Below are 144,179 nucleotides of genomic sequence, written 5' to 3' on the forward strand. Positions count from 1 at the left end.
AATAATAATAATAAATCATATATATGTTGTATTACACATAACAGTACTACAATGTTGCAGTAAAGTCTGGTTATTTTGCTACAGTAGACCAATGATGGTGCAACTGATAATGTTTCTAACATTTCAACATCTCCTTTATTTTCATGGTCTGGGATTCTTTCGGCTCATCTCAAGTTTTCCGTTTATTTTTGAGTTTTTAAGTCTGGTTTTCTTTGTTAACTCTTCAAGTTTGGATTATTATTGTAGGTTGAGTTTTTGTTGACTTGTTTCTGGAATCATTTTTGTTTTGTTAGAATTGTTTTTGTGTCAAGTCCCTGTGTTTGTATTAGACGTTTGTTTCCCTGTTTGAATCCTTTCTGTTCTGTTTCATTTTGTCAGTCATGTGTCTCATGTTCTCCAGCTTCTTGTCTTCTTACCTTGATTAAGTTCAGGTGTGTTTTGCTCCCCATGCGTTTCCACTGCCCCTGATTAGTCTATTTGTGTGTATATGTATACATGGTCTCAATTTCCTTTTATCCTTCGTCTAAGCATTTATTTATCTTGCCTGTGTTTGTTCCTTTGTATGCTTCATGCTCCAGTTTCCAAGTTTGGATTTTGTTTCTTTTTGACTTCTTACAAACTTTAGACTCCTAACAAAGAGCTCAGATTTTTATTTACCTGTCTGTCTGCAAGTCCTGCATCGTTTTATGCATTTGGAATAATGTCCTTCAACATAAAATTGTGAAGAATATGTCATCATATAGAATACATAATATAACCAAAAGAAGACTCTATGCACAAGAAACAAGGCCAAAAGTTAGTATTGGATGCCTGTTATTTAAAATGGTCATGATTCGGTTTTTACCAGCTGGAAGGGAAGCAAGGACGGAGCACTCAAGGTGGATTCAAGCTGCTCTGCCAAGGTGTAGACCAGGGCTGTATCCCAATTCAGGGTCTGCAGCCTTAAAGGCCGCATTTTAAGGCCGATTACGTCACTGCGACGCGACGAAGGCTGTCCCAATTCGAAGGCTGCTCGAAATGCGGCCCTCAAATGCGTCCTTAATTTCCCTGAATTTTAAGGACGTGGCGGTGCAGACTTCGTGGCCCAACATATCCCAGAATGCATAGCGCGGTGGTGGGTGTGGATAATTTTGCCGAAAAAAACAGCGGATGAGGGGTGCCCGAAGAGTAAACTGAATATTATGTCACTTATTTATGTACAAATGTTTAATAATGAAGAACATTAAAACATTCCTGTTGGCCACATGTCGGCAAAGTTATGTGACAGTAGTGACGTTTGTACTAACTTGGTTTTAAAGCCTTTACTTTAAAATATACGCCGTTCAATAGCTGACCTTAATCTTACAGAGAATGATCAAAGCTCATGTAGAAACAAACAAACAAATGAACAAATGATTTTCTCCTTCATTTCTGTCAAACAAAGCTGTATGAAACGTTTCCAGCTGTTAGTTTCATGGTTGCTAGGCAACCTGGGCAGCACAACGGAGGCTAGACCGTCCCATTTCACAAGCCTCGCACTTCCGGTCTTTGAGTACGCGGCCCTTGAGGCTGCATACTTTAAGGCTGCAGACCCTGAATTGGGATACAGCCCCTGACTGTATGCTTAGATGGGAACCCCTAACCCTACTGAGGTAAATGTAAGGATTTAGAAAACCCTTCTAAAAGTAGTTTTATTGACATGAATCAAATGGGCAAAATGCCACCTCGGCATTCAGTCAAATTTTAGAGTTTTGCTAATGACCTGCTAATTTTATTCATGTGTGTTGCAGCAGGGACACATGGAAAAGTTTCAGGACACCGGCCCTTGAGGACTGGAGTTTAACACCAGTGGTGTAGACAGAGAAATGGAATAACCCTAACCTTGAAGGAATGGCATGAGAATAGTGTTGTGGAGATGAAGAGGGTGTCAGACAAAAATGAGTTTAAAGCTAGAAACTGAAGGGTTACGTTAAATGCTGTCAGTCCCTATGCCCCACAGGTTGGATGTCAGAAGTGAAAGAGAAATTCTCGAGGAAGTTGGATGAAGTGAGTGTCCAGATGTAAGAGAGCACACTTCAATGTACATGTACATGAAGGGAACGGCGGTGGTGTTGGTTAGGTCTGATGTTAAGGAGAGAAATGGTTTCGTGAAAACCATGGAAATGGCTGTGGTGAAGACAGAGTGGAGGCAGGGACACACAGATTGACTGAAGGCCTTGTGTATTTCAGCAAGACAATGCTAGACTAGATGTAGAGCATACGTTTGTAGTAGAAGACTGCTGAACTGGCCTTCCAGCGATAAACAAAAAATACAACAAAGTCGAGGCAAAATCCTGTTCAACAGCCTTGGCTTAAGCGGTTAAAAGGTTTGCACTGACTGAGTGATGGAGGGGGAGGATGCATTTGTTAGTTATCTCACATGATCCTGTAAGTACGATGCCAGTAAGAAGAATGCAGAAATAGTATAAAGAGGCCCCACATAGCAGAGAACAATGCCAGGAAGCCGTACTCTGTGCTGCGATTTGCCGAGTGTAGTGCGAGGTGGGAGCCCTGGGCCGCCCCAGCCTCACTGAGGAAGGAGGCTCTTTAATCTAGAGAAGCACACATCCTCATCATCACAACATTTTAACACTCTTAAAAGCGAGCTTGGCTTCATCTCTGCGGTTATGCATCAGGTGATTTAATGACTCAAGTACTGGGACAAAAGAAAGTTAAGATTGGTCTTGAGGGATGGTGGAGGACAGTGCACGGCTCCTGATGAGTGAGCCCGGATAAGCCTTGGCCTCACAGTTGGGGCTAAACCAAGATCAGCAATATACGGAGAGAATGCAGGAACGTTTGTGTTGGCCACGACTCACACTGATTAATGGGATCTGTTCTCTGGACTCAACGTTCCTACTGTCTCTGGGGGTGGTCAGCACTTTGTTGCTTACTGACCCTTCAACTGCTCCCTCTTTCTGTCTTTCTGTGCCCATCCTGTTGACTGGGCCCCCCTTCGGTTTTCTGGTGAAACAAGGAGGAACCAGTCAGCAGATTTGATCTCTGCTGATGAAACAGGAAGGAACCAGTCAGCAGAAACACATCTTTTGGAAACAGTGAGACAAAAAGCAGCCCCTGACCTTCATCACATTATCTAAGAACAGCTCTAATGTCAACACCTATGCTTTATCTGATTATTCTGACCTGCAAAATACTACTTACCCACTAACAAACTACCTCCAGGGTAACCATTTACTCGCACTGCTTGCAACTCTAATCCAAGACATTTTCACTTGCAGATTTAATCACTTTATGTCTGCAAACGTTTGACTGTAAAGCCCATATGCAACCTCATTTTTCTTAGGATGGTTACTGACTGAGTATTGTAAGATTAACAGGTGTCCAAACACAGACGATCACTTCAGCTGATGGGGCTTTTTCAGTGTTTTTCCCCATTATTTTGCTTTAGTGAGCGAAATACTAGAATTTTATACACTTCTGGTTTCAGCTGCCTACATGGTAGTTACCAAAACACCAACAATGAGCCTGAAAAATGGGCTTTATGTATATCTATATCTATCTCCCTCTATCGTTCTGGATAACATCGTGGTAACATTATACACCTTTGGAACATCTTGAAGAGGATGTGGGACCTATGGAATCTTCAATATCCAACATCCAAACAATTAGTGGCCCAGCGTTCCAACATTCTGGAAAAAAAGAACTGCTACCACAACTGAAGATTGATGATATATACAACACACATGCTACAGCAAAAGTGAGCCATGACGTCAAAGTTTGACAGAAGGAGCGTCGAGTGTGACCTGAAAGATGGGATCATTGAGAAGCTGGAAACCTGGACCCTCCGTCGCCAGGTACCAAGACTACCCTCTGAAGGTCTACTAGATGATGTGAATGCAGCGTTACGGACAATCCCTACAGAGACCATCATGGGAACTAACTAGCTGATCTACACCATGGTAGCAGTGGTCACAGAGATGCTTGGCTACAAGATGAACAGCCAGCAGTTCCCTCCATGGAGAAGGAGCCAGGATCACGGTAGCACGGAGGGAAGTCAGCCAATTATCAGAGCTGCAGAAAGGTGCAATGAAGAAAGGGGTGCCTAAAAAGTACAGCAAGCTGCCCATACCTAAGGCCTTGGAAACAGCCAAGCAAGGTATCACAGCTCATCTTGTACCCGGAAGGTTGCAGGTTCGATCCCCAGCTCTGTCTGTCTTGGTCATTGTGTCCTTCACCTACCGCCTACTGGTGATGGCCAGAGGGGCCGACGGTGCGATATAGCAGCCCCACCTCTGTCAGTCTGCCCCAAGGCAGCTGTGGCTACAACTGTAGCTTGACTCCAGTAGTGTGTGAATGTGAGAGCGAATGAATAGTGGAATTAAAGGTCTCGAAAAGCGCTATATAGCAATCCATTACTACAGTGGGGCAAAAAAGTATTTAGTCAGCCACCGATTGTGCAAGTTCCCCCACTTAAAATGATGACAGAGGTCAGTAATTTGCACCAGAGGTACACTTCAACTGTGAGAGACAGAATGTGAAAAAAAAATCCATGAATTCACATGGTAGGATTTGTAAAGAATTTATTCGTAAATCAGGGTGGAAAATAAGTATTTGGTCACCTCAAACAAGGAAAATCCCTGGCTCTCACAGACCTGTAACGTCTTCTGTAAGAAGCTTTTCTGTCTCCCACTCGTTACCTGTATGAATGGCACCTGTTTGACCTCATCATCTGTATAAAAGACACCTGTCCACAGCATCAACCAGTCAGACTCCAAACTCCGCCATGGCCAAGACCAAAGAGCTTTCGAAGGACACCAGGAAAAGAATTGTAGACCTGCACCAGACTGGGAAGAGTGAATCTACAATAGGCAAGCAGCTTGGTGTGAAAAAATCAACTGTGGGAGCAATCATCAGAAAATGGAAGACATACAAGACCACTGATAATCTCCCTCGATCTGGGGCTCCACGCAAGATCTCATCCCGTGGGGTCAAAATGATCATGAGAACGGTGTGCAAAGATCCCAGAACCACACGGGGGGACCTGGTGAATGACCTGCAGAGAGCTGGGACCAAAGTAACAAAGGTCACCATCAGTAACACACTACAACGGCAGGGAATCAAATCCCGCAGTGCCAGACGTGTTCCGCTGCTGAAGCCAGTGCATGTCCAGGCCCGTCTGAAGTTTGCCAGAGAGCACATGGATGATACAGCAGAGGATTGGGAGAATGTCATGTGGTCAGATGAAACCAAAGTAGAACTTTTTGGTATAAACTCAACTCGTCGTGTTTGGAGGAAGAAGAATACTGAGTTGCATCCCAAGAACACCATACCTACTGTGAAGCATGGGGGTGGAAACATCATGCTATGGGGCTGTTTTTCTGCCAAGGGGACAGGACGACTGATCCGTGTTAAGGACAGAATGAATGGGGCCAAGTATCGTGAGATTTTGAGCCAAAACCTCCTTCCATCAGTGAGAACTTTGAAGATGAAACGAGGCTGGGTCTTCCAACATGACAATGATCCAAAACACACCGCCCGGGCAACAAAGGAGTGGCTCCGTAAGAAGCATTTGAAAGTCCTGGAGTGGCCTAGCCAGTCTCCAGACCTCAACCCCATAGAAAATCTGTGGCGGGAGTTGAAAGTCCGTGTTGCTCGGCGACAGCCCCAAAACATCACTGCTCTTGAGAAGATCTGCATGGAGGAATGGGCCAAAATACCAGCTACTGGTATCTGGTACCTGGTAAAGACCTATAGTAAACGTTTGACCTCTGTTATTGCCAACAAAGGTTATGTTACAAAGTATTGAGTTGTATTTTTGTTATTGACCAAATACTTATTTTCCACCCTGATTTACGAATAAATTCTTTACAAATCCTACCATGTGAATTCATGGATTTTTTTTTCACATTCTGTCTCTCACAGTTGAAGTGTACCTCTGGTGCAAATTACTGATCTCTGTCATCATTTTAAGTGGGGGAACTTGCACAATCGGTGGCTGACTAAATACTTTTTTGCCCCACTGTATATTGGCTAGCCACTTAAAGAATTAGAGATAGAAGGCAGGAGAATAAAACCAGCTGTACTCACTCCATCTCAAGTGTTAAGATCTTTACTGGGAGTAAAGAGGGCGGGCAAGATTAGAAGGCCAGCTCAGGTTGAGCAGCTTGGAGACGAAGTTAGGAGCCAAGCTGAAGATAATTTGGACATATGTAGGAGAGATAGTGGATACACTGGTCCAAGGATGTTGACGATGGAGCTGCCAGGCAGGAGGAAAATAGGAAGCTCACAGAGAAGATTCATGGATGTAGTGAAGGATGGTATGCAGAGTGTTGGTGTGACTGAAGAGGATGCTAGAGATGGGGTGACATGGGGGCAGATGATCTGCTGTGGCAACCTCAAATCTTTTTTCCCCTCATTTTATCACATTTTTATACATTTAGAAGTTGAGATAGTGAGCATACAGCTCTCCCCTCACCCACCAACACCCCCTCCCCCCACCCACACCCACACACCAACACGCACGCACACAGAGTTACACAAGAATGATGAGTCGAACACTTTCCAGAAATTCTTGGTAAAATATATTTTGGTCCAAAAGCTGATTTGTAAAAATACATGTGCAATCATGGAGTAGATGAGGCATCATACAGAGAGTATCACTGCCCTGTCACTGTTCAGGAATGCTGTTTAATATCCCACTGCTGTAAGGCTGAGCGACTGAAATGTAGTGTTTCTATCCAGAATGTTTCACACGGTACTCTGGTCACCACTAAATCTCAAATACCGTTACATTACACACATGATACTTCATAATCCTAATGCTACTGTGACTCATATCGGTCATTTTAACACACAAAATACTACACAAGGAGTCAGAATCATGACGGATGGGCTCATTCTCAGAAGCTGTTTTCATATTTATTTTACAACAACAACAAGAACAACATCAAAAACACATGATTTTTTTTTTTAAAGGCAGAAATGATCCTTAAATATTTGCACCTTCATAAATCACCTTCAAACTACCCAATATGCTAACAGGCTAAGAGATGTGTGCAGGCCAAATCGTCCCATATGCGTTCTATTTTCTTCTTTCTGGTCGTTTCACTGTGACAACGTTGCTCTACACATGTTAATGATAAGAATAATGGAGGCTTTGGTGGAAATCAGCATTTGATCTGCTCAAACTGCATTTCATTTACCTGCTCAGCAGCAAAACACTAATTCAAAGTGCAAATCCTGCTTTAATAAAGCTTTGATCCCACACATTTGGCACTGGAAATCAAATGGCGTCCATATATACATAAATAATAATATTCTTCAAGTGCAGAACCTCGTGTACTACTGCCTTTAATACCAATCTTCATTAAGATCACAGGGTGTAGGGAATATGTTTTGTTGCTGAGAGAACATCTGCCGACTGGCACCTCTAAACCTCATCGATGACAAAAACTGTCTAAGAAGATGAAGTTGTGGTTTTATCATTTATTTGAAAATCTATTTAAAAAAGAGATATACATCTTTTGTAGATTTTTTTTAAACTAGGTTATTATTTTACTGAACCATTTAAGATCAGATGGGGTGTATGCAGTCTGTGAGTTGACACTGACATGAAAGCATCACTGCAACTCAAAACTAAACTCTTCTGACTGATTTCTGTCTTTTCATGTGATGAAGTATTTCTCCTGATAGCAGCGCCTCCTTCCACAGAGCACAAGGGTTCGCTGAGTTCTCTCATAAGAATGATGCAAATCTTATGCTACGGCCTTCACAGTCACCAGATTTGAGCCCAGTTCAATAAACCGAGATTTGGGACAATTTTGAATAGCATTTTTGCTTGAAATAAACCTCATTGACATTTTTTGGGGGGTATCTGTAAAGCAGACTTGATGCGGTGCCTCAAGTCTGCCTCAATCTGAGTCATTACACTCAGATACTGATGGATTGTTCACACAGAAACCTCTCATCTGCAAATGTAACCACAAGGTTACCTCTGTGGTGCTTTAGAGGTGCATATAAGCAGATTTTTGTTACTTTTGGAAAGAGCTATGAAACCCATTCCCCTCTACTTCCTGCCTTTATTCTATTTAAGCCAACATCTCATATTTATTTCACACATGAAATTAGTGTTCTCATCTAATCCTCTGCAAAAGCAAAAGTTGAATCAATCTAAGTTAAGTTCACAGCTGGAAAACCAAAGTAAAGCAGAGGAAAGAGACATAATATCTGAACTTACACAGATGCAGTTTAACACTTTCAACACTGATCAACAGCAGGTACCCTATTGCTCCAGAGTTAATTCATTAAGTGTTAACATCTACAGAAATACATCTTAAAAATAAATATATGCATCAGAAGTAGTATATTATATTGCTACAACTTAAGTCTTGCCTCAGATCATCAACTCTAAAGAATGACCTGTGTGTGTGCATACTACTTTTAGTCTATAGTAGAAGACTTTTAGCTCTCAATTGGATCGACCTGTGGCAGTGTTACGCAAATATGTTTGAGATGAAATCACGAAACCTTTTGGCGTATTGCTCGGGGTGGACTGTGGAGATTTCAGCACCAGCCTGGAACACAGAGAGAGAAGGGGGGAACAAATAAATAGATAACGTTGTCAGTAAGTAAGTAAAGTAACATTTTATTTATTTAGCACCTTTCAAGATAAAAATCACAAAGTGCTTCACCGAAGCAGAAACGGACATACAACCTCCAACAAACAAAATCAACCAAAAGCAAGTTTAAACAAATACGTTTTTAACTGCTTTTTAAAAGAAATGACTGAGTCCACAGATCTCAAACTCAAAGGGAGCGAGTTCCAGAGTCTGGGAGCCACTGATACAAACGCTCTGTCACCTTTAGTTTTTAACCTTGTATGCTGGACAACCAGCAAGCCCTGGTCACAAGACCTCAGGGACCTGGTGGGGCGATAAGGAAGAAGAAGATCACTGATGTAAGCTACACTGTGCAGGGCCCTATAGGTCATCATTATAATCTTAAAATGGACCCTGAACTTAACAGGGAGACAATGCAGTTGGATCAGCAGGGGAGCGTCGTGGGAGTATTTGGGATACTTTGTCAACAGCCTAGCAGCAGCATTCTGAACACCCTGCAGTCATTTCAGGCAAGTAAACAAGGAATTACAATAATCTAAGCGACCAGCTTCATCTGTAAATTTCTCGACCTCCGTACGGGTACAGCAGAGTGTTTCGAGCGGCTGACAGCAGCCCTCCGCCTCTCTTGTGCTACTCACCCCGTGTTTGACAGTTTTTGCTGCATGAGCGGCTTTCTTCTTGGTGTCGTACTGCGTGAGCACGTCAATCAGGCCCATGAAGTAGACCTCCCTCTGAGGGGCTCCTGAGATTAAAAGGCAGAGAACAATCTGGGTTATTTTACCAGGCTTGTGGTGACAGCGGCAGTCACAGGTCTCATTTAAAAAGCATCAAACCAAAAGCTCCCCATTCAGATATTAAAATTAGAACCACTACAGCTATATTATTACTTTACAGTCATGTGTAAAAGGCTTATTCAGTGTAAAAAAGAAAAAAGAAAATCAACCAAATCTGAAACACCAGGCTCAACTTCCAAAAAAATGTCTTCAGGATCTAAAGTTGTCAGGGTGATACAGGACATACAGTAGAGGTGGGAATCACCATACATCCCACGATACGATATTATTGCAATTTTTTAAAATATTTTGCAATATTCAGATTCTGTACATAAAGGTAAACTTTATCAATATTCATTTTATCTAATATCAAAGTCTCACACTCAGTCTTTCTCTCATTTCAGTTTTATTGTTGACAAACTGAAAGGTTTGTATTACAGTCTAGTCCAACTTAACTGAACGCAACCATCTGGTACAATTATAGCTATTCTGAACTATGCAATTTATGAAAACTATGCAGCCCCTTCAGCAACTGAAGAATTTGAAAGTAAATTAAAACAAAATATAATTTTACATTAAAACTTTTTTATTTAAACTTAATTAAAATAAAACATGTCTTAAATTAAAATAAGTAAACTGTCATGTTTATTGCTGCCATAAAAAAAGTTAAACACATTTGGACAGTGAAGGAATGTCAGGATTCTTGCTCAGAAAAAGGATCAACATGCTCTGAAGTCAGAGCACAAAAACCTTTTTTTGTAACAAAATATCGATTTCTGCTGTCCCTGTATCGATACATTATTAGCAAACAAAATATCACGATACTACACAGTATCGATTTTTTTCCCCCAACCCTAACATACAGGCTGTTACACAGAACATGTTTCTCCTTTTCACAGCAATAAATAACAATTACAAGGATTAGAATATGACTTTATCCAAAAATTATTCTCAAACCACAGACAACCTGCCTGGTTGGAGAAAACGGGTAAAAAGGAGACGTTTCATATGCCACCTTCTGACACCTTTGGTAGTTTTCTCCAGACAAGGAATAAGACAGGTAAAAAAAAATCACCGTCCTCTGTGTCATAGCCTTTAAACTGGTGCAGTACTATTTGAACCATGACACATCCCATAATACTCGCGCTCAAAGTTCGCCACACAACAAATCGCAGAATACAAAAACAAGTTAAGGTGCAAGTTTTAAACAGATGTTTATTTTAATCCCTAAATATTACAAGACCGTCTCCTGCTCTGGCTCAAAAATGCTGGGAGAAATAAACCAGCTTGTGCTAAACCCACCCCCATGTACTTTGGAGCCTGGAGCTCATAAACTATTTATAGCACGAAAGCATGGCAATTTTGCATGGCAGAGACAATCGGCTGATTGTGAGGCACTGATTCATTCATCACATTAGGACTCAAAACATGTAGAAACAAACGGTTGGTGTTGGTTTAAAAAATAAAATGAAAACAGTCACTGGTACTGGTTTGATCAATGCAGTCAGCTAACTTTCAGGTTTAAGCACCAGTATTCACCTGGGCAGCTCCTGACTGCATACACGTCCACGTAGGGGTCGAACTCCCCGGGCCCCAGAGGCTTGACGGAGGACATGTAACCAGCGATTCCCTCCGGAGAGTTGCCATAAGAGCCCACCGTAGGACCCGGTACGAGGCCGTTTTCTGCCTCCGGATCTTCCTCTTTGACCTCTTCCTCACACTCCTCCTCCTCCCGTTCAGCTCGGCCGATGTCGTGGATGCCGAGCAGCAGGCTGTAGTCCATGATCTTCAGCCTCACTAGAAACTGAGCGAGGAGAGGACAGCGTTTTCTAAAAGGCTTTTATAACCAAGCTTAAAAAGAATACCAACTTCGATTTTCAAACTCTTAAATCATGATAGATCTGCAATTTCCTCATAAAACTGAAACTTCTCCTCCTTCACTAGTAATTTAAGTAAATACATTTAATATTTCCTAAACAGCATCAGAGGAGCAACCTCAGCGGGCTGATACTGCCACTGTGTGGCAGAGGAGAGAAACAACAACAACAAGACCGCTCACCCACCTCGACATCTCTGTTTAGCTTCTCCATGAACTTTTCCTTCTCCTCCTCAGTCACATAAACCTTCTGCATGTTGTTCCTGAAGTCCATGTCTTTGAAGGTAGGGAGCTCTTTGACCTTCGGGGTAAATAAATAAATTATACATCTCAGGAGGACTCTTGGCTTTGAGATAAGACAGAAAACAACATAATGATATGAAAAGAGGACAAAGGAAGAAGTTTCTTTTACCCTTTCTTTGTCGCTTGCTTCCCGATCCACCAGAGAGCCCTACAAAGAGAAACTGCTTTTAATATTACCACTGATACATCAAACAGAAAGAGTGAGAGACCATCTTAAAGAGCAAAACACTAAATTAAATGGATAATCATTTTGTTTTTCTAATAAAATCATGAATAAATAAAGCCCAAATAACGAAAACATGCTGGGTTTTTTTTTTATCTGAATGCTCAAAGCATCTCTATACATTTGAGGAACAAACATACGGTAAAATTTGGACCATTTCCAAAACCTCAACTTGTGGAAACCAGCACGACTTCCTCATTAATTTGTGAATCACTGATGAGAAGTAGTGATTAAAAAAAAAGGTTCCTCTTCACCTTGAGGTCGTACTTCCTGTGTACCACCAGTCTGTGGCTGAACATGTTCCTCATGACCATCAGGTAGGTCTCCTCGCTGTCCACGGTGACGCGGTACATACCCAGGAACTGTGGCAGCAGTGTGTTCCCGTGACACTTCACTATGTGCTGCAAAGAGGAAATGACTGTGAATTTGCATGACAGGTGGAAAAGGTGGATTAATGTCAACGGCAGGAACAACTTCACAAACACAACGAACAAAAACTGAAGTTAAAGCTTCAAACATTCAAACTCTCTTTTGAAGCGAGAGCGATTAATAACTCTAGTTTCACGTCTGTGCTGGAGAAATTGAAAGCAACGCTCAATTTCAATTCAACTGAAAATTTAAATTGAGTACGGCGATGTTTCTTATTCTCCTGGGTCTTTGCAATGCTTCATATCGTCTCTCGTGGAGAAATGAGATTCATCATAAACCTTAAAGCCCTGACACATCATTATGTGTTGTACACTTGGGTCATGCTTGGTCTGCTCCTGTTTCTTACTGATCCATCCTTTGTTGTACCTACGCTGATTTGCATGCAAACATATTATTTGCTTCTCTAGTAAACTTCCAACTACTTTCCTGAATATCGTCTTGGTTTGGCTGCCAAAATGTCTCAGGATAAAGTAAACCTACTCTCTGACCCCCCCAGCTGCAATGCAAGCACAACGTGTTTGCAGACTGCCACTGAAGAACAAACCTGGAAGACTACACCAGGCGTGAGACTGATAAGAAACAGCCTCCTAGTAGTATCAATCTAAAACTCCTATGTTGCTTTGTTCTAGAATTATTTCATTTACAAACTTGGGTGTCCATGTTGCTGAAAGCACACACAAAAAACTGATGAAGTCTAAACTCTGGACTGCAGCTGCATAGCAGCCGTGCAGTGATTGGAGAAGGTGTTCATCCAACAGCTGGACAAAATCCTGATTCAGCCGAAGAAGCAGCTGAACGATAAAGGACTGCCACAGCAGCGGCAGGGCTAGGGACCCAGTCGCTAAGGAAACACAAAAGGTGAAGTGATTGCGCTGGTAAGTAGCAACTGAACTTTTAAAACATGAGATGGAAACACATAAAAAACAAGCAAAAATATACTTGGGCAGTCATTAATAAGCCTGGCCGGCTCGCAAGCATGCATGGGAAACGCTGAAACTCAAAGTACTTCTTGTTTTCATCTGGTACTCCATAGGGCTGGGCCATACCGTTCACGGTAATACCGGTGTAATTCTGGGCAACGATAGGAAAGTGAAATATCGCGATAGAATATGGGTGAAACGCGCATGCGCAGTGCCTTTGTTTACATACGCACTGCCTATGTTTACATACGCACATGGCGGCGACGCAGAATGAGAAGAACGAAAGCGGATCGTTAAATCAAACGGATGAACCAGAATTGGTTTGTAAAAATGCAACTTCAGTGGTGTGGAACTGGTTTGGCTTTTGTCCGTCAGATACACAACAAAGCACTATTTTTGGTAGAGCATGCTAGCGGGCCGTCGTTATTACCGTGTTGTTTGGAAAATACGGCACACTTAAAATCAATCCTTTGATTTTTTCTGAAAATCGACAGTGCCCCTTATAATCCCGTGCGCCTTATGTATGAATTCTGGTTGTGTTTACTGACCTCGAAACGATTTTATGTACACGGCGCTCGACAATCTGTCAAATGTTTTAGTGCGACTTTGCTAAGCTACGAAGCCGCACTGCTTGATGGATTGTCGGAGCATTACGGCATCGTAGGCAGGAGCCTCGCGGAGTGGTACTACTGTGCTTCAACATAATATTACCGCATTGCGTGTGTTTAACCTCTTTTTAAGTTTTGTGGATATTATACATGGTTATGCTGAGGATATGTCGGCCAATTTCCACTGGAAATGCCTTTTGGTTAAACTGTCAGCAAGGAATTTACATTTGCACTGTTACATTTTTATATAACTTTAATCCACTTAAAAAACAGCTGCTTGTTTAAGTGACAATACATTGACGGGGTTTTTTGCACTAATAAAGTTGTGGAGTTGTAAAGTATTTTGTCTAGTGTCGATTATATCGTCAGTTATATCGTTATCGCAAATTTTCAAATGTATATCGTGATAAATATTTTTGGTCATATCGCCCTGCTCTAGTACTCCATCACCAACAAACTAAAGTTAGACAGACCTTTGCACTAAGACCGGTTGAACAACTTATTTCAGCAGCTGTGCATAACGGCAGCTTTCCTAAGAAAAATATACCGAATGTGGTTTGCAAAGTGTTTACTGAGGCATCGAGTTTCGTTCGCACATCAGTAGGTAGAGGACACGCCCACTGTAGTAAGATGACAGTGCCCATCTTTTTTACTGAATTAACAATTGCTTTGACTTGAGAATGGGCCAAAAATCTAGGATCGATAACTCAAAAGATTATCAACAAACCCAAATGTTAACTTCACAAGTTAAAGGTCGCTTTTGATGGAGGCCAATTACTGAGTGTATCAGGGTCAGACTTTTAGCTGTGCTCAGCACTCGCTATAGCAGTCAGTTAAAATAGATGCTTCCCTCAGACTGGCCTCATTCAGTGTCCCATCAGACCAATAGATGCTCACGGTGTTAAAAAGACATCTCTCTTCGTGTCCTAACACCATTTTCTGACCGCGAGGCTGTCAGAGGATCTGCAGCTTGCATACATGTGGATGCTTTTCTGTTCAGCTCAGCTATCTGCGTGACTTTTACACATAACTCGATAAATGTGTCAAATTCAAGTTCAAATTGAAGCCTTGACTACATGTCGCCTTCATATTTTACACTCACTTGATTCACTGTGGCACGCAAGCATTTCAAAATTATGGCCAAGTCAGTTAACAGCTCCAGTCTGTGTTAAGAAAAACTTGTAATGTGTACATATGAAAACAGTTTGGAGACACACCAAGAAAACATGCACCATAAGCAGTGGGATCTAAAACATCTCAATGTGGTGGTGCCTCACCCAACCAGCCCCACCCTGGAGTGTCTCTAGAGAACATTCTTAGGTATCTGCATGAACATTCGGGTGTACATGCGTTCCTAATAAAGTGCTCATTGAGTCTACAGTGTGGGAGGTTAAAGTTTTGAAGGTGTTGTTAAAATTACTACACACACAGAAGCTGTGCTGTTAAGATTTACATGCAAAGTGATCACAGGCATCACCTTTGCTTTCTCTATCACCAACCGAAGCCAGTGACACACGTTCAGCCAACTGTTCATTATCACAACATTATCTAGCAACAAAGCTGGTGAAATGACGTGATGATCATTGGTGTGAGTGGCAGATGCGCACGCTTAAACTTTTTCCCACGCTGTAAATAAACCAATACATGAATCCCCAAACCAAAATGCAAATACCTACTCAAACAAATATCATGAGTTTCCAGATTACTTCAAATAAAATGTTAATCTGCATTTCCAAGACTATCTGGTCAACAGATTGACTATAAACAGGCGCCAGGAAACATTTGGAAACAAGAAAGTTCTCTGGATGCACATCACTGTTGTGCTGACGCTCTTTTTGACAGTTTGTTTTGCACTCTTGCTTTTGTTACTACTGGCTGACAAAGACACAGGACTACACAACTATGTGTGCGAGCAAATATAATGTAATTTTATTGTAATGCATTTAAAAATGTTGCTATGAAAATCCTTCTATTTTGAAACGTTTAGCCAATGATCGCATTTGTCGTAGAGCGAGAGGCGAGGTACACTCTAGACCAGCGGTCCCCAACCCCCGGGCCTCGGACCGGTACCGGTCCGTGAGTCGTTTGGTACCGGGCCGCGAGAGTTGAGGCTCAGGTGTGAAATGTATAGTTTTCAGGGTTTTTATAGGTTTTCAGCGTTATTTTGTTATCGTTTACTCGGTTTTCCTGGGTCTTTTCACGTGTGTTATGAATAAATTTTCTTTTTTTCGGTACCGGTACTAGTTTTATTTTGTTGTATTTATCTGCGACACCTTAAAGGCCGGTCCATGAAAATATTGTCAGGCATAAACCGGTCCGTGGCGCAAAAAAGGTTGGAGACCGCTGTTGTAGACAGTTCACCAGTCCATCACAGCATCAACAGACCAGAGCCTCAAGACAAAATCCCTACACCTGCCAAAAAACCTCACCCAAAATATTGTCAAAATTCATTTGAGTAATGCTAAAGTCAAGTCAAAGCTCTCATGCCCGGTCCAAGCGAACAAATGTTCTGCAGGCTGAAAATGTAGCACAGAAGTTAAATATCCTCCAGAAAACTCACAATAAACAAACTGATCTACAAAACAAACTAAAATGCAGAACACACAAACAATGAGTTCATTCAGTGCTGAATGAAGTAAACGTCCAGAAACAGAGCTGCCATTTTCCTCATCTCCCTCGCACTTTTATGTAGGCTGCACAACCACAGGCTACACATTCCACCGAGAGCCCAAAGCAGCCAAAAGTTTGCTCAGTGGACTGTTTAGCCTGAAGTGAGATCTAGTTTTGAATCATCTACGTGACTCAGCTGCACCAGGCCGAACGGCAAATGGTAAATAAAACCTGACGGAAAGAAAGCATGTCGCCGCTCTAATCTCCCCTTCAAATGTACTCTGATATTTACATGAACACAGATGTGGCGATATGAACATTTGAATATCTTTAATAAACCAACAATATAGCGTGTTTGTTCAGCCCTGTGCGCAAAGGTGTCCTGTGACTGTAACAGAAAAAAAAACCAAAACCAAACAAAAAACACAACCTTGGCTAACCTTGATGGTGAGAAATGCTTTGATCTGCAGAAGGATATCGTCTTCCAGTTGGGCTTTCCGCCCACAGGAAGGTTAACGGCCTGGCTGAGTGTCTGAGAAACACCTTAAACCAAATCCAGGATGATTCAAGACAATAAGAAATTATTTTCTTACTCACAGCACCAGCCTGCTGCCAAATCTATAAAAAGTTGTTTTCATAATCTGCACGAAATGCTTACTTTCAGACCTCCAGGACAAATGCTTTTGTTTTTTTCAGCTGCAAAGGTCCAAATGAAGGAGACAGAGAAAATAAGTGAAGTAGGACACGCGCAGCAGCAGACACACAGCTCAGGAAAGCAGACAGGAGGTGAGATGGACGGACAGACTCAGGGCTGACTGAATGAGCAGCAGGCAGAAAGGACTCAAGATGCTCATGGGGAGGTTTATTTATAGTCGCACTGCAGGATGAAAAAGAAACAACTGGGACAGTCTCCAACTTGCATGTCACCCTTTTATTAATGTCACTCTTCCTGCAGCTTCTCAGCAGATTACTGTTGAAGGAAACGTGACCTTTCAGTAAAGATGTGAGGTTAAAAGTGTCTTGACGTGCCCCTCACCCTATGACACTAGAAAAAGGTTGAAGCCCGACCCTAAACTGGATAATTGAAAGAAAATGGATGGATGGGAAAAAAGACAATATGAAACAAGTCAGCCTTCTAATCAGTCTAACTTTGTATTGACATGAATTTGCATAAACTTAACTAAAATTTGTGTTCGCTCAGCTGTCTTCTTATTATTAAAATCCAATACCTGTTCTATCAACGTCCAAAAAGGGCTTCTTCCTGTTTCTTCCTTTCACAATAAAAGGCCCTGACATCTACACCGTCTGTTTGACTCACAAACTAAGTGCTCAGCCAGACTGAAAAACAGGAAGTTAGTGTAGAGCTATACAAGCATATTAATAAATACGGGAAGCCAGACAGAAAAGAGGAACTTGTACCATATAAGGAGTTGTTGAAACTGTGACGTGTAAAGTACCAAAATAACACCTATATGAGACACATTTTATGATTCTAATGTTAGAGATCCTGCAGCTGGCGTTGGGCTGTGCAGGGCTCTCTCTTCCGGAAGATGATTGAATAAAGAATTATAAATGTTTTGACCACTATGAGTCGGGTTTTCTCTGTTCTATCATGGGGATCAAAGAATTGGGTTTTAATAATATATATATATATAATTTTTTGTTTGTTTGTTTTTGTTAAGAATATGAGTCACCAGTTAAATATTAACTGACATTTACAATATCAAATAAACTCTGTTCCTCGGAAAAGAATGTTTATGAATAAAATTTTGTGATCCACAAACAGGATGGGTTTGAAAAAGATTAAAAAAACAAAAAAACAAACGAGTCTTAAGCATTAGTTGCATAAAATAACTATATTCTCCACAGCCTGAATGAAAAAAAGCACAAACACTGTCAGCTTTCACACAGAGATATCATTCGGCTCTCTCACCATCATGTCATAATCTTGTTTAACTCACCATTTTAATGTTCTTATTTTTTAATGAGAACGAGGCTTATTTAACAGCGCTGTGTTTTCAAAACTAGCTTGATCACAAAAACCAGCCCTCATAGGTGAGTCTGGACTTCTCTGAAGTAAAGGAGATGCAAAATTAACAGGCAAATGGCTGCGTGGGGATAGTACTGGCTGCTGCATTAGCACGATGAGGAAGACGCATACAAGAACAACTGAATTCATATCATATCCATATGGATCAGGTGACCCTGAATCCTCCCTTAGTTATGCTGCAAAAGACGTAGGCTGCCGGGGTATTCCCATGATGCATTGAGTTTTTCCTTTCCAGTCACCTTTCTCGCTCACTATGTATTAATAGACCTCTCTGCATTGAATCATATCTGTTATTAACCTCTGGCTCTCGTCCACAGCATGTCTTTATCCTGTCTTCCTTCTCTCACCCCAACCGGTCGCAGCAGATGGCCCCGCCCCTCCCTGAGCCTGGTTCTGTTGGAGGTTTCTTCCTGTTAAAAGGGAGTTTTTCCTTCCTACTGTCGCCAAAGTGCTCATAGGGGGTCATATGATTGTTGGGTTTTTCTCTGTATCTATTATTGTACAATCTACTGCACAATATTAAGCGCCTTGAGGCGACTGTTGTTGTGATTTGGCGCTTTATAAATAAAATGGAATTGAATTCAGGTATTTACACTTTCTAACAACCACACTTGTTTCTGAGAGGCACATGTCAGCCGTAGCTCAGTCTAATGAGAATCTGATTTAGATGCTAATTGGCCGTCTCAAGTCATGGCAGATCAGCTCAAACCATACAACTAGAGTCACTGATTGATCAGTGACTCTCCCCAGTAACGCTACTTTTCTGCAACAAATTACTCTAACCACACAACATCATATTAGTCACTGACTTGAGTGTGTGGATAGTGTTATCTCTGACAGGTATACATTGGCTAATCTGCTCATCAGCATTTATAGGGCTGTATGTCACTGACCTTCAGAGTGTATTTTTATTGAAACCATTTAACCAAAACCATAAAACTTGCAACAGACATTGCCATTGTTGTTATTAGCTATAGTCAATAGGAATGTAGGACTTCAGGCAAAACCACTTTGATTTCCACTGAACTCTTCACCAACTCTTCAAAGATCGCATCTCATCTCAAATACCTAAAATAGCTGCGCAGAGTTGTCACAGGCCTGTGTTGTGCTAACTTTACCTGGCTGGACCTCATTTTCATTTTTGCCATCTTTGGCTCTGCATGTGTTGGTACAGGAGGATCTAATCTCACAGCACCACACAGGCTTTTGTCTGTTTGTACACGTGTGTGTCTTAAGAAAGACAAAAATAGTCCCATAAACCACTTTGGTTTTGGTTTTTGGGATTTCGTTTATTGTTAAACTAGTAAACCTGCTAGTAAACCTGTTTCTCATTGTTACCTAGATGGTATGTTAACACCTGTAACTAATCACTCGATCGTAGTTGAAGGAATTTACACCCATTTAACTGCCAGTGCAAGTATTTATCTAAATATGATCTGAAGAGGCATTTGGACCGGAAATGGCTAACTGCGTCAGACTTGACTAGAACTCAAACTGGCGCAATGTAACGTGTAGTTACATTTCAGACAGGCTTTAGCTACTTCAGTTAATGACACTGGGGTGATTGTGGCTCAAGAGCTGGGAGTTCGCCTTGTAATCGGAAGGTTGCCGGTTCGAGCACCGGCTTGGACAGTCTCGGTCGTTGTGTCCTTGGGCAAGACACTTCACCTGTTGCCTACTGGTGGTGGTCAGAGGGCCCGGTGGCGCCAGTGTCCGGCAGCCTCACCTCTGTCAGTGCGCCCCAGGGCAGCTGTGGCTACAATGTAGCTGCCATCACCAGTGTGTGGATGACTGAATGTGTAAAGCGCTTTGGGGTCCTTAGGGACTAGTAAAGCGCTATACAAATACAGGCCATTTACTGGTTCCACACAACAAGGCAGAGACCTTTTAAAAGTAACCATCAAACAACAAACAAACAAGCCACAGGCCACAAACAAATGTGCCGTGTAAACTTATTAACAATAAATAAACTTTTTATCCTGCATATACAATTTTTGTCACCCAAAAAAGAGTGTCATCCAAAATCACCAAGACTCAGGTTTACAAATAAAAATATATAGGCTTAGTTTACCAGACATGCCATAAGCCTAGCCCTAGAATAAAAGCAACTGCAATGTTCAAACCTTTCTTTTAGTGTTAGTCTTAGGTTTAATCCAAGTCCGGGAAACTAGCTGTGAGGGTTTAACAGTTTTGTTAATAACAGGAAAAGCCAAAGACTTCTGTACGGTGAGCCAACACAGACTCTTAAGCCTCAACTATATGCAGACCAGTGCTTCCATGAAATTTAATCTCAAACCAAGAAAACAAGGTAAATAATCTTTTAAAAAAAAAGTTTTAATTGTCATAAAATACTATAAATAATTACATTTGGAAGAGAAAGAACTAAGAAAATAAACCCATGGGATTTAAAAATGACATGACATTTTTCATTTTCTCAAACAATTAATTAAATTAATCAATGACTCGTGTGCTGATCAGAGTTGTAATTAAAGGTTTGGGCAGGCCAGAAAAGCTTTCTACACGTCTAAATGGTCTGCAGACATCACTAGTTTGTCTGACCTGACACACACACACACACACACACACACACACACACACACACACACACACACACACACACACACACACACACACACACACACACACACACACACACACACTCTGTCCATGCTATAACCATACCTGGTGATACTCTGACAGGATGTTGTGCATGTCTGCCACATCCTCGCTGGAGATCTGCTTAACCACCAGCGTCCGGTCGTAAGAGTTAAGGAGCAGGCCTTCTCCCTGATCATCAACGCTGAAAGGTGGGCTGCGAGTCAGTGACACCTGGAAACGTCACACAGGTTAGCACAGGCACTCATCTTTAGTAAAGTACTAAAGACAAGAAGTAATTTCAGTCATTTTTTATGAAAACAAGCTACGATCATCCCTTATGGTGCATTCACCCCAAACGTGCAGTACCACCAATGAAAGCTCCGCCTCTCAAATGGCTTCAGTACAGCCTTCCTCCATTCCTGATTGTCGGTGGTGCCAGGAGATTTACAACTAATACTTGCTGTCTTTGTGTAGCCCAAAGCAAATTCAGGTCAATTCTCTTCGCTGCGCAGACTGTTTATGTACTCGAGCCAGGCAAAAACTTCATGTTTGTTTTGAATGCACCATTCAACAGTATCATCAGCCAACGACTCAACTTTACACACCTGATAGTCCAGATCCTCAATACCAAACCGTTCCCTTAGATTTCGAAAGACCTGAGGGCAGTATTCTTTGAACTTGAAATGTCCTGGGAGGTTTTCCCTGTGAGAGGAAGCAGTTAGGAAACTTAACTCATTCCAAGACAAACATGACTTATTTCTCACTAAATTTAAGCTCCAAAACATTTGTCCAGCTCTACAATCCAACACAAACATCCAGTCTTATCACTGATTTATACCCCGATGGGTTTTTTGTAGTTTCTCAAAAGCTTCAAGGGGTCAGCAAGTTACATTTTCACTTGACTAGTTAAATGTGCTCATTTCTGAGTCGTACTTGTTGAAGAGGTGGTTGTTGACTTTGATCTTAGTGTTGGCTTTGAAGTCATCGGGCAGCAGCATGACGGGAACAGGCACCTGGTTGAGATCATTAATCTGCAGAAAAAAAAGGCAATCATTAAACAGAATTCAGTGTCTGAAATAAACCCACAACTGACAAATATCATTTTGTTTTTACAAGCAATGAAAGACAACTGATCTTAATGTTACAATGGGCTTCACAGAAAGATTAAAAATACATTAACCAATCAAAAGAAAATGATTAAAAATACTTGAAAATTACAAGAAACAAGCCAAATGAAGAGAAAACAAGTCAGGCAATAAAAAGATTTTTAGAAGAGATTTAGAAAACAAACATTTGTAACTCTCAAGCTGTACGACAGCACTGTGGGGACTTTTGTCAGTTTTCTGATGTTGCACAACTAAAGCGGCTCATTAATCATTTTAAAAGAATCCAAGATGAGACAAAAAAATGTCTTTCATGTAAGAAGAGAAAAAGCACCAGATTGCTGATATCTTGGATTAAAACAGCATCAAATGTTTAGTTTAAAATTACTTCATTACTTTTCAAACATTTCTGTCAATCTGACACTTTTTAAAAATTATTATTTGTAGTTAAGAATGAGCTGCTTTTATAAATGAAGTATAGAGTGGAGCAATCCTGTTGTTACTCAAAACCACAGGCAAACTCTGGGTTGCAGGGGGGCACAAAGTGTGCATGGATCTCAGCTAATTTGCTCTGTGACCTCAGCAAACACTTTCTTCATGACTTTATGGGCTCATTCACTAGTTTCAGGTCCTACTGAATAAAACATGGAGTGCGGTTTATAAATTAACGCGTCCACCAATAGCTCCAAGAAGAAAATGCTCAGCAGCCCATCACGTTCATTGAACAGTAGGACAAGAATAAAAAGAAGAAGAAGACATTTGAGCTGTAACGTGTTTCCAATGTTTTAGCTGAAATTTAAAGGCTCTTATTGTTAAGATGTGGTCATTATTTGACAGCTGTGTCAGAGTTTCTGCATGATTCAGCAAGTTTAACCTTCAAGTGAAGTTTTTTAGAACGTAAAAATGCTTTCTACCAGGAATCTGTTCATTTACACAGTTCTTTTTTTTTGTTTTTGTTTGTTTGTTTACAGGAACTGACCCATCAGTGTGGCAATACTGAAGGAAACCTGTGAGGTCATGTGCACCCCACCCACAAAGATGCACCTTTTGTATTTTTAGGCATTTTGAGATATGCACAAAAGATTTACAGACTGAGCCACATGCAGACTTTAAGTGAGGATCATCATACAGCGATGTTGGGATAGTGTGGAAAGAGAGACAGTGATCTCAGAGAGAGATTACTTTATTTTAGTAGTCAGCTGCTCAAACTTCCAGTTTTCATCTCATCAGTTCCCTATCCTTTATTTCTAGCGCCCCACCCAAACACAACAGACTAGAACCACCCTGATCTCCCCTGTTTGACACATTTTAAAGGGGGAATTCAAACCGATCTTGAAATATGAACATTTTAATTTTAGGCTGTCAAAACACAGATGGTTTCTGTGGTCTTATAGCCCGTATGTGCCAAGTTTGAATGTTCTTGTATTAATGTATACTTGTCTTTTATGTTTGTTTATGCCATTCATTCATCTGTTATGTAAAAATTGTGACAGGTGTTGTGACCCCCTTCAAGTAATATATACATCTGAAAGTTCATGAATATTAAACTATACCGGGAATTCTTTAGCCAGGATTTTATGTGAATGATTTTCACTCGTGAGAAACTTCAGCAGGACAGAATCATATTTACCTGCTTTGTAAATAAACTGTACGACTATAAAGACCTTTCAGCCCTGTGTGCCGCAAAACAAGTTCCCACCGTTTGTACAGCTCTGTAAACATCCGTGTTTTTCTCCAGGTGAACGTGTACTGTCACTCAACCAGACGGATTTCGATCTAACACCCTCACCTGTCCGGGGATGTTACCTGTACTCTGGCTAGCTTTCATGCTAACACTGAGTTAGCACCAACATTAGCATTTAGTGATACGTTAGCTAACACCGACTCACCGAGTGATTAACGCCCCACATGAAGACGCTCAGCACGGGGTCGCTAGCCCGGAACACCTTCACCTTCTGCTGCACGAAGTGCTTCTTCTTCGTCTTCGTTTTGGGCGCCAGGATCACCATAGGACTGGAGGTAGCCCCCGTGTTACCGAGGGCAGCCATGGCCGCAGACCGTCTCCCCCTCGTGCCCTGCTCCGACTGGCGCTGGTAGGGGCGGTGACGCCTCTTCCTGACGGCTGCCGTCACCCGGAGCTCTCAAGCTAAAGCGGCTAACCTTCCTCGGGCTGTTCTGTCCAGGCTCGCAACAACCAAAGGTCACCAGACCCGCTCAGCTGGTGTCAAACTGACGCTGTTTCCCCAGAGCACCGCTTAACGTTTAAACCGAGGAGATGAATCATTACTAACTTCACCCAAGCGTGACTTCACAGCTCCATGTAATCACTGACAGACAGTCCACCACCGCCCCCTCGAGCCCACCTGTGTTATTATAGACCACGTGGTTAGTGTACGATTAATTTCTCCGTCAGTTGGATACAGTTTCTTAAAAACTGGATCATATCAAATGTTAATTCATCTCTGTCATAGAACTGAAAATGAGAGTAAATATTATCTTTATACTAATATATAGTAATGTGCAAAAGTCTTGAAACAGCCTTCATTTCTTTATATTTTGCTTCTAGACAGCCAAACTTTAGAATAAAGTTTTTTCAAGTGGTTTTGAGCAACAGTTCTCCAGTTTTTCAGTCATTTTCAATCCAGTCAGTATTCCTGAACATTTTGTTTGCAAAAGACCAATGTTTCTTTAGGCTCTTTGTTTCTAGCAGTCTGTCACAATAATACATAATTTACTCCAATTTACTCCAATTCTTTGGTTTAAAAATGCCAAAGATAACACAATTTGACACGTAAAAAATATATTTATATATTTTTTGCATTTTCTGCAATATTTTCTGCATTTCTGCTGATGCAGAAAATATATTTATATATTTTTTTTCACAATGTAATCAAGTAATAGGAAGAGGATTAGGGCTCTTGGAGAAAAAAAAGGTGGGGATGTGTTTTTTGTTTTTTCAGAATATTTTTTCAGAAATCTGAAAAAAATAAGACATCCCCACTTTTCCTCTCTCCTAGTCTTCTGTGCTAAAGAGCAATTATCCAAAAACATGGCATATTTCAGCTAGGTGTGCAGTGTTTCTTTAAAAAAAAAAAAAAAAGGAAAATTGAGAAAAATGTATAGGTGGAGAACAAAATAATAAGTTGAAGACGTAATAATAATTACTATTACAAATAACAGAAAATATTGTGTGTGTGTGTGTGTGTGTGTGTGTGTGTGTGTGTGTGTGTGAATATGAATATGGCACAATAAAGATTAGTATTACAATATAATACAGCCTCCCCAAACTGTTGCTAATGCAATAAAGTAGTGTTGCTATTTTTAATGTCTTTACCTATTTAATAAAAAAATAAATAAATAAATAAAAATGACTTTGTAATTACAGTTAACAGACATAAAAAATAAAACAAGCACAGTAAATATATGATGGCTTTTAATAGGTTGATAAGGGTGTAAATGTGTAAATTGTAGTAGACAGAGTTGTGGGTGATTTCCATAAAAACACACAGAATAACATACAGATTTTTTTCTGTCATGATTTTTCTTCTTCCCCAGGTTCTGCTGCATAAAGCAGATTCCTCAAAACCAGCTGAAATTATATTTATTGCACCATTGTGGTGCCAGTGCTGATGCACAATCAGTTCTTGTGTTGATATCTTCGGTGAACTAGCCCACATTTTGACAGGTTTGAGAACCAATCATTATGTATTGTGGCTAAAAGAAGTTAGTGTAATTTACCACTTGTTTTATAAATGTTGTTTGGACATTTCAAGAGGGGTTATCCAAGCGTAATACAATTTTCAGCTCTTAATTTCTGTGGAAATTTAGAAATGGACAGACTCCATGGATTGTTTCTGATAATCATTAGAGAATTTCTTTCAGTAGCCTGTCCATTTGAACCTACTGATGTCATTGGCTCAACTGGTTGTGATACCTTGCTAACACTGGCATTTTTCAGCATAAATATGTGCTCTTTTCGCCAAACTATGTGGATCCCAATCTGACTGAGCATCTGTAGAATGCTCTGATAAAACAGATCTGATACACTGATTCTCCAGCCGCACAGCCAACAGAACCTAAAGGTTTTACCTCCAGCATCCCATCCTCAGAGGTCCTGTGTCCAAGCCCTGAGGGACTGGAGATGTTTTGAAAGCATAAGATGGAACTAATAAGTATTAGGCAGGCATTTGTTACTGTTGTGACAGATCTGTGTATAATGGGGGCCATAGGGGCCCAACAAGAAATTGTATTTATATCATTTGACTTTGGGACTGCTATGTAAAGATATGTAACCTAAATAAATGCAAAACGTTGCCTTTATACCACTATACAGTAATCTTTATAGTTTCCTTTTTTCATATTTAGATGCGTAACCTCTAGGGGGCAGCAAAACCTCAAAATTCTGTGAGGTTACTTTGTGTGGAGGTCACTAAGAGATCTCACAGAAACAGCTGCCTTGCTTTAGCTTGTCTTTAAAGGGACACTGCAGCCGATTGATATTGTACTTCTACAAAGCCTCTGGACCTGTTGGACCAAATCTGTGCAGAACAGTCTCTTGAAATGTGCTGATGGGATCCCAGACTGCTGGATCCTATTTTGCACTAAACAGCAGAGATGAAAGATTCATGTCTTTCAAACTCTGAGCTAGAATATGCGACACAAATGTGTTTTTAAAAAAAGCTAAAAACCTGACGTAATCCTGTTTGCGTTACTAAAATTCACAAATGAAGTGCTTTGCAAGGTGCTTAAGACCAAGCAAGGTATCTGTTATAAAAACACATGAAAATAATTAACAGTTTCCAACAACTTCAACAAAAATTTATCATTTTATCTCATTTAAAAACAGAGAATTGAGTTGACTTTTGATTCAAATATAGAAATAGGACACACATGTGATTTCTACAAAGCATCATGTTTGCGTCTTCATTTTCTCCAAGACCTTCAATTCATATTATGCATTTATAAAGAGATATGAGATATTCTATGCTGTTACCTTGGAAACAGGCATGTATCTGGTCCCTGAGCGGAGAAGCAGAAGAAAATTATCCTTTATGTGCCTACTAATGACTTAAAGGCAGCATGACTCTAATGTGCTCTAATGTGTAATTTCTGTTTCGCTGCTGGCAGCTGGTTAGTGTGACTGCAGAGGGGATTCTCAGAAAATGGATATAAGCACAAAGCCTTAAATCCAAGAACTACACAGTACCATGCTTGCATGCAGGTAATGATTCAAAGAAGTCTTACTTGTTTATGATTAGAAAAATGCGAAAGTTCATAATGTTTGCGTAGCAGTGCCCAAAAAAAAATGAGACTTTAGTGTTTTTCCCTTTATGAGATCAGATTTGATTTGTCACACTTTATTGTTCCCTTTCAGGCCTAAGTGTTTATAGCCATTAAGCACACACTTGATTTAAGCTTCTCGTGTTTTGTTTTTTTCAGAAAAACCTGTTGTGGAAATTGTGTTTTCATTTTCAAGTGGAGCCTTCATCCCTGAGATCAGGACAGAATATGCAGAAGGTTTAACAACAAATAAGCTGCTGGGGTCCATTCAAGGGCCCTTTCTGCAAAGATTCACTGGGAAGTGTAACTCAACATTATATATGAAAGTATTAATTTTATGCCATTACTGTGTATTCAAATTAAATCGACAGAAGCACATATAGTTTTATACAGCATAGTCTTTAATGCTTTGAAGATTTACTATGTTTTACTCATAGGCTGTATATAAAAGATGGCAGTCATTTCCAGGTCTGACAGTGAAGCCATATGTCAGCTTCGAAAGATACTTTAGGCTGTGTCAGGTGTTAGAGGAGGATGCAGAAATGTGGAGGTAGACTGAGTTCAATTTCAAGCAAGCCATTTATTTACTGTTGCAAATGAGAGACAGCTGAACTAAATCACAGAAGCAAAACAAAATAAAGCAGGAAGTGTGATAATAGGAAAGCAGACACATGAGTGAACTTTATACTTGGCTCGATTCAAGACGATTGACTACTGAAAATTCCAAAATGGACCAAGAACAGGACTAACTACAGTAAGGTGGGCAAATAGATAAACAATATAAACACTGAGAAAACCAAGAATTACATAGAGTACTTAGATAAACAAAACTTGAACGTCTAAAAAACTCAAACAAACACCGGGTAAATTGACTCAGGGTCATGATAAGTGCAATTTAACTGCACTGAAACTGTATTCTTTTCAATATCCATCAGAGGGTGACTCGTGTGGTGGCTAAAAGACTTTAGCTTTAGTCTAATGAGTTTTCAGCTCCTTCATTTGAAGCCTCAGTAAAAACTTTCCTGATGACCTCGTGGGCTCTTTTGCTAGTTTCAGGTCATATTGAATGAAACATGATGTTCTTTTGGTAAATTGTTGTCATTATTAGAGTCACGGAAAGTCTGGGTTTTGGCAATGAGGGTGCACTGTCAGCTCAAGGTTTCACAGCAGGACGTCACTAATGTCATCATCATATCAGCTACGTCCATCGTTTATATACAGTGTGAAACAGGAAGTCGCCAAATGAGCTATTCAACACTGACTGAAGAATTAGAATTTACCCAGTGACTTTTCACAAGCAGTTCAGGACAGTGCAGTTTATTTCATTCCCCACTAAACAACAATGGTGAACTGTTGTTTTGATTCTTACCCTGCACATTAGATGCACACAGTGTTGGGAAGGTTACTTTTAAAATGTATTCCATTACAGAATACATGCCCCAAAATGTATTCTGTAACGTATTCCGTTACGTTACTCAATGAGAGTAACGTATTCTGAATACTTTGGATTACTTAATATATTATCATGCTGTTTACAACTACATGAATGTACTATTGCTGTGATTTATTACTGTTACTGAAGGTCCGCGGCTCCGAACCGTAGTAAAGAGACCTCTGGCTAATACGGTGGGTTCTGTGTCGGCTCGTAGCCGAAAACTAGCTTTAATAGCTTAATAGCTTACTTACAACTGGGCTCGTCAGGCACTCTTCTTGGCTGCAGTGGTTATTAATATATTTACATGCTTCCAGCTCCCGTTTTTGCTCGATGACAGCTCGTACTTTTCCTTTTTCTCCCTCCCTCGCTCACAGACACATAACGTGTATGGCAGTCCATTCTCCCTGCAGCACGGACTACACTGCCTATGATGCTACATTCTTTAGAGCTATACCGGTAGCATTCTGCCTATTAGCTTAGCACAACAACAACAGGCGCTCTCTCACCCAGGAAACACGCAGAGAGAGAGCATCACCCTGTAACCATGGCAACCGTAACGCTGCCGCCTGGAACAACAGAACGTAGCTGTCAAACAAAACCCAAACAGTCCTGACCCGCCACAATATGAAACAGGGAAGTACCACCGTGTAATCCATTTATTTCAACAAAGTAACTGTATTCTAAATACCACCTTTTTAAACTGTAACTGTAACGGAATACAGTTACTCATATTTTGTATTTTAAATACGTAACGGCGGTACATGTATTCCGTTACTCCCCAACACTGGATGCACATCATTTAAACCACACTAACAAGTGACTGTGCGCTTTGTGGTAAGCGCTGCAGTGAAATTTGCAAAGCAGTAAGATCGAAGTTTCAAATACAACTCAGTTCCCTGTGTTCGTACTAAAGAGCTGTTAAAGAGAATCAAATTGTATTTAATATCCACATTTTAAAATCACGTTCATGATTTTAAGTCTCGAGCAGTTATAGGCAATGACAAGATTGAAACACAGGTTTGGTAGATAAGTACTGGCATGCAGTTTTGAGATAAATACATATTATATGGACTGTTTTTTTTTTATAAATTAGTAAATCCAAATACTTTTTGACAGTTTAAGTAGTGACGCTGTGCTCTCTCTCTGTTCAGCCATTCATCTTTTTTTCTTTTTGTTTTACTTCAGAGTGGTATTGAGTACACTCTTTTGAGTCTACAAAGCAGGGTGTCATCTTTTATGCATTCAGTTTTAGATTCAGATTTTCATGCTTCATCATTCTCATAACACTGAGCCTGTTTTCTGATTAGTATTTGTGGATTTTTGGATGCATTTCAGGGTGATTAGCTTTGAACTCCTATTTTTCATTTAAATCTAGTTCCCATTCTGACTTTGTTATTTCTCATATTTACTCCCTTGAGTGTTTTCCTGCCTGTCTTTTTTCCTGTTCGCTTTGTCTTTCTGTGTTTATTCTCTAATCAAAGGAGCTTGCAAAGAAAAGCGTCTGGACTTCTTTAAGTTGCTTGAAGACGTTTCAACTCTCATCCGAGAAGCTTCTTCAGTTCTAAGGTGAAATGGCACTTACAACATTGCAAAACACCTTGCTACCATCCTTGCACCTCTAGTGGGGAACACCCCACACCACATCAAGAGCTACACCGACTTCACCGACAAGGTCCAGAAACTTACCCTGGACCCAGATGAAACCATGGTGTCCTCTCTTCACTTGCATACCCACCACGGAGGCAGTGGAGACTGTCAGGAAACGACTACAAGAAGACAGCTCCTTAGAAGACAGGACCAACTTCACACCCGATCAGATCTGCACACTGTTAGACCACAACATACTTCAAATACAACGAAGGCTTCTACAGACAAAAACATGGCTGTGCCATGGGCTCCCCCGTGTCACCTAATGTAGCCAACCTTTACATGGAGGAAGTGGAAAGAAAGGCTCTTGGCTCTTTCAAAGGGAGAGTACCCAGCCACTGGTACAGATATGTAGACGACTCCTGGGTCAAAATCAAGACACAAGAAGTGGAATCCTTCACTGCGCACATCAACGCTGTGGATAAAAACATCAAGTTCACCAGGGAAGACACAAAGGAGAACTGTTTGCCTTTCCTGGACTGCGCTGTGCACATTGAAGAAAATGGCAACCTCAACATCGAAGTTTACCAAAAGCCAACACACATGGACCAGTACCTCCTCTTTGACTCCCATCACCCTCTGGAACACAAACTTGGAGTAATTAGGACCCTACACCACCGGGCAGAACATGTTCCCTCTAAGCCTGAAGGGAAAAAGAAGGAACACACACATGTAAAGGAAGCACTCAAAACATGCGGCTATTCTAAATGGGCATTCTTAAAGTCAGCAAAGAGGCACAGAAAAGAAGATCAGACACCAGCGAGGGAGGATAAGAAGGACAGACGCAACAACATTGTCATCCCTATGTAGCTGGTGTATCAGAGAAACTCAGGAGAATTTTCTCCAAGCATGACATCCCGGTGTACTTCAGACCCAGCAACACACTCAGACAAAAACTGGTTCACCCGAAAGACAAAACTCCAAAACACAGACTTAACAATGTGGTGTATGCTGTACAGTGCAGCGAGGAATGCCCAGACCTCTACATTGAAAGAGACCAAACAGCCACTTCACAAGCGCATGGCGCAACATAGAAGATCCACCTCCACAGGACAAGACTCAGCTGTCCATCTGCATCTTAAGGACAAAGGTCACTCTTTCGAGGATGCCAATGTTCACATTTTGGACAGAGAGGACAGATGGTTTGAAAGAGGAGTGAAAGAAGCATCTATGTCCACTGTGAGCGACCATCTTTGAACAGAGGCAGTGGTTTACGACACCAACTGTCTGCCATCTATAATCCAGTTTTGAGTTCCCTCCCCAGACGCCTTAACGCCCACTCACATCCTGGGCCATCTGACCTCAGGAAATCGCATGATAAGGTGGGGCCAGGTTTCACAATGAACTCACCCGAAACCCTGGCTGATTGGGACCCACTTATGCCCCCACCTTCTATCAGGACCCTTGGTGTAAATTGTGACTCAGCTCTGACTTTGGACACTCATGCTAATTTACTGGTTCGCTCCTGCTTTTATCATTTAAAAAATATTGCTAGGCTGAGTCCCATTGTATCACGCTCAGAACTAGAAATGGTCATCCATGCATTTGTCTCATCTCGTTTGGATTATTGAAATTCTTTGTTCAAGTGTTTATGTGAAGGCTCTGTGGATCATCCGCAAGTTGTTCAGAATGCTGCCACAAAGCTTATGTTACACCTCTTACTTACTTTATGTTGAAGAAATCATTTTAAGATGATTAGAGTTTTGTGACATGCTGGAAGCATGCGTGTTGTATATGCCAAAGTCTGTTCTTAGCTGACAAGAGTGGGACTCTGCTACTGTAGTCCATCTACATTAAGGTTTGACATTGTACTTTCAGAGATATCCTTCTGCATATCTTGGTTTCAATGAGGGGTTATTTGAATTACTGCAGCCTTCCAACCAACTTGAAGCTGTCTATTTATTCCCTTCTGACTTCAGTCATCAACAACGTATTTTTACCCAGAGATCTGCTGCTCACTAGAGATTTTCTCTTCTTCAGACCACCTCCTGTAAACCCCAGCGATGGCTGTGTGGGAAAATCCCAGTTGGTCAGCAGCTTCTGAAACACTAACGCCAACAACCATCCCATGTTCAAAGACACTTAAATCATCTTTCTGCTCAATTTTGATGTTCAATTTGGATAATAAACTTAAGATGTTTGTGCAATGTGGCTGATTTGATATTTCCATTGATAAGTAGTTGAACAAGTGTACCTAATTAAGTCTTGATATACACAGCACTGGCTCTAGCTATTATCAGTAAACAAATGTTGGTCCAAACACACATTTGGCTTTAGCGCTAATTAGTCTTAGTTTTGCATTTAAATGCTACAAACACTAGCATTATGCGGTCATACATCTATGTATAGTTTATAGTACACATAGTGTATTATTATTTCTTATAGCTTGAGACTTAACCTCAGTCTACTGTACAGTGTTTTAATCAGTGTAGCTACGTCCTTTTTAATTACATAATTGCTTGTTCTTCTTGTGAAAATTTGGGCCTAAAGAAATGATCTACAGCTGTTTTCTTCTCTTGGACACTCCCTGGGTGATTAAAATTGCTCTCAAATGACATATTTCACAAAAGAAACACACACAACACCAGTTGTTATATTAATATATGTTTTATTCTTCTCTATTTTTTATTATCATTATGTTTTATTTTCATATTTGCAAATCTTACAGGTCCTTTGTGCATGGACCTTTCATCACGGCACACACATTGGCACAACAAGATTGGTCAGAAATAGATAAATTCTAATCACACTTTAATAGCACACAATTTCATGACTTTTGCAAGGACTCGGGAAAGACATACTATAACAATAACAAATTTGATCTATTTTTTTTTCTGTACTGAAATCATAATTTTAAAAGTAGGATGTGCCAAAAGAAAACATAATAGTAACATGGACATTCTTAAATTCTCAAATGAACAAAGCATAAATAAACAAAAAGGAAAATTAAAAACATGAGATCTAACCATAAGATGTACAGCAGTTGAATAGAGCTCTGATGAATGTGATGAGTTTTGCCATAAAAGTGCCTCTAAAGCACAACACTTCCCCTAACATGAAATAAAATAATCTCTGTCTTTAAATAAGAAACTGCTGACAATATAAAAATACATGGCATTGTACTGTAGTTCATTAAATAAACCAACAATTCATATATAAAATATTATATTGACGTGTATAAAAATATGCCTTACAACTTTTTGAAAAGGGTAACAGCCGTAAGCTTTTTGTCTGCCACTTCAGAACACACAGTCGACCACAAAAATCCAACATATGTACAAACAATCAACCAATAAGCAGTCAGAACGCTATTTTGACAAAGAAAGTGAACAGAAGCTTCCAGGATCATATTAGTATGACTTTTTTTTTTCTCTCTGACTTGACATATATATATAAGATACTGTGAGATTCAAGCAGTACTTGATGGAAATACTCAAAAACAAAATAAATTAATAGAAAAGAAATATTCTGTCAATTATAAGTATGTTGATATCAGTGTATCTTTGGAGAGAGGGAGAGAGGACGGTGAGGGAGACACGTTTTTTTTTTCTCGAACGTTTGTGTCACATCACCTGCGTAACAGTATTTCAGCCCACTGAGATCAGAACAAACACAGGCAGTGTCAGCTATCCTAAAGTGAAAAGGGAAAATAAAAATCTACCAGAAAGCCGGGACAAGAGCCAGGGAATATAGAGATCATTCGGAGAGATACAGCTTGGATCACTGAGGCAGTTCACGGAGCAATAATGTGAGCATGCAGCGCGCCACCACACGACGCAGAGGACATTGCTGCAACTGTTGAACATTCAGGCAGATGTTACTGTTGCTACTGCTGGACTGTGAGAGTGTGTTTGTCTTGCTTATAGAGAGGACATTAACTGGTGTGTATTTTCCATAGGAAGTGGTTTATCCCTGCTCCCTCCTGTCCAGGCAGTGTCTAGCACAAGCTAAAGCCACCCCCTCTCCCCGTGCTCCTGCTCCTCCACCTCCTCCTCGCCCTCCTCCTTTCTCCACCTCCTCCAGGCTGAGAGCAACCAGGCGGACTTGTCCCTCACTCGCCATCGCATGGTATGGTACCATCTTCGCTGGCACGTGAAGGCACGGGCGTGCCGAGCTCGTCTACGCACCAGCAGTGGCCACGCTGCATGCCCTTGGAGGAGCGGCACTGTGTGAAATTAAAGGAAAGAGAGGGAGATTTTTATAGGGAAAGAGCGCCGAGATAGAGGGTAGGAAAGGTGGTGAGGGAGGCAGAGAGAGAAAATGATATGTCATCATAGCGCAGTAGTGATTCTCTGAGCCCACAGCTGAGAGGCTCAGAGAGAGGTGTCAGTTATTCTCAGCCCCTGTGGTCACACACTAATCTGTGGATTGCACTGAACAGAAAGCTGCAGTGGAGTGCAGCTCTGACACATGTACAGTAACACCAAGTCAGTGCAGCAACGAGACATTTTCCCATCACATAAGCTCAACAAAGTTCCACTGTCATGCCTCACGATAGCTCTGCTGATAATGCTCTACCTGCTTTTTCCTGTAGAAGCCGCGAGTGTCACAGTTGGGTATATAGATGTCGCGGTCAGACTGGAAGATTGTCAGCTCGAGACCCCTCAGGACGCTATTGAGCAGCTTGCGACAGGGTGCCTGAAAACAGCAACGCAGAGTGTGACTTCAAACACCGCCAGAGGCGAACAGAGACAACCTGCCTTAATACGAAGAGTGGCAGTGGCAAGCTGCTATCCCCCCTCAGGTGATTGTGTTGGCAGAAATCCTCTTTGCAGAACACATGTCGATGTGAATCACTAAGGATTAGCTACGGTGATGCAGCATTCCAGCCAGAAGCAGAGAAAATGCACATTTCTATATATATAGATCAGATGTCACATATTGTATATGATTATATAACCATATTGTTATACAATGCTTTTGATTTTCAGGTCACTGAATGGTTTGAAGTGACTCTGCGTTTTTGTGTCACTTTGAGAAATTGAACTGTGCAATAGTCGCCTAAATATGACCATTTAGGTGACTATCGCATTCTACTTATAGCATCCATACTGGCTCAGACACTGCACAGCAAACCAGCTCACTAACTGAGAAATCTGTAGCGGCAGCGGCCGGCTCGAAACTTTCCTGATTCACATCATGCTCAATTAGTTCTGCCGCATAGCAGCACACACATCATGCACCATAATGCATGGCTTCAGAGCAGTGTGTGCGTGTGTGTGTGTGTGTGTACATGCCACTGCAACACCCCAAACGACAGAGGATCTATGGGAAGAACTGTGTAGATGCAGCTCAACATACAGCCGTAACAGGGTTAGAAATGTCAGATTTTTAATGATTTAGGTGAAGATGGAGTAGCTTATCTCACAATAAGAGGATGAACTTACTTTTTCAATGTCACCACTGTGTGAAGGATGTGGACCTGAGAGGAAATGACACGCCGACATGAGAACATTGAAGCATAATACCGGTAAAACAGCACCCATGGTCAGATTATACACTATATACTTAAAATAATACACTCACACTTTGTGATATAGCTTTGCTTCTTTTAGCGTAGTACATTAATGAACCTTCAGTAAGAGGACATGCATGTGTGCTGGCCATTTAACGAGAGACCTAATTTCTGTCAGTACGGCTCCTTTTCAGACAGTTAATCGCAGTATCTCAGTTTGAACAGTAGATGGAGATCACTGCAATAAAAAGCAGCTTGATCAGAATGTAGGTGACACTGTTACAGTTTTCACATTCATTCTAAATTCTCTACAGAGAAGCCGGCTTGTTGGACACATCATTGTCATGCACCCTGTCACTGAAATGGATGGTAACAATAACACTTCACGGGTGCATATCTTCACTTACAGATCCCCCAAAATTGAAGAAAGCTCACTCAAGGTGTAGTTTTCTCTTTGTTAATGTGATTGTGGTGATTTTCCACCATAAAAGGAACTGACATTTTCATCAAGAGTGAAGCCAGAGGTGCTGCGGAACAGATGCCAGAGGTCTGCAAATTCATTAGTGGTGCACAAAATGCAACCAGGCTTAAATGCCACATACTAATTGTCCCTTCTTGTGCTGGTAAGTGACACAGCATCACATGCAATTTATAGCAATACTGGGGGAGGCACACTGTATATACACTAATGTGTGGCTGTCGCCATATATCCCCTTCAAATCAAGCCTATATGCAGTTGCCGTGCAAGCCCCTGTTTGCATCTGTAGGTGCGTGCCTATGTGATTTCATGCACGTGTGTGTGTAAATACAGTATCTTACCTGTGGGGTGGGGCCTCTCGGTGGGACTAGTCTTGCTGTACTTGGCGCAAATGCCCCTTCCCTGCAACAGAGCCTGGAGGGGGCTGTGCTCCCTTGGTGGGGGAACACAACGGAGCCCCTTGGCACAGGTCAGGGTGTACACACCACAGGGCTCTCCTTGGGCCAGCACTGACGTGCTGCCAGCAGCATTATGGTCCCTGGGGGGCCGACCTGCCCCCAGTGGATCCTTGCAGGAAGGACAGACCTTGAAGGGGCCCAAGCGGTTCGCCCCGGTCCATGATCCGCAGTGAGCAATGAGCAACAATACAACGGTTGTTAAGTTAGAAAGGATAGGCATTTTCTGTCCAGGTCTCAGGTTCTCCACACTGTCACTCTCTGTCAGTTAAATGTAGCTGATGCTATTTCTGGATGTATATTTCTCTCTCACTCTTACTCTCTTTCCCTTTCTCTCCTCTTTCCTCAGTCTTCCTCCCGCTTCTATACAGTAGCTCTCCTTGGTGCTTTGCCGGTCGAGAGTCCCCTGCAGTGCCAGATGAGACAAATGGAGATCGTGAGAGACACGGCAAAGCACCAGCTTTTAAAGATCTGAAAGGCGGTGATAGAGAGAGAGAGTGAGAGAGAGAGAGAGCACAGTTATGACACCTTCAGGGGCTGGGACTCAGAGAGAGAGAGAGAGAGAAAGAGAGAGAGAGAGAGGGAGGTGGCAGGGAGGGAGACAGAGCAAGTGGGGGGTGGATTATGTTCCTTTCAGAAATTATCAAAATCTCCCCACCCTTTCCTGGTATATACGAACACATTCATCTAGTCCTTCTTCTTCCACTTATGTTCAACATTGCCCATGCATAAACAGTAGAAGTCACGTTCAGCCATTTGCACTTTTTCCAATGTCAGAGACCTTTCTGGAAGAACATTTGCCATGGTAACAAACACAAATGTATAGTATGAGCTTCCATCGGCGGCGCTGCCACTGCATTGTCATTTGCCACGACAAATGCACAGCTGTGTGTTCGCTCCTGCTCGAGTTCGGTTTGAGGTTATGACAGAACGTTTCCTGAGCAAACATGTAATCCTAAACCTGAGCTACACACCTGTAATACTCTGTCTTTCTGTCACACGTGTCAAAGTTCACAGAACGAGCTGGATTCAGAAGAAATACACCAAGAAATCCAGCGTGCTCATACGCTGATGTAAGTTTACTCCACGCACCAACTGCGTGCATCAGCCTAATCGCTGCCATGTCGGATATTGCATTACATCTAATCCAGTCTTTCATAAGCTGTTAAACCTCTAGATTATATTTCAGTAGCTATCAGATATTAAATGGCAGTTGGAGCTTTTGCTTGCCAGGTGTTTGACTTGGAAGAGTAATCATCTGGATAATTAGAGGGAGGAGGAGAGGGACAAACGCACAAGACCAAACTGAATTATGCTCCACTCAGTAAGGATTTTCTTAAGCTACTGATTCCTCTGCGCTTCTTCTCAATGTACAACACTCGACCCTGGCATAATAAAATGGACACCTCAGCCCAGTTATGTTAAATATTCTCATGTGATTCAGATTATTCAGTGGATCTAATTGATGTTTTTACAACGCACAAAACTGTAAAAGGCACAAGTCTTGTTTTCTTACAGGCATATGCAAAAAGTAACTTTGCAACTACTGCAGTTGAGCGAGTGAAGTGGTTAGATCAGACCTCTCATTCTTAGTCAAAGCTGCACTTTTGTGTATAGTCATTTAGTTAGAAAAAGCATTTATGTTTTGGGAGCAGTTCTTTCTGTTTTGTTTTTGCCACTCTTGTCACTTATGCCCAACTATCCCTGCAACACATCACAGGATTACAACATCACTGGTAGAGGTTGGCCTAATATTGATTGAGTCTGCCAAAACAGCTCTTATCCATCCGGGCATGGACACGGGAACTCTCTGGATGTCCATTCAGCAGATCCTTTGGGTGCTGTGAGTTACAGGGGTGGGACCTCTGTGGTTTTGGCTTGTTCTGGCACATCATTGGGATGTTTGATCAGACTGGGGGAGGCCAAAACGCAACACCTTAGGTGCTTTATTGTGTTCCTTTCAGGTTTTGTAGTCTGGCAGGAGCTTTGTCCTGCTGGGGGAGTCTGCAGCCGTCAGGGAGTGCTGTTTCTCAAACAGTGCTTATGCGTGATAATAATCAAGGTTATAACTTTACCTTGTCTTTCACTGGTCCGCATACAGATGTAAAAGCAAACAAACAGGGCATAAATATTTATATTAAGCCAACAACGCTGAGTGGTAATGACATTTCTCACTAGCTGTTTTTTTTTTTTTTTAATACAGTGCCTGACCTTAAGACATTTCGTTGTTAAAACGTGTGCCTGGCTCCCGCAGTAGCAGCTCAGACTCTGCAGAGCATACCGACAGACATACCCACTGGCCTGTACTGGCTGGAATTCAGGGCTACGTGAGGCCAATTTCGGCCTTGCCATCAGCCGCCTGCTGTTCTGATTAATCTTGGCAAGGAGGGCAGAAATCACCTGCCGTCTTGTGTTCCCATCAGCTTGCAAGCCGCAGCACTTCTAGTCCTTTTCCACATATTAGGAGAATGTTCCAAGACACTTGCCAGACCGACGGGGGCTCTGTTTTCCACAGTGCCCTGGATTATTCATTTTTCCTCCTTCGGGCAGGCTAAACACAATTTCTTCCTTCTCTTGATTCCTCCAAAAAAGTTCAGATCTGTCCCAACTGGCTCAGAGTGTTTCTCTCTCCTGCCACTTCTTCTTCTACACAAACCCTGTGGTGGGGAGTGGGTCATATCCCCTCTGGACCCCTACTGAGGTAGCCAACTGCCTGATTCATATTTATAGTAATGTTTCAGTTTGGGATAATGAAACAGAACCTGTGAACAGAAGGCGAGGTTTACAGAGTGTAAAGTGTGTGGTGAGGGATTCATGAACATAATGAATGGTGCCAAATACATGGCTGATATATACATCGCAGAAGTGGGATTGGCCAAGTGGCTTCTCACCACTTCTCAAACCTCGCTGCAATTGGCCCGTTCAGCGGAATGGAGCGTGACGTCACTGGGAAGCGCCGTTCCCAAAGTTTACACAAGTGTGCCGCTGATGGATGGATAGCTGATGGACGAAAGTGAGTTTCTGCCTCATTTACTGCCTAGATAGCAGGTTAGCGAGTGAGTTATCGGAAATGACGGCTACACTGACGCAAAACTCGGCTCTCCGGCTTTAGGGAACAGTCTCTCGTTGTTCTCTTTGCTTTGCGCTGAAGCGTAAAGAGGCTATCGCATTAGCCGCTAATGACGCTAACCTGCGTTTAGCTTCCTGGCCAAATTCAACCGCTTTCCCCCCCTCTTCGTCTGGTGAGCTGATGTTTGTAATTTTGGAGGCTCGTTTAATCATCCCTTACCTGTAACCTTCAGCTAACAATACACAAGTTACCTGTTTGACCATCACCTGAACTTAAAACTAGCATCTTCGTTAGCACGGCAGCTGGATGACAGATGTAAACATCGGCACGCCCCCTTCTTGCGACCGTGACGGCGAAAGCTTTACGTTTGTATTTCTAGTGTACCGTTTCTATTATGCCTTGGGGTCATTGGAAGCAAGAATTTAATAGAATTTAAAACTGTAATAAATGTCAATAACTATCATAACTATGATTTATTCTGGCTAGCTTCAGTGTGTGTGCCACCTGTTTCTTCGTGCTGATACATGTTTAATAGTTCATAACATGGTTATAGAAAGTAGGTGACGATTAAGACTGAGATTTATTTAGGAACTCATCTATATGATTGACTGGCGGTTTATACATGTTATTAAGTGTACACAGTTCTCTGAAAAAGCAGAAAAGCTATTTAAATCTACCAGGCCCTGTGTGAAAAAGAAATTCCCCCTCGTTAAATCACGAATGAACTGCAATTAATCACATTCATTTTCAACTGAAGTTCACTATATTTGCCATATTACTGATTGCTGCCAGACTTTTTGTCTCAAGAATTCAGTTAAATAGAATCTGTCTGATGAAGTAAAGCAGGATAAAAGCAACACATCATGCCACAATCAAAAGAAAGAACAGATGAGAAACAAAGACATGGAAAGGATTAGAGAGGCATTCTTGAGGGTTTGGGAATCCAGTGAACCACGGTGAGAGCCATTATCCGCAAATAGAGAAAATTTGGAGCAGTAGTGCTCTTTCCCAGGAGTGTCCGGCCTTCCAAAATTACTCCAAGAGCGCATCTACGACTCATGCAGGAGATCACAAAAGAACACAGAACAACATCTACAGAACTGAAGGCCTCAGTTAAGATTCAGTGTTCACGATTCAAAAATAAGAAAGAGACTGAGCAAAAATGTCATCTATGGGAGTGTACCAAGGTGAAAACTACTGTTAACCAAAAAGAACATAAAGGCTTGCCTTACATTTGCCAACAACATCTTGATGATTCCGAAGACTTTGGGGGGGGGAAAAGTCTGGGAACTGATGAAAGAAAAGTTTGCGTCTTGTTACATTTGGCGTAAAACTAACACAGCATTTCATAAGAAGAGCGACAGCTTTTGGTCTGAAGTTGCTTTGTTGCTTCAGCGTGACTTGCTGTAACTGATGGAAACATGAATACGGCTCTCTACCAGAAATTCCTGAAGGTGAATGTCTGGCTGTTAGTTCATACCCCAAAGGTCAAAGTATGTCTTTGTGCCCCCTTTTCCCTGTTAATGCCCTATCGGCCCCCCTGGCTAAACTTTGCTAGATCCGCCCCTGCACAGTTACCAGCTGTCAGCTACGTAGAAAAGGATCCTGGTCTAGAAAGTAATATTAAATAAATTCTAACAAAAGATTATCAAGCTTAAACGTGCTGCTGTTGTTCAGCCGCTGGTTTCCTCTTTCTGGTGCGAAGTGGGCGATAAACAAAGAAGAGAGACGGACTCGCGACAGAAAAGCCGATCAGCTGATCATTGATCAGTTTCACGATTGAAGTAGCAGCAGGAGAGAGAGGGAGAGAGAAGCGGCAGTCGCTCCATATATCGGTTGTTAAGCTTAACGTGGGAATGCTTTACAAACATTCAGAGATGAACTTACACACTTGCTTTACGTCTCTCTGGGATCACTTCCTCGGAGATAAAATGCTGGTTTGGTAGCGAGGCTACAAATACACACAGCCACTCTATCACGTGAGGCACACTGCTCCAATGTGCTACGGTTATGAACCGAGTTACGCCGTGTCGCAAGTTTCGTGAGGTGCTTTTTTGATATTTAATGGATCGGATTACATTTTTTATTTCTCTCAGATATCCGATCCAGTAATTTACGTCAGTATCAGACCGATACCGATACGTAATATCGGATCGGTCCATCTCTATTAACTACTAAATTGTTGGACAGACCCCTCAGAATCCTCTCCCAGAGTTCTGGGAGCCTCTGGAAGAGGATTTATATAATTTGAGAGGTCTGTCTGACTTCCTCGACTTCTCTTAGACTGTTTCTCAGCTATTTTCTTTCCAGTTACTCCAAGGAATAAATAAGATAAACAGTCAAACTGTTGCATTCGTCAATGTGAGAAGGGGCTTAACTGAAAATGGGTTAGGGCTAGAGTTGATCAAATAAGCCTTCAAGCTGATGTTAGCTCTGTAGTGTAGTGGTTTACATATTTGCCTAACCAGCAAAAGATCCCTGGTTCAATCCTGGGAGGAGACACAAATACCTTCCGGGTTGTGTCAGGAGGAGGATGTAGTGTAAAAATCTGCTAAATCAAATATGCAGAGCTACCATCTGTGGAAACCCCTTATGAATAAGGTAGCAACTAAAGCTACGTTCACACTGCAGGCAAAAGCGCATCAAATCCAATTTTTATGACCCTCTGCGACCCATATCCGATCATGGTATGACAGCGTGAACGGCACAAATCCGATATTTTCAAATCCGATCTGGGTCACTTTTGTATGTGCTACTGAATCCGATACATATCCGATGTTTTAGAAAGCGACTGCTGTGTGAACGGTCATGTCGCATTAAATCCGTCTTTTACGTCACTGACACAAGACAGACGCCAATTATCAGCGCCGGAGAAGACATCGTGAACGCTTCCTGGCCATCCAGTGTAGATGTCAGTGAAACTGTTGGGAAGACAACATTGGAGAAACGTGAACATTGTATTTGTACTGCATAATCTGCAGATTCTGACAGAAATCGGCAACTATACTTTGAAGCACCGCTCCTCTAAAACAGCAATCAGGATCATTATTAGGTTATCTACATTATTATGTAAATAACAAAATAACTTAAAGCAAAAATTGGGAAACGTAAAGTCCAAAGTCTTTATATTAAGGGCCATGAGTCAAACAATACTGTTTGCTCTGGGTCTAAACAGAGCGTGTTGTGTGGCATCTTCTTTTGCGCATGCGGGCCGCTTTGAGGGTTCACACTAGAGCGCGTTTGCTGTCGTATTTTATTTGTAGTGTGAACGAGAAGACAAAAAAATCGGATTTGATCAAAAAATTGGAATTGAGCATTAAGACCTGCAGTGTGAACGTAGCCTAAAAGATGCTTTGGATCTTCAACCTTAATGTAATAGATTTATGGACTTGCATTTGTTTCAAGTGAGGTTAAATATATGAACTATATGAGCAGTGCTTAGGTGAGACATAAATTGTCCTCACTCTTAGATTTGTTTGACCAGGCACATGTAAACATCACTCCAGGTTGTGGCTATGAAGAACAAAGAGTTTGGAATAATTTGTGGAGAACATACAGAATTACAGATTACAGCCGGGTATGAAACATGTCTCAGAATGAAGTCAATTCATCATTAACCGGAAACCGGACATGCCCAACATACATGTTTCCGAAGTACATTGTAAAAGAGATTAGACAACAGATTGGCCAGGTGTGATTTGATAGTAAAGATTACAGAGCCTGCTGTACATGATCACAAAGTGCTTATTTTGTTTTAACAGTTTCATTTTCTTTACTCAGATGGATGACATCAACGTACTACACCACAGATGCCTCCTGAATCTGAGGCGTCGTGTCAGAGACATCGGTGATGGTCGACCAGCACAGGAGCGATATATGAGGCTGCAGAAGGATGGAGACACACTCAGGTCAGCCTGTTCTTAAATGCCACTGTTTGGGGATTCACTTGAAGAGATCGTTTGGCTTTGTTGAACAGGGTGAAGAGAGGACTGTTTTGTTTTGTATTGCTTAGACCTTTGGAGCCTCTTGTAATTACTGATGCACATTAGGAACAGTTATCAGTGCCATGATAAATATTTTCATTTCCAGTAACAGTCAGTTTGGCAATTTATTTTTTTGTCAGTTTATTTATGTAGAACATAATCCTGGGAAAGGTTCCATCTCTCCTCTAAGACGGATAAGTAGGGAAGAATATGGGCCAGTACAACCATCATCAAAGCAACACTGGTGATGGTAGAAATTTCCTGACATGAAAGTTTAACAGGCTTGGAAGTTCACACGCTAAAGATGTACAGGAGGTTTTCTGGTTGAAATCTCTAAACACAGGGTTTTTCTATACAAAATAAAGTCACCAGACACTTCAGTAGATACAGAGGCCACTACTGCCGCGAGCTCACCAAAATTGGACAGTAGAAGATTGGAAAAAACGTTGCCTGGTCTGATGAGTCTCCATTTCTGCTGAAGCATTTGGATAGTAGGATCAGAATTTTGGGTAAGCAACAAGGAAAGCATGGATCCATCCTGCCTTGTATCAACAGTTGAGGCTGGTGGTGGTGCTGTAATGGTGTGGAGGATATTTTCCTGGCACACTTTTTTCCCCCTTAGCACTAATTGAGCATAATTTCAAAGTCACAGCCTATCTGAGTATTATTGCTCACCATGTACATCCCTTTCTGACCACAGCGTACCCATCTATCATCTTATGGCGGCTTCCAGCAGGATAATGCACCATGTCTGGAAGCTCACTCCTTGCCTTAACTACTGTATATGTGCTTATGTGTGCTATTTGAGCCAGGAATAGCGACACGTCTAATTTATTTGCATAGCTTAACATTTTTGTTCTCAACAAATTCTTCTTATTTCCAAAGAGAATTGATTTGAGTCTGCACAAATGTATAGCTGTCTGCAGACACATTTCATCATGGGTATATTTATTTATTAATTTTCAAAATTGAATGGCAAAGGAAATAAAGCAGCAGTGATCTGCTCCCCCGATCAAACACGCAGCAGACAACAAAAGAAAGTCCACAAAGGGCAGAAACAATTGCAATCATTACACGTGTGTGGTTCATTTGAATTATATAAATCTGCTTTTGTTATTATTAGCATTTTAATGTCCATCTTATTTCTCACATCTGTTGCATGTGTCGGTGTGTGCCTATTGATCAAAATCAAGAGGACTTTGTGTGAGATGAGATGTATTCTTTCTGACTGTGCATACAGCAATTACTAGAAATCACCCATTGTTAACCTGTAATTTCTCCTCTTTAGTTACCAAGGGAACTCTGAAGAAGTGGGATGCTATGTGGCTGGCCGGCCTTTATCAAAGGGAAATTGCTACTTTGAGGTAAGGCACATCGATAGTGATGCTGCATGTCAGCATTGTTTTATTGTATTCCAAGTACCAGGATTTATTTGTTCTCTTGTTTCCTCTTTGTAATGTTTAAGTCCAGCAGAAGTGGATGAACAATATAAAATCAGTGGATCGTTATTCATTATACGATAGCCCACATACCACCATCCTTGGCTGTGCCCGCGATTGCTTTTCCATCCAGCCATTTTATCCCCTGGAATCCAGTTGCTGACAATTTTCTCAACTTCATATTAAATTCTCGGTGCCCCCCTACAGCTTCAGTTCACCAGTGCAAAACCACTACCTCAAAAATGTCCCAGCGTCTTTGGAATGAGGGATGGGGTGTCGGTTAGGTGGTTATCTGTAAGCGCAGAGATTAGTCTACCACACCAGTGTTTTTCAGCAGACAGGAAGGGATTCAGACTAGCAGCAGGAGAGGTTATTATACATTTATATAGCAAAGCTGATGCGTCAGTCCCTTCTGATAGTTGTTATCCTTACGGACACGGGCGGAGCCAAGGGGTAGCCTGGGGTGGACACAGTCACCACAGATTATAGTCTGAACATCCTTCTCACTACCGCACACAGCACTGTTGAAGCCAGTTAGGCAGTGTCCAATGTTTTCCCCTACAAACCCACAAAAAGCAAATTTTCATCACTACATATATATACTGGGAATCTTAATCTTTAATAATCAAACATATTTTATTAGTAGATTAGATTTAACAATAATACTCACACGTATCTATACTCCTAAATCCAGCATCCACATGGGTAAGTTAGACAAAAAAAATCACCCTTGAGGGACGGTAGTTCTTCAGGGAACTACTGAGCTGGTAGTCACCTTGAGGCCGTTCCAAGAATTTGCTGGTCTGAAGTTGCTGGTCCTGTTTGAATACATGTGGTGACCAGAGACCATGAAATGTCAAAGAATCTCAATGACCTGTAGTGAGGTGAAAAAACTGGATTTACAAGCCCCGAGTGAACCTTAAAATCAGCTTTTAGGTGAGGGATTGATGCAGCGACCGATTCACGAGTAGGATACCGCTGATTGGCATGTGAGGGGGGTGGTACATATGTTCCAGGGTTACTGACGCAATAGGGAGCCTGGACTGTCCACTAGCAACCAAACATCAGCCACATGGCAATGCATTACGAGCAAATCGTTTTGAACAGGGCTTGATATCTACTGAACCAGTCTCTTTCTGCTGGGTTGCAAATATACTAAGACAGGACCCTCCAGCAATACCATACTCTTCTTCAAATGATTCACTTCTTCTAGTTTTCTTTTCACATCTTTTCTTCTTGACATGAGAAGCATCATTTCAGATATATGTTAAAATATTCCTCTACTGAGACTCTATGCAGGCTGGCAGCATGCTTCGACATTATTTCTTATAGCTGTGAGGTGTCCCTGATATGTGCCAGAGTTGACATTTCTCTTAAATGTGATGTCAAACTCACATATGGCCTCTCTCCTCTCCCCTGCAAGGAAAATCTTCACAATAATAATGTTTATACTGAAACAAGAATCACATTTGGAGGATGGATTTCTTTGACATTTAGTGGATTTTACGTTGGTCATTACCCAGAGGTTTGCGCTACATTATTCTCCACTCTGTGACGCACATGCTGTCAGTTCCCAGGATATCTCAAAATTCAGAAGAATTTATTCTGATAAAGGTCGGGGTTCTGTGCGCGTCTGCGTCACCGCTATCCTCGTGTTTCCCCATCTTTCAGCTTTCACAAAGAATCCATTTCAGCTCCGTTGTCAGTACCGCTGCTCGCTCTCCACTCCTCCTCCTCATCGCTTCTTTCAGCCCAGACTGAACATCTGCAACATTCCACTTGTTTTAATAGATTTATTTGAAAAAGTCAAAACTATCATAACTTAACGGAACATCATGCGCGCATTCCTGCTCTTTCCTAATCTTAGTTGTCACACATGTTTTTGTAACTTTTATTTAAATCATACAGACACAAATGATATTTCAACAGCAGAGAAGTGGTATTGTGCCTCGGCCAAGAATGTACTTTTTAACAAACCAGTGATCTACACTATAATCTCTCAAGTGCCAGATTGGAAAGAAATCAGACCAGAAATCTTTGGTAAGGGAAACCCAAGAAGTTTGGTTTCACATGTTGATATACTTAGAGAGACAGGTGGGATGAAGGAAACCTAGCGAGGTGAGAAATAACTTGGAGTGTTCGCCAATAACAGAGCTGATACAGATTTAAACCGGATGGGGCCATTTTCCTGTACAGGATTAGGATTGCATAACGTCTGACTAGTGCTGGGCAATATGAGCAAATCGTTGTAGTCATATGAAAAGAAACTTTTATCAATGATTTTTTTTACAAGACTGCATCGAGTTCTGTGAAAAACTAAGTATACCTTTACTGTTTCAACACCAGTTGGAAAAAAGCAGGTTTTTTTGCACTTTGCAGGTTTGAACATTCAGGTGTGTGTTAAACAAAACCACAGTCTTCCCAGGATTAAAAGTCCCAGCAAATTCTCCCCAACAGCAGACTGTGCAATGCTCAGAGAACGTGCAAAAACCCCAAAAGCTATAGCAGATTCTGCTGACCCCAGTTAGCGTGTTATCCCTTTATACCCAAATACAAATGTATTCTAATGTTCCAGATTCCTGAACAAAACCACAATGTATCAGTTATCAGTTATATCAGTTTTTTAAAAACTATACATAACCATTTAAGATTTGTACATTTATATTTTCATCAGTTTTTCCTCCTCCTGTTAGCTCTTCCCTCATCTTCACCTATCCTCTTCCTCTTTTATCACAAGCCTCATCTTCTGAGCTCAAGGCAGGGATCTAACGTAAAAAACTGCACATAAATATGCTTATGTAATTACTAATACCATCAGCAGAACAGACATGTACAGCAGGGTGATATGACCAAAAATATTTATCACGATATACATTTGAAAATTTGCCATAACAATATAACTGACGATATAATTGACACTAGACAAAATACTTTACAACTCCACAACTTTATTAGTGCAAAAAACCCCGTCAATGTATTTTCACTTAAACAAGCAGCTGTTTTTTAAGTGGATTAAAGTTATATAAAAATGTAACAGTGCAAATGCAAATTCCTTGCTGACAGTTTAACCAAAAGGCATTTCCAGTGGAAATTGGCCGACATATCCTCAGCATAACCATGTATAATATCCACAAAACTTAAAAAGAGGTTATACACACACAATACAGTAATATTATGTTGAAGCACAGTACGTACCACTCCGCGAGGCTCCTGCCTACGATGCCGTAATGCTCCGACAATCCATCAAGCAGTGCGGGTTCGTAGTTTAGCAAAGTCGTACTAAAACATTTGACAGATTTTCGAGCGCCGTGTACATAAAATCGCTTCGAGGTCAGTAAACACAACCAGAATTCATACATAAGGCGCACGGGATTATAAGGGGCACTGTCGATTTTCAGAAAAATCAAAGGATTGATTTTAAGTGTGCCGTATTTTCCAAACAACTCGGTAATAACGACGGCCCGCTAGCATGCTCTACCAAAAATAGTGCTTTGTTGTGCGTCTGACGGACAAAAGCCAAACCAGTTCCACACCACTGAAGTTGCAGCATTTTTACAAACCAATTCTGGTTCATCCGTTTCATTTAACGATCCGCTTTCGCTCTTCTCATTCTGCGTCGCCGCCATGTGCGTATGTAAACAAAGGCACTGCGCATGCGTGTTTTACCCGTATTCTATCGCAGTATTTCATTTTCCTATCGTTGCCCAAAATTACACCGGTATTACCGTGAACGGTATGATATAGCCCAGCCCTACAGACATGCGACTCTCTCGTCTATGGATAGCTGCTACATAGAATATATATAAGCTATATAACAGACATAGCTGTTGTTGTTATAGCTGGCTAACATTATGCTAGCTAATGTTAGGCTCGAGTGTTTAAACATCACACTGTTTTGATAAACAGCTTCATTACATTCTCATTTCGAAATAGAGCTTATTTGCTATGCTTGAGCCTGACAATGTTAGATCGAAAGAATTCAAAGAAAGCTTCAGTAACACCAGTTAACAGTGGCTAACATTGGCAAAAACACAAAAATGTTTACCGAGAGAAAAGTTCAGGTAAACTGCAGACCGGCAGGATGCATTTGCTACTGATGAATGCCAGCCAGAGCATATGAGGTGAATTGGGTGTTAAACCCCCCCCCCCCCCCCCCCCCAAAAAAAAAACAAAAAAATATTGCAATTAACCTGAATTTTTGTGAAGTGTTGATATTCAGAAGTGCTGAGGTATAGTGTGTACAGAAGTGTTTTATACACAAACAGTAACAGTAGAAAATGTCAACGGCCATTGTGGGGGAAACGAAAAGCAGCTGGCTATGGCTGTTATGGTGTAAACAACGTTAAGTGTTGAAGCTTGTGACTGAAAAAGACTGAACAAGTATGGTTTGTTTGGAAGGATTGCAAGGAGAAAGCCTCTTCTATCTAACAAGGTCATGGCAGCATGGTTTACGTTTGCAAAGTTGGGTCATGATTGGGTGATGTGGGGTGAATGTGATAAACTGAAAAATGAAGAGCCAAGCTTTTGCAATGGCTCCAAGTCCAGACCTCAACACGATTGAAATGCTGTGGTGGGACCTTAAGATAGCTCTGCATAAATGGATGCCCACAAACCTCAATGACATTTAAAGGACAAAATTCCTTAACAAAGATGTGAGAGACTGATAAAGTCATACAGGAAACAATTACTTCAAGCTAGTTATTCTTGCTAAATCCCCGGTTCGAGACACAAACGTAGCTGGTCCCTAGTGCCAGTCCCAAGGCTGGCTAAATGGGAGGGTTGCATCAGGAAGGGCATCCGGTGTAAAATCTGTGCCAAATCAAACATGTGGTCCATCCACGGTGCTGATCCCTTGGGAAAATAGGGAGCATATGAAAGTACCTTTGTATTTTTTGAGAGTATATGGAATATAATATCCCAATGCAACACAGCAAGTTACTTGTAGTGTAATCGCTGTCGGTTTATGTGTTTTGTCATTTGGAGGACAGCGTGCAAACACCATCTGCATTGGGTTCGTACTAATAGTTCTTTGCTCTGCATAGCCAAATACCTCTGCCAACAGACACTGCAGACCACCAGGAGACGTGGTGGCACTGAATTAATTTAATGTGATTGTAAATGACCTGGATACACTTAGTTCAGGCTGCGGATTTTATATCTGAATATTATACCCTTACCCTTGCTTCTGGCATTAGACACTGACTTTTATCGATGTTTTAGGCATTATTGGCACTGTGGCTTAAATGAACTGTAACTGATGCCACTGTAGTGTGTTTTCAATATAATGTGTGTGTCTTTGTGTAGGTGACCATAGTGGACACAGGAGTGAGAGGGACCATTGCCGTGGGCCTGGTGCCTAAATTCTACAGGCTGGACCACCAGCCGGGCTGGCTGCCATACTCTGTAGCTTATCACGCTGACAACGGCAAGTAAGTCAAACTGGAGTTGCCTATACGCTACAGGGCAGTGGTGGTTTCTGGCATGGTTTGGCTGCTGCATTTATATATTGGTTCGGTAGTGTTAACTTGCTCATTTCCTCATTTCTTGGTTTGTTGATATTTTGTTTTGTGTGACTATTTTAATAGTAGCAAAAAGGAAATTTAACAGAAGTTTAAGGTTACTTTTTTTCTTTTTGTTTGATGAACAAGTAAATAAGCAGCAGGTTCTTGTGATGAGGGAGCGTGACCAGTTAAATATTTTACCTTCCAGTTTTGCTTGCTTCGTCCTATGAATACTGTGTGTTGGATTTATACACGTGACTTACTTTTCAAAGCAATACATTCTGCCTCAGGAACTGATTCATATGTCAGCATCTAATTTCACTTGATGATACCAAATTTCAGCACCAGACAGATGTGTGGCCAATTATCAAGCCAAAGTGAGCTGTAATTATGCGCTTCAAAGTAATTGTGTTTACATATTTTTAATTTCCTTTCATGTTAAGTGAGATAATGGAACGTTTCGTCTTGTCTGGCTGCGTTTACTGAATATTTGAAATAATTTTTGCATTCTTTTACTTGTTTTGTGGTAGAGCGCGACAGCTGTGGCAACACAAGGTTTGCGTAGTGAAAGCTGTACAAGATTACAAAGTATGCGGTTGTAGTTCAAAGAAGCTTGGACTTTTCTTAAAAGGATTTTTATCTCCTCTTTCCATTTAGGTTGTATAATGGCAACCCGGTAGGGCAGCAGTTTGGCCCGAAATGTGCTCGTGGTGACCGCATTGGCTGTGGAATACACTCAGAAAATATAGAAGCAGGTATCACAACAGTCTTTTTCACCAAAAACGGGAAAGAGGTAGGTATTTTTGTTTTAATAATAACACGCTCATTTCAAATGGGCACGCAGGGTTGTTTATTCAGGATTTTTACACCCGCTTTCTCTCCAGGTGGGTTCAGTAGAGGTTCCCGTGTCGGCAGAGGGACTGTTCCCCGCTGTGGGGATGCACTCTATGGGGGAGGAGGTGAAGGTCGACCTGCAAGCTGAGTGGTTCCTGGAGGAGGATGATAGTATGATGATGGTTGACAGCCACGAGGACGACTGGGGACGACTTTATGACGTCAGGGTGAGCGGCACGGTAAGAGCAGGTTCTTTTGTTCCTTCTTTGTTTGATTAAAAGGGATGTTTGGAAACATTGGAAGTTCAGTGCTTTTGGTTATATATTAGTGGAAAAAGGTTATCGTAGGTGGTAATTAATTTGCTTGGGCTGCCTCCTAAACATTACTGATCAGTCACTCAAGCCACATCGAGAAGGTGAAGGAACTCGTGCTGCTTCTCCGACTCTCTCAGCTCTGATGTTTAATGTTAGTGAAGATTTTGTAAAACCTCTTTTTTGACTTAATTTCTGTGTAATTTTGTTTTTATATCACAGTTGAAGAGCAAAGCCATTAATTATGGGATGAACAGTGTCAGAAGAGTCCATTATGGGATGGCTGCCCTGCATTTTTTTGTGTTTGTGAGACGTAGTGAAGAAGAAATGTTAACCAGCAGACCTAAAATCAATTAGTTGAAAAAATTTAGTAAAATATTTGTTCAGTTCAGTGGTTCTTTAATTTTATAAGGGGTGACGATAATTATGAAATCCCCTTTATAATAATAGGATAGCTTATGTTAAAGCATATGTTAAATGCATTTGTCCTATTACCTCAGAAGACTTCAGTGTGCCTGTGGTGTCACGTTTTTTCGGTTGTGTTTTGACCCTCAAATGACAGGAGAAGTAGAGCATATAGGTCAGCATGTGACTTAAAATCATGAAAATTTACCTGATTCTCTGTGCTGTGGATGTCTGCAATGTGGCTTGATGCAGATTTTATTGACAGAAAATAGACCTGGAACTTTTTATGTTGATACAAAGGGATGTTTCTTTGTATCAACATCTTTCTTGGATGTTTCTTCAAATTAAGAGCAACTTACAACCAAATCACAGAGACACCAAGTTTGTGTTAGTAGTCCCAGGTTTGGTGCCTGTCCAACTCTGGCTATTGTTAGCTTACCTGCTAACATTAGCAAATAGGCAAACATCCAGCAATTAGCATTAAGTTGCTGCTTTTTGAGTCTTTTCACTAGAAAAATGTTATCTGAAGCCACAACACTGTTTGTGTTCTGCTGTCAGTCCTCTGCAAAAAGAAAAATGAATATATTGCTGGTTGGACGCAACTGGGACAACCGAGGAAGCCACATTAGTATTCATTCCAACACTGGGAGTAAACAGTGTCTAATGCATGGAAAAAATTGCATAGCATATTGCACATAAGTGAATTATTGTTGTAGCAGCAGGAAATGAAGCAACAAGGCTACAAAACATTAGATTTTCTTGCATTCTGAAAGTGAATCTCTTCATTTAAACATGTCAGCCTTTTTTCCCCCATGTTATTTAGAAATGTTCTGAGTTCATTAAATGATTTAGGAGATGATGTTTATTTACATATTGGTACTGTTTTCAGAAGTATAATGGTGTGGTGTACTCGTGTATAAGTGGTTGAAGTATTTGCCTGTTGTTTATGTTCCTTCTTTTGGGCCATGTACAGTATGTGAAAACAAACACGTCGCATGTGGTTTTTTGAACACATGTCTTTTGAATGGGACAGATTATAGTGTGGCTTTTCTGCAGCTTGCTCTTCTGTGCAGTTGTTGACATTCCACCATGTTTGTTCTGTACTCTTACAAGATCCTTCAACTGCCTGTTCTTTACCAAATCCCTCTTTGTTGACAGCTGTGCTTAATGCTCTCTAAAGTTCGGGGAAAGCTCCAGACACAACCACTTCAGTTTGAATTATTTTGTCTCAGCCGTTGTATCATCTTGCCGTGACGGGATTTGGGTCACCTTTGGAGGGGTTTTGCAGATTGCTTCATGACATCCGCTCAGGAATTTTCCTTTGAGTCCTGCACACATCACTTTCATTAACAAGATAAACAGCCGACTTACAGTAAAGGAGTCGTGTCTGCTGTGCTTTCTCTGCCTTTCTGCTGCATCAGAGTCTGGGGTGATGCAACAGTTTGCCATTTGTACCCTCAGAGCTTAAGCACGCAAGCAGGGCAGTACACCAACTTTTTATCTGCACATGAATCTGAACAGGATCTACCAAACTTCCATTAGGTTGCTGGATGTGGCAGAACGCTTTCCACATGGTAATCATTTAACTGCCATCATAATAAGCAGACATAATAGTACTGTGTTAGCGGTCTAACAAAATAAAAAAAACAAAACCCACCACTCATACAACACTCACAAAACATTTGGTGTTCACATTTTCACTCAGGTTTACAGTCACAAAAAAAATAAGGCTGCTTAAAGTTCAGACTCCATTCTTTTTAATTCTTGGATTCAACCACCCCAGCTTTGAATGACTTACCGTTTAAAAGTAGCCCTTATTTATCTTACACACGGTTACTCAATTCATCCACTATCTGAAACAAGCCATCTATTGCTGCCTGAAGTTGATCTATTATGCTAATTTTTAGCTCTGTGTTTTTATTCTAGCTTTGCATCATTCATTATTCCAAAGTCCTACTTTATCTTACCCTGGGCCTCGGTGCAGATCGGCCAGTTATTCGCTGTCTGATATAATCAGTTTTAGGTTTTATATCTTTTAGACGTTAAAGCTTAAAAAACAAAAACGCGAGGGTTATTCTAAAACTTTGATGTTTTATGATGGGTTTTTTTTTTATTACTGACATCAGCCTGTTATGGCGTCACACTGTGACATCATAGGGCGAGGTATTGAAAAATTAAAATGTGTTGTACAGCTCTCTCCATGGATTACTCGATATGGTTTCTTTACATTTTTTTCAAGGTCAACTTTGACCTCGGGCGCTAACAGTGAAGGTCAAGGTCAAATGCTTAGCCAACCTACATACTCATGTCCCCCGAGGCCTAGTATATTGTTTTGAAGTTTGAAGGTAATCCATAAAAAATTGCAGGTATTATTATTTGGTTAACAATAATATTTGACATGACTGATTTTCACCAAGATTAAATTATATATATAATGATATATATCGAATGACGATATAAAAACACCTATTGTTTCCTATCATGCTATCGTTTGTTTCGTGGTGTTGCAAAATAAACTGTTTACAGCAATATTTTTTCATAATTTTGATGGTCATTGTAGTGGCTATATTAGTCTCTTAAAGTTCTCTCTTTCTCTTATATTTAATATAACCACACTACGGACGGACAAGCGCCTGTTTTTACGTGTTGTCGTTAGCAAAAATGTGCGCTTGTTTATTTTCCACGTAAACCTTTCACAATAAAGCTCTTATTTTGAAAAGATCATGTTGAGGCTTTTCAAAATAAACTAAAATCATGTGAGTGAGTATGCCGAGTGTTTACGAATGAGAAGCAAAAAAGAGCTGTCAGGTACTAAAAAATAAATAAACAGGCTTTTCCCCACAGCATGCCGTGTAATAAATACAAAGAAAACGGCGCCTGTTACAACTTATGTCTAAAAATGTATAGTTAAACGACGCCCAGCTGGAAACACTAAACTAAAGTCGAGCTGCCCGAGATTCACAGAATTTACAGAAAGATGTTAAACTTTTGTGATTTATATTGTTGTCTTATATCGGGATATGAGATTTTGGTCATATCGCACAGCCCTACCAACCATCATACAGAAGTGATTGAAAATGATATCTTGGCGACTCTGAACGTTAGACTGCTAACAAACAGACAGACAGACAAACAAAACTGAGTGCTACACGATGAAGACTTAATTGTTAAAAAGAATATGTTTAAAGCATTACAAAGCATGTTGACAGTCTGATATATGGCAGCTAACTTATTAGTCTGGATCCTGTTGGGCTTAAATTAGATTCTTGGCTGCTTTAAGATAAGGTGAGGTAGGGTAGTTAGTGCCTCAGATTGGTAAAGTGAAATTGTTTTATTTTCTTAGCCAGTGTATGTCTGTGTTTCAGCCATAAAGTTTGTGATGCATCTTTATAACCAACCGTGCTAATGTTATCTGATAACTTGGTACTCCACACCTTCTCAGATACGGTAACTTCTGGCTGCAAAGAGGGTGACGTGAGTACTACCTCTTATATACAATCTGATTATGATTCAACAGTTCGTGGTGGCGGCTTGAATGGAACTCATTGTTGGCTCAGCTGTGTCATCAGAGGTATCACAGATCTTTATTCCCACCTGTTTACAGTGGAGGTCTATAACACCTTTGTTCTGCTTCAGCAAGTAGCCACAGGGCTACAGGTGGGTCTGTCATTGACACAGGGGAGATGAAGGCCAGTGTGTGGGTGAGGAGGATGATTCAGCCAGCCGTCTTGCTCATTGTCTCTCTTTTCTGTTTTTCTGGACCGCAGAGTGGCAGTGGCACGAAAAGTGTTTTTGGAGCCAAGTGCCTGGAAGCACACCAGGTTGTAAAAATTCAATAAGTGCAGGAATGGGACTCTAAGGAATCTTTTACTTTTTCTCATGTGGTTGGAGGTTTTCACAGCTGGGCTGGCCTGGCAGTGTGGGCTGCCCGGCAATAATTTTTTTCTTTATTCTTCCTCCCTTTCTTAGTCTCTTTCATGAAGAAACAGACACTTAAAGGGACAGTTCACCCAAAAGTCAGATATATGTAGATTCCTGGAGTATGGAGTGCTGTTTTACCCTTTATATTATTTTTGGCGTGTCTTGCCTGGTTTTGGAGATATGAGCTGCATTGATTTCTACCTTTTCTTGATTATACTGCAACTTAATTGCACTTGACTGATGGTGTTCAAAGAGCTCTTTAAATCACGACTGGAGTCATTTTAAGCAGCAGTTATTTTATCTCTACTGAACTGCGTCCACCAACTGTGACACAGTTTTGTGTAATCTATAACGTCAAAGCAAAGAATTGCATGTTTATACATTTTCACAGTCTACTGCCACAAAGGGCAGTGTCACAGTATGTGAAGTAGCTGTCGCTCCATTACCTACAGCTTTCACTAGGCAGCTGACTGTAGCCCTACTCGGTGACAGTAGGCACTTAAAAGTATGACCATGTTTAGGATTTTTTTTCAGGACTATATTTGTGTCCCTGCAGTCTCTTTATCGTTTTTTTGTGGTAAAGAGAAAGCCAAGTGTGAAGGCAAAGGATCACAGATACAAGAAGCAGAAATGCGCTGGTGAGAAGCTCAGAGTTGAGTAGCCACTTCTGTACAGCGAAAGGAGCCAGTTGAGGTTTTTTGGATATATCCTGGGAACAGATTCTTGGAACACCCAAGACATGCTGGGGAGATTATGTCTCTGGTCTGACAGAGCTGCAGGTTGGGCCAGTTAGGTCTGAGTAGACCTGGATAAGTAACTTCTGGTATCCATATTGATGTTGGGTTATTGGTCCTTCAGTTTAGCTTGGGCCAAGGAAAAAAAAAGACTGTCATCGTAATAATAAAAACTTATTTGTAGTAAAGTGGAATGGTAAAACAACTGAAAGTGTCGCCTCCAGCTATTGTTTCCATTGTGTGCTTTTTTCCTTCTTCATCATTGTGGTTTCCTGCCTGCTCAAGATTTAGAATATCCATAATTCTTCTCCTTTCTCTCTCCCTAACACAAGAATTATACAAAGGACACAAACACAGGATCTTAAATATGGCTTCCCGAAAAGAAAGAGCCCTTTCATCCATGAAGACTTGCCTTACTGTGGCAGGTCCCTGTAATATTAGCTAGCTGCATTCTTCTTTTGGTTGTATCTCTCCATCCAGCCAGCCACCTTCTTCTTCTTATCCAATTCAAGGTTGCAGGAGGGTTTTAGCCTATTCCAGCTGCCATGAGTTAGACGTCGGATACACTCTGGTCTGGCCAGTCTGCTGCATGGCTAACATAGAGAGACAGATAACCATTAGAGTCACCAGTAACCCAAATATAAAAGTCTTTGAACTGTGGGAGTAAGCCGGAGGGCCCACAGACGACACATACAGGCACACAAACAATGTGGAAGCTCTACACATAAAGGCCCAGCTGGTGGATTCAAACCCGGGATCTTTTTGCTATGACGCACAGAAAGGAAACTAGCTCCTACGTGAAGGTGGTCACAGCAATTTGTGAATTATTTTTAACTGGAATGGTCTAGTTTTTGGGATGAACTGTACCTTTAAAATCCATTATGTGATCACCGTTGTGAGGGTTTAAGTGAGTGCTAATACTCGGACTGATAACGCTGTCAGGTTCTGGGTTTTGTGTACACAGTGAAGACAGTGAAAATTTTGGTTTAAGGGGGAAGCAAGCAAGAGAGAGAAAGGGAAAGTGTGACAGAGGAAATGAAAAGCTCGTCGGAGAAGTGCAGAGTTTTGTCTTGATCATTGGAACTCTTTGCGTAACAGGATTATGCTTCAACATTATGTCAGCCACAAGGTGGTCTCATTTAATCTCTTTGTTGGTTTTGACTTTTAATTCACTTCATTGTGCGGTTTCAACCAGTCTCAGTGTGCCTCAACTTTTCCAGCTGTCTTTGGACCTGCTTTTCTCTTCTCTACCCTTCTTCTTTATTCTGCTGTAGTCAGTTATTCTGCTTTTACTCTTGTCCATCTCCTCTTTTCATGTTTTTTCCACTTTCCTTTTTATCTCTCCTCCTGTCATCTGCCCTCATTTTTTCTCCTCTACCATCAACTCCTTTCCTGTCTCCTTGTTGTTCCTTCGCTTATCTCCTCCATACATATCTCCTGTCCTCTCCCTATTCACTCATTTTTCATCTACTGTACCACATACCCCCCTCTATCCTTGTCTCCTGTCCTTGCCTTTACTTTTATCTCCTCTTTCCTGCCCTGTTTATCCTCTTTCCTTGTTCCATGTCCTCCTTTCTTCTCGTAGTTTCTCATCCTAGTCTCCTTTACTTCTCCCATCTCTCCTCTACTCTTGCCTGCTTTGTTTCTCCTCTTCCTGTTTATTCCATTTTTATTACAGTCATGTAGATTTTAAGTGCAGCCTAAAGCTGTGAGGTCAATTTTAAAGATCATTTTTCTTTTCTTTTTTGTACATGTGGCTATGCAACAGACATTTCCAGTGTCTGTGGTTTCTGAAGACTTGCGGATCTACCGTTACGTTGCCATAGATGAATTAGGCATCAACACCTCACCAACATTTAGTCAAAACGGTGGAATAGTTTTTACATGTTAACTATTTAGCAAGTATGGATAATCACTGTTCTGGAGGATGGTCATCCTTGGTGGGTGGATGGGTGGTGAGGCAGGATGATGGAAAAGACTGCTGCAAGATAAATGAGTTATCTGGCTGGTATGCTTTTGATGAGAAGAGCAAAGCCGCAGAATGCACAGAACACAATGGCGATGGTAGTGACTTGTCTGCAGCTAAGTCTTTGCCTTTGTGAACTGTTTATTTTACAGTAGGGGGATGGCCACTCCTGTTTAAATAGGTGGGTTTCTCATCCTAGAGCACTCTTCATACCTTCCTTGCCAAATATGTAGACCTCTTGCTCTCTTTGATGCAGTCACGTGTTTCTCGCTGTCTCTCTCTATCTCTCTTTTATAACTCTTTCCATTTTATGTCTTTTCACCAAATATTACACTTGCATAATTCCTCTTGCATGTCCTTGAAATGGCTCTGACGTAGCTGGTATAAAAGAGATTACTGCTTTGGCTCTGGCCTCTTTCTTTCTGTTTTGAATAATCTTTATTTTGATGCAATCTTTGTTCCTTTCAAACTTTTTATCACTCATCTGAAGGCCATTTGTTGAGGGTAATAAATGCTCTCAACTCATGCTTCTCTTTTAATGGAAAAAATGAAGTAAATCAAGTGTCTTATAGTTTAATGGCTGTGTCCTTGTGGGCATGAATTTAGCTTTAAGGAGTTTTAGTGAAAGCTTCATGTTGCGAAAATAGCTTTGTCATTAAGCAAAATGTAAACTTGGAACAGATGCAATTGTTTCAGTTTAGGAAATATAACAAAGACCTCTCTTTGCTACAAGCCTTTTTATGCACAGTGTGATCATAAAATTCTGCTTACCAGAAATGAAAAATGTTTCTTTTTTTAAGCCTTTTAGGATCAAAACCACAGAATTTGTAAAACACAGACAAATCCATTGCGGTATCACAGGAGATCATAGACACTGACATTTTGGATGCTGCCAACTGTTTTTTTTTTTGGTACCTGTAAGAAGAACTGAACTAGAAGGCGTAGTGCTAATTTATTAGCTAACATTTGCTAGCTATGTCTATAAACTAGGGGTGTAGCACTCAAACCTGCGAATAGATGCTAAAGCTTCAGTCACACAGGCCCAGAGACCAGTTGGAAACCCTTTGGGAGCCAGTGGCTGCAAGGGAAAATTGTGGTTAGTTGCTGAAGATCGCTGCCAGTCTCTGTGAAACCCATACTTGGATAACATTCGAGCACCCGCTGGTAACCGCAGAGAGGTATAAAACTTTGCTGTTGATTTGGTTGGTAGCAGGTAGCCAGGTGGTTTGTACCCCACGATAAACCATAATATTAGTCAGATAATGTCATTAAAAATGCTCCAGAAAGCACCAACACCACAAAAATTGTCCAGAAATCCAGTCCAGTGACTCCAGTTAGTGGAAGTGAGGCCTTGCAGACAGTGCCTGTGTTGGGACAGCACTGACTCAACTTGAGCCAGACCTGAAACTTTAGAGTCCAGTGGGTTATTGGTTTTGAGATGTACTGTACATCCTTCAACTTTGGAACTGCAAACCTCTGCTGATTGAAGTTGTAGCCAGGGACCAAGCTCTAATTATCAGTGATGATCCGCAGGCCTAAAACTTTGAAATCAACGGTGATATTGCCAATGAGCACGTGTTTCTGTTAAGAACGGGAAGTTTACAGATTATGGAACTTTCTAAAAATAACAACTTTGGAGGTGGGACAGAGGTGCTTAAGGAGACAGACTTCAGCTTTTTAGTTGGTTACAAAAACATTGATCTCAAAATAGAAAAGATTTCATGCACTTGATTTAGCAACCAGTTTACATCTGTAGACTCTGGAAAGGTATGTGCAAGATTAAATAAGCTATAAAATAGAATTACATGTGCAATACAGAAGGTACAAGTTGAGTAAGTACATAGTAAATATGCTTACAAAGCTTAAAAACCCTCCTGACTCACTCACTCTTACAATTAAAAACAATACAATCATATTCTTCGTATGTGAGCTGTTTAACTATAATATAAATCACGATGCTCAAGGGCAAAAAAAACCACCAGATTTGAAAATGTTGACATGATTGGTTTCTTAGAATCTGTTTTATTTGTACCCTGAGAAAAATTATTGAAAAAGTACAAAAAACAAAATCCAAGTAGAATTTAAATCAACAGTTGGCTTGAATAGTTACGTATTGGCAATCAAGTTCAGTTATTATTTAGATTATTTCAAATTACAGAAAGACTACAAATCATGACATTTGTAGTGTTAATAATCTTATCAGTTTCTGGGAATTAAAACATACCAGTAGTACGACGTACATTTTAACATCTGAAAAAAGAGAAATGTGTCATTGACAGTTATTTTATTGAATATGGACGTTGCAACCCACAAAGGGTTTTTTGCAAGTGAGCCTCGTCCTTACTATGATGACAACTGTCTTAAACTGACAGAGCTTTCACTAACAAAGCTGCAACTTAGAAACGTGTTCTAATAAACAAGAACAGATGTGTGAAAATGCCAGTCACTCAGGTGTGCTGATGTTGTGACAACCCTCTTTCTGTATTTTTGCGATGGGGCGTGCAGCGCACTTACAAACGAGGCGATATTAACCGGTATCTCAAGAACTAGAATGGCCGATAATGTTACCACCTGTCCTCGGCTTTTTCTTTCATTATCCTTCTTATGTCAAAAAACCTTCAGTTCTTCTTTGGGAAGCAAATGATGCGCCTTAGTTCAGCAGATGTTACCTTTTCAGTTGAGGTTATGTACATCTTTAAGGATCATTTACCTGATGAATAGCGTTAGCTTTTATACAAAAGATATCTAGGCTTTCAATAAAATGCAAAGACAAAACAAAAACTGCAGTTTGTACTGGTAAAACTATGACTCAAACACGTGATGAGTGTTTGGCTTTACATGGTTACATGTACTTTTAAATGTAACAAATTTCATTCACTGTTGTTTGGGGAATTTGTCTGCTTCACTGTTTGACTAAAGATGTTTTCATCATAGAGACATGGCATTTGTCTTTATCAGTAAGCACATATCTTATGTTTATACTGTACATGCAGGGTGCAACATATACAGTGCAACCCTTTTGATAAATAATGTGATGAAAACTTGTAGAGTTTACAGTTTTCCCTTAATGCCTTGATTGAAAGTACTCCTTATTTAAACCTATATTTTAAACCACTAGCAGGTGACGTGAATAATGTTGGTCATCTCTAACCCACAGAACTAGCTGGTTATCAGGGAGCTTTTAAAATAAAAGCAAAGGTTGCTAGTAAACTGATTGCAGAGGGTATTTTTCTTTTAGCAAGATGAGAAATAAAATTGAAAAAAAAAAATGCTAAAAATGGTGGCCAAATATATCTGTTCAACCTGTTCAAGTAAAGTTAATATGGGAACAATGAAATAGAAAAGTGTTGCCTCCAGTACCAGATAACTAATATTAATAAAATAATAATATTTTATATACAAGTCAGATTTCTGATTTACCGTGAAAGGTAGTGAGTCTCTACATTTTCTCTTCTTCTCTCAAATAATATAATATTTACTTGATTCATTCTTAATTCTCATAACTTTGTTTAATGATGGTCTTCTGTCACGACTAAATCGTATCATGAGACAAACATTCAGCATGAACCTTTTAGTTTCTTTTCCCTGTGGGTTAATGGAGGTGTGAAAGTGATTGGATTACCTGACATTAACAAATGAAAACAGCTGTTTCGAGCCCCGGCTCTTCTGGTAAATCGGGCCTTTACCGCTCTTTAGAAAAGGCTTGATTGATTGTTTAGCTTCAGGGTTCAGGGTTCCTGTTTTACACTGGTAAATCTAATGTACCTTTGAAAGTGATCTCAAGTTCTCACACATACATTGGGAGATTTATTTATTTTCTACCTTTCTCTTGACTGTCAGCAGCAGGTGTCTTAGGCAAACATGTTTAATACTCTACATGAATGATGTTTTTTCGCTCGCCACCATGCTTCTGCTCTGCTGTTTTTTCTTGAGAGGAGGCATTTGGCTGGCTTTCCACTGCGTACGTGCAGCTCAGTGCGAACATGAGCCTCCAATCCCCTGCCTCCTGTTGTCACAGCAGTCACTGTGCCCACCAGCTTAATCCCCTCAGCTGCGGATGAGCGGGCCGACAAGTAAGTGGACGGCACCTGAGTCTACAGTTATCGGTTTTCCCAAGTGTACCGTCACCCCCTCATGCCCATATCTCTCTCCACCACTCCCCGACATGTAGAAATTGGAAAAATATTCAGGCCGACATTTTTTGGCGCTGTATTAGTGCACAGAAGTTTTTCAAAAGCAAACAAACTTGTCGACACACTGCAGTATCCTCACAGGAGCATCTCCTCGTCTGCCACGCAGCAAAGCGTATGTGAATGTGAACCACTGTCCTCCATCGCTGCTCCATTCCTTGTTTTACCTTTTCCACTTGCCAGAGCCAGCTGTAATACCAACGCCCCTCAAAGGTTGCCTGCTTCCTTCCTTCCTTCCTCTGGGAACAATAGTCGTGAATCGCCACCATGACACTGCTCCTGGATGAAAGTTCACAACTTTCCCATCAAGTTGTTGTAGTTGCAGCCAGATGATGGCACCATCATGATCGCCTCCCATTCTTTGAACTGATCAGCGTGAGAAAAGAGGAAACTATGAATAACTTAATCCAGGCTGGGCAGAGTGAAGCCACTTCACACAAGATAACCCAGCTGGATTTATAGCTGACCCAAAGGATGTTGTAGATGATTATGAGTTAGAGATGGGTGTCAAATGGAAGGAAAAGCCAACAAAAAGATGTCTTAGTAAGGCGTTGGTCCGTCAAATGTTGCCAGAACAGCTTCAGTGCGGCACTGATTTTCTGAATCTATGAAACTCTTCTAGCGGGATGGGATCCTTCTTTCAAAAGGTCGTTCTTCATCTGTTGTTTTACAAGGCAGTGCTACATCCCTGAACCCAATGTTTTGACCTGGCCTCGAAAAGTCTTGAAATCTTTATCTGATCATGAACCTGCAGGAAGTGCCACAAAGCCAGATCAGTATCCCACCCCACCACACGTTAAAGTCCTGGTTCCAGACTTTACAGAACACTGCAGAAATCCCACATCAGTGTCCTGAAGAGTCTTTTTTGTGGTACAAAGAGGGATGTGCGCATTATTAGGCAGGTTATTCACAACGATCGTCTCAAAGCGCTTTATAATGTAAGGTAAGAACACTGTAGTGCTACAGAGAAAACTTCAACAACCAAACAATTCACTGTGAGCAAAAAAATTGGCAACAATGGGAAAGAGGATTTTGTTGTAACAGGAAAACACCACCAGCAGATCCATTTTCAGGAAGGCACAGCCATATGCTGCGGCTGGTTGGAGGGTAAGGAAAGCGAAGACAAAGGGAGAGAACAGAGAGAGAAGAACAAAACTCAAACTCTGATCAAATCTGATAGCATGTTGTATATAAACATATGGGATGAAACGAGATATATGCAGAAGGTGCATCATGGGAAATTCTCCAGTAGCTTGAGCCTATAGCAGCATAACTAAGGGATGGTTCATGTTCTAATGAGAGACCTGTATCAAAATTTTAAAGTTTAGAGCCTTACCTTAAAATTAGAGGTAGTCTCTGTCTCCTGAATCCAAAGTAGGAGCTGATGCGACAGCTTGAAGGGTCTGCCTCCTGTTGTAGTTTTGGATATGTTAGGAACCACGTAAGCCTGCAGTCTGAGAGTCAGGTGCTCTATCGGGACAATATAATACTGTAACGTCTTGAGGATAATTCAGAACATTACGCATGAGGAGAAGGATTTTAAAATCAATAGTTTATTTAATGAAAAGATGTAACAAAACATACATAGCATATCTCGCTTGATCTAAATGCTGTACAATTCACGTCATTTTCACATCAATCAAACCATTCAATGACCCCTTGTGTCCTTTAGATGGGGATATTTCCATCCTGCGGTGGCTTTTGTAGTCATCACATCTTAAACCCACTTAAACACCTGTGCTTTGTTCTGCACTGATGTTTTAAACAGTGCTTTCCATCACATCATCAAAGCACCAGATCAGGAGATATCTTTTGGACAAGTGGTGTTAATCCCGGTAGGAGAGCTCCAGAGACATGCCAAATTCCACTAAAGATTGTGGAGATGTCTTGTGCCTTGTCACATGGCCTGGGCAATTTACGTTGGTTTTTCTTTAAATTTCTCACTCATCTGAAAGTAATGAAGTTTAGCTGAACTAAACTCATAAGCGAGAAAATGTGTTTGAATGTTTGCATTTGCAAGTATTGCTTTGCAGTAATGCTTCTATACTTACTGATAACCTAAAAATATGAAATGTACCTAGAGGGCAGCCTAACCCATTTGCAGATTTCAAGTGCAAATGTTTCCTATATATGCATTTATGTTAGTAAATCTATTTCTCTTGAAATATTCTTGGGGAATACAGTTTGGCTTAGACCTTGAAAAGGTGTTGTCTTTGGACAATAGTGTTGACTTGGATCCTCATCCTGTTATAAAACACCTTCCTCATTGCTCTGAATTGTGCTCTTGTTTCAAACATACAGCAGCAGTCTGGCAGCATGAAGTGTTAGCACTAGGAATTCATTATTCTAAACCTATATGTGTTGCCATCTTTTCATGGCATCCTCTCTCGGGCGCTGTTTATTTCTTACCCAAGAGTAATGTTGAGGTTTTTTTGGGGGGTGGGTTCTGGCAGTGGCAACCATCCTGTGAAACTGTTAACTTTTTACAACTTTGTCCAAATAAATCAGCACTGGTGGCAATACCTGCTGGCACTGGAGCCCCGAGTTAATTTGGGCAACATCTTCTCAGCAGTGGTAATGGTGATAATAAATGGAGTGTATTAAAAGGTGACGAAAAGCTCCGCGTGGCCAGTGAGCGATGAGGTGTCAGTGAAGGGCAACAATGTGGGTCTTTGCTCGCAAAGGTTTCAGCTGAATATTCTCAGGGATGACTGATTGATTGAACCGTCAAATCGCTGCGTGTGCCTATTGTTTTCCTGTCTTCTTTCATGAGATAACTTGTGGTTTGTGTTCAGGTTTCATGCGTACTCTCTCACTGTCTTGGGTGTTACTGCAGGTGGGCATGTTGCCTTGAGGCATTCTGCATGCACCCAGGCAAATATCATCTTGTCTTCTGACGGTAAATGTTCACATTTCTTCACCTCGCTTGTTGTCAGTTTTGTGGTAATTATAGGTTGCGTTTAGATTTTGCATATAGTTGGTGCCAAGTGAACTTCTGAAGGCGGTTTGAAAAAAAAGTTTGTCCTAAAGGAACGTTCATGAGATGTTTTTCTGCAAAAATGCAAACAAGATATTTTTTCAGATTTAGCGGGAAACCTGCTCTAAGCGTTGTTCGGGCATGTTTGCAGTTCTTTCTAATGAGTAGGTTGTAGTACGTTGTAGTAATTTTGTTCAGGTAATTTATTCCTAGGTAAAGTGCGTTGTGCTTGTAATGTAAACAGAGTCATGACATGAAGAAGACAGAGTATCTTTTAACTGTGTTCCGTATCAGTGGCTGCATTCAGTACTCATAATCTGTTGGCTGGAAGCCCATTAAAAAGCAGCAATGACAGAGTGGCTGTGACCAGCTGCAGCATAATGGCAGTAGTTTTCATCTGGGATACCTCATGCATTAAAAAAGTGACTGATGGACAAGTCAGATTTAGCTACTGGAGGCCATCCAACCCAAGTGAGAGATGAATTAGAGCAGGGAATCACAGCCTCTGTTCCAAGGACAAGGCCAGCTCATATATTTTCCAAACCAGGGTGCCACTTTTGGCCTGAATCAGTCAACTTTCTATGTCCATATTTTTTTAGTTTTTAAGCACACAAATGGCGAGGATTTATTTTAAGGATCATGAACAGAAGAAGAGAGTAAGAGGGCACAAAAAAGAAGGTGAAACAGTGAGAAATGGAGATGCTCAGATATTGATAATGATGTTTTAAAATAACAATTTAGCTGATTCCAAATGATTTATATGTATTTATTGTAATTGCCCTTTGTATATGTGCCACCGTGCTTAAATCTTCATTATAAATAAAAATGGAACTAACCTAAGCTTTTAGCCTTTTATCATATTACACTGTTTCCAACTAAATTTATTGAAGTAATGCAAGCAGGACTTTCCAGCCTCGGTGTAGTGGCACATGAATGGGTTCTCTGCCTGTAGCACGCTTCGGTTAGCATGCTGCAGAACTTCCATTGCTACCTGCAGTCCAAGAGGGTGCAATGGGAGTTACATGTCACTTTCTGGGAAGACCCGATCATCTGGTCACCCTACATTCATATAGGTGACAGTACTAAACACGGCACCATCGTGATGTCCATAAGTTAGCGCATATGCAATAAAAAGAAAAGGAAAAACATGTTCAGAATGAAAAGAATAAAATACATAAATGCAGTGAAAACCCAAAGAAGTAGTAAGGGTTTTTCAGCAGGTGATCAAATTGTGGGACAGTATCAGTGCTGTTTTAACTTAAGGAAATCCCAAAGAGTTGATTCTGTTCATCTGGACGCAGCGTTTTCAGTGGGAGAAAAAGAAGTCACTTGGATGAGTGAGCAGTTTGAAGCGAAAAATCAAATCTTACTTTAAATGTCACTGACATATGTGGAATATTGCAGTATTGTTAGGCTTACCAATCCTCTCATCGGCAGACTTCTGTTCTCAAACTGAGGGAGTCATGAATCGCTTTTGTTGACTGTGTATTTCTGTTTTGCTCTGACAGCCTACATAAAATTGACGGATACTGAGGTCACACAGGTGTTGTGTTTAATCGGGTTAAAAGTTGGTCTTCAGATTTGATTCACATGATAAAGAAGCAGTCTCCTAATTTCATTTTTACCTTCTACTTAAGCTTCCCTGTTAGCTGTGACAGGAAGCTGGCAAGACCAATGTCTGGGTGTTACATCTGTTTCCCAGGCAGCAACTCAACAAAACATGGCCTTGCACACCAACATTACCATTCTCACCGCTTAGAATTATAGGAGTGAGATAGCAAGAAAAAAGAAAGGGAGAGGGAGGCTGTCAGCTGTCTCAGTGAGGCATGCTTTGCTCAAGGCTACATCTCTCTTTTTCTGCCCGCTTGTCTCTCTCCTCCTTCCATTACTCAGCAGCAAGAAGCAAAAAGAGGTGTGACTGAGTGCTCATCACACCGAAACTCTTTCCTCCTCTCCCAAAAGAGAAGCAGCTGTCCAGGCATGAACTGCAGCAGGTTAAGGTGGAGGCTAATGTTGAAAGCTATCCATGAACAATTAATCAACACGGTATTACAAAGACTAAACAAATGAGGCTTTGGCACCGGTTACTGTGGAGATTTCCTTTGTGAAAGGGGGAAGAAACTGTTCAGCCTTTAATACGGCGAACAATCTGCAGTTACTGCTTCTCTGTTGAATGCAAATCACTCAAAAGTATAAAAACTTATAGATGTTAAGCAGAAAAAGTAGCACTACAGATTAAGTTTGCGTTTAATCTTAATATTTTTTGCTGCTCAGGCACATACTGTGCTGTTAAAATGTTGACAAACACACATTACACACATTTCTGCAGACAGTTACAGTTAGTGCTTAACAGTATTATCAAACTATAAGCAGACATTAGTTAATAATGAGTAAAGCATACAAAAATATGTTTTTTGTGCAACAATATTTCCAGAATATAAGAATAACTTAAAAAGGTAATTGCTGGGCACAAAAGATTATGTTGGACCATAATTGGTATCCACTGTATTTGTGATGTCCGAAATCCTGTTTGTTGATCCCTTAAAAGCAGATTTTTCTTTTTTAATTTTTTTTAGTGAAGACAGAAAATGTACACTTTAATTGGTGAAGTCGAAAATGGCACCAAGTGTGAATTTTCAGTTGCGATAACTGTTGTTGTTGTTACCCTCATTTTTGTGTCTGGACATAGACTTTATATAAAACTGTCACTGTCACCCATTTGGTTTGTGGACTCTACATTTTGAAGCTTCAGCGTGAGCATCTTGGTTCCTGCCTTGTTAGTTTTTCTTTTGGACCTAGAAGTGACCATATTTACATGAGACAAAAAAAAGGAAATAACAAAATTAATAAAGAGATTTTTATGAAGGTAGAGACAATCAACAGAGAGCCAAAACCATTAATCGTACCAGACTGTTAGCGTAAATTTTAGTGATGTAAAGTTGGACATTTTCAAATTGGAGTCGTTTTTTGCAGCCAGCCTCTGGTGGCTTTTAAAGGAACTGCAGATTTTGGTGTTGGCTTTATGTTTCAGCACAAGAGGAACTTGGACAACAAAAACAACAACAAACACAAGTTGGAAATACTAGGACTGGGATGGTGACCCTATCAATGAAACAACAAAAAATAGCCTTAAAGTCTAAATATTAGTTAACATTTCCATGTATGTAATATAGTAACTTTAAAAAATTGGCATAAAACCAAGCAAATATCACTTGATGCTGACTCTGCAGAACAAAAGAGGAAATATTTGCTGCCACTACTAGGCATCTATCACACAGCAAAGCAATATGGAGAAGACTGCAAGAAATAAAAGACAAGAAGATGATGGGATGTTACATTACCAACTGCTGGCTGGCTATTAAATCACTTCAGATTTAATTAATACTCATGGAAGGTATGTCAGGGTTTTTCCTGACTCAAAATAGGCCTTTGGCAGATTGACTAAGCACATAGGGGCGATTGGCCCAAAAATTGTCTGTATTAGCTCACTTAGGGCAAATTCCTCCCCAGTTGTTTAACTTGTTTAAAATCACAGTCCTGGTAATTTTCCTTTGGGGGAAGGCCAAAACGTCTTTGGTGGGCGGCACATTTATCCAATATATAGGAAAAACCTTGTGTGCAGGACTTCTGCAGTGGGTATTTATCCCCAGGTAGCCCCCAAAACTGAATGCTTGCTGTGGCTGTCCTTGTGTATGGCAGTGGGGACCAAAAATTTATTTCAGCTTGTGGCTGGGCTTCAGGCACAGGTCTGTGAGCAGGTTGGTCTCCACTGGCATTTTTACATCCTACATCAAAGAGAGCGAGTGCTGGGATTCCCAGATGGCACAGGGGGAAATTGCTGCAGCAGTTGGAAAACATGGGTTCTGCATAAAACTGCGGAAAAATCTTCACTACTGATTTTTTTTTCCTGTTTCTGCTTGTTCGATTCCTATCCCATCATTGAATCTGTGATTTCTATAACTTTTTCTGAGCAGCCAGGAAAAGACCGCAGCGAATGAAGTGTAAATGTTCATGGCACTATGCTGATATCACAGTCCTCAACCAGGGATCGATGTGACGACTGACTGGTCGAATCATGAGGTGTACTTACTTGGGTGACTGTAGCTCAGGTGGCAGAGCAGGTCAGCCACTAATCAGAAGGTCGGTGGTTCGATCCCAGGCTGCCTCCTGGCTGCATGCCAAATATCCTTGGGCAAGATACTAACCCCATGTTTGCCTACTGGTGGTGGTCAGAGGGCCCGGTGGCGCCTGTGTCCGGCAGCCTCGCCTCTGTCAGTGCGCCCCAGGGCAGCTGTGACTACAATGTAGCTTGCCATCCCCAGTGTGTGAATGGGTGAATGACTGAATGTAGTGTAAAGCGCTTTGGGGTCCTTAAGGACTAGAAAAGCGCTATACAAATGCAGGCCATTTACCATTTAGTTTTTCTGGCAGAGAGTCGACTGTATGTCCCATAAGAAAAGTAAGTCCTAGGTAGTGATCGTTAGCTCTATAAAAAGATCTTGAAATCCTGCAATCTATTATATTGGTTATCTAATATAACAATCTGATATCGGTTGTGTGGTTTCCTTAGTCTCTGCATACTTGGAATGCTGCAATAACTCTTGGTTTTTATGTCTGTTAATAAAATGCGTGTAACTACATGAACTACACAAGTACAGTCCTATTTAACCAGTTTAATCACCTTCGATTGCCTCGGCTCCATTTCTGAATCATTTTCAGTTTGACAGATTGCTAAGCAACAGCAAATAACACAGAGAAAAAAATTGTAATAACTTAATTGAGACACTTGACTTTTTTGACATACATGTTGAATAGCTTTTCCCACCAGGTGTGTCGTTTTAAGTGGCTGGCTACTGAATCGTAGCACACCCAGGTGGTGTTGCACGCTCAGAATCACAGAGGCTTAATGCAGAAGTAATTTTGTCCACCCCCACCTCGTCTGTCATCCTAGCCTTTCAGCCTGGGGGTGTATTCTTCATTGCGCACATGCTCACACGTTCACTCACGTGACATGGAAACTCCGCTCAGACTAAAGGCTTTGTCCACCTACTCACCTGTTCCCACCCATCTTCACCTGTTTAGATGCTTAAGACCAAAATAGAATTGAAAGTAATTGTATTACCATCAAGTAATGGATCTTCAGTCTGGAGTGGCTGTTCGTACTTGTAGGATAGTCCCTGTGGGCGATTCAGTGAGGGTTTGACTGGGTTTGGAAGTGTCAATCTATCATAATGCCCACTCACTTAGGATACACTTGTAACAGCTAGTTGCGTGGTTAATTAAGTCCCTGGCCTCTATAACAACACTGGGTCCTGCCCAAGCTTGATCAGCTGTGTTTCCTATCCACCCTGCCTTCATAGAAACAGGTGAGACATTTTTGAACGGTGTCTCCTCTAAGGCATTCATGGTTTTGTTTGTCAGCCCTACCAGTGGAAAGTTTAGGGGATAAGTAGAGTTTTTATTTATCTTGAGGGAAAGATGAATACCTGTTGGGATTTCATGCTTATCCATTTTAAAGTTAATTCATTTAGAATGCGAAAGCTGCACAAACAACAAGAGCTGGTACAGTTGAGGATTATATGGAAAAGTGAGACATTTCCAGTGAAGTGCAAAATGAAACTCCCACGGGTCTTGATCATCTGCCCTTTCCGCACCTGCAAAATCTTTCAGCAGAACTTCCGATGAAACTTTCACAGCGGAAACGGGATGTTACTACACGATCTTGGGCTTCTTACGGTGATTATTTCGCAATGAACGATGAAGTTCACTAGACTAGTGGTCCGCAACCCCTGGGCCACCGGTACCGGTCTGTGAGTCGTTTGGTACCGGGCCACGAGAGTTGAGGCTCGGGTGTGAAATTCATAGTTTTCAGGGTTTTATCAGTTTTCAGCGTTATTTTGTTAATCATTTTTATTGTTAACTCGGTTTCCATGGGGTTTTTTCCCGTGTGTTATGAATAAATTGGGGGTTTTTTTGGTACCGGTACTGGTTTTATTTTGTCGTATTTATCCGCGACACCTTATAGGCCGGTGAGTGAAATTATTGTCGGACATAAACCGGTCTGTGGTGCAAAAAAGGTTGGGGGCTGCTGCACTAGACCACTGAAGAATGCAAAGGTTTATTTGAAGATCAGTGAGGAGAAGAAAACTCTCGTAAGATCTGAAGGACTCATCAAAACCATCTAACAATGAACCGTCCAGGAACAGTGGCACAGATGAAAACAAAGAAAACAATTCTCTAACAACACTAAAGACTGGACAGGAGGGACCTTAACAGATATTCACCTAACACCCAAGACCTGGAGTAAACTGGTGTCCTCTTTGTAAAATCTGGATATTTAATATCAAAGGGATTCACTGGTGTGGAATCAAGAATATTTGTACCATATTTCAATGCATGTATATAGATGATATTTAGGATGAGGCAGACAATTATAGTGCCATTAGCAAGTTATGGGATCAAATATGTTGCCTTTTTGACATGATGGATATTCAGTACCAAATTTCATGGCAGTCACCAATAATTGCTGCGATATTTTTCAAAAAAAACCTTGATAACCTCTTGGTACTGCCAGAGAAAACCTCAGAAGATGACCAAAGACTTCATTATACAGTGGCCATGAATGCTTACCCAAACATTATTTGAAATACATCCAGGGTGGACATTATATTGCACGTTCACCAAATATGGTGAAATTTGAAAACGACAAAAGAGCATTGGTTACACTAAACTATATATGATGCCTGTGACTCATGCCGAATAAGTGTCTAAAATCTTGTGCCTTTTGGTCAATGTTCATTAAGAACAAGTTAGTGTTTTGTCCAAAAAATGACTTAGTGGTGTGGAAACATAAATGATTGAAGCTAAAGGTCTGTATAAATTCAAAGAGGCTGAAGTGGTCCTCTGCAAGGACTTGGTCATTAATACAAACTCTTAAAGAGTTGAGAAAGTAAGAGAAACACAATGACAGCAGTGGCTGAGCTGAACAAACAACGGGTGTCCGCTTTCATGGAGATTACATGTATGTGCTTTGAAAACATTACCACAGTTCCCTGCTTGCCTGCAGCTGTACCTTTGACAACCATTACAAAAGTAATGGTAGACCTCAGCTGCATATTTCTTCATATTTTTTCTCCTAGTTGCACCGCTACAACGTTTCAGGGGCTAATACTTGTGTCATAAACACAGTTAGTTGCAGAATGGAGCCAATCACGCAGAGTCTGAAACCCTGCAGTCTTTTGGTTGGTAATGTGAGTCTGTTGTTTATTTCTCAGCATATTAACCCCCATTCTTCTTCTTCTCTGCATGTTTTTTTTTTCTTTCTCAGCTTTTGGAGTATGTTGGCAAAGGAAAGAGTATTATGGATGTGGGTTTGGCCCAGGCCCGACAGCCACTCACCACCCGCTGTCATTACTATGAAGTGGAGATAGTCGATGCTGGGGAGAAATGCTACATTGCCCTGGGCTTGGCAAGAAGGGTGAGCTTTCTAAGAAAAGAACAGCTTTTGACATTTTTACACCTACAGTCACTGTTTTTTCTTTTTTCTTTGGGGGAGGGGGTGTTCAGCATTTAGCCACCATGCCTATTTTCCACATTGTAATATATTAAAAAGCATAGCTTAATGGTTTCAGAGCATGTGGACTGCATGAACACGTCTCCCACTGACTTATTCTTGGATTCTACTCACTCATACGCACCCTTTCCGTTCCCCATAGTTCGACAAGTGGTCGAGGTAAAAACATGCTAATGATGGAAAACTTTGACAAAAGCCTGAATTGGGAACTAGGCAGATAATTACCATGTACAAAATGTTCCTCAGGCCCTGTCTTGGGAATGTTGTAATCTTGGCCTGATGGAAGAGCAGCGGCACTCTTGTCCTTTTATAAGTTCTTTCACATACATGCAGATCCCAGTGAATTAAGAAAATAGGATGAGTTGCTAAGCTGGTAAAACTGTTTTTAGATTTTGGAGCATAGTTCAGTAGTAAATGTATTGGTACTGTGCCTTTTATAATTGATTTTTATTCCCATTATCCAGCAGTTTACCCATTCTTTAATGGCCTACTTTGGGGAGATGAAACACCTTTAAGAGGAAAATACAATTAACGAAATTTTAACACTCTCGTTTGAACCCCTATTTCTTTTTCCAAAGTATGCACATGCGGTTCCAATTTCAGCATTAGCACCGCCACTTCGAGTGCTGGCCGGCTTTAAAGAACGAAACAGGCAGAATATAGTGAAACTGATAGACAAGAGATGCTGAAATTGAATAAATCTACGATCAATATGTCAAGACCTTTCAATACACACCTGCAGAGATTTAAAATAAAAGGTGTAATAGTTTCAAGAGAGCTGTTTTAACCCTCCTCATGAAAGACAAGATTAAACTCCGATGACTCAGGAACTATTTCTTCATCTATGTGGGTTAATGATTTGTGAGTTTTTTCCCACCCTTTAAGTGTAGCCTTGAGTGTTATGGATGTGAAATATTAGTACGTGCCAAAGCCAAGGCCTACAGAGAGCTGCCAGCACTGTCTCTCCCAGGGTCAAAACTCGGCTCCTTTTAATAACAAAAACAAAAGATGAAACTTCTATAACATCTTTCAAGGTTTCACAGTGAATTTATATAGAAGAGAAACGAGGGGATGCATAGGTCACCTTACTGGATGACGGGAAGATATAGAGCTATACAGATGTATAGGAGAAGGTGAGTGGAAAAAATAGACTTGGACAGCATATGCGTGCTCCACTTACACGTTTCCTTCGTAACTATGGAATTCTTTAAAATTGGCAAATAAATAAAATGGTTTAAATGGACTACGTTGTGATATTAGCAGAGTGTCTGCACATGTACTGCAAGCCTATCAGCCTGTCAGGTGAAAGCATTGGGGAATTTTATAAGTTAAAGATATTTTTTAGACACAAGCTGCAACTATTTGTTTAGTTGGTCTATCTTATGGCCTACTGTTACTGGTAAACTGTTGTTTACTCACAAAAGAAAGGCATAGGACAACTCGAAAGAAGTTAAAAAGTTGATTACATGACTCAGTTGTTTATCCAGTGCCTTTCCTTAGTGATATTTCAACCAAAGGCCTCAGGTATGCAGTGTAAGACAATGGGTAAAATGCCTTAAATCTACATTCTTTGTAATCTCCAGCAGGGAGAAGATCATAAAAATGATATTTTCTCCATGACCTCTTTAAACACTTTTCTGATGGGTTTATAGTTACTGAACATGATGCTCATTTTGTAAATTATGATCTCCAGTAGAGTGTAAAAGAGGGATAAAGCGGGGTATGTGTTAGGTCGGGCCTGCCTTGTGACTGGAAAGGTAAGAGCGTGGAGTATCTTTCATTCATTCGTTTCACAATCAGTGCAATAAGTAGTTCTGTAACAGTTTCTACAATACTCAGTGAAAGTAACTAATGTTTTGATCCAAGGAGTAACAAAATAATTTTCATTTTAGTAGCATTTCAGAATCCACAAATGATGATAAGAACTCTTTCTTGTTTCAGCCAACACTGATTTTGCAACAAATACACATGTCAAAAATGTTAGTTGACATTATTGTTATATTTTCAGAATTATTTTTTATGCAGAAAAAGTTAAAACCAGACAAATGTCGGGTTTCACACATGTAAGTAAACACATACAGACAGTGCTGGGTGAGGAAGCGGTTGAGCGGCGATTACTTAAGTCAGTTTGCTTGCTTTCAGGTTCCCTCACCTTTTTTAAAATGGCTGCATTACTTTTGTTTGTTGGGTTTAATCAGGGTTTTTGGTATAAAAGCTTTAAGCCTAAGTTCAGGAGTGATGCCAAAGCAGCTTTTCCCTTTTTAATACACGTTACGGTATCAACAACAGACCCAAGAATCCTGTATTATCCATTATTATGACTTTTACTTGAGCATCACTATCTGAGCAGATTTTTAAAATACCCCTGAAGCTAATAACATTCCTATTAGCCTGCGTTGCACTCTGTGTTAAATGCAAATTAGTGAAAGTTAGCATGCAAATGTGCTAAACAAGCACACGTTGGCTCAAAAATGAAGCCAGCATGGAAGTGCCAAAAACTGCAGTTCCTCCAGTGGCCACTGAAGGATGGCTCCAAAAGTGAACCAATCTCCGTAGACTCATATGTTTATAGCCTGGCATTTCTCGCCTTTTTAAACCTTATTAAGCATTAAGTTTAGGGAATTTTTTAAGCTTTAAAAAAACACTTAACAGATCAAAAGAAAAGACGAAAAAGGAGGCGGGGGTGGAGTAAATTTTTCAATCCCCTAAGCCACTATTGCCAGTTTCCTGCAAAAGGGAAAGTCTGAAGAATTTGGGCTATGTGATAAGTCTGAGTTCTTTGTGTGTAAAGTAAATGCTGTTGTTTAGCGTGTTTCATAATCTAAGATCTGTTTTGACCCCGCTGCCATTCCTAGACCTGTCATGACCCCCTCGCTTTCTCTCTCATTCCTCTGAAGACGGAAGATAAGGGTCTTTATGAATGTACAGCATGCATACGCTTGGTAGCACAGTTGTTTTTCATCCGGTACACACAGCGGTTGCTAGGCTGTGGGACAAAGAGATCTAGGATTAATTATGGGGTGGAAGAGTGTAGAGAGTAGATGGCAAGGTGGGGAAGCTAGGTAAAACGTCAAGAGCTAGAAAAATCAAGGGAAAGGGAAAAACACAGGTGAAAAAAAAACACGAAGCAGGAAAGCCCTCATGTTTTGAAAAACAAACAACCGCCATCTGCTTAAAATCCTACAAAAAATGACGGTAACCCTGTGGGAGTATAGATGCAGCTGGGAGAGAAAAATGGATATGACAGAGGAGTGAACGGAAAGTATTTGATTGAGTAGCCATCAGTGTTTAAAAAAGACAGATGGTTTTCTCAGTTCACCCTTGACCCGCTTGTATCGAGTCTCTGGTAATGTACAGCAGCCCAGTCATAAAGCTACACACACACAGCAAAGCCTACACGCTCGTACACACAAACAAGAAATAAAACGGTTTCCTCTGTCCTGGTGTGCCCCGGGAACAGGTCCTGGGAACAGCGCTCTTCCTTTTCCTCTTGTGATGCAGCAGTCCTTCTAACGGGTTTTTTGTGCTGCTCCAAGAATCTCTTTCTAGCAGGGTCAACTTAGGATAAAACAAAGGATCAGTTGCTGTGCCAAGGCCTCTGATCACAACCAGTGCAACAACAGTGTCAGGGATGCTACTTAGTATAAATTCCGCTTTAAAGAATCATTCATTTATAATGCAACAATGCTAAAACAATCACTACTTCCACTTTCTAAAACTTGACTATTTTATGCTTTCATAAATCTACTACTTATCTGGGTCTAAGCTGTGGCCACCCAGCTTTTCCGATGGGACAACAAGGCATTGCTAAGCCAGCCAAGCTCTGCCATCTCACAGCATCTTCTGGGTTTGTTGTGGGGTCTCCTCCAAGTTCAACATGCCCAAAACACCTCAACAAAGAGTTGCACAGGATGCATCCTCGGCAGCTTGACTCTGAGTCCCTCCTCACTGAACAGGTTCCTCACCCTATCTCTAAGGCTGAGCCTAGACAGCCTTGGGAGGAATCTCATTTCTACTACTTTTATCCAAGATCTCATTCTTTCGGTCACTACCCGCAGTGTTTGGCTTTAGTTGAGGGTTGAAGTGTAAATTGAAAGCTTCACTTTCACTCTCAGCTCTCTCTTTACAACAGCAGATCAGTACAGCGTCCACGTCAACACAGATGACAATCCATCTTCAGTCTCCTGCTCTACTTTCCCCTTTCTCGTAAACAAGTCTCAGAAATACTGGGCAGCAGCTCCTTCATGAATGTGGATTAAACGGTGTATCTTTTGGGTTTTGGACGGTGCCTAGATGGAAAAAGATGTAAATGATGTCTGAAGATGTTGACTTGAACTATGAAAAGGTATTATTTAAAATGGATACATGAAGAACATCATATTCTTTCAGTCTGTGCTTTTCTTTTGTACATTGGCATGTGGAATAGTTTCTTGGCATGGACAGAAGCAGGAAGCTCTTAGGCTGGGAGTCAGCTGATTGATGAGCAGTGTAAGTTGGATAACTAAAGCAGAAAGAGAAGTGGAAGGCGTCAGAGCAGAACTGAACATGAAGACGAGTATAAATACAAGTTGAGAAGCAGGTTGTAAACCCAACAAATGGTACACATAAAACCCAAACTATAACTTCTTTATGAAAACCGCTGTATGAAAGCTTTTTAAAAAAATCTTCTTATAACAGCACAGTGATTGCAAGCTGTACCAACATGAGCAGTTTGACTTTGAACGCATGAAACTGCATTAGGTAGTACAGAAGTGATGCCTCCTGAAAGTGGGCCTATGTGGATACTCCACTAAAAATCACTAACTAACTTATGAACATTTCTGATAATAAGACAATAACTGTTCTAAGTGACCCCAAACTTTTAATGCAGTAGTCTAAAACATAGCTTTTCAAACTTTGTCCCCAAGGTAAACCAGAAGGCAAGCCTGAATGCATTTCTGCAGAACATTTCCTCTGTTATCTGTGTAGTGGCACAGCGGGAGCTCTGATTGTATTGACAAATAAAGGTGCTTTTAAGTACGATATCTGTAATTTATTTGCTTTGCAATAAGCCCCACTAACATATAATTCTGTCCCCTTATCAGCTGCTTTCACACAAACCAACAGGTCTGCTGCCTCTGACTTATATCTGGTTTTCTCTTCTCTCAGAGGAGATGTTTTGGTTTCCTGGTGCCTCCTTGGCACCATTTGCAGTAGTTTCCAGTAGTATTTGTAAATAGACTTTTACCTCTACCTCAGTCAGAGGCTTTAGTGTATTGTACTATTTGGTATTTCTTTGGAAAATAGCTATAAATTTTGCGACGCACTCCTGTCTTAAATGAAAAATACGCTGCCACGCTAAACATCAGCTATGCACTCTCTCTGGCGCTCGTTCAATAACAGAGCTAATTTAGCAATTTATCTGATTTCATCTTGCATTTGAACTTGCATCCATAAAAAGAGATGGACATGCCCAAACAAATACACACAGATAGGCTGTTGTTCTCTTCTCTCGAGTCACATCAATGGCTAATGACAGACAGTTGCTGTTATGTGGGCAGCTGGAGGTTTTAGCCTGATGACATGGGGTTAAACAAACAGACCTGCATTAGTTCCCTACACAGCCTGTGTCCAACCCCTATAAGTGAGGCACGTACAAACAGAAATAGTACTTTCCCTTCCGGAAAACTGTGACTTCTTCACACACGTATGCACGCAAACACTCATACATGCACATCTGCAGCACTTCATGGCTTGAGTTATATTTTTAGACAATGCTGTGATATGTCAGTGCGATAGCAGCAGTAGGTGATGGGTATCTGCTTCCACATGGTTTTCTTTTCTGCCCGCACCTTCCCAGTCATACTTTTTCAGACTTGTTTACTCTGCCACAGTGTGGAAATGCAGGCTGCTCTGATAGCAGCCGTGGATCTGATATCGAAGGCTTTTGCTCTTCCATGCTGTGGATTCAAGTCTACCGTTTATTATTCTTTCCAGGAGCTTACAGTTCTTTGCATTGCTCTAGGCAAACAGGGGCAGTGACCATGTTTCAAAAGTTTGGGTTTTGTGAGAGTAAACCAGCTGGTTAATTAATCCAGTCATCAATAGAGGAGTGTACATGTGGTTAGTGGCACTATCACTTATTGAATACCAAAATTGCAGCACTGCAGAGAGAGTACATATCTATGGATGGTTTCTAACTGGGGGATTAAAAACATGTAAGAATGCAAACGCTGTAGGAGAATATTAACACAGGAAGTTAAATAGTTTATTAATTTACACTAAAAAGTGCAGTAAACAACTTCTTTTAAATATATCTGTATGTCGTATTCTGGCTCTGATGTTGATATCAAGGCTCAGCGTGAGGCAAAACCAGCTATTCCAGGACTCCCTGTTGTTATGTGTTTAGAGCATTTTCATGTATTCATATGTGTCTGACTGTAAACGGGATTACACAAAAACTATAGGATGGTTTTAATGAAACTTGGAGAAGTGGGGCATCCTCAAGAGAATAATGCTTATCTCTTGGCTAAGTTTGAATTATACAAAGGCTGTGACTAAAATCATTCATTTATCACTCATCGCCAAAATGAAGGGGAACTAAACACTATCAGGCTCTGCTCAGATTGTTTTCTTGGCACAGGTTAAATGTGACACCAAGGTGCAATCCAAGAAATAAATGTGAAGCAGGAAATGGGGCGAATACAGCCCACTGTCACGCTAAGAGATCCAGGCTAAAGTTGCATGACCAAACAAAAATTCAGCATCCTTCTAAAGGAAATAAAAATATTCCTATTATCATAGATTTGTGATTATTTTTTCAATAAATAACATTGCATGTAAAAGGCTGCCAGAATATGGAGTGTTTGGCCAGTTTAACACTGTTTCTGGATAACCAAACATCAACCTTCAGGGCTAAAAAAAAATGATTGGGGAGATGCCAAAAACTGGTTGGTTGAGGCTGACTTCAAAAACAAATCAACCCATAATGACTCCCATATTAAAACGTTCTTCGTTACATAATTTTATAACTCATACACCTTAATGTGGTCTAGTTTGAGTCTTTAAATGTATTTGTGCTGTTGGTACCTTCTAATAGATTATCTAGAGGGAGCAACCAAAATAAGTTTTTATCTGACTAATATGATTTGATAGAGACTTCCCAATCAGTCTCTAATACAGTTTTTATTGTTAAATTCATCCATTCAGTTGATGGCTACAGTTTACTAACTAATCTTCCAAGCATTAGTTGATCACTCAGCACTCGATCATTCACTGTGGTCCCAAATATAGTCACTTCGAGCTAAAAAAATTGCACTAAAACAATAATTTTCTTTAGGGGTCACGACAGCGAATCATCTGCCTCCATCTCACTCTGTTCCTAGTATCCTCGTCTGTCACACCAACCCTCTGCAAGTCCTCCTTCACTACATCCTTGAAGCCTCTCTATGTTCTTACTCTTTTCTTCTTGCCTGGAAGCTCCCTATTTAACATCCTTTGTCCGCTTTATACCCACTTTCCCTCCTCAGCACGTCCAAACCACCTCAGCCTTGATAACTTTGCCTCTAAACCGCTTGATCTGAGCTGCCCCTCTGATTATAATGAACCCACGGTAGACCCGACCATATTTTAATGCTTTTCAGCATACTTTCTTTATTCCTGGTTGCTGTGTCTTACAGACATGGCTGCAGCTTTTCAGCCGCCAGCCGAACACACACCAACAACTTTCAATTCAATTCAATTCAATTGAGTTTATTTATATAGCGCCAAATCACAACAACAGTCGCCTCAAGGCGCTATATCCGGTCTTTAAGTCTGACGTCATTAGCCGTGCCTGGGCCCAAACTCTGCTGCAGGTCCAACAATCGTTGGACCTGATTGAATCGTTGATTGAAGTCCAACGATCACTGCAGCATCACTGAGAGTTAAAAACGGTCTCTTTCCTTTCATCTGTAATAAAATGATCAGCGTTGCTGCTTTACCAGGTGTAACAATTAAGTTTAACATCCAGGCATCCACAAAAAACGAATTTATGAAGTTTAACGGAGTTAGAAGTTAGCAGCAGTTAGCTCGCTAGTTTGCATCTAAATATAATATACTATGTTCTGACTGAGAGAGTTCTGAAACAAATTAAAACGTACAGCTCTGCTATCATTACCAACATAAATGAAGACAGGAAACTAAACAGCAGTGACGTTTGTAGGGTTACTGAAGTTTGGCTAGCTGGTATATAGTGATGTGCTACATGATCCTTCCGATCACAAGACGAGCTGCCAACTCTTGAGCCACGATCGCCCTAGCTATGTTAGCATAATATAAACAGTGAAGCTGGAGGATGAACGCAAACTTTTTTCCACTCAATAAAAGTTAACGTGAGGGTTCCCGAAGGTTCGGTACAATTGCAATCGCATTGCAGGATGCTGTAAACGGGCTGAAATTCAGTCAGGAGAACAACTGAGAAAATCCATCCACAATACGAGGTTAGTTATCAATATACTGCTTTAAAATGATTAGCGCTAATAAAAACTGAGAGAGGCCGACAGTGATCACTGACTGTTTTTAGGGGCTTGTTGAGATTCAATAGAACAAGATACAAAGCATTAAAACATGTAAAAAACACAAAAGCCTTATTAAACGCAGAGTAGTTTGGGCCCGGAAGCAGGATTCGTCACGTCATCACTTAAAGACCGAATATTGTAAGGTAGACCCTACAATAATAAACCAGGCCAGGGAGGGGCGGGGCCATCTGCTGCGACCGGTTGCGGTGAGAGAGGGAAGACAGGATAAAGACATGCTGTGGAATAGAGCCAGAGATTAATAACAAGTATGATTCAATGCGGAGAGGTCTGTTAACACATGTTGAGTGAGAAAGGTGACTGAAAAGGAAATACTCAATGCATCATGGGAATCCCCCAGCTAATCCCCCCTAAATGACAGACAGAACCCAGTTCAGACTTTAAGCCGGCGAGGCGTGATTGCAGATGCCGCTCAGGTGCGTCCGCCTCCCCTGCAGCGGCACCGCAGACCATTCACTCCACACTGATATGCTCATTTCTAATCCAGTCCATCCTACCACCTCCAGTGGCACTGTCTCCAAACCATACACCACAGTGAGCCTCACTAGCATCTTCTAAACTTTACCTTTCACTCTTTCAATGCAAAGTCCAGAAACCAGTGGATGATGTCACAGTGGCTACATCTATTTTTCATATGCAGTCTATGTGGATGACATCAGTTGAGGTTGCTTTTTTTGTGCACGTGTATGTGCAAACTTTTCCACATGTCAAAGGTTTTTGATTATAAACCAAAGTGTTGGATTAATTAAATCTTTGACCTAACCTAGCCACCTGAGTTCACAAAGATGACAAATGTCTTCATTGAATTTCCTGATAATCCATCCAACAGCTGTTGAGACTTTTTACTCTAAATAGTATAATTTTTTTATCCCGTGCGGATAATTTTCATCGATGAATAAAATGTGTGGTAGTCTAGCCAATAGGCATTATTAAATCAGAGTTAGTTAAATCAGTAGGTTGTGTAAGGGACACCATATTTATTTTGATGGATGGAATACACTGAGGACATGTTTTGAATTAGAAATGATGGACACAACAATTACCACAAAGACATCTATGAGAACAAGCATTTAATGGTTGATCCATTTATCAGACACATGTCTGCGGTTTGCATTCGAAACTCTAAATCTTCCCCTTATTTGCTTAGCTGTTCCTAATAGGGCCTTATTTTAGAAATCACTGATCAGGCTCATCAATCAGGGAGAAAACACCCAGACGTTCCTTTCCTTCTCGGGGAACCCACATGCCAGTCAGCTGGAGGAATCCTCAGGCTTGTGGTTGAGACGAGGGGGAAGAGGAGCAGACTTGGCGGATCAAGGGGTTTCAGGCTTGGAGCGGTAGCTGCATTCCTCCATGTCTCTCTCTTCTTCTGCTGATGTCTCACTCTCGTCTTCTCTCGCTTTCCCCCCCTCCATCCATCTCCATTTCCTGTTCCTCCAGCCCCAATGGGGTTGTCAGATGGGATCGTTGATGTCTCCCTGATGTCGTGGCCTCCGAATGCCTGTCCTGGCCAAGCTGTCTGTCTGCACTGTCCCCGTTGTTCACCTCTCATCCCACACAGGTGCTAATAGTAATAATTTCATCTGGCTTATATTGCTTTGGGTAATGTATTACCTATTCAGTCTGCATCAGTCATCAGTCAGAGCCTGTTTGAATAAAAGCACAGCTCCCTTCACAGCGTCTTGCTAAAGGCTGATTTGTTTTTCTTTTCTTGACGTCATCCTGGTCATATTTGGATTTCTTTGACAAGATGAAAATGAAAGGTCTTCAGGTTGCCTTTTGTGTGGTAATACTATATGAAAGAAGTGCAGTGGGAAGAATTTACTTTAGGGAAAAAGAGAGGATGTACAAGTAAGCATTTAGAAGATGTTGCCCACCGAGAGATAAAAGAAAACCATAATGTCATTGTGGCTCTTTTCTCTCTTGCTCAGTAGTGTGTTTCTACAGTAATGGATGTGCAGCCTAGAAAACAGATAAAAATCTTTAGTAATTACCTCTGAGTCATTCTGTGATCTTATCCAAAAGTTGGTCTGATAGTTATTACCGTTGGCATGGTGAAACCTGGAGAAAGGCGCACACACTGTACATGCAGACAGATGGAAAGAGAGAGAGAGAGAGAGAACACAACACACCCTCAGCAGACGCTGACAGGTATCCAAAACAGATGATCCTCACACCCAATAGCATGTTAACATGGATAAAGAACCCATTTCAAACTCCTCTGGAAATCTGAAGGCTGGCTTTGCAGAGCTGCCTAGATCTAAATCTGCCACTGTGTGAGACGTGCACGCTACCTGCCAGCCTGTTTAGCATAAATGAATTATAAACGGACATAAAAGACTAGGATTTGCAGCCTATTAAATCATTTTAACCTTGTTATTATAAAGTGAAATCAGACATTTTTTTTCTGTCTTGGTGAGAGACAAAGCTTCACATCCAGCTCAGTCTGAGTGGAGCTGCTGTTTCGACACAGGATGGAGCCGGTGAAGCTGTGGCTGAATGCCATTTAAAAACTCCTATTTGAGAAACATATACCAGTTCTGATGTGTTCATGCCATAGATGATATATAAAAATAGATGAGTGGAAACTCTGCATTTACGACGCCAAGTCCTTAAGCACGCCTTCTTTCTAATGACCAGCAGGAGGCGACTCTTCTAGCTTGAAAAAGAAGCCCAGTTGGGTAGAATTGGGAAAACAACGCTTGGTTCTGCTCCTCTTTGGCCTCTGCACACACTTTCCTGTTGAATTATAGTCTCATTTGTTACTTTGAAGTCTTACTTAAAACAACATGATGTTTAGTGTTTTTAAATGTAATGAGGCATGAAAAAAGCCGGACAAAGACGCAGACTAACAGCCCCAGCTACGCACAAAAACAGCAGAGCATTCATGCAGTCGAGAACAACCGGACGCTTCAATATTTCCAATATTTATCATTGTCTCTGCTGTCTGACAAAGTATGACCAAAAATGGGTTTTGTCGAGCAGTTTCTGGAGCATAAATGGCAAATAAACTACGCACTGTTTTACCTCAAACCCTTATTGAACAAACCTCTCAGCTCTGAGGGGTATTGGAGGCATTTCTGTCATTGGCCCGTGGTGATAGCAGTATCTAGGTGGTGACTGATCAGCGGCTGCTTATAAACACCACTCGGTTTATCGGTTTTCCCCCCCAGAAGTTTCATTGTTTGAGTTAAGTGAGCTGCAATAATTCAAAAAACTGAGACAGTTTGATATTTTCAAGTTAAGAATTCATAGATAATTACCAGATGGATAGATTAAATCTGTTTTTTGTTGTAATGTAAAAGTTTGGAAATTTTAGGATATTAAAAAATAAACCATTTTAAATTTTGACTTTAAAACTGATCCACTTTAGAGTCACGTTTACAAGGGAGGTAATCATACCCTATACAGTCTAGAGCAGCGGTCCCCAACCCCCGGGCCTCAGACTGGTACCGGCCCGTGAGTTGTTTGGTACCGGGCCGCGAGAGTTGAGGCTCAGGTGTGAAATGTATAGTTTTCAGGGTTTTTATCAGTTTTCAGGGTTATTTTGTTATCGTTTTTATCGTTCGGTTTTCCTGGGTCTTTTCACGTGTTATGAATAAATCTTCTTTTTTTTGGTACCGGTACTAGTTTTATTTTGTTGTATTTATCCGCGACACCTTAAAGGCCGGTCCGTGAAAATAATGTCGGGCATAAACTGGTCCGTGGCGCAAAAAAGGTTGGAGGCCGCTGGTCTAGAGTTTGTAGTCAAAGCTTAAGCAAAGGTTTAAGCTGTTGCATACAAGTTAGCTTAACTTTACAAAAAAATTAAATGTCTTTCAAGTATTTGAGCTGTGCAAATACATGAAAAGTGGTCTGTTAGTTTGGAGCTGACACAGAGTAAAAGTTCATTAAATGTAATCATTTATTAAACATCACCAGAGTGTCACAGCACCGAGGCCTTCCCAAGACAGCCCAGACGTGATCTTTCCAGCATGTCCCGGGTCTGCCCCAGGGTCTCCTTCTGGTTGGAAATACCCACACACCTAACCTTAACAATATCAACTGGCTCCTTTCACTGTTGAGTGATTGCCGCGCTACTCTGAGCTCTTCCCGAATGACCTATCTGCTCATCAAATCTCTCCGGCTGAGCACACCCTTTGGAGGAAGCTCATTTCCGCTTTTTGTATCAGTGATCTTATTTTTTTGGTCGCTACTCAGAGCTTGTGGCTGCAAGTGGCGATAAGGGTGTAGATGGAGCATTAAATTAACGCCCAGCTCTCTCTTTACTGCAACAGCTTTGTCATCACTGCAGACAGTGCAGTTCATCAGTCAGTCCCTCCCAAATGCCTCAATTTATTCCCAACCTTGGGCACTTCATTCTGTTGTAAATGAGAACCGTAGCCCTTAAGTTCTGAGATGCAAATTCTTATCCTAGCAGGTGATGAGGCCAGCAGGACTTCTTTTAACAGACTCAGCCCATGAGTTTGTTTTACCTTTATTACTTTGAAGTCTGTGTATCTATCTGTTTTTCTGACTGCTTGAAACTCCAACTGTCAAAAAAAACTTGTGTTTATGTCGATGGGAAGCTGTTTGTGCCGTTCATTAGCTCGTCTGTTAATCTGTTATCTGTTAATCACTGAAGCTACCTGGTGCAGATATCTATTGTGACCTGTGTCTGTGTTTGTGCAGGACTACCCCAAGAACAGACATCCGGGGTGGAGCCGAGGATCAGTGGCCTACCATGCAGGTGAGAGATTTTAACTCAGTTTCCTCTTTTTTTCTTGTTTCCCCTTAAAGGGTTGGGTTTCACAGAAGAAGTCATGTGTTGATTGTTTTTCTTGTTTTTTTTTCCCTCTCGGTGTGGAATTACCCCCGTAGTCATGTTTCAGTGGAATACATAAATTGGATTTACTTCCTCTGAAGCATCTTTTGCTGCCTTTAGACGCCAACATCACAGAGGGCCGACTCGGCTTAATGTTGAAGGTGCCTAACACAAACAGAGATCAAGGAGGATTGTAGACACAAAGGCTGATAAAACATACGGTGACAGCATCAGAGAGATAAAACGGACCAAATCTCTCTTTATCTGCTTTTCTGTGGGAGTTCGGTCAACTTTGTAAGTGATGAACCAAAACCCGAGTTTAGTGAAAGTTATCTTTATCTCCCTTTGCTTCCACACACACGTTCGGTCTTGATTGTTTGTGACGACAAGCCTGTGAACATTATCTATCCAGGCATCTGCACAAACCCCTACAGTTCCCATTCCAGGCCTCAGCACCCCTCACTAACAGCGCTAAGAGATTAGCTATCAAACGCTTGTGCCGTGATATGGGAATAGAAGCAGCTAGGTAGGTGGTTGTTATTACTTGGTGAAGCTACTGTGGGTAGCCAGCTCTTTATCTGAAAATCCAGTGTCACAATTCAGATCTTGTTAGTCCTTATCTGACCAAAGCAGTTACGAGCTCGCTGGCTTTTATCTGCTTTATTTTGTTCTGAAGCATCCCATTGTTATTCTTTCTCAAAGGGGGTTTCTGCTGCTCTTATTCTGAATGATTCACCATAACACACTATAAATGTCACTTTCCGTTCATGTTTTTCCACCACAAAAAGGGTAGGATTTTATTTTTAGAGGAATGTTTATATACTTTATTCCATTTGACCTCCAAATAAGCTATCAAAACACATTTTCTTGTTCAGTCCGCACATTCCATTTATGTTTTGAGTTAATGTTTATAATCTTAAATCCCCATATCCCTTTGCAGATTCCATTTATACTTAGGATTTATTAATAATAATAACAGTTGATGCTATGCATCCTGCCGGGGTCTGTGGATGATGCCTCATTGCTGAGTGACAGACGAGGCCTGTCTTTCACAGAGGCTCACTGTGCCAGTCCCAGAGGTCTTGCGTTGCGGTCTGCCTGGTTTGGCTGCTGTGCATTGAACACCACAGCAATGTGCACGCCCCAGTAGAGCTCGCATTAATCTTATTTGTTACAGACTAAAATGATGCATGTGGTTTTCCACGCTGTGCATATGAGGTTTGCTTTCCATGCTTCGGTTAATGTGTAGACTCTGATCCAGCAATTCAAAATCAACAGTCGGAGCCTTTTCTTCATGTCTCCACACATCCAGGATTTTCACTGAAAGGCTCGTCAGTCTCAAGAATTGTACATGGGAGTACATTGACGGTTTTCAATCATTTTGTTTTGATACCAAACTACTCTTACTAGCATTCTTTGCTAAATGTGAGACATAAAGCTGCAAATGTTTGAACTTCATCCTCACGCTCTAGTTGTTTGTGGTCTGCCTTTCTTCCTCTTCCTGATTGTGTCCATCTCAGGGCACACCTTTGGTCTGAAGATGTTGCATATTCAGTGAAGACACCCATTGCAGAAGACCTTGATTGGTTGGTAGAACTTCACCTCGCTGTTGTAGAGGCTTATATTTGTGTTTTGTGTAAGCTGTCTAGATTTCCAAATGGAGCTGAGCCTTCTGAAAGCATCCCGTGCTTTATCTAACCTGTCCTCGATAATAAATTCCACCTTAAAGTTCAGGGTACACCTGTATTCATACGTGAACAGTTCTTCCTTTAACTGTCAGATGACACGTTACAACAGCCTGACTTGGCCTAGCATGAAACTTCAGTGAGCGTGTCACCACTGCTTCAGCGTATGCCACACTACGATCAACTTATTAAACTCATAGTTGTGTCTCAGTTCCAGATCAAGTGATCATGTAAAGAGATGTTTGGTTTCCTGTTGTCCTTTTCCAACATCGGAGTGCTGGTGGCCAATGCAGGGCCAGTTGCATACATTGCAGTTTTTTATTGGACATTGGCGCTTGTCCACTCATTTCAGTTCAGCCCTGACCATTTTCAGAGTTTTTCCCCCTTTGTTAAGCAACTTAACACTGAACTATGAATCATACATAAAAAACAAAATATTAAACATAAAAATGCATCCAGCTTTGTGGAGTCACCCGTATTGTGTATTCACATAACAGCTTGACAACTTAGGAAAGAGCAACTTTTAAATTGTATCTTTTGGCACTTTTCTACTAACAGCCTGTCACAAAAAACAGAATTTGCTCCAATTTCTTTTGTTGAATCTATGAAAAATGCCAAAGATAACCAAAGTTTTACGGGCATAAAATAGTATTTTTGCAACAACAAGGTGATTTCCAAAGGACTGTTAGCTGGAAACTTGGCATATCTCAGAATGTGTGAAAATTAAAGAAACCGGAGAAGTGGAAGACCTAAAAAAAATCTACAGCAGATTATCAGTATCTGAAAGTCATGAAATAGGAAAACAATCCAGCAAATATCTGACATAGGACCAGATATACATCAGTTGTTCCCTGATTTGCTTGCTCATAGGGGGTCATATGATTGTTGGGTTTTTCTCTGTACCTATGAAGCGCCTTGAGGCCACTTTTGTTGTGATTTGGCGCTATATAAATGAATTTAATTGAATTGAACTTTTTACTGTAACCTCATCAGAAATGGTCTCAGTGAAATGGTGACTGTAAAGAAGCTTTTCTCAACGAAGGGAAACGGGCCAAATTACACAAGAATTGCCCTGAAAATCAGTGGTGATGGAGGCTTTGTCATGGTTTGGGGCTGCATTTCTCAGTGATGTTCGGGGCCTTGTCAGAACAGTAGTTGTGAATGTAGAAAAGTACTGTCAGATTTCGATCCACCATTCAGTGCCATCTAGAAATTATTGTTTACTGCCAGTGCAGTAAAAGCATAACTGTGTAGAAAAACACACAATGTAACATCATCAGTCATGGATTCGCCTCTCCAGAGCCCGGACCTCAACATTATTAAAGCAGTGTGAGATCATCTGGACAGAGGACAGAACAAAAGGCAGCCAGTATCCAAAAAGGAGCTTTGAATGTCCTCCAAGGCTGGAGAACTATTTACGAGGGCTACTTAATGCATGAATTTAAACATTATCCATATAAATATAGCGTTCAAGTGTAATTAAGAATCACTTAAGTTTTAATTACATTTTCCTTTAATGAAATCACTTTTTAAATGCTTTGCATAGCTTTGCACTCGTGCAGTGTTAGATTAGTATGAACAGTCTGTCAGAATGTACAGAACATGGCTACAGCTGAGTGGATATATACTGTATCAGTTTACTCTGACAAAGCCGACACGCTTATCTACATCAAAGTGCTGCAGAACAACACTGGTTTGCACAGCTATCATCTGCTTTCTTTCCACCTTGCTTATTTAACCCTTTAAGACCTACCATAGAACCAAGTCCGCCAGAGCTTATATTATATTTTTATATGCTGTAGTGTCATTTTTGGGAGCATTTCAAATTGCTATACATAAATACAACCATTATAGCCCAAATTTTAATAATATGCCTGCATTAAGTTCATAGTAATTACATAAATTGCAAAAAAGTGCAATAAACAACAAAAAAAATTGAAAATCGTTTTTGTTTTTTTTAACATATATTTCTAGTTAGAGAAATTTAAGAGGCTTATCCCTCAAAACTGTAAATACAAAAAAGTTGCACAAAATAGTTTCCCACCACAGGAAATTTATTTTGAGTGTCTTCATAGTTTTATTTTTTAAATACAGCAATTTTTATACACTGCAGGAAAAACGAAAATAAATATTATAATGCAAATTTGCAAAAAAACAGCATATGCATCAAAATAAACTATTTCCAGCAGTGCAATATGAGTCCTAAGCATCCCAGAAATGACACAGAAAGTCATAAAGTCAAACATAACCTTTAAAAACACCAGTATATGCTTGTATAGGCCCTGAAGGTAAAAAAAAACTACATTTCCGTGTCATGACGTCACTTCCGGTTTCGGGCAGGTAATGGCGGACATGCGATAGTTCACGCTGGCGTCTATTCCAACGTAGGAAGTGTTACGAACAGCTGATCGGATCGGCAAAGTGTGTTTCTGGAATATTATGTTTTTCTTGCTGCAAGTGCTTTTTATGCAATTTTTGCAAAGCTATATGTGGAAGGAAACCGTGACCTAGCACAAGCTGATGGCATGAGATGTAAGTACAACTCCTCTGGTTTCATATGCAAAAAAAATTATTGCGCTAGCTTACATGGTTGCAGTGCTACCGGGATTTAAAAATAGTTACGCAAAACGGAGCGTGCCCGCTCCGACCGGCTTTAAAGGGTAAAAACTTCCTGTCACAGAAAGAAGGCAGGGGTTGCTGTAGTTGCATGTTTCATTGTAACATAAAAAAACAGAGAAACAACTGTTAACTTGTGGTGTACATTACAAAAAAACAACAACCAATAATTAGTTTAAGGCCTAGTAACGTTTTAATTGTCTAGTTACTCGTCACACGTGTCTTTGCTTTTAATCGAGGGTTGTTTTCATCTTTACGTTTCTTTATTACCATTGGACTGCTGGAGCATTGTTCTGAGATAAATTAAAGACTTTTTTGTGAGATCATTTTATATTCTTAGCATTTTTTTGTAGATCTCTTGGTTTGATATTGAATTTGAGTTTGTAGCGGGCAAGAAGGATGAAGGTCTAACAAAATAGGGTCTGCTCAGTTCCACAGAAGGGCATGTTTCTGCACAGAGGAGTGTCTGTTATTTTATGGTTGTGTTTTTGTATTAGCCCTCAGTACCTGAACCAGCAAATATCTGCCAAGTTGTTCTTGGCAGGTCTTGGCTCCAAATAAACACTTAAAGCTGATATCTATACTTTGATCAGTGCTGTTTTTCTCCGCATTGGCAGTACAGGAGTTTATCATTAGCTATTAAGAAGAAGGTAACGCAGTGGATTGTGTGATTTACAGGAAAAATGGCAAATTGCATCACACAGGGTGTCATTTGTCCTTTTTGTATAAACTTTTATAAACAATTTGTCACCAGAGCTGTGTTTCTTTTGGCCTGATTTATGGTACATTGCAGTGGACACGCAATCAGTGCTGAGCTGCATCACATTTGATGCGTATTATTGACTTTTGAGGCTGTTATTTTAGTCCTGATAAGTTCCAGGTATTTACACAAACTGTATTTCCAACAATATCACTGCTTCTTTGTACAGCTTGTATAGTCTGAGAGATCTTTGCCCGACGCTGGTGTTACAACGAGTGTTTGCATTGGAATTTTGCCCAGTGTGGACCTCCATCCTTCGTGCTTGCTCCACACATTAATGGGCCATGAGGTCCCTGTGCTGTTGGTCCCTGTGGGCCCTGTCAGGAGTAACCAGCCATCCAACCAGTGAGTGCTCCTCAGCAAGCCTCATTAACCCTATCAACCCCCCGCCCCAAACACACACACACACACCCCTCTTCCAAACACCCCTCCATCAGTGACTCACACGTGCTATGACTCAACACCCGCAGCCGAAGGTTGTGCCCGACCACCACAACCACCATCCATCCCGCTCAACCACGCCGACCAAGATAATAGGGCTCAGTCTAACTTCAGTGACAGGGTTTAATCTGATTCAAGCTCAAGTTCTGCAAAAACAATTATTCAATAGCAACTTGTTACGTAAGGGAGATAATATCACCCTCTTACCTTGGGACAGATTCGATTTGGATGCCATTGTCTGTACCACTTAGGGGCACAAAGAGAGGCTGAATCTAGGCTTTGTGGCTATAATTCATTTCAGTTCATTTCAATTTATATTGTGCCAAATCGCCAAATCACAACAACTGTTGCCTTCAGGCGCTTTACATTGTAAGGTAAACGCCATACAATAATACAGAGAAAATGCTAAACCACACAGTGGAATTCATTTGCAATAATTTATCTGACATATTTATAATGTTACGACCCAAATCTGCTAGGGTTCAGAGGGGGTAAAAACAAAAGAGAGTCTCACTGGGGAAGATTGGAGTCTGAAAAGTTTTTAAAAGAAAAACCTCAGCGAACTGAAAAATAATAGCGGCATTGACTACAAACAACCAACCAATACAAAACAAAACAAGGGGGGCGTAATAATAATAATAATAACAGTTTCTGATTCTGCTCGTTCCAGCTTCATAATTTTATTCTTGGACTCTCTTAGAGTAATAAAGTAACGAATCACATTTCAAAATAATCCTTATCCTAGACCTCGGTGCAGCCCGTCAGGCAGAATGTCGATGCTTCAACTACAATGGGTGTACCTGAAGTGTGTGGGAGTATAATTGCTGGTATAGTCATCATCAGGAACAATAAAGACTCACTCATAAGACAAGCTAGCCAAGGCTTGATTAGCAGTTAAGTTGGACTAGTTAGCTCCCTCTTACTAACTTTGTTCATATAGAGCAGGCTAAAGCAAAGATCAATGCCTCTTAGATTTTGATGCTGAGCTACACAAAAAAGCCCACCTCTCTCCCATGATATTTTCATAATGTGATGTGATTGGCTGAACTTTTTAGTGTGAGCAGTGCAAGCATAGTGTATGACATCACTCCATTCACACCGACTGAGAAGTGAGAGCACTAAAGCCTGAATAATGTACATTTAGAGGTTGACTGAATTCCACCTATTTGAAAGAAGCTGTTTTAGCTCATGCTCCTTTAACTCTTTCCCCCATAAAGACAACATTTTATGACCTCCCTTGCACCCGTAATGACAAGGTTTTATCCTCAGCATATATTGATAAAGACATGGTTTTGACGACAACTAGGATAGTTTCCAGGCTTTTCCAAAGGTAGCTGCATAGATCGAGACAACCCTCACTAACCAGACTGAGTCATTTTGTTCAATTACCAGGCCTGAAATATATCAGAAAACATAAGAGAATGGGACACAATAGAGAACAAAATAGTTCTTAGTGCTTGGAAGTAGTGCAAAGAAAAGACACAGACATAGAGTCTGTGTGTGATTGGCCAAAGTGATGGGGGTTACTCATACCATGGCTCGGATTGGTGAGGTAGGTGAGCAGGGGTGGGGTGTTTAATGGCATTCTGAATGGCCCAGGGACAGAAGCTGTTTGTGAGATAAATAAAGAAAAGAAAAATAAGACAAAAAAGTCAATTTTACAAAAAAATTGTATGTGTCTAAACGTAGGAGAATAACATTTTTAGGCTCATCAGAGATGGTTGAACAGATAATACTCTAAAAACTTTGATGATTTGAGATGGAATGACCCCATTAAGTATTAGGGAGAACCCATCTGTGAGATCATAGAGATCCAAGACCAGAATACTACCTGAAAACTGAGCCTTAAAGAGCTGTTATGTTTAGTATTACCATCTACCATTGTAACATTATACATTTTAAAGAAAATTAGGAAAAGCAGAATAGTCATTTGCTCAGTTGGGGGATTATTAAAGTTGTTGCCATCTTTCTCTCAAAGTGCTTGAACTAATTAATTGGCTGACTCATGGTTTTTGGCTGTAAGGGGATTATATTCCTCAGTCAACCTTTCAGCATGTTTGCGCATGTACAGTATCTGCATTATGTTCATGCGGCCATGACTAATTTTAACCCACCACATATGATCCACTTTTATGTTTTTCAGATGTTGTTTTACTTCATGTGTAAAATGTCATAAATATTGAAACATTTCCAAATTCTTTCTTTTTCCAACCAAAACCCAGAGGGAGTCAAACTGGAAAAGATTTAGCCACATAATATTTGAAAAGGCAACCTAAAGAATGAAAATATTTGTTTAAATCTTGATCCATTAATCAGCTTAAAAACCACCAAAATATTAAACATCACATTAGTACCACTATATATCGTAGAAACACCTGAAGATGTGCTGGTGTTGATGATGTTGTCCCTACAATGGTGTCAACAACAGCGTTGCTACAGCATCGTCACTGGAACTGAGTGATCACGTTTTGCAATGTCATAGCTTTGCCGATTGGGAAGAAACACCACACGTGGGAAAATTTTGCCTTCAGGGCTTTCTGCCTGAAAGCCAAGCCAGAAAGGCTTTTTAATACATGGGTAAGATTGTGAAAGAGTCTATTTTAATGCAAACCCATGAACTTTTCCTAAACAAATCCAAGTAGTATTCGTACTTAAGCCCAACCAAGCATATTTTTTTTTACCTAAACCTAACCATACTCATTTGGCAACAGATTTTTTTAAATAATAAGTCCAGTAAGTCTAAAAATAAAAACTCCACGCTCACTTTTAGATTCACATGGGACACAAAACCCAGACTCATTGGTAAAAGTCCCATGTTTGATCCCTTCACACACAGCTTTGTCTTTATGTGGACTTTGAGACTCTCACCACCAAATAATATCTCCTGTTGACTGTGCATTGGTTATTAATGGTTTAATAGATGATCGTTGTCTACAGTAGGTGGGTACTTACTTTGTATCTTGGATACAGCTCTTTATTTAATACCTTTGAGTAGGGCTGCTCAATTATGGCAAAAATGATAATCACGATTATTTTCACTGAAATTGAGATCTCGATTATTTGACGATATTTATTTAACAATAACAATGTGTTGAATAATGACTTTAAAGATTGTCAAAAAATAATATAAAATAGTGTGCAAATACTGATAACAGTGCAAATGTTAGCAATATAAACAATAAATGAAAAATGTAAACATCTATGTTTAATGAACTTTGCAGTGTTGCTCTGTGGTGCAGCTACGACACTGTAGCAAAGTTTACACACTATGTCTACTTGATCCACGTCTGACTCCGCGAACCCATAATGTTTCCACACCACTGAAGTTTTTTTTTACCTCTTTTCAACCAACGGCAGTCACTCTCCTCTCCAAATAACTTCTGCTTAGTTTTCCGAGCTTCCCTCGGGTCCTCTTAATCAGCGGTACCCAACCCCTGGGCCTCGGACCAGTACCGGTCCGTGAGTCGTTTGGTACCGGGCCGTGAGAGTTGAGGCTCAGGTGTGAAATGTATGGTTTTCAGGGTTTTTATCGGTTTTCAGCGTTATTTTGTTATCGTTTTTATCGTTTACTCGGTTTTCCTGGGTCTTTTCACGTGTGTTATGAATAAATTTTCTTTTTTTCGGTACCGGTACTAGTTTTATTTTGTTGTATTTATCCGCGACACCTTAAAGGCCGGTCCGTGAAAATATTGTCGGGCATAAACCGGTCCGTGGCGCAAAAAAGGTTGGAGACCGCTGGTCTTAATTGTTGTGACACGTGTTCGAAATGCAGAGAGGTGCGCTCGATTTGCCACACGGAGCAGTGCGAGAGTAAAGTACGAGGGAGGGGCTAATAATCGGCTCAGTCATTTTTAATGATCGTTGAAATTCTAGATCGTAATTGTGATTAAAATTCGATTTATTGAGCAGCCCTACCTTTGAGGACTCATTTGGAGTTGGGTATCCTACCCAAAGAGCACTCAGGCTTGTGGAACTGGAGATTGAGCCACCAGCCTTATGGTAAGACAGCAACGTGCTCTACTTCCTGAGCCACAACTGCCTAAACTGATGTGATAATAAGTGTACATGAAGTACATAACAGTTATGCAATAGCAGCTATGCAGTGAAGGAAAGATCTAGAAAATACCTTCATGATAAGAATCCACAACGCACACTGTTATATTCACAAGGAAAACGAGAACATCAGATCATCAACTGACTGTTGTTATTGGACTTTGCTGTACATTAAGGTGTACAGTAGGCCATAAAAATGGGGCTATGACATATATCTTGTGCTTTTCATACTCAAAAAATGGTTCTTTTGCTCATTAATCACACTTTTTGTCATATTTTAGCCCTGTAATAGACTGGTCCAAACTGTGCCCCATCTTTCTCCTTATGATTAACTATTTAAGTGGATGAAAATGTGTGGATAGAGCCTAACAGGTTCGTCTTTAATTCTTGGTTTAGTTTTGGTTGGTTATAAAAACCTTGAGCTACAGTTCTTTCACTACAGTATTAATAGTTGAAAAGTAGTATAGAAAAAATAAGTAGAATAGTTGTACAGAGTACACTCTGTGGTCCACATATTGACACCCGTGAATGACCAAATCGAAAGCTTTGAAAGCTACTGACTTGCAGGCACCTGTTTGAAACACAGCAGGAAGTGGCAAGACCATCCTAGAGCCTGTCACTAGCTTATAAATTCCTGGCAGCATGATTAAAAAGTGTGATTTGGTAGGTTGCCATGGGTGCTCAGTTTGGATCCAGGTAATCCAACAGCTCACCAAACCATGAGCTGAGCTGTACATCCCTCAGAGGCTTCCTCTGCCTCAGATTTGGACCAGACGGTAACAGGTGAGTTACCTGATGGAAACTTTACTTTAAGTCTTATTTCTTTCAGAACATATAGTCTGACTGAAATTTTATGTGTACTGTTTGTTAAGAGATTAAACTAAGAGCTGGTCCTCTTCAGGTGTTATCTCATAACATTTGCCATCAACCACCAAGGTATACCATAGCTTCACTGGTGCAGAGACTCTGCAGCCCTGCCTGTATTGCTTAATTGTGCAGTTTCTCTAACCAAGAAAGTAAGGAAGTATATTGTTCACATATGCATCAACTGGGGCCTCACTGGAAATGAACCCAGGATGTATGTCATATCATATATCATCATCACACGGCATGCGGTTTTAACACACGGCAGATGCCATGTGGGCTTATCGCATTTAGTTTGTGATAAACCCACACGGCATCTGCAAATGTAATTTGAAGTACATTTTCAGCAGCATGTGCACATGCATGTGTGGGATCACGAAAGAACATAAATATTTAGGTTTAATTTTTCATGTTTTTGGAGTCAGTGAAGTCATTGTTCCCTGGGCAGGGAAGCCCGCTCTTTTCCGGGCAAACTCTAGTGTTACCAGAAAGTTTTTCTCTTCCCAGCTGGTCTCGGTCGACAGCCAGGCGCTCTTAGTCGCTCAGGAGCCACAGAGCCTGAGCTCTCCTTCTGAGGGCCCAGCGCCAAACCCTGAGCCCAGATCCATTTTTCACCCTCTTGTTGCTCTGGCTGTAGATATAACACCTGGTGGTGATGACAGCTACTGACAGTCTAAATCTATTATCAAGACTTCCAGTTTAACAGCATCACCAATCTGCTGCTTCATTTAGCTTCCTTGGTCAACACCTCTATGCTAATTTTAAACTGCCTATTTTCCAGCCCTTTTTCCCCCTTTCCAGTATAGCAGTTTTCATCCTCTTTTGCACTAAAACACAGCAGATGCAGTGAAAGGCCCGCTATAAAATAAATAATCATTTTGAACCGTGAATCATCCAAAGCTACTCTTTAAGAATCCAGGAATAAAAACATGGAACAGGAAATGAGCAGATGTGGTCCCCTTTAAGGGTCATTAACTTCCACTTACACCCACCATAAATTAGCTTTGAACTGGTTAAAAGCAAATATATTAAAGGCAAATAAAAGGGATGTGAGCATCGTTAGTTTTAGTGAAACCAAAAAGCATTTTATCATTCATCAGGCCATCAAAAGAGTTGCACGTGTGCAGATCCTGCAGGAAATTGAACCTCATAGCTGAAGAAAAGAAAAACAAAAAACATCAATAGTCACTTCAGAGGTCAATAGGAAATATCAGATACCTGAAAAACTGAACACTAATATGGGTATAAATAGGTAATAGTTATATGTCTATTATTTTTATACATGTTTATCTGTGTAAAAGTCACTTTTTCAAGAGACAATGACAAACGTAAACACAAATACAATGACACAGAGTACAAGCGACCACAGACCACGGAAAAAGAAGTTTGTTATGGCCAGTAAAATAAATAGTGGTTTACTCCATGCAGCGAAAGTAAGGTGCAAACAAGCTCAGTGACATTGAGCGGCTTCAACCAAGGTCATGTGACATAACTGCTGATGACGCAAAGTAGGTTCAACTTTTCATGCCAAGAGTTTGATGAACTACCAATGGGTGCAGCTGGTTGGCAAATGAGGGGACAGTAAATGCGTTTAATGGTTACCTGAACAACCAGAGCCTTTAAATTTGCTCACAGTAACTGCAGTACTTTTGAGTGCCTGTATTTTTTGCAGCAGAGCGTTTTGGGGGGCAGATATGTGGAAAATATAGTAAGAGTGATGGTCATGCTGATTATGGTTTTTACACTACAGCCGTAAAAGCCTCACGGGGTTTTGCCATCACTCTGCTGGGCGGGTGGGCAGGCAGCGTGGACATCCAAGTTTATGAATGCAATAACTTGAGAATGAGGTGACGTAGGAGTTTCAAATTCATGAGTCTCAGTGACCTTGACCTTAAGGTGTGTCACAGGTCAACGATTGTTACACAGGTGTAAGACTGTATGGAGAAGAACTGGACTGAGGATATGAGAAAGGATGAGTGTTGATTTATGGGGCTGCTTTTGTTAAACCTTCATGATAATTATGAGGAGATGCTTAAATTCACTGGGTAGATTTTTTAACTTAAATGGCTGCAGTTACACTCGGCTGGGATCCGATGACTTTGAAAGTCTGAATTTTTCCAAATGGCGTCCAGCCGAGTTCATTGTTTTATTTCAACATGTTTGTCCTTACAACACATCCACATAAAGTTCACGAGTATCCAGATTATGATATCTTGGCGTCTGCTGCAGTTCCATTATTTTTTTTATGTTTCTTGTGGAGCAAATCTACTAACTGCCAGCAAACTGCGAGCAAGAATATATAATTTGCTGTAGGAAACATCCCTCCAGCCACAGCCCTTGATGCTCTGCCAGGCTCTTCCTACCTTTCCTCTCCCAGTCAGCTAGCTCCAACCGTGGGCCCCAAACCTGGACTTGCACACCCGAGCTCACCTCTAGCGCCAGTCCTTGTCGCTCTCCAAAGCCCTGCTCGTCTATTTTTAGCTGCGCTGCGCCTCATGCCGGCGTGGCTCCACTGTTTGCCTAGTGTGTGGTGTTGTGACAAGGGCCCGCATGGGAGCCGTAATGATACAGTGTCTCTGTCTGCCTCCCGGTGCTCAGATAGAGATTGTTTAAACAGTATCCTGAGCCGGGGACGGGTCCCATGACAACTCCATAAATATTTACCAGCAGCAGCCACGCCGCTTCACTTGAGGAAAGCTTGTCTGCAGGCTACCTCTGCAATGTTTTTCTTTTGCCCCGTTTTTCCATTGTCGCTCGAAACTGTAGTGTGTGTTGTTTTGGTGATTTCCTTTAGATGTTGTTGATGCCTTTTTTTTCCCTTCTTTTGAAAAAAGTGTTTTTAGTAGTGGCTGGGGTTTTTTTCCGCCTTTACACGTCATCATCCTGCTGGAATGTCAGGATGTCCTGTATGTTAGCGCTACGCTGGATGTACACACGTCGGCCTCTGTGGTAAACACATTAAAAGAAACACTGCGGTCCAGTTCACTCAAGTTCAGCCTTACAGCTTGAAACTTTGTTGCCTGTGTTACAAATACTTCTTCACTAAACACCTACAAATTAAAAGCATTTAACCAATGAACTGCTGCAGTCAGTCAGGATGCGTCACACAAAAGTTATTTACAAGGGATTGCAAACTGTGGCGGTGTCCACAAGTGAAAGTTGGAGATAAATTTGAGAGCAAGTGCTCATGCATGCTCATTAGTGGTTGTTTCTTTGGGTTACTTAAACTTGTCTGGTGTGTGAAGGAAGCTAAAATCATGTTACAAGCTGCAGCTTGCATGTTTAAGGGTTGGAGTAACAAAGCCAGAGACGCTAAAGGTTCCTTTGCTACTATTGCTGCTGCTACTAATGTCAGTTTTTTGCTTAGATTTAAGTGATTGTGCAGTATTTATTGCTTTTTAATGAGTTACCCGTCACGGTTCGAGTCACGTTCATTTATATAAATGTTTAGAAAGTGCTGGATACTGCAGGAAACTGCTAGAATATTATGTAAGAAATAATTATAGGCTGTATTGTTGGGGCTGGTTTCACGTCATGCTTTCATAATTTGTCATAATGATTGTGGTTTGAAAAAAAAGTTCAGTGTAATTAATCCTGCAGAAATCCTGAACACAAATAAACAGAGGAACAAATTCTTAATAAACGGGTTAAATGGATAGCTTACAGTTTATTTCTCTCACTCTCTCACAGACGATGGAAAGATCTTTCACGGCAGCGGAGTCGGAGATGCTTTTGGTCCTCGCTGCTTCAAAGGTGACATCATGGGCTGCGGCATCATGTTCCCACGAGACTACATCCTGGACGGGGAAGGTGAGAGGAAAACTGCAATTACAGTGTCACTCATTAAAGAGTTTTGTTTGTCCTGAACACACCTCCGTGATTGTATCGAAGCCGTCATCTAAGCTGGTTATTTAAATAAACAAGTGAAACAATTGCTTGATAGTATTTCATAAGGGCAAGAATCAGGCGTGCAGAAGGCGACTGGTTCACAGTCGTGTACCTGTTCCAGTCTTAAACATTCCAATTTCGTGCATTTTTTAGGTAACAGAATGGACAAACTAATGCACTTATTGCCACTACAGAATCAGGTCTGTTTTTGATGCTTTAAGGCAGCGGTCCCCAACCTTTTTTGCACCACGGACCGGTTTATGCCTGACAATATTTTCACGGACCGGCCTTTAAGGTGTCGCAGATAAATACAACAAAATAAAACTAGTACTGGTACCGAAAAAAAGAAGATTTATTCATAACACACGTGAAAAGACCCAGGAAAACCGAGTTAACGATAAAAACGATAACAAAATAACGCTGAAAACCATACATTTCACACCTGAGCCTCAACTCTCGTGGCCTGGTACCAAACGACTCACGCACCGGTACCGGTCCGAGGCCCAGGGGTTGGGGACCGCTGCTTTAAGGGGCTCAGGATCTCAGCCAGTTAGTGTAACTTTGGCAGACAGAGATTCATGTTGACTGAATCTTTTAATGATATTATGAACTGCTGATGATGAAATCCCATATTAGATTATTTTCCCACACAGGTTTGAATGGTGACCCCTCTTTGTGTCTGTTTTTACACCCTATCACACTGTTGATCTTTTGCAATTTAATTTCAAACATTAAATTGCTGGCCTGGGAACGCCATGGTGTTCCCCCGGGCGAGGTGGCTGGGGAGAGGGAGGTCTGGGCCTCTTTGCTTAGGCTGCTGCCCCCGCGACCCGGCCCCGGATAAAGCGGATGAAGATGGATGGATGGACATTATAAGATTTCTGCCAGCTGTTATTAGTTTTACAACTTCTATATTTTGTTATATTCTCAGTTCTTCTTACTGTAGCATTTTCATTATTTTTTCTAAACTTTGCATTTAATTTTTATTTACATTTTGTTCAGTTTCCCAGGATTTTTGTATGTACTGCTATTAAGAAATGTGTTGCACGTGAAAGAAATAATATTCAAACTTACAAGTGGCCTCAGACAGCAGCTTATGTCATCTAACCATATCTGTCTCATCACACTGTGTTAACTGACCTTAGGTTTTATTAGGGAATGACTGTGAAGTACAGCCTCTTCTTAACCCCACAGTGTGTGCTTTATCGTCAGGTGACACAGATGACTGGGATCGACTGGACATCCGCCCAGGTCACGCCAGCGTCCAGAATGTTCTGTACCTGAATGACGAGGAGGAGGAGGAGGAGGGGGAGGATGGAGAGGAGGCGGGAGAACAGGAACAGGAGGGCAGGAAGGTCACGGTGAGGAACAGTTTTAAACACAACCTTGTTTAATTTTTGCTGTATATATGTAAGGTGAGGGATGTGTGTTCAGGGTCTTTGGCCTGGGGCGGGGGGGATATTCACTGCTGCGCTTGGTTAATGAACCCCAGTGATACTTATTGTGAAGAACAGATAGAATAGCAGAGCTCTGTGCTGATGCAGGTGCAACAAAAACCTTTCGCGTTTTTTTTTTTTGGTACCTTTTGGAGCAGTTTAAGTAGTAACATCCCCGAGGATTGTACCGAGGTTTTGGTGATTGAAGTGTTTTTAGAGCTCTTCTTTGAGGAGTCTTGGTGCATGCTCAATCATCCAGGTAAGGGAATCCCCAAAATTGATTCTGTTCATCTGGAAGTAGCGTTTGCAGTGGGAGAAATGTTTTATCACTCATTCAGTCTGAGCTGACTGCAGGTTTCCACAACCTTATAAACAGTACATTTGCTCAATGACTGAAACTAGCACCACTGACGAAGAACGGGCTGTGAGGTCAGTTTCTTGATCATTAATATGCAAATTGTCATGACCTTTGATCAACAGCCACTGATCAATGACAATTGACCAATGGCCATGAGTTGGGAAATGTCTGCAATCACAGCATTGTAAGATGGCGAAAGATGTACCCTTAGGCCTCCTCCTCGATTCAGAGATGGTCTTTCCCTTTTCCTTGACTCTCCGCTCAAACCAGCGTTCCTCCCTGTCCATGATGTGTGCGCTCAGAGTGTCCACGGGCCTGTAGGTGTAAATAGACTGCAGAGTCCTGGCCTAACGAGGTGGCTCTTATGTGTTGTGCCATCCGCTTAGCCAGAGGTTGTTTGGTTTCCCCGATGTATAAATCCTGGCAATCCTCCTGGCACTTAACGGCGTACACTATGCTACTCTGTTTGTGTCGGGGGACCCGATCCTGCACGATCTGATATGGTCATGTTGGTGTTGTTCCCAGATCATCATACTAAATGTTGTTCCAGGATCAACATTGCAAGTGACCAATCAGAATGTTATGACGTCATACTTTTGCAACTTCGGGAAAAATCGCCGTAAAACCAAAAACTGTACTTGAGCTGCGAGAAACCGCCTCTGTCCGCCGATCAATGGACCCTGACCCTAACCCTAACCCTTTAATAAACAGTAAGCAGAACTGATATTGTCCTTGCAACATTGGAATTTCATAAATGCACGAATGGCTTGGTGCGCAAAAGAATAACGTCACAACAATGTGATTGGTCACTTGCGATGTGGAACAACATTTTCATGATGATCTGGGAACAACACCAACACGACGATATCAGATCATCCCCCGATCCTTGGGGTGGACCAATTTTTGGTGCAGTGTGTTTTGGGGTTTAAAAGCCACAGAGACAATGTTTAGAGAAAATGTGTCTCCGTCGGTACTCCTGACACATATTTCAGGAGTATTTCATATGCCATTGATCTGTGGTTGTTGATCGGTGGTCATGACAATTTGCATATCAAAACTGACCTCACAGCCCGTTGTTTGTCAGTGGTGCTAGTTTCAGTCATTGAGCAGATGTACTGTTTATAAGGTTGGGGAAACCTGCAGTCAGCTGACACTGAAGAAGTCACTTGGATGAGTGACGAAATGTTTCTCCTACATCCAGATGAACAGAATCAAGTTTTTGGGATCTTCTTTGAGGAGCACTTCTCGTGCTCTGGTTTCTCCGACTATTGACTAACATGCTAGGTTAAAGCTGCCTCTATCAGCCCATTAAATTCTTGCAAAAGAGATTATTAATCCAAAGAGTTTCACTTCCTGGTTAAACAAATAATAAATGAAGTACAGGTCAAGACCTTTGCACATAGACATTAACTAGCTTGATTTGAGCCTTCAATTCAATGGAACAACGGGCTCATTTAGTGCTTTTACAGTTTTTCGTTTCACTTTAATAAACAATCAATAAACATTTCATATTACGTTCTTACAAATATTGTAATTTACCCATTTTACTTTTATCTCACATCCATGCGTGTACTTGTACAGAGTATATTTTCCACTTTCTTTTTCCACTTCTGTATTTTCTTCTCAAGTTTGATCTTAAATGCCCTAAAGTGTTAAATTGAACTTGTTTATACCTGCAGACATCCTTAAGTACAGTAATGGAAGATGACCGTGGGTGCTGGGAGGAGTTTTTAGATCATGAGCTCTGCTGCAAAAGCTTGGTATTGTGCCTGTGATTGCCTGAGCATTCATGCTGCTATACATGATTTATCACAGCTATGATGTTTTCCACTTGCCAGCAAGAACCATAGAAGTCTGAACAAGTATCCAAAGTCAGCATTGTTGCAGTAAGATCTGAATTAATGTTGATTCTGGGAATTAAGAAGGCGGTATATACTTGTTTGTGTCTGATTTCACATGTCAACCAGCCACTATGGGAAACCAACTGAATGTGTAAGTGTGAACACTGAGGTGGTGACCATCTTTGAGATAACGCATGACCTCTCACTAGCTAGACTAGTGGCAGGACTTCCTGTCCCAAATTCCTTTTGTAAGTGCAGATCCCGAGTCATAAAAATCGATCTTTTGGCAGCAGTAAGAGCTGCAGCAGATAGTTTGGCTCCAAATGGATTACATGAAGACGCAGAAAATGCTGAGACAAACTAAAACTTCAGATAAGTTGTGACAAACTTTCCAAGATGCTAGAGGAACAACCTACCCTCTTATACACTGAAAAATGCTCGTCCTTATTGAAGATAACTGATTAGAAATTAGGTGGTGGCCACTGCAAATTTTCTTTTTTCTATTTACAAGAAACCGAGGTACTTAAAATCCTCCAGTCGGGGAAGCAACTCGTCCACGACCCGGGCACTTCATCCTTTTTCCGGCTGAGGAAAAGGCTAGGTAGTGACCGAAAGAATGAGATGGTGGATACAAGTTGCGGAAATAGGCTTTCTTAGGTTGATTGGCCTATCTTTTAGAGATGGGGTAAGGAGTTTAGACATGCAAGCAGAGAGAGGCTGAGAATAGAACCGCTACTCCTAAACATCAAAAGGACTCAGTTGAGGTGGTTTGGGCATGTCCTACCTGGAGAAGGCCCGGGTTAGACCAAGGGCACGCTTGAAAGATTAGCTGGGCTTCTGGGCTCAGGCTGCTCCCCCTTTGACCCGGGCCCCTAATAAGTGTGGACGGGTGTGCGTAGTGCAATTCCTTTAAAGTAAATTGGCTCTTGTTCTCCAAAAACCATGAAAGGTCAGTAAAATGAAAGCTTTTCGATTGATTGAAGCGAACAGAAAACAAGGATACCACTGAGTGACCTATGAGCTGCCTCCTGTGGGGTTCCCTTATTCTTCGCCGCCTTCTTCTTCCCCAGCCTTTTCTTTATTGCCACCTTCCTCGCCACGACCTTCTTTGTCTTCTTTTGGTGCATTACTGCCTCCTCCTCTTTGGTGGTTGTCACCAAAAATGATGGATTTTCCACTTCTTTGCTATTTTGAGGTTGCTCAGTATTACAGCTCTTCCTGAACCACTGCCGCCCTGCCAAAGTTATTATGGTTAAACTAAACTACTAAACTATTGAAAAAAAATTAACTGAAACAGTTTTGTGAACTTGAAAATACAAATAAAAAAAACTAAAATTATAGAGGAAAGATTCTGGGATTTCTGATTTTTGTTATTACAAACTGATTAGGGATTGATGGATCTTGTGATTGAGGCTTTGGATGTCTATAAGACAGATCTTTACTGTTTTTCTTCAATATACAAAACTACAAAATACAAAACTATAATAACTCTGCCGTCCACTTCAGTAGACTTTCTACATTATTGTGTTTTTGACCTAATCTCTCGTTCCATAACATTTCTTTCTTTTCTTTAATGAATTTGCTACATAATGAAAAACATGCTTTATTGATGTTTTCTTATCATGAATAAAGTAGTCTCTATGTCCAATCCAGAGTCTGCTAATTACGAGTTTGACTCTTCCATTGATCACTATGTTTCTTGATATTACAAAAATTTTATTTTGCACTGAATATAAATTCCTTGCTGTTGTACTGCTGTCCCAGTTAAGTTGACACTCTCCATCTTTGTCCTTATGGATATTTTAATATTTAATTCTGTGTGAGCTTTTTTGATCGTGACTTTTACCAGTTTGTTCGACCTCTCGTTGCCCGGAATCCACACATGTGCTGGAACCCACATAAGTGCTATTCCCTTCCTGTGTCCTTGGCACCGGAGCGCTCCCCTCCCTGGCCTTAAGTACTCTGGCCTAATTGCTGAGGAGAATCAGCTACACAGAAAGGTGGCACCTAAGGCTGGGAAGCGTTGAAGACACACCCACAAAGGCAAAATCACAGCAGGCCCTGCTCGAGCCGTATCAGTTAGGTTTTTTTAAAAAAAAAGGTAAAAATGGCACCTACCACTTCTTTAAAGAGCTGCTTGCTTGCTTAGCTGACTTTTCCCTGGTGAATAGTCTGAACATCATATGTGCTACAGACACAAAATATGCTTCCAATTGAAATATATCCATTTCAGAGTCACAAAAAATGAGTATTCAAGTCCATGAAAATAACAAATAGATTGCTTTTTATTGTGTGTGTGCGATTTCTTTACATTTTGCTATCAGCCCTGGCGCCCTGCTTGTCATCTGTTTTTCTCTTAAAGGAATCACTCTAATTTAGCATAAATCAGTGGCTCTCAGTTTTTGGGTAGCCGACAATGAGGTGGAAAAAAAGGAAGTGAAACAAGGGGGAATAAATACGTGGAGTGGTGGGGGAAGTGAACTAGTGATTGAGACCACAAAAATTTCAGCAAAGTGTTTAACAAACCCATAAAGCAAATGAGAATTAAGATTACACAAACTTCTTTTTGCCACTAGAAGAGTCACCACCTGCTGGCCACTGGAAAGAATGCAAGTTTATTTAAATATACATTAGGTTCACTTTTCAGACCCTCAGGCTATTCTTGTCTCCGTATAATAATTGAATACAGCTTTGGATAATTTTCTTTAAGTAACTGAGGCACAAATCATGCGCAGTGTTTTGGATTGTTGATTGTTGGTGAACTCTTGTAAACAGAAATTTGTGTGTATATTTTGTTAAAACCTACCCTGAGGACTTCAGCGTGTATATCCATGAAGCTTAAAAAATGCAGAGCAGGTTTACATATTATAAGAGTTAAAGCATATATATGTCCTGTATTTTTTTCTCGAATGTATTCCTCCTCGTCTCCTCTGCCCTTCACTCTCCTGTTCGTGACTCAATGTCCCATTTTATGTGGGATTGATACAGAAAAAATGTCCCACATTTTGATTGGTTCTATTTTTAAAAGGTTGAACACATTTTACTAGAAATGGGTGGCCCAAAGACGACTAAGAGACAGAAAAGACCCAGAAATACACTCATCTGCCACTTTGTTGGATAAATCTTGTCAGGTTGTCCTTTCAAAGCTGCCCCAATTCTTCATGCAATTCTGGGAGATGTTGGTTCATACAGACATGATAACGTCACGCAGATGCTGGAGTTTTGTTTGGTTGCACATCCATGATGCGAATCTCCCATTCTACCACATCTCTAATGTGCTGTATTGGATTGAGAGCTGGTGACTGTGGAGGCCATCTGAGTACAGTGAACTCATTGTCCCGAGCTTTGTAATACATCATCCTGCAGGAAGTAGACGCAGACGATGGGTACGCTGTGGTCATGATGGAATGCAACAATGTTCAGGTCGGCTGTGGTGTCTCCACCATTACACCATCAGCCTGAACCGCTGATAAGAGGCAGGATTGATTTCATGTTGCTTTTGCCAAATTGTGACCCATCCATCCAAATGCAGAAATCAAGGCTCATCAGACCAGGTTGTTGTCTACTTTTTGTGAGCCTGTGTGAACTGTTGCCTTAGATTCCTGTTCTCAGTTGACAGGAGTACACCCTGTGTGGTCTTCTGCTGCTGTAGCAAAACAGCTCATGGATCAGTATGTTGCACGATCAGAAATGATACTAACAAGTGGTTATTTAAAGTTGCTGTTGTTGTCTTATGAGCTCAAAGGAGTTTGTTAATTCCCCTCTGACATCTGGCAACAACAAGGCTTTTTCATCAAGATAAATGATGCTCACTTCAAGGAGGAGCATCACTATGGCATAAATGCAAGTCTGTTAAATAGTTAAAGCATCTAATATGTCAGTTTTTGTTTCTGGGTACAAACGTTTACGTTTTCCCTGTATCCAAAGAATTTTTATTTTTTTGTTAGACTCGTTTTCTGTTTTAATAAGGATTACCAAAGGTTTATTAAACCTAGCAACAATCATGATGTGTAAACATCTGGTCAGCGGTGTAAGGCGATGCATGGAGGAGATGTATGTGCAGAACCAAATCAAGAAAACAGTGGTGCTGCGGCAGTAGACGGCACAGACACCGTCACAGGAGCGGAGACGAGGTGTGATTTGAGCCCTGAGCACTTGCCAGGTGTTCCTCATTTCCTGTAGTCTCCACCATCACACAAGAAACTCCTGCAAAAAGCCCTGGAACCGTAACACTCAGCACGTCTCACGTTGTCCCACCAAAACGTCCTCTTTGTCCCTCGTTTGTGTCGTATGAATCTGGCTGCTCAGCCTCTAACCTGCGACTCCATCTCAGTACACCACCATGATGGTCGTGTTCTGTTTTGGTTCCTCTCCCCTCTGAGTGCATCTAAGGAATGAAGACATCCTTCAGGATGAGATTATAGAGAAATGATGGCACATTGGTGCTTTCCTTGCTGCATTAGCGCCACCTGTTGATCAGTCGAGCAGTGTGAACCAAGAGAGAACCGTTAGAAAACATTCCCGAGGAGAAAAATATCTCTCCTCAGCGTTCAAAAAACTCCTCGAGGTACCTTTAACCTATTTATTTTCTGGCAGCTCTTCACGGAGCGCACTTCGCAGCGGGATCTCGGTCATTATTTTATATTACTTACAACAGCAGAAACCGCAGCGACTTGCCTCACAATGATTACTTTCATATTCGTGTGTAACACGGCTCCTGTGGGAGCCATCACCGCGGCCTGCATATTGCAACCCACACGCGTGCGCCGTCTCACCACGCCTCACTGTAATGTGCACCCAGCAGCTCTCCGTACGCTCTAACCATCTAACCACTTCATGTTCCAACTGTTGTTTTTTTTATTGTTTTAATTACTGCAGTTCTTTACTCTGTCTTGACTCGTAGCTGCTCGGCTCGCTCGCCTGCACCGTTGTGCAAGCGGAGGCCGAGAGGTCACCGAGCGGGTGTGAGCACGGAAAACGCAAGTGGGTGAGAATAGAACGGCGTAATCCATGGATCTGTCAATGTTTACTCAGCAGGACACGTTTAAGTCTCAATGCACCGCTCCTTAACGTTACACTGCACCGCCACGCCGCTGTTGTTCAGGCTAACGAAGTATGTTTCCCTCAGCCTTCATCTCTAATTAAATAGGCTAAGCCGTTCTTTTTCGAGTGGGTGGTGCAGTAAATGTTTGATATGTGACTCAGTCTGATTTTTAGAAGACGCAAACTCGCCAGTACTTTGCTTGTTGGTTTAGTGTGTCGGTATTTGCTCTCAGACTTGGAAAGAAGCCCTCGGTATTAGGATTGAAAAGCTTGTTGATGTTCTTTTGAGAGCAGCTGGATAATGTTTGATCACTTGCTGATTTAGTAGAGACATGTACTGTAAATACTGACCCCCCCCCCTTACCATCGAGAATCCAGACATTACCCTGTCACCCATTTGTTTAACAATATTTCCTAACTGCACATAATTCCTGTTTACAACTGGCACGCTGAGTGCTCTCAAATTTTAGTATCGGCGATTATGTGAAGACTTTCCTTTCACAACCAATCATTCGAGCGCTCCATCAGCAAAAGGCTCACGTGTGTGTTTTAACTGTTTGATGCCCTGCAGGTGTTTTTCACGAGGAATGGGAAGCTCATGGGCCGGAGGGAGATGGTCGTCCCTCCTGGGGGCCTGTACCCCACCGTGGGGATGCTGAGCAGCGGCGAGAAGGTGAAGGTGGACCTGCATCCCCTCAGCGGATGAGCCCGGGACTCGTGACGCCCTGCAAACAGCCGACTGCGCTGCAGAGCTCACAAACGGTAGCCTAGCATGCTACTAACACTCGCCAGAACGCACTCACTTCAGCTGCACTCATGCACATCGCTGTCGTCTTCCTTCCCCGACTTTTATTTATAAGACTTGTACATTTCACAGCCGTCGCGGCGGACGGCCAGCCTCGCGGCTGTAAAGAAGCAGTGACAGGTCCTACGTGGGCTGTGTAGGTTACAGAGTACTTGCTGCAGGAATACACGGCAGCACCTCAAAGCGAGAAACTCCAGAGAGACATTTAACTGTTAATTCTATGCAATCTGCACTGCTGTCGTCCTCTCCTCTAACCTCCTCCTGCATGCAGTGTGCGTCTGTAATACTGAGCTGTTAAATCCCTCTCATGAGGTCTGGCACACTTAGTTTATTTCATTTGTCACAACCCCAAGCAAAGCAGAGCAAGGCCAACAGTTGTGCCGAGTCAGAGCTCGTTCGCAGTTTATGTGTCAGGGAATAGACACCCCCCCCCTCCTCTTCACCTCCTCTCTCCTTGCCACTCTCCTTTTCTTTGTGTCTCTCACTCTCTTTCCCAACCTCTCCTCATCCTCTCTCTGGGTGAGGGTGCCCTCCTCTGAGCGATCGGAGACCTGCTGTTGCCCCACCTCGCTCGCTGCTCTCCCAGAGCTGGCTGCAAGTCAGCAGCGGATCTGTCTCAGACGTGCATTAACATTCATTTTTTTTGCTTTTTGTTTTTTTGAATCTGGATTATTGCAAGTACGGTAAACACAACCAAACATAAGACGCTGCCACTGAGCAGCACAGACGTTTCCTCAGAGCGGATGAAAAGCTTTGTGAGTGTTTTGTAGTGAGATTACAAATGAAAATATATATATATAAAAAAAACATGTCAGGTATATTTTCTATGAGGAATCTGTGAAATATACTTTTCAGTTTATCTTCTATGTCAGAAGTTCAGGGAATGCGATTTGTTGCACTTATGTGAAAGGGAAGCTGTTAAGGGAACACATGCACACAGCGGGTGGACAAAAGAACAGAAATAAACAGTGAAATGCTGCCTGATGCGACACAACACACTACAGCCATGACAATAACCGCAAACCTAACAATAACCACAAATAAAACGCCTCTGAAAGGAAAAGCCAACTCTGCAAACCTCACACACAAGCATCAGGCGCAGGGCTGTTGGATTCGATTGCATCACACTGTACTGTAATGTAATATTTTTGTACTCCTTCTGCATGTTTGCCCACTACATGAAGAATTATCTTCATTTTCTTTCCCTCAAACTTTTGAGTGATATCTTTCGAAACAATCTGCTAGTTTCTCTCCCTTTGTGATGTAATATTAACTATATTGATGTTTATTTGCCGTTTGTGCGACATGTCAGAAGAAAAATGTTTTGTCTTTGTGTTTGTGGCCACCAGCACTTTAACAATGTGTTTGTGTGACTGTGCAGAGAGTAGAAGCAGCACCGGGACTCTGTGTCACAAAGTTCGATTCGATTCGATCACTTTTTCTAATTTTGCGCATCCAAATTGTTTTTCTTTCCCTTCTAGTCACCATCTAGCAATGTAATTTAATTAAATTGCTATTAAATGTAATTTAATTTCTATCCTGCTAGTAAAAAAACCCGAAGCAGCAGCTTGCATCAGTTTCTCAGTTGCTCAGAGGGAGAAAAGGTCGCACTTTAGCAATATTTTTCAAGTGATAGAAGGCAGATGTGGTGGCAGACCCGACAGAGCGCTAAAGTTAAAATCTGAGTGAAAGATCACTCCTGACATTTCTTTCTTGACAGCTTGGTGCAAATCCAGGAGAATTCACTTTTGCAATCAGTTTTTGCCTCGAAGCTTTAAAAGTGTTTGTTTTTTCTTAGTTTATCCACACACTGAATCCCTCAGACATCATAAGAAAAGAAGATGTCAACAGTATGTCTCAGTTTATCTATGTGATAACGAAATCCTAAAGTAGGAATTGAAAGAAATCAGTCGGCACAACCCTTTGAGGTTAAATTGTAAGAAAGAAATGTGTAAAATTACAGAAAATAATGTCCTGTAATTATAAAAAAAAACAAAAGAAGTTTTATGTAATTTAATTGTTTATCTATCAGTTAATTACTTTGGTGTAGTATGAATGGCACTGAGGGAGGTCTTTATCAGTCGTAAAAGTCTGAAAACAAAAAAGAAAAAAGGATATATAGTCCAAAACTTTTATCCTCCACTTCTTCCAAAGAAGTACAGACGGCCAGATTGGAGTTTTTGCCAGGCCGAATCTGGCCCCCGGACCTTATGTTTGACTGGATTAGTAAGCGCTGGCTATCCAAAGAGAACGAGACGCAGGTTAAGTTGCACTTTGGGACACAGACTCCGGAGCTGAAGCAATCTGTCGAGTTTGTCGGAGCTGGTTTCCACACATTTCTAATTTATGGTTAAAGGGAGAAAAGTCATGATTGTTATTCTGTATCAGCCAAATCAAACTGAATTCCTCTGCATCTTCCTATTACAACATCTGCATCCCTGTAAAATAAACATTCCTCTGCGCCTTCATAAAAGGTGCAAGCAGCAGGTTTCTTTAGCATGTACACAAAATCATCCACAGGTCACTGCAGACGGTGATGCTAGAAATCTAACGTGATGTAAAACTAATACACAGGGTTACCTATTAAATCACATCTGCTGGAGAGTGCGTGTTTGTATTTAGTCGTCACGTGTTTGTTTGTTTTAGAGCCAATGATATAAAAATGTAATCAGATATTTGTTTTTTCCTTCACATGCAGGGCTGGATAGAGACTTCTAACTAAAAACTGTAAAGCTAGACAGCGCAAAGATACAAACGAGACACCAATGTGGGCGATGTTAGCCACATCTCCGTCCAGGGTTTTGAAGTCGCTTATACTGACGTTTACTCAGTTCATCAGTTTACAAAAAAAGTTATGCGGTTCAACCAAATTAGAGCTAAATGCAGTGAAAGTTTTTGTAGCGTCTCCAAACGTGTTCACCAAGAATTTATGTACCAGTTTAAAAAATAAAAAATTCTTTGCCTTGTTGAATTGCACTATAATGGCCTTGTTCAAACATGTTTAAACGTCAATAAAAGTTTCAGTAATGTAACAAAGTGATTGTTTTGATTTCTCCGTGGTGGTGGTCCATAAGTGGATTTGGTGTCACTCTCAGGTAAGTCAGTGTTTAATGAACAGTGTTGGGAAGGCTACTTTTAAAATGTATTCCATTACAGAATACAGAATACATGCCCCAAAATGTATTCTGTAACGTATTCCGTTACGTTACTCAATGAGAGTAACGTAACGGAATACGTTACTCTCATTGAGTAACGTATTCTGAATACTTTTGATTACTTAATATATTATCATGCTGTTTACAACTACGTGAATGTACTATTGCTGTGATTTATTACTGTTACTAAAGGTCCGCGGCTCCGAACCGTAGTAAAGGGACCTCTGACTAATACGTGGGTTCTGTGTCGGCTCGTAGCTGAAAACTAGCTTTACTTTGTTATCTGGGTCAACTTTGCTAGCCAGAGACAGAGAGAGGCGTTGAAAGGCTGCTCCAACAGAACTTATTGTTTCAGAGAAAAACAGGAACACGGTGTACAGTCGAGTCTTAATAGCTTACTTACAACTGGGCTCATCAGGCTCTCTTCTTGGCTGCAGTGGTTATTATTATATTTACATGCTTCCAGCTCCCGTTTTTGCTCGATGACAGCTCATACTTTTCCTTTTTCTCCCTCCCTCGCTCACAGACACATAACGTGTATGGCAGTCCATTCTCCCTGCAGCACGGACTACACTGCCCATGATGCTACATTCTTTAGAGCTATACTTGTAGCATTCTGCCTATTAGCTTAGCACAACAACAACAAAAAGGCCTCTCTCACCCAGGAAACAAGCAGAGCGAGAGCGGCACCGTGTAACCATGGCAACCATAACGCTGCCACCTGGAACAACAGAACGTAGCTGTCAAACAAAACCCAAACAGTCCTGACCCGCCACAATATGAAACAGGGAAGTACCGCCGTGTAATCCATTTATTTCAACAAAGTAACTGTATTCTAAATACCACCTTTTTAAACGGTAACTGTAACGGAATACAGTTACTCATATTTTGTATTTTAAATACGTAACGGCGGTACATGTATTCCGTTACTCCCCAACACTGTTAATGAACAAGGCTAAGTTATTTATTAAGGGCTAAAAATGTAAAATGTTAGTGTTACAATGAAGGGAAATGTTCTGTCCTGCAAGTAATTTTACTTTATTTTTAAGTAGTTTTATATTATGTTTCCTGCAAATGTTTTGTATTGCAAAGCTTTAATTACTTATTTGAAATATAAATCTAAAACATTATGTTGTAGTATTTTAGCACCAGCTCCATTATTACAGTGATATACACGTTATATACATGAATCAGTAATTATTAATCCAGTAATATAATGTTTAGTCCTGTTAAAGAAGCTCTCACATGAATCTTGTGGAGGACGTTTTCTTTTTCAGTCGTTCGTTTGCAGACCTGCTGCTGTGCTCGGGATCTCTGTCGGCCCTGTTTTGGCCCAGCTTTAGCTGTTGGACTGATCTCCTCACATTCGACTCTAGAATATTTTGGTACACAGAGGAGTTCATGGTCGACTCGATGACTGCAAGGTGCCCAGGTCCTGTGGCTGCAAACCAAGCCCAGACCGCCACGCTGACAGCTGGTATGAGTTTGTGCTTATATGCCATGTTTGGTTTTTGCCAAATGGGCACTGAGCATTATGGCCAAACATCTCCACTTTGGTCTCTAAAGAGGCATTGTTCCAGAAGTCTCCACCAAGCCGTGCTGCCGTGTTCTTTTTTTCCTCCTGGCAGCCATACTTGTAGCTTTTGCTTTTTCAGTTTTCTGCTCCTGGGACGATTGACAGCAGTCTTGAATGTTTTTCACTTGTTTCTCAGCATAGGATGATGAACTTCAGATTGTTTGGTCAAGTGACTGATTAGTATCTGACTGCTACTTACACTCTTAATGGGAGCAGTAAGATGTACTTTCCTCATAACTGCATATGATCCTGTATAATGAGAACTTTTGTGCAATAAGGCTGCTGCTTTAGTTTAGATTAAAACTTTCATTTAAGAGTAAATTCCTTGTTTGACCACTTGTCAAAAGTTCTTGTAGCGTGCTGCTTTTTCACGTAACCTCAGGGATGCACCTGGAGCAGCTGCACTGCGTTATGGCTCTAAAGCAGATCGCTTGTAGTCCCACCAGACCCACCGCAGTGAGTTTCAGACACTTCCCAGAAGTGGCAATTCACACTGCACCACTTTAAACGGTGCCAGGTCTTGTTTATCCCCCCCCCCCCCCAAAACTGACGCCAGGTCAAGCTGCAAAGAACAGATGAGGAGGGTCCAAGGAGAGTCTGGTCAGATTTCAAAATAAAAGACCCCATGCAAACTTAATGTGTGTGAGGTGCACATAAACGTGAAAATAATACCACAGTTTTTAAATCAGTGTTGTGGTATATTGTGGTTTTCTGGAAACAACCCCGCTTCTTTCTGATTGGGCTAAGCAGTGGTCCCTTTTTATTTGTGTATGTATATATATATTTTTTATTGTGTTTCAGTGATAGTTTTCCTGGACAATGAACTCCTAAATCAGGCTAGTGAAGTCAATCTTGCATGATTAGGATCTTAGCTTTTGGTCTTATAGATGCAGAAGACAGTAGGAGGGGAGTTTCTCTAGCCATTCCCATCTGCCTCTGACACTGCGTCGTCTTACAGATGTCATTACAAGCGAATTTGAGTTGCTATAACAGGCTAACTAGGATTTCTGTGATATGTCTAAATAATATGAAACCAAATAAAACATCAGCCAAACTTTAATGCGAAATTACAAAAGTACATCACAGTTTTTGAAAACAATCTTAAGCAGTATGTCAAAAGATACTCAAAGTTTAACAGTTTATTTATACAGTAGCAGGTCAGGCTGTTTGGTCCCCTGGCTTAAAATGTTACAATAATCACGTCCAGTTTTAACTTGTCAGAAGTGGAAACAAATGATCATTAGTCTCTTACAGTTCAATGCGTTCATGGTTACATATGTGACAAATTAAAGGAAAAACAAAAAAACCCTGACCCACGCAGTGAGAGGTGGCGGTGTGCTGGTCTGGGTCCACCTGAAACATTTCCATCCTGGTGGAAGTCTTCCTGGGTGACAGTGCCTCCACCTGGACACGAGGGCTCACAGTGGTTTGCGGGTGAAAATAAAGTTACTCATAGGCTGCGGCTTTCACAATCAACACATCTCAAGCCAAACAAACGCCTATGGGAGATTCTGAACAAGCGTTTTAGACCGTGCTCTCAACTCGCTCGCCATTAGGCTACCTGAGTCAATGCCAAGGTGCATTAAAGCTGTAGGTTTTTCCTTTAACTGTCATCCATCTGTGGGATCAAGAACTCAAAAGTCACAGCTGGATTCTTCTGAGAAAAAGAAACCAAACTTATTATTTTCTACTTTGTCTTGATTCAGAAACGTTTCAGTCACAGCTGAGCTGCAGTCTAATAAGACCGTGCAGTCGGTTTCTCATGACAGCAGTTTGATAATGAAGCATCCGATGAAAATACAAAATTACAAAAGTCGTGTACACAAAAAAAAAATAAAACATCTATTCTGTGACTCATAACATTTGGGTTAAAAATATTTATTTAAAGGGGAATCATTTTAAATATCTTTTTAAAAAAATTTGATTATTCTAAATGTCGTGAAAGAGGCACGAATAAAATTCACTCTGGACACGGCTGCAACTTTATATCAAGAAGAGAAGAAGAAACTGTCTGAAGAAGGAGGAATGGCAGAAGATCAGTTAAGCGTCCATGGACGTCGTCGTTTTGGCCGAGAGCAGAAAATTCACTTTATACGTCCCCTTCTTCCTCCTCTTCTTCTTCCTCCTCGTAGTGTCGGTTACGTTTAATCAGCTCCTCCACCGTCAGCTCCTCCTGCTCTTCCTCGCTGTCCCAGAAGCCCACGTCCTGAGACGACCGGCTGGCCTCCACCTCTGCCTCCGGAGAAGAGACTGCAGTCGGCTCAGTTGGAGTCTCCTGAAGTTTAGCATCTGGCATGTCTTCCTCCAGCACGCCTCCGTCTTCCTCCTCCATCTGCTCCTCCTCTTCACCTTGTCCTCCTGCAGCGTCATCGAGATCCTCCTCTGTGGGGAGATGATGGTCTGTAGCGTCTTCGCTCTTCATCTCCTCTTCCTGTTCTTCCTCTCCGGAGCTGGTGTGCACATCTACACAGCTGTCCTCGGTGGGGGTTTGGCTGTCTGACGACTGGCCGCCGTGCTGGAGGTCCATGCTGGCGGGTTCAGGACTCGGCTGCCGCTCTACCGGTGCACTCTGCTTTTTGGGCTCAGGAGCAGGAGGGCTGTCAGGTTGAGCTGCCGCGGTGAAGGGCATGCTGCGCTCCTTCAGGGGGGTGTTTCGACGCAGAACAGGTGAGCCCCTGGCTTCCTCTGGGGGTGTGGATGGGGAGTCTTCCTCTGGAGGCCACTTGGCTCTGATTGGTTTACCCGTGGAGACCACCTCTGTGTTGGCGGCAGCTCCACCGCGGCTGGGCGTGTCCTCGGGCTCAGTTTTTGGTGGCCAGGAGATCTTCAGCCTGCGGGTCTCTGTGGGTTTGTCAGCCTTCTCTGAGGAACCTTGTCCCAGAGCCTCCATGGTGGCCGTCAGGACGTTGACTTTAGCCAAGGGTGAGTCCTCCACACTGGGGCTTTCCTGGTCTGAGGGTGTGGCCGGGCTCTGGGCTGTTGGCTTGGTTACAGATGTCGGCGAGGCCTCAGCGCTCTCGTTTTTGCCCTCCCAAAGTTCCTTGTGCGGCCGGTGGCCGAAGCCCTCGTCGTAGTTTCCTTTGGCCTTGAAGAGCTGGGAGAAGTGCGGCTTGCAGTAGACGCTGTTGTGCAGGGAGGCGTAATTCGCCAAACTAGACCAAAACAAAGGACAGTTTAGAGAAAACAGACCTCAACAAAAAGAAGTCAAAGTCTTGATCAGGAATGGCTTGAAAGAGATTGTTAACGTCCTGGGTTCATAACAGGTTAAAATGGTACTCTCTGAAAAATGAGTTTTCAGAGTTTTGAGAAGGTTATTGGATATTTTTGATGGAATAAATAGAATCAAAATAAACAGCAGAACATATCTTTAAATTCTTTAGATTACTGGGAACACAGGACCTCGAGAAAGTTTAATTTAGAGGGTTTTTTTTGTTTTTTTTTCCTCCAAGTAACCCTGCAGAAGGGCTTTAAATGCAGTAAAATCCTTTGTAAATGTTCACGTGGGTGTATCGTCTGACACGATCTGTCGTGGCCTCACCTGAGATTGGTGTTGCAGTGTGAACAGCGGAAGCAGGAGCTGTGGTAAACGTTCTGGTTGGCCACGAGCCTCTCCAGAGGATAGACCGTCTTCAGGCACGATGCACAGGTCTCCCTCACCGGCAGACGGAAGTTCTGCACACGCATAAACATGATTTCCCCCCATTTTTAGTCACATATGGACACCAACAATGACTGCTGAGCCCATCAAACCTCCCCAAAGCTACTCTGTTGAAGTCTAAGAATAAAAATAAGGAGGTGGAGATGTGTGTAGGGTGCACAGGTGTAAATGTTTGTTGTGAGGACTCACCCTGGGAGTCTTTGACTGGGACGAGTCTTTCTGATTGGAGGACGCAGGAGTGCCGGGTCCTGAGCCTGAGAGAGAGCAAATAAGAAACATTTTTAAAAATGAAGAAAGGCAGTAATGCAGAACCAACACTAGAGGGAGCCATCTGCATATTTGATAAAGCCCTTCCACTTACAGGATTACAAACTAAAGCCAAGGACGGACAGTTCATACCGAGACTCGAGAACCTCACTTCAGCTTTTCATCACGAATCTGCAGAACTTACCGTTGGTCTCTGAGGTGAAAACTCTCCTGGTGTTCGGTTCAGACTCTGGACTCTGAAACGGGAGAAGAGATGTGAAGAAAAACATCACATACTGACACACGTTTAGATAAATGCGTGTCGAGATGAGCTGAAACTGACGCACTGGAACAAAAACACCTTCAGGCTATAAACTCTCACCATGTCCAGAGTGCACGGGGGGACGTTCTCCTTCTGCTTCCCACTGAAACCATCCAGCTGATCGTCCTGAGCGAAACAAGAAGGACGAGCGGAAAGTTAACAACGGAATATAAGCCATCGGCATCGCCTGCTTCATTGGAGATAAACCTACTGGGTATCACCTGTAGGGTTATTGTTAACAGAGCATCCACAATACTGCACACTGTGTGGGACTGCAGTGTCTTAGGTATATGTACCATTTGGCTCCAAGTAATTTTTAAGTATACAAAATCAGAGAGAGCAGGGATTTTTCTAGACAAGTCACTGCCTGTTGACCAATAATGCAGCTGGTCAACAGCAGCAACAACTCCAGGAAAAAGTAGGTCCATAAAAACACAATTACTACATGTGCATCTTAATCATGCAAATATCTTTGCTGGGATCACATGTGAGGAGTCATTTTGTTTCAACTCCATTAGCTAGTTTGTCTCCAAAAATCATCCCAGAAAATACAAAATTTCCCAGTGCTCTGCCCCACGGGTGTCCATTCAGGCCTGGAATAATTCAGGAACATCGGTGTGGTGGTGATGACACAGAGTTCACAACCCAGCTCGGCTCCACAGAGACCGATTTACACCGTTTGTTTGGAAATACTGTGGCTTTTTGTCAGCGGGCAGTGTGATTCTGCAATCTTAACTGCGCTGTCTAAATAATAAATAGGCTCGTGTTACAAGCGTCATGCACCCAAAGGTCATGCATGATTCATTTCCTGTTTCACGTTGAGCAAAAGATAACAGCTGAAGCATGTTTTTCACAGCAGGGCTCGCTCAGGCCAGTCAATGTCCATCCTCTGTAACTTAACCCAATTATTTTATAATGTGAAGGTATGCAGATCTTTTAAGGGCACGTTTTTTTAATTCTCTGGTTGATTTGTGTTAATTCACTAACCATGAATACTCCACCAATCTCACTTTCATTTCTGGTTTATAAATTTCTAATAAAAGTTTCCAGTAAGCCACAAAAAGCTCACATTGACTGAAGCGGGAGGGACTTCCTGTTTGGAGATGGCCGCTTGATAGAGGGCCATCCGATCACGGAGAGGCGTGGACTCGGCGAGGCTTCCATCTGCCAAAACACACAACACTGAGAAGTTATTGCCTAACAAACACTTCAGCTATTTTAACTCATCTTTGTGCGCACATCATGTCTGAACAGTGTTTTCTGTGCTTGCTGTAACCTGCAGACGCCACTTTTTTGGTACAGTTCATTAATCGTTGTGAATGCAGGCTGATGACGGGAACACGGGGTCAGGAGCTGCGTGCAGCGTGGAGGGAAACTGTGGGTTTGTCTCTTCCTGTGCTCTCTTAAGCAGTGGGCTGACCACAGCGCTTACACACCAGCCCGTGTCGTCACTTCGGAGTTTTTTCATTTCGGGGAAGGATGTAATCCATGCAGGAAGATAGCAGGAAGAGACTCTTTGTAAAGAAAAATCCCAAAGACTTTGTAAATCTGACACCGTTAACGAAGAGCTCCAGTTAACCTTTGACATAGCAGATGTCTTTCCGTTTGTTTTTCCCATCGCTCGTGTTTTTACTGTATGTGGTTAAAATGACTGCATACGCACACGAGGTGCCTTTTTTGGCTGTCATCACAAAAGTCAGACAGCTGCTGAGCAAAATGAAGCCACATTGAGCTTGATGGAGACCAAAACTGAGCTAAAAGAGGCTGAACTCTGCATTTATATCACTTCAGGGGACTCAAATGTGACTCCAAACATTAAAACCGACGTATTATTCACCAACTGACTGCTCTTACTGCAGACCTTCACTTCATCCTTTTCCTGATACAAGCTGTTTAAAGTCAGCCTCTTTTTAAGCCAGACAGCATGATGCTCAAGAATAAAAATAACCTCTGTAAACAGAACTCAAAGGGATCTACTTGATTCTGTTTGGTCAAAACTGCTCTGCCTAGAAAGTACATTTGAGCAGGCTTGCATTACATGCAGGTAAAGAGATTAAAATAGAGGCCAAAATGCACCAGATACCTAACGGCTATAATAAAGCTTTAAGCTCAGCAAAACAAAAAGCCTGGAAGCAGATATCCAAGTATTGGCTGTTGCTTCATCAGGTTATTTAAACATCTACTTTATTTGGTGCTTATGTTTCTCAGCTACAAGTAAATATCAAAACTATCACAATCATCTCAGAGTTTACCGACTTGTTAGCAGAGAGCCACACTTCTGGTTTATACCCGAATTCTAGGAAATTAATCATCTGTGCATTTATTTATTTATTTCCACCGCAGCCGTATATAAGATTGATAAGGCAGCTAATCATGAACCTAAACAATGAGAAGAGCAGCAACAACACGCTTCTATAAAGCTGAAGTGGACCGCAGAGTCAGCAGCTTTCGCTCTACTGAGGAGGTTATGTCACGGATTCTGGTTTTACTAAAAAGGAGCCCTTAAAGGTCACATGCAGGGGCTCGTTTTCTCTGGTTTCTCCTCCGTCATTTAAAAAAAGAAAAAAGGATGACCTGCCTCTTACATCTCAAAGAGTTTCACTTCCTCTTTAAATTAAAACCACCATGAACTATTAGCCAATGAAATGACTGAGTGCTCCGTCTGATTCGCATGTGGCGTGGAGGATATTTTAAGATTCGGCAGAGGTGCGAAGTAGCGCACAGCTGTCTTTTTATCCACCGACAGCAGTTTTTGAAGACGAAGCCATTCACCGACTTACATTCAGCTGAGATGTGTGTTACAGAAGGTTTCCATTCTGCCAATAATAAAACTGTCGCTTACTTTTTGGTATTTGATTACATTTAAATTTTGTCCACATCTAAAAAGGAAATGCGAGGCTCGCTCACAGATAGAATAAAGCACATAATAAGAATAATAAAGCACATAATAAGAATAATAAAGCACATAATAAGAAACATGCAACACTAATTTCACATCAGCCGTTGCCGTCTAGGTCATCTGGTGTGTGTTTTCGATCAGCTCTCAAACAAACTGCCCCTTAAAAACCCTGAAAGCACATTAAAGAGAAGCATGTACCTCCTAGTAGTTGGTCCATGCTGCCAGTGTTTCCTCGGCCTGTCTGCTCTCTGGATGCCTGCAACGGAAAAGACAGATGTAGAAAACCAACATAAGGCAAAGAGATAAAAACACATGCAGTCCTTTGATGCTCACATGTTTCACCTGGTAGAGCCAACAGCCTGGAAGCTAAAGCCCGACCATCAGAAAGATCAAAGCGGAGAGAGACCGAGGAAATGCAAAGGTAAGAGAATCACAGAGGTCAAGAGCGGCGTAGTGTTTGTGCAGTCCAAACCACTTTAATCCCCTTATGAGCTCAGTGTCTGAGACAAGACACCCCGTCTGTCCTCAGCCACCAGCCAGAAAACAAACCGATCACCTCTCTGCTGCAGGGCAGAAAAGAACACCTGCTGCTTTGTAACAAAGGAGCATCTGCCCAGAACGTGGGGAATTCCCCAGTCGGACATCTCCCCCAAACTCCAGGGCACAAAATCATCCGTCTCGTGCCATTTAAGGTACGGCTTACGCAACGGGACAAACAGCGGCGCAGCACATTTAGCCTTTAGGCTGCAGGGGCCACGGGGAGGATTTTGGCTTCGGCCCGAGTCCTGACAGGCTCGGAGCGTCTGCAGGCTTCGGCAAGTCGAGCTCAGGAACATTTCACAACAAAGCTGAGGCAGAGTGGCCTTACATCATGGAAAAAACTGGATGAAAGTATGTTTCAGACAAGTTAAACCTCATTTGTGTAACACATCTTCTTATCTTCTCAAAAAAATAAATGCATGAAGGTGAAAGAAGACTTTATTTAACAAGCGTTCAAACCTCCAACGAGCATTATCTGTACATCTTATCTGTTATGTGCCACAGAGTCAGCAAGTAGGAACTGTACGTATTTTGAAAAGACAAGAACAAGTTTTCAGTTAGACTGACCGTGAGCCTGTGTTTGTGTAAAGATGTTTTAGAACAAAGTGCTAAACTCCTGATATGACAGATGCGTTCCTTAAACTACACACTGGAGAGTTTTTAGTCTTCAAAGACGTTTTATATGTTGGTGCAGCGTCTGCAGTGATCCGTTTTGGCGAAGAGAGCCGAACGTGGAAGCGACGCTTCGAGTTACCAGTCGATCTCTTTCCCACCATCTATGGCCTCAAACTGGGTGTAGAAGGAAAGATCGCTGACAAGTGGTGGAAATGATCTTTCTTAGGTCGTCTGGGTTCAGTCTTAGAGATAAGGTGAAGAGCTCAGTCGTTCAGGAAGGCTTAGTTACGCTGCTACTCCTCCACACTGAAATGAGGCTCAGGTGATTCTCATTCTCATTAGGATATCTCCTGGACAACTCCCAGGTGAGGCATTTATGGCATGCACACCTTGGATGAGACCCCGGAGCGCACACATAACATGCTTGAGAAACTTCGTCTTTTAGTTGGCTTGGGAATACCTTACTGTGCTACCTGGGGGAAGCTTGAGCATCTCTACTCAGACTACGGCCCTGTGACGTGGACCCAGATGGATGTTTACATTAAACACTAGGGCTGCCACAAACGATTTTGATGGTCGACTAGTCACCGATTATTTTTGCATTAGTCGACTAATCAGATCATGCATCCACTGGACGTACGACCTACAGCTTATTGCACCAGCATGCATCTGCTCTTATATAACTATCATTAGCTTACAGCTTTAAGTGTTTAAGGTATGTGCTAACTAAAAATAAAGACAAGATGATAGTTTATTACATTTTAATGAAATTTGCAGATTGTTTCAGTGAAGTTTAACAAACTCCTTGCTATCTAAAATATAACAGGGCACCGGAGTATATTCTCCAGCATCTCACACTTCTGATAATCAGTTGTCTGCTTGACGTTTATTCAGCTGTGTAAAAACTATAACTTTAATCTCAGCCAAACCGATTTACTCAGGAACAAATAAAATACTAAAAAAAGCCAAACAATAACATTTTTAAGTTATCTAAGTGACTTATATATCATGTTTAACCTGAGTAGCGACGGCGGTGGGTTTGAAAACGATTTGCCGAGAGTCCGGTGTTCTCAGCGGCTTTAGTTAGCCTTGCCCCCAGCTAGCTATCGAGCTAATGGGTAACAGATGTCTCCGAAAATGTCGGAGCGCTTTTGAAAATATGTGGTGTCTTGATAAACTGAGCAGATATTTGAGGTTTATACAGTTACATTCTCGCCTGAAAATATGTTAAACATTTATTTTGTGACCCAGAAAGAATAATAAGAGTAATATTAAAACTAACTAGCTGCCGCCATTGTTGGAAACTGAGCTGGGCTGCGCTATGAATTCTGGGACACAGCTTCTTCTTCTTCTTCCGGCATCCTTGTACATGCAGTGCTGCCATCTTCTGTTTCCCTCCGTTATTACACTCTTAAATCCTACTACTTATTCCTGCGTCTTTTGTGATCTTACAAAGCTTCAAACGACGCGTCGACTATTAAATCAGTCGTCGACGATTTTGATAGTCGACGTAATCGTGACTAGTCGACTAATCGTGGCAGCCCTATTAAACACATTAGAAAATTTCATTTTTGAGGTCATCTCAGTGCAAATGTCCACCCCGTCTAAAGTTAATAGCATCAGATCACATTTCACATGAGGCGATTCATCTTTAAACTGTAAATAAAAGTGGAGACAGCGTCCACAAACTCACTACTTTTGAGAGAGAGAGGGGAAAAAAAGTGTTGCACTGGGAAAGTCCAGCCTCATCCTTTAAACTTTCGTGTTCACTCTTTGTGGGAAAACCTTCACAATGTTCAACTGCTGCTCACTAAATGGTGCCAGAGAATGTCACAATTACAAAAAAAGTGGCAAGAGTTCAACAAAAGGTGACAGGAAAGGTGTTAAATCCTCCAGCAAAATTAGAGAAACTGCAAAATCAGATAATTCTCTTCACATTGAATAACTCACATGACTCTAATAAAAAAAAAAAGATTATAACAGCTTAAAGAAGCAGGATTTCCAAAGCTCGCACCTCTAGGTTTAACCTCTACCCCTTTAAAAACTGAGCAGTGGTAACCAGATCATCACAGATGATGTAATCTGAGGGCGGGTACGGGGCAAATCTGAGAGTCTGAGTCAGGAGTGAGTTCAATAATTAATAATGCACATTATGGTTAAGAAAGAACTGAATCATCTGCTGTGAACAGGAAAACACACCAACACTCAGGCCCTAAGTGGGGCGTTAAGAACAGAAACGAATCACAACAAAGGAAACAGTCATCTTCATAAGAATGGATCTATTCCCCCGGGTGGATTAGCTTCCACAGACCGGAGGTGCAGCTTTGTGGATGAAGGGGAGGATGAGGAGGGGGGGTTCGAGACTGGTTTGCATGCATGCGTGTGCATGAGGGGTTGAGTGGCATGTAAACAAGCATACGAGGCCAGGTTGTGTCTCGAAAGGCTGGATCAGCGTGCCAGACAAAGAATCTAATCCTGATACTATTAAAGCTCCTAAACAGACAGACCGAGCGAGCTTCAGTTCCCCTCTTGACCCCACCTCACACACACCAGAGTCTACCAGAGACAACGACTTCTTCTTACACCAAGACTTACCCAAACAAAGAGCAGGAAGGCACCTGCGGCATCAGTTAACACCCTTTAAAGGTGTTGATATACCCAGTTCAAGCCACACAATAACACTGTTTTTAAAGTGAGCTGACACAGTTGAAAGGAGCTACTGATAAAGTCCATAAAGTGGACTCTGAGAAGCCTTAAAAGGCCCCTTTCAGCTGCTGCACAAACATCCTCGTCCAACACAGAAGTCAATAAAATAACAAGCAGGGAAAGTAAAAGTGGAGACTGTCTCAGAGCCGAACAAAGAAAGCCACAAACACCATATGTCATAGCTACCTCTCGCGAAGACAAATGAAGAGGGAGGACAAAAAAGCCACAGAGGATGAGGAGTCGGCGGCGAGACCGAGGGGAAGGCGGCTCTCACAGGGTTTGATCGTGTGTTTGAATCCAGCACCGGCAAGACCTGCAGCTCCAGAGCGGGGAGGCACAGACTGTGGCTTATCGCAGGGGAGATGTGGGGTAGGACCCTCTGGAGATGGCTTTAGGGGAGGGGGAGGAGGATGGAGGGCAGGGTGGGTGGGAATATTAGAGGCGACAAGGAGCAGGTGTTCCTAGGGGGTGCTGCTCAAAGAGGGGTGTGGTCGGAAGAAGGTGGGGATGATGACGGGAGTGTGCCGTGGATTTACAGATGGTCTTTCTTTTTTTTTTTTTCTTCTTTAAGTGTTTCACAGCCCCCCAGCATCAGAATAAAGCTTTGGGCCTACAGAGAGGAGCAATGTGGGGCAGGAGGGAGGCGGAGAAGCAGCAGCTGGTGCAGTAAGGGGGGTGACTCAGGGAGGTGACTCAGGGAGGATAGGGAGGCTGGGCTGGGCTGTGTGGGAGGGAGGAGGGGTGAGGGTCAATTAATTTCAGAGTGCATCGAGTCGGCCCAGAGAGGGGAGTGGATGTAGAGGGGGGTGTTTAGATAAGAGCTGGAGGAACGAATGCAGACAAACTCTTTACCGATCTGTTAGTGCGTTTAGCTTCTAGCTCAGAGAGGCCGATGTGAGCATGCTCACAGTGATGATGCTAACGTGCGTCACACAGACGACGATGAGGCTGGAGAAAGTAGATTTTGTTTGAGTAAATCTTCCCCCAAATTATAGGTCGTGAATGTCGATTCTGTTACTAAAGATGGTATAAAAAATAGGCGGAAACACCGTGATGTCATATATTGGCTAATTAAATCTCAGACTCAAAACTAGTGACCAAACCTATAAAGTCATCAGGAAAATATTTACGGGGGTTTAAATAAAAATAATGAAAGCAATTCCACACTGGCTTCATTTGTCAGATCCCAAAGCTACGTCTGCCTGTCACACCATCTAGGACTCCGAGTAATTCACACGATGGTGATATTTTGCAGAGATGTTTTTCATTTTATTATTAGGCATCCCCACCCCTTTGATATGAGGCATAAAGCAAGCAGCAGCAGGCAATTTGCACAAAAATCAGCCTGCATTAGCAGAATGCTAGGACATGCATCAGGTTTTAATTAAATTCAGACTCATTTACTGGTAAATTGAGTGGTACTTATAGAGTTAAGCACTTAAAGCATGTGGTTTTATCTACGCCCGAGTGTTCAAACATCCACTCACACGGATTCATAAGGGGCAACTCCAAGAAAACTTCAGCATGCAGAATGAAGGAGTCGGTGATTGATTGGCAGACAACCTTCACAATACCATATTTGCAAAAATAAACTTATCGTGCATCAATTTACGCAGAAAAAGTACTAAATACTAAATTTCGCTGAGGACCACCTCATGTGCAAACATCACAACATCACATTTCAGCTAATAGTATAGCAGTACTAAAAACAAACAGGGTCAGCGGAGGAGGAAAGTTAGGTCCAAGATAAAGAGCGCTTAGCATCTCCGTAATGATCTGAGATTTATCCGAAATGAATCCAAACTTGCCAATATAAGCCGTTTTATCATTTGGGGAATTTGCGAGTCCAGGAGCATTGGGATTACTCATTTTGCTGCTTGTTTGAAACACTTTCTGTGCAAAACACACCACACGTCATGCTTGGCTGAACAGCCAAGTTTTTGTTGCTTTTACACTTTTCCTATGTCAGCGCCAGTCAGCACACAGTGGAAAATTATAATATATGTACTTAAAAAATAAATAAAGTAACACTTTTAAGACTGTAAAAGGAGAGATTATGATGATTTTGACCTGGACTTGAATGCTTAAGTGCAAAACTGACATTTTGGTGTCCGGAGAACACATTTTGGTCAAAGTTGAAAGCTTTAGTGATTGCTGATATCAGTCCATGACAGTGCGAGAAAAAGCCAGGGGACATTAGAGGTATTAGAAATTGCCGTCCGAGATAACATGACTTCAAAGAAAAGAAGGGTGGAGGTCTTTGATGGGTGGTAGTGAGAGAGAGAAAACAGGGGCGAGGTGGACGGAGGGCTGAGGAGCAGAGAGTGGAGCACAAGGATGATTGATGAGGTGGGGAGGGGAGGCGGAGAGCTCTGACGGCCTTGGGGGGAGACTGTCTGACGAGGCTCAGAGCGCAGATCAGCTGTCTGCAGTCATGAGTCTGCCAGCCTGCTGCACCATGACATCATCTGCCCCGTGAAGGGAGCTCAACAAAGAAGCAGAGAGCCCGCCTCGGCCCTACAGTGGAGCCTATTGTACAAGCCCCGGACACTGTGTCTGCAGAACTGTATAGATCCTGTATTTCAGCTCGAGGATTTCCCCAAACAAGCCCTCCTTTGGAAGGACAACTATGCAGCGAGCAATAAAAAGACTCCTTCCCTCCAGCTCCCCAGAGTGCTCCTTCATCTCACTTTTTAAAAGCCCACATAGGAGGCGGGTGTGGAGAGGAGAGTGGCGGATGTCTTTGTTTAAACGCCACGTTTTACTGCACGTTTCTTCATCCCATGTTTCTTTACAACCCCTTCTTTGTCCTTTGTTAACAAAAAAAAAAAAAAAAAAAGTTTCCATGAAGAATCTGACTCTTAAACCAAAACTGAGAGAGTCGATCCTGCTCAGCATTATCTGTGCATCTTCCTCCTCTGTGCCACATCAAGACCTTAATATCCAGGTGCCATTAATTTGTATTAATGGCACCTGGATATTAATTTAATCTCTTCCTGGACTGAAAACCAAAGCTGCAGTTCCTCAAATGGCCACTTGAAGGTGGAGTTCATCCCCACCAGTGTTGGTCAAGTTACTTGAAAAAAGTAATCAGTAACTAATTACCTCTCCAAAAAAGTAATCCCATTACTTCACTGATTACTTATTTTCAAAAGTAATTAGTTACTTTTTAAAAACACGATTTACAACCTGAATAGGTGATAAAGCGATAGATCTTTCAGCCCAATTCTACTTTTTCTGCATAATCCATCATACAAAATGTAATCAAATGGAAAAAGTCTCTTTTTAAACTTGTTTTATTAGTTTTAATCTTTTAACTTTATGCATCAAGCAAAGATTTAATTATATGCAACATTCTCTGACTGGAAGAAATTTGTTTAACATTTAAACCTATTTTCTGCACATTCAGCACATAAAATAAAATAGTTTTTGTGTTTACACTCAGGTGTGCCGCAGCGGTCAGTGAAAGAATCCGCGAGTTTCTCTGTGAATTTCCCATTACGTCGTTGCGCACTCGGAGCTTGTTTAGGGGTTTTTTTCGGTGTAAAAAGAAGTTTTCTTCCCACGCACAGCGGACACTAATGTTTTTGTCACTTTTTATGGAATCAAACTCAAAATAAGGTCAGTACTTCCACGCTTATACTCTCTCCCGCACGTGATATATTATCCATTGTTGATCTGCACACAGCTGTTGTCACGAACATCGCACTCGCTTACGTCACTGTCATGAGACATTCTCGCAAAAAAAATAATAAATAAAAAAAATAAAATAAAATAAATCACGGTTTTAGTAACGCAGCGTTCCTACGGGAAAGTAACGGTAATGTAACTACCGTTTTTGCAATAGTAATCCCTTACTTTACTCGTTACTTGACAAAAGTAATCAGATTACAGTAACGTATTACAAGTAACGCGTTACTGCCCATCTCTGATCCCCACTGACCTACATTATAAAATGTCCAATTTCACAACAGAATTAGAATCAGTATATGGAAGCACCTTAAAGCAGCGGTCCCCAACCCCCGGGCCACGGACTGGTACCGGTCCATGAATCGTGAGGTACCAGGCCGCGAGAGTTGAGGCTCAGGTGTGAAATTTATGGTTTTCAGGGTTTTTAATCATTTTTTTTTATCGTCAACTCTGTTTCCCTGGATCTTTTCCCGTGTGTTTGGAATAAATCTTCATTTTTTTTGGTAGTGGTTTTATTTTGTTGTATTTATCTGCGACACCTTAAAGGCCAGTCTGTGAAAATATTGTCAGACATAAGCAGTGGCGCAAAAAAGTTTGGGGACCGCTGCTTTAAAGCATGTTAGCATCAGCTGAAAACTGAGCCGTCCAACCCTCTCCTCCAAATATTGGGAGCAGCATGAACACGAAAGCTGAAACTTCAAAAAAAAAAAAAAAAAATTTTTTTAAAAATGAGCAAACACATGGAGATAAAGGGAAGGAAAAACCTCGGGAAGAACCAAGCCTCTTGGGGTAACCAAGATGACAAGAAATAAACCAAAGAAAGCCAACAAAATCACCATTTTCACCTTTTTGTCAACAGTTTATCCTTTCTGGTCTAATGACAATTTATACATTTGTAACATTTTTAAATACCGAGTTCTTCTTCCCACTGAGCACCACACACATCAAACAATCAAATTTAATAATAAAAACATTGAACCTCTGTCAAAAAGTGAATCAACATTAAGTCGAGTTGAACTGCAGAGCACACGTCTTTCACTGGGTCCCATTATTGACGCCCATGTTATTGTTATGCTGATGACTCACTTATTTTCCTTATCTCATCTCTCTGATATTTAGAGCCAGATGTCTCAAAATTTCCTACGTCCTGGTGTATTTGCCCCCCCCCGAGAGCTGGACACAGCTTTTATTTCCAAATAAGCCGTTTAATCATACCGTGTCTAAATGAAATGCATTTTTTCCTCCCTTTCTAGTGGCGTTCTTGAAAAGGTCATACATGCTTTCATTCCCACATCTTTATTAACACATATTATGTGGTCATGTCTTAAATATTTAACTCACCACTATTAAAGCACTCATTAGCTCACACATATGAAGTTTTTTCCATATTTAGTGTCTAATCACCACATTTTTAATTACTGTTCCAGTTTGTAATGAGCCCTTTAACTGGAAGTGTTTTTGTTATATTAGTATTTTTATTAGTATAACTATTACTTTTATTATTGCTGGTGTATTTATAAGTGGTCATGTTTATTTCAGTATTTTTACATTTACATAACTTCACAGTAGTTAAAGGCTAAACCCCAAATTTAAATCTGTAAAGCACATCGAGTACGGACTCATCAGTTCACCTCTGAAAGCCTCGCAGTGGCTCGTCATAAAATGGTCACGGCGTGGCTCTTGTTAATGTGTCACACTTTGGAGTACGAGCACTTTTCATTTTAGCTGATGCATGACTGGACGTCAAATTCCTCGACTTTTATGCTCCACAAACAACAATTAGCTGCCTCGGGGAGCATGAAGCAGAGATCTCTCAGGGATCTTTGCAGAGAGAAATGTGCGAGTCAGCTGAGTGTGTGTTTCTTTTAAAGGAGGAGGATGTGAAGTGGGGCTACACCATGTGACTATCAGCATGACGGCACTGGGGGGGATCTGACTTCTTTGAGAACAAGTTGACAGTTTTTGGAAGCCCAGACTACCAACTTATCTTCTCAATTTCTGATTAATTTTAATGTATGATGCTTCATCAGGGGAAGGCACACGAAGCTAAACTAGGTACTCGTGAAGATTGTAAGTAGAGTAAGCTGTGGAATAAAAAGTTTCTATATTAAGAAACAACTTTAACTAAAAGTTGAAATGAGTTCAAACTCACTGAGAAGCAGTACTTGCCTTTTCTGGGCTTTCTCCTTTCTCGAACATCATCTTGAGGCTGTTGAGGGGGATGCTGGGCTTCTCGCACTCGGGCACTTCAGCTGCCGATGCCGCCGCTCCCTCCTGCTCCTCTGACTCTCTGCTGGGCTTCGCCTCCATGTCCGTCATGTCCTGGCTGGTCTCTCTGGTTACTCTGTGAACCTGGATCTCTGTATCCTGGTCCTGTGAGACTACTGTAGTTTTTAGGGGGTCTTGCTGAAGCTTGATTTGGGATGAAGGTGCAGATCTGGAGCCTGGTAACGTGCTGACTGGAGTCCGAGGGGCCTGAGATTGGGATCTCTGGATGCACGGCGGTTCCTGCTGTTGCTGCTGCTCCCAGCGTTTCTTTAAAACACTCAGGTTCCCGCCACACAGTGTCGAGGGTAGAGCTTCCACAACCTGAGCAGGAAACAGTCACTCGGTTAAATTTTTTACCTCTGTAGCAAGATATGGACATAAAAATATTGGATATGCAAAGACTGAAATATATTTCCAAACAATGCAGAGCATTTCTGATTATACATCCAAAACCTTTCTGCTGTCATATTTAGTTTTTGTGTCAGGAAACAAGAAAAGATTCATATCTGAAAAGACAAGTCGATGTGGGTCAGATGCACAAGTCTGTAATGCGCTGCAGTGCAAGTCCAGTTTTCTGTTATTGTAAGAAAGTCCTGGGGAAAAAAAGTCATCTGATGGTAAGCTTCAAGTCTTATTTTTGTCCAGTTAGCCATTCAAAACAAGTGTAGCATCACATTTTTAGAGGAAGTACACGCTAGAATACGTCTGGTGTTTGTGCAAATTAATCAACTGTTAAATCACCTGACGAGTTTGGCTTTAAGCCTCCAGGCCAGAAGAGCCTAAAAAAAACGATTTAAGCATAAAAAGTCTATTAATTTATATTATTTACTGAAAAATGTCACAAAAAACAAATATAGACTCTATATGTTAAGAATCTTGAATCAGAAAACTTGTTGAGTGTCTGCTTGAAAATGAATTAGCAATAAAAATGTTTCCACTCAGTAAATAAATCACCCAATGATCTTTAACGCACGAGAATGAAGAGATACAAGAACTACAAGAACCTGGGACTGACCCGACTGTAACTGTAAAACATGTCCTGCACACACTCTGCTGGACTTTCTGTTGTTTTGGTCATTTATGACTCGGATGCCTCGTTTATCTACGAAGGTTGTTCTAAACACGAGTCAGCGCAGCTCTTATCTGTCATTTCAGGCGTTTTATCGTCACTTTGGGCACCAAGTATCTGCCTTCAGGCTTCTGCAGCAGGAAATTTTAATACTCCATGGTTCACTGCAAAACATTGCAATGCAATCTAATTAAAGTCTGCATGCATGCATTTCACAAAACCTTCCATCCGTGCTTTGCTGGTTAACTTCGAGAGTTAACCAGCTCTAGTTTTGTGTATCGTGCCGATGCAATGAGATGAAAAGGTTGCTGGGTGAAGAATTCAAACACAGCAGAGACCACAGAGAAGATAACCCTCATTTTTACTGCCAACCACACAAACAATCACACAACAAACTGTGATGACTCACAATTTCTGAGGCTCTGGCAGAGGAGACTCCCACCGAGGGATGCTAGCTGCTCTCAGTCTGTTTTTAGTTTAGTCAATAAATTCCATCAATGCTGGACACGCGCCACTTTGACTCTCCCGATTTCTGAATGACGCTAAAAACATTTATACTAAATCAAACAGCATCTGCACTGACATTAAACTACATGTTCGCATTCTTGCAAGCAGAGTGTGCACAGTCTGAGCTAGGTAACAAAAGGAAAAGACATGAAAAGGAAACAGGAAGTCCTGCATGAAAGACAAAAGAGCCGTGAGTTGCTCTGCATGCGCATCTATAAACCTGGAGCTGAAAAGAAAGCTAGAAAAACTTTTTACCTTTTGTGTGCGTGTGTCAAAAACCTGAGAGTGAGGCAGACGACCTGGCTGTCCAGTTGAAAATGCTGTGAAAGTGTGTGTGCTGGTGTCTGCTGACCGGCTGGAAGTGCTACAGGCTGTCCCAGATGTGAGAGGCTTGAGAAGTGATCAGAATGAAGCAACTAGCCCACCCCCCCTTCTACGACAGAGGAAAGGAAGGAGGGAAGGAAGGAGAGGGAGTGAAGGGGGCGAAGGGTGAGGGGGCGGGGAGGTAAGGAAGGAGGGAGAGAAAATCAGAAACAGACAGTCGGTGAGGGAAAGGAGGGAAAATAAAGACAGGAAATGTGAAGAAGGTAAAGGGGAGGGAGGTGGAAACCTTCGAAAAAATAAAAAACTCTCAAAGAACTGCACAGAGACTGAACCTGGATAAATACCAATCTCCTGATAAGCCTCCCGGGCTGGTATTTACATCTGATGTTTAGTTTAGAGATTGGATTTGATAGGAACACCTTTAGCTCTCAGGAAATGAGGGATTGCCAGAGAAATTCGACAGAACTGCCATTCAGCATTTACACGAACAACAACAACAGATTTGACACCCTGAGAAGTTTGACGTGGGGAAGGAATGCAAGATTGTCTTTAATGATGAGATGTTGTGCAACCTGGTAGAAAATACCAGGGAGAGGGGGCGGGGTTTGGGTTTGGGCTTTACAAGGCAACTTCAGGCTTAAGCTCAAGTTTTCAGGGTTAGGAAGGTGTGAGAGAGGAGATCAGCGAAACCCACCACCTACTGACCGATCACTTCTCTGGACCTCATCGCACAGGAGGGTCTAAGGTTTTAGAGGCAGCAGAGTTTTCTTTGTATTGATGAGGATCAACAAGAAAACTTTGCTTATATAAATCCTCTGGCTGCACGTAGTTATAAAGCAGCTTCACAGTCGTGGCCTTAACATAGTGACCATGTAGTTGGATCCACTTTTCTGTTACTGTTTACAAGAACTTTAAAACAAAAACAGAAAAAAAAGACCAGGCAGCTCAAACCAAAGTCTTGCAGAACTAATCCACATGATATACACAGTAACTGAGACCTGCTGTAAAAAGTGGCTCTGATTTGATATTTAATGAGCCTTTAATTTGCTTAAGAAGTAAACTCAAAGCAAAGAGTGACCGGCGTATAAAGCCGCCCATTTACCGTCCTAACCTGAAGCTACGTCCACAGTTACATCTGTTACATCCACTTTACTTTCTAAAAAAACCCCAAAACAAACAAACAAACAAACACAAAAAAAAAAAAAACCCACGAACATCCCACCTACAAGGATACTTTGTGAAAAATATCTCCATCCACATCTAAACAAAATGACAAAGCAACAGATGATGATTTAACCAACTTTACAGAAATGTTGGCCAATCAGAAGCCTAGTTTAATTCTATTTTATTTATATGGGGACAAATCATGACGACAGCAGCATCACAGCCGAGCAAGAAAATATTATCAGGCCAACTAAGACAGCTGAGAGGGGAAGAAGTGATGTTCGGACAGGCAGTGTGGTGGTACTACAACAACAACAACACGAACACGTGTGCGTTTGTGAGAAAGCATGTAAAAACTGCAAAACAATATTTGATTCACATCCACCACTACAGAAAATGCTCTTACACTAAAGAGACACACACCTCTGATGCTGCAAGAAAAAAAAAGTTAGTTTCTTAGAAGGTTTTTAATTGTTTTACTTCATTTTCAATGACTTAAAAGAAACAAAGGGGTCAAAAGTGTAGAAAAGGCTTCCCGTGTGTGGAAAGGGCCCGAGTCACCACACCAGGTGTGACGGAGGCTCCTTGTTATCAGTGCTGCAGAACAGCTGATGCCAAAAGTGATAACAGAATAATTTCACTGCTGGAACTTGCTGCATGCTGGAGATGTTTCCAAGATTAACGTCTCCAAGCAGTTATTTGAGTCTCCGCCAGCCTGAGAGCAGTTTAGGGTTTATATTTTAACACTGCATTTGAAAGGCCAAATATTATCCTTTCAACTGCTCTGTTATTAGCTGACAGCTGGAGTTCCCTTAATAAGGCTTTTAATCAGCTTTCAGAATGAGTCACATTACTACAGTCGAGATTTCCACACAGAAACAGAGTAAACATAGAGCAAGTGAGGTCACTGAACTCCAAATTCTGAGAGAGAACGAGGGTTTGGTCTGTGCATGTCCACATAGTTTTCGGGAAAATGTTAAGAAATGATGTTTGGCAGCAGAGCATGTGGGTCTACGCAGTAGTTTATCTACAGTTTATACTCGTATGAATATGGGGAATGAGAGTTTTCCCCTCTGTGAATTAAAAATAGAAAGTGTCGAAGCTTTTTAGATTAAAAAAAAATGTGGCACATTTGGGATACTGGACTCACCGAATGGAGTTCGACTTCTGTGGGTCTGTGTTAACGAGCAGCAGCATTAATTAGCAGGTACTGAGGTCTAAACATGGCAGCAGGCTGTGTTTTAATAATAGATACTGGTGGTTCTGGTGCAGGGAGTACTAGGGTGGAGAGGGTGAAGCACTTTGTTTTTCATTCTGAAATTTAACTTGAGGCCAAGTATTGTATCCGTGATAGAAAACACTTCTTCCACCGCTGGGAAGCAACGAATCTTCACAGACATACAGGAGTGAGTTTGAACGTACGCACCGTTTTCTTCTTCTCTATGCTGCCCTCTTCTGCTGCCATCTGGTACCTGTGGAGGACAAAAACTGCTTCAGATAAACAATAACTGAGAGGATGAGGCCCAGTGAGGAAGAAGCAGTACTGCTTCACAGGAAATTCATTAGAAAAATAAATAAACGTTCCCGCTTCTCTCCAAAAACAATAAATTAGTTAATGTGTTAAAGTAAAACCGTTTGGAAAAACGTGTCGTCTTGCAAAAAGTACACAGAGGAAGTGGATACATTGTTTCAGAGTGAAACTGATTTTATTTAAGATAAAGTATTTTAATTGATTGAAGATTCATTTCCTGTTTTGTTTCTGGACCCTGATAACCAGCAGGAATTTAGTGGATGGTAGCAAAAAGTATGTGACATTAATATTAGCCATCAATTAATAACCCACAACAGAGCAAACATCATCACACAATTAGTGAAACTAATCATTTTCATCTTCTCATCATTTGCTCTGTTAAACAAAGGGAATTATGGTCCTTAATTTCTGTCTTATATTAATGTGTCTGCTGCTGAGAGGTTTACAAGTTTTAACAAGTGACTCGTTCTGCTTAATTTCTCGTGTGTGTCAGGTGAAAGCTGATTTGTTGACAAGCAGGCTAGAACAGGGAAGACAGTGGCAGCGGATTTCGCCGGGGAAGTTCAAATAAAACATCAAATATGAATAAATGTGGTATGAAAAATACAAAATTCTCACAGTGGACACTTTTTATTGTTCAACACTTCAGATCTTCAGCCTCAGACCGGCTGTACCACACATTTTAGCCCCGAACTGACAACAAACACGGCCAGTTTGTAGCTGAACCACTGCTGTTCTTCACAGGTGTGAGACAAAAATCATGTTTGGCTCAAAGCCTCTCAGCTGTGCTGAGGAAACATTAACACTATTAAGCCAGATGTCGCTGTTTCTGCACAGAGCCAACAGCAAAAAGAGACATTTTATCTAATCAATGAGGACAGCAGCCAGCTTTAAAGACCGACTCTTGAGTCCTGCACTGAATGTTTAAGTTTTGCTAACAGAACCTAAAGACTAGATTTTACATTGCTGGTTATGCAGGTTTGTTTTTTCCACTCCTACTTGGTGAGGAAAAAATGAGACACTGCAAACATTTATGAAGAAATGATAATGCCACCAGAGAATTAATTTGGATGACATTCTTCATTTCCAGCTGCCAAGATAATAGGATAGCTCACGTAGTATGAACTTTTGCTTTCAAATCGAGGCAGGTGGTGAACTTATTTCCAAGTGGGTCTCCTCCGCCTGCTGCAGAGCAGATCTCAGGTTTCTCTTACCTGCCAACCCCTGATTGTGTTCATTTTTGTCGTCATGGCTCTTGCAAATAGTGAAGTTCTTTCGCGTGAAGACTGTCAACAACTGGTAAATGCACTCACTTCCTTATCTGATCTGTGTCTACAGTCTACAGTGTCTTCTTTTTCTTTTGACCCACTGCACACACACAAAGAGCAGCTCTAACCAAAAGCTTCTCCCATTTCAGCTGATCAGCAGTTTTCTTCGTGTAAATTTACACCAGCAGCATGATGGAAAACCATCTCAGGAGGTTGTCGTAAAGAGTGACCCTGCAAGGTCTGTCTTTAGATGTGAGAGGGCTGCAGAGTTCAGTGGTTTAAAAATTTGTTTTTGTGCATAGTAAGTGTTAAATACAACATTAATGTTAATCAGGAAGAAACACACAAAAACCTGCATATTCCCACTGACAGACTACTACTATCACCTAGTGGTCAAGTTGATCAACTACCGTGCATTGTCTCAGTTTCCAAGTTAGTCACCTGATATGCGGTAAAGGGGGATGCCCTGAATGGTGAGGGGCCTCCATAAAGAATCTGATCCTGTTTTACTCTGTAAAGTCTGAAAACCACACAGGACGAGTGAAACTGGAGCAATTCGTTTAAGGTCGACAATGTGATAGTCACATCTTTCAAGAAAACGGGAAACTGAGAAAAGCTGAATGGCAAGAAAACATTGAGAGGAAACCTATGACCTAATTTGTGCTCCGAACGAGAGCAGAAAACTCTGAAGTGTAAAAAGTCATGACAGATCTGCTGAGTGGCTGCTGGTAAATTATTAAACTTAAGGTTGGACTTACTTGGAGAAGCGTTCTGCGATGGCGGTGTTTTTACCCCGGGCAGAGACGATTGACAGCTCTTTGGCGGTGACCCTGAGCGACTGGGATGCCCACTGCCTGCGGCCGAACGGTGCAACGGAGGCCATGTTTGCTGTAGGTCTGAGTGATCGGTCTGCCTGTCAGCTTTCCAGGAACACAAGTCGTACCTCTGAGAGGAGGGGACACAAATAGAAGGAGCACCTTCAGCCAATTAAACACTGAGCTAAGGCAAACGAGCGCGTCGTCTGGTGCCAGCTTCGCTTCCTTTCGCCACTCTAAATCCAGCTCAGAGGAACACCCTTCCTGTGCATTCAAATTTTTATGACACTCATCTCATGGTGCTAAAAACAGTCTGGGTCTGAGCATTTAAATACAGGCTTTTATATCAAGGGAAGCAGTTTGTTTGTGTGCGAAACTTCACAGAGAATCAATACATTTTGTCACACTGCACAGCTAGTCCATGTTACCACTGCAGCACGGAGCGGCCTCTGCATCTGAGTCAGAAAGTCAATAGACCGCGTCACACAGCCATTGACCATCTGTTCCCCGCTCTGACTGAACGCCAGGGGCGACTACCAGCAGACAAAAAACAACCGATACGCCTGCAATACAAAAAACCCCCTCTTGTATACACTCTCCCTTTCACAGGAAACAGACACACACGTCTCTACCTGCTTGGCTCTTCTGCAACATCACAGCCTGATGGCCGTGGGCATGTGACTGCATGCAGCCATAACGGCGCCTCACCGCTAATAACCGTCATCCGAGAGAGCTACTCACGCTCTGGATGAATGAAAGAATGAGACCGGTGACGCAGCCGCCTTGGGGGTCTCTACGTCACTCAACAGGTGGACTATAGTGGGATGTTGCCATATTAGGAAAGGTTTGTGCATTACTGTAACACTGTTGAGTGTAACTGGAATTGTTAAGCAACACCCAAAGAAACTTGGGATTTGTATATAAACACTAGGCTCAACTCACTATAAAAGACAATAAAAGAAATTAGAGGTAAAGGGTACAAACAGACACAAACAACCTGTCTGAAACCACATAAATACATAAATGCACGAGATGTTCATACCAAATTTGTTTTAAAAGTACCAAGTGAAAGAAAACTGAAGGCCCTTTTCAGTTGTAGATGCATATATAAGTGAAGTCAGGAGTTAGTGCGACTCCATCACTGTCCTCCTGCTGCTACAACTGGTGCAGGTGCTCCAAGCTGCTACAGTGGGATGCAGGTAATTAGCATTTTCATTCCCAAATCAGCTTGGATTTAAAAACCTGTCAGAATTCAGCAGTGACTGCTTGGGCCCATCCCATAATACTGATACAGCTCTCATCGTTTCCAATCATCCAAAAACCCATTCAGGTTCAAACCATCAAACTTGTGACATCATTACCAAAACATTAGTCACCTGTTGCTTCTTATTTAGAATCACTTGTTTCATTTCCCCAGTCATTATAAACGAACAACTTTCCTACATTTAATGATTCAATGATTCAGATCTTTTGCTAATATTAACAAATAATCAGATTAATAATTAAACCAAAATAAAAAAAAAAGTCACATAAATGAAATTAACAAATGTAGGGCAGCTTAAATATGGCAAAAACCCACCAATCACATTGATTTTGATCAATATTAAAATCACAGTAATGAAAAAAGAAGATTTATTAAACTGACAAAAGAAAAAAAAATTGATGATTAAGTGAATTTCCAGTAACTTTGATTATAATTCTCTGATCTAACCTTGGCACAGTCTGGTGTGAGGCGATTTAGACTGAATGAATGAATACACTGAAACAATTCCACAGCACTACATTAAAAAGTCAGAAAAGCGAGGACGACTATTCCAGCCTGATTCAATTCAACTTTATTTATATAGCACCAAATCACAACAACAGTCACCTCAGGGTGCTTTATATTGTAATGTAGACCCAACAATAACAGGGTCGACCTTATTATGAGGTCTTTAAATGTCATGTTTCACCCAGCAGTGACTCTAAAGCTCAAAGACACCCAACAAAACAGTCTAAAAGCAGCATCCCGTCACCCTACTGAGGTGATAACAGTCAAATGTTAAACCACTGGATTTAGTCTAGCCTGATGCTGCAGTCACGTCATGTGATCACAGCGCTCCCTGCTAACATACAAATGAGGGGCGATAGCGACTCCAGAGCGTTTCAGGTCACCACTGCTGCTGCCAGATGACAAACAAAGCAGCTTGTAAAACAGAGGCGGCCCATGCAAAGCTGAACTTTAGCAATAAAAACAGTTGAGAAAAAAAAAAGAACAGAGTTAAACTGAGGTGAAAATAAGAGGGGCGGATGTCTGACCTTAAACTTCACAAGTACAAAGACCACAGTGATGCTCGCTTTTAAATTTGATACAGAAAGATGACAGTTTAATGTGGCATTTTCCTTTCTAATCACTGAAATTGTAGAAAACTTGAGAACAAAAAAGTTTTAAAGAGTTTAAAAATAAAACCACCAACCTGTGACTGTCTGTGTTTTTGACTCAGCTGTTTCAGAAGTCCACTGCTTGAAAATTTCCTTCTCTTTTCACTTCCCAGCTGCTTTCATTGTGCTTTTGAAAAGAAAGGGAAGTAGGAGGAGACTAACCACTCCTATTTAACTCCTCTCAGCCAATAAGAAGCAGGATTCACTTCCACCTGGCAGGTATGAGCTTCCCCTCCCCTGCTGATCAACAGCACTGTGTCAATGGCAGTATAAAGCAAACTGAAGGTATGTGAAACCAGCAAGGCTGTGGGTTGAACGACGAGGCAGACAAGCTAGAGGGAGGAGGGGGAGTAGGTGGAGGAGGAGGGGGGATTCCCACACTGGATTCCTGGAATCTGAGTGACTCCTGGCTGCCCACTTTCTCACAAGGTCAAGACATTAGAGGATGTGACTCATTCACATTACTCGCCGACTTCACAGAGGAGGAAAAGGAGTATGGAATGAAAAAAAAAGGAAGAGATGCATCAAAATAATAAAATGAAAAGGAGAAAGAAAAACTAACATGAGGAGAAATGTTGTTTGTGAAGAAAACGATCTGCGTCTGCATCCAGCTGTCAGTCCAAGCAGCAACACCAATAACAAATAACTAAAGCTTGAACACAAACAGCTGTCCACAGAGCAGCAGTGAGGCTGGAAAAGGCAGAAGACGCCTTTAATCTTCCTCCTTTTCCTTTTCTCCTGTAGATCTGGAGGTTTTAACACAGCAGTCTGTGGAAGCTGACTCACTTCTGCAGCCAGCCTCTGGTGGCCGTTTGAGGAACTGCAATTTCAGGTCTAGAGGATGGTTTAATGAACTTTAGATTCAGGGAGTCTGAATGAGTGAAGGCTTTGGGCTCTTCATCATCTTCCTCAACCTTCTTCTACATGGTTTTTGAATATTTTAGGGTTTTTGGTCATACTAAGGGAGACTGTTGCCATTGGTGATTGCGACTGCCTTTTTTTTTGCAGCAGGGGTTAATTTTTTGACACACTTGGTGTATATTGGAACCATTACTGGACGACCATTTTCATTATGGATTAATCTGCAATTGTAAACCAATTTATAATCTGTTTCTTCTCTAAAGTTTACAACAAAAAGTTAATCGAGACTTATTTTCATCTGAGCATTGATCAATAAACCAAAGATTGTCACGTTACTTTATATTTTAACTGAATTCATAACATCCTTTAAACTAATGTTTTCCAGCTTAGTTTGAAAAACGTGATTAGGAGACCTATTAGGGGGTAGAACATTACACAGAGGCCCTCTGGGATGATTACACTTCATCCTCGTGGTGTCCCTAAAGACTTCCAGCTCCATCAGTGTCACTTCCTAACAGTGGGGCTAATCCCAAACACATGACGGATGTGGGTCTGACTTTGTCTTACCTTAGAAATTCCCAACAACTCCTGCATGTACGATTCTAGAGAAATTCAAAAGGTTACAAAGCTATTTTGATTTTCACCTGCTGAGACAGAAAACAATAGAATAATAATGAGTTTAACGTGCACGCAAACTTTCATTTTCAATTCACAGCACTAACAATGAAACAAGAAGATAAGGAAGTTATTTCAGGGAAGTCTCACTTCAATAAAAGCCGTTTAAAACAATTGATCGCTGTCAGTTTTCCTATTTTACCTCTAAATAAACTCCAGCCTGCAGGTGATTGAAGGCCCTCGAGTTATTCAATTATTTACCACTTTTAATTTTCTTCACCAGCTCAGAGCAGAGCCACAGATCCATTCCTCTCCAGCTTGTTCGACTTACAGTAACTCACTAAACTTTCCCAACACTGACAAACACAGCTGCTGTGAAGAAATGAAACCTCACTAATGGTATAAAACTGTAAACATGCTCACACACAAAATCACAACTGCAAAGCAACCACAACACAGAAATGATGCACAAGTTGGGTATTTAAATTGCTACTCTGTCCTCAAAACGTTGAGAAGCCCTGCTCTTGGTAAATGTGGGCTAAAAAGAAAAGCCAGGAAAAGCATTTAGTCTTCATCATTACTAACACATGCCCATGCAACTGGTGTTTGTGCTGCTGGCAAACTGGTAATTAAAAATTAACCCATTTTTATGGCTTCCCTGCAACGCTGTATTGGGTTATCAAGTTGCCTAGATACTGCTTTACATCACATTAGACGGACAAGAAGCTGGAAAGACGAAAGAGGACTAGAAGACCTGGCGGTAGAATGAGGAAGCGCAGATACTTATTCAAAGAAAGAGGTCAGCAAAGGAAATGTGGGAAAGGCCGGGAGATGAAGGCTTTAGACAGAAGTAGGATAAGATCTAACGTACGGCAAAAGCAAAGGAAAAGGCTTACAGTGAGCTTTACGTGAGGCTGAACACTAAGGAAGGAGAAAAGGACTTCTACTGATTGGCTGGGCGGAGAGAATGTGCAGCAGATTAGGGTGTAGAGTTGACGAGCTGATGGATGTAGAAAATGAATGTGAATCAGGAAGT

At 41.4% G+C, this 144,179-nt stretch overlaps 4 protein-coding genes across 7 annotated transcripts; 1 reads left to right on the plus strand and 3 right to left on the minus strand.

The window, feature by feature from the left end:
• Positions 1-6,537: 6,537 nt before the first annotated feature.
• On the minus strand, positions 6,538-24,437 carry pip4k2ca (phosphatidylinositol-5-phosphate 4-kinase, type II, gamma a). Of its 2 annotated transcripts, XM_087833828.1 has the most exons (10): positions 23,980-24,435; positions 21,921-22,018; positions 21,593-21,689; positions 21,072-21,218; positions 12,027-12,173; positions 11,659-11,697; positions 11,434-11,547; positions 10,910-11,174; positions 9,236-9,339; positions 6,538-8,552 (listed from the first exon to the last, which is right to left on the minus strand). In XM_087833828.1, exons 1-10 carry the CDS (start codon positions 24,136-24,138, stop codon positions 8,472-8,474), a joined length of 1,251 nt encoding a protein of 416 aa, XP_087689954.1. In that variant the 5' UTR covers positions 24,139-24,435; the 3' UTR covers positions 6,538-8,471. The 2 variants fall into 2 exon arrangements, with proteins under 2 accessions (XP_087689954.1, XP_087689953.1); XM_087833827.1 differs by having other exon boundaries at positions 11,434-11,697; positions 23,980-24,437.
• Positions 24,438-33,040: 8,603 nt separating this feature from the next.
• Positions 33,041-37,307, minus strand: igfbp6b (insulin-like growth factor binding protein 6b). The gene is made up of 4 exons (XM_006793973.2): positions 36,727-37,307; positions 35,840-35,874; positions 34,971-35,090; positions 33,041-34,617 (listed from the first exon to the last, which is right to left on the minus strand). Exons 1-4 carry the CDS (start codon positions 37,061-37,063, stop codon positions 34,504-34,506), a joined length of 606 nt encoding a protein of 201 aa, XP_006794036.1. The 5' UTR covers positions 37,064-37,307; the 3' UTR covers positions 33,041-34,503.
• Positions 37,308-39,779: 2,472 nt separating this feature from the next.
• On the plus strand, positions 39,780-113,929 carry spryd3 (SPRY domain containing 3). 2 transcript variants are annotated; one of them, XM_087833767.1, is made up of 11 exons: positions 39,780-39,853; positions 43,691-43,818; positions 45,182-45,257; positions 50,637-50,761; positions 51,491-51,626; positions 51,718-51,906; positions 73,499-73,648; positions 86,971-87,028; positions 101,213-101,332; positions 102,623-102,771; positions 110,660-113,929. In XM_087833767.1, the coding sequence occupies exons 2-11, from the start codon at positions 43,691-43,693 to the stop codon at positions 110,792-110,794; spliced, it is 1,266 nt and encodes a 421-aa protein (XP_087689893.1). In that variant the 5' UTR covers positions 39,780-39,853; the 3' UTR covers positions 110,795-113,929. The 2 variants fall into 2 exon arrangements, with proteins under 2 accessions (XP_087689893.1, XP_087689894.1); XM_087833768.1 differs by lacking the exon at positions 73,499-73,648.
• A 2,733-nt stretch (positions 113,930-116,662) lies between these two features.
• Positions 116,663-141,902, minus strand: lima1a (LIM domain and actin binding 1a). 2 transcript variants are annotated; one of them, XM_087833343.1, is made up of 11 exons: positions 141,703-141,902; positions 139,190-139,376; positions 137,059-137,104; positions 132,470-132,889; positions 122,948-123,005; positions 120,920-121,014; positions 119,911-119,976; positions 119,734-119,785; positions 119,472-119,536; positions 119,163-119,296; positions 116,663-118,776 (listed from the first exon to the last, which is right to left on the minus strand). In XM_087833343.1, the coding sequence occupies exons 2-11, from the start codon at positions 139,312-139,314 to the stop codon at positions 117,714-117,716; spliced, it is 2,124 nt and encodes a 707-aa protein (XP_087689469.1). In that variant the 5' UTR covers positions 139,315-139,376; positions 141,703-141,902; the 3' UTR covers positions 116,663-117,713. The 2 variants fall into 2 exon arrangements, with proteins under 2 accessions (XP_087689469.1, XP_087689470.1); XM_087833344.1 differs by lacking the exon at positions 141,703-141,902 and having other exon boundaries at positions 139,190-139,564.
• Positions 141,903-144,179: the final 2,277 nt, after the last annotated feature.

Source organism: Neolamprologus brichardi, chromosome 20 (genome assembly GCF_056152115.1).
Source record: "Neolamprologus brichardi isolate AB-2024 chromosome 20, ASM5615211v1, whole genome shotgun sequence".
Taxonomy (NCBI): domain Eukaryota; kingdom Metazoa; phylum Chordata; class Actinopteri; order Cichliformes; family Cichlidae; genus Neolamprologus; species Neolamprologus brichardi.

What these genes read in the sequence shown, in the direction of transcription:
- pip4k2ca (XM_087833827.1), bottom strand. Translation starts at nt 24,138, where the DNA reads ATGGCTGCCCTCGGTAACACGGGGGCTACCTCCAGTCCTATGGTGATC. An exon ending in TGCAGTCAGGAGCTGCCCAG is followed by an intron (nt 9,340 to 10,909) that starts GTGAATACTGGT and finishes TTTTAATCTCAG; the next exon opens with GAGCCCCTCAGAGGGAGGTC. An exon ending in CAAAAACTGTCAAACACGGG is followed by an intron (nt 8,553 to 9,235) that starts GTGAGTAGCACA and finishes TCTGTGTTCCAG; the next exon opens with GCTGGTGCTGAAATCTCCAC.
- igfbp6b (XM_006793973.2), bottom strand. Translation starts at nt 37,063, where the DNA reads ATGCCTATCCTTTCTAACTTAACAACCGTTGTATTGTTGCTCATTGCT. An exon ending in CGAGAGGCCCCACCCCACAG is followed by an intron (nt 35,875 to 36,726) that starts GTAAGATACTGT and finishes ATTTCCTCTCAG; the next exon opens with GTCCACATCCTTCACACAGT. An exon ending in ACAGTGGTGACATTGAAAAA is followed by an intron (nt 35,091 to 35,839) that starts GTAAGTTCATCC and finishes TGCTGTTTTCAG; the next exon opens with GCACCCTGTCGCAAGCTGCT.
- spryd3 (XM_087833767.1), top strand. Translation starts at nt 43,691, where the DNA reads ATGGATGACATCAACGTACTACACCACAGATGCCTCCTGAATCTGAGG. An exon ending in AGGGAAATTGCTACTTTGAG is followed by an intron (nt 45,258 to 50,636) that starts GTAAGGCACATC and finishes GTCTTTGTGTAG; the next exon opens with GTGACCATAGTGGACACAGG. An exon ending in AGGAGGGCAGGAAGGTCACG is followed by an intron (nt 102,772 to 110,659) that starts GTGAGGAACAGT and finishes GATGCCCTGCAG; the next exon opens with GTGTTTTTCACGAGGAATGG.
- lima1a (XM_087833343.1), bottom strand. Translation starts at nt 139,314, where the DNA reads ATGGCCTCCGTTGCACCGTTCGGCCGCAGGCAGTGGGCATCCCAGTCG. An exon ending in TCCCTCCCGCTTCAGTCAAT is followed by an intron (nt 119,977 to 120,919) that starts GTGAGCTTTTTG and finishes TGTTTCGCTCAG; the next exon opens with GACGATCAGCTGGATGGTTT. An exon ending in CACTGCAACACCAATCTCAG is followed by an intron (nt 118,777 to 119,162) that starts GTGAGGCCACGA and finishes GTTTTGGTCTAG; the next exon opens with TTTGGCGAATTACGCCTCCC.